We start from the raw sequence: 144,179 nt of genomic DNA on the forward strand, positions 1-144,179 counted from the left end.
TTTTTACTACCATTAAAGCTACAGTGTCTCCATGCTTTAGAGCAGAGAAATGCCATTTTGCAGGAGGTGTCTTTTCTCTCTCCCCACAGAGCTCTATGCCCAGGACACTGCATAAGCTTCGCCGCCTCCGAACTCACTGAGCATTTTCCAGCCTTGGGCTGAGCAGGACTTTCCCTACAATTGCTCCTCTGAGATGTCAGAAGATGCTCTGTGGCCAGGCTCCAGGGCTGAGAGCTGGGAGACTCTGTCTGATACGCTCAGTGCACCACCAGGCAGTGAGGAGGAGGAAGTAGCAGCCTGATTGGGATGAAGAGAAGCAGAGGGGACAGCAAGAAAGCTCAGGAAAGAAGTTTGTAAAAGTCAGAGAAAATGGGTTTTTCCAACTTTCTCTCAGTTTTTTACCTTTCTCCATTGAAAACAAAAACGGGAAAAGAGGGGAAAAAAAGAGAGAGAGAATGTGGGAATACATGCAAATGGAAAATTTAAAACCAAAATGTTTCAGATTTGGAAACCCAAATAAAAACAAAAAATTTAATTTGAATCAAAATGAAATGTTATGTTCAACTCACAGGGAAACTAACTCACAAGGCTCTCCCCACCCCCCCACTAGCCCCTCCCTGGGACACGGCAGTGGGGCTCCAGGCTCTGAGCCCCGACAGCAGAGTTGTCAGTGCCTCACAATGCCCCACACTGTCAGTTATGTCGGTAGAAGGATGCACCATGCTGACAGCGGGAGCTAGTGTGGATGTGAAAAAACGCAGTAAGTACTGCACTGGCTGTACGCTGACCTAACCATTTTGTAGTGTAGACAAAGCCTAGTTGTGCCTAGTTTTTTTAATCATTCCTCATAGATCAGGTTTTTTTAAACCTTGTATAATTTTTGTTGCTTCACCATGTCTGAAAGGAGCCTAGCTCCAAATCTGGGCTTTTCAATCTTTTCCAAGATGTCTTTTTTAATGACTAATAAAACTGATTCTATAATAAATGATTGCCTTACAATTATTATATGTCAAAGTACTGAGTACAGACGCTTTACTCAATGGATTGACTCAGTTGTAGGGCGAGAGGAGGACCTGCTGCTCTGGATCTCTGCACAAGGATCTGGACTGGACTCTGATGTTATTTTTAATCACAGTTATTACAGTGGTGCCTAGAGATCAAGCAAGCATGCAGTGCCATTGTGCCAGGGGCTGTACAATCACTGTAGCACACAGTCCCTGCCCCACAGAGCTTTCAGTCTCTATAGAGAAGCCAGACCCGGGGTATATAATACACATCTCCCGTGTAACACAGACAATAGCCAGGGCCCCAGCTCAGAATCTGAATGCCCCACTCTGGACCCTCTGGCAAGGGGCATGCAGAGTGCTAGTGCCCGCTGAGCATCAAGGGGAAATGTTGAAAGATACAAGACAGCTGAGGGTGTTCACATCTGCAGACCTAGTAACAGCCAGCACTTTACCATTCCCCATCCCAACCAGGGAACATTGCTCTGTGTGGAAAATCTCACAACCCCTATGGTGGCAGCTAGCAAAATGATTCATGGTGTGGTTTGAATTCAGTGGATGTTGACAGCAGAACCAATGCTCATTAACACTATCGGTGAACTTGTATCTCTAAAGCTTTACAGCATCACCATTACTTTCTAGCAAAATATTGTCCTTTTTCTTTGTGATGGGCATGTCACTGGCAGAGGACATCCTGGAGATCTTCTGAAATTGAACCCGTTAGAAGAGCTGGCATGCTCAGTACTCACCCCAAGCATTCAGGCATGTGGCGTAGGACACCGGTGCGTGCTGTGGCAAGTGCACTAGTCACTACTGCCCCAGGCCCAGGTGCCCACGTTTATAATTTCTGTACATTTCCAACTTTCAGACAATGCTCTGTTCTAATGTCTCATGCCTGTTTAAGGAACATAAAGGTTCTATACTGAGAGTCCCTGGCAAAACTAGTGCTGTCCTCGTGAACACTGACTCATCATGCGAAATGACCCGTACACCCACTGCACTCGGGCAATGGTATAGGAAGAGTTTCTCTGAACATGCAAGTGACTGCAAACGCCCGTATCTCTGGCACACCTGGGGCTGCCTGCAGCCTGCTCACAGGAGATAAGTATAAAATGGCATTTTCTCTTATGGCTGCTAAATACAAGACTGCTATGCTTAAAGTGTTGATGATCTAGGCTTAGATTTTCAAAGGCTTTAAGGCAATTTGGCTTAATGGATCCAAAGTCCCACTGGATCTGGACAGCAGACTCCTGGAGGCTCCTGGAGATTGCCTTACACCAGCACTCATTCACTTTTGTTCTATTAACATCTCATAGAATCTCAGGGTTGGAAGGGACCTCAGGAGGTCATCTAGTCCAACCCCCAGCTCAAAGCAGAACCAATCCCCAAGTAAATCATCCCAGCCAGGGTTCTATCAAGCCTGACCTTAAAAACCTCTAAGGAAGGAGATTCCACCACCTCCCTAGGTAGCCCATTTCAGTGCTTCGTCACCCTCCTAGTGAAAAAGTTTTTCCTAATATCCAACCTAGGCCTCCCCCGCTGCAACTTGAGACCATTGCTCCTTGTTCTGTCATCTGCCACCACTGAGAACAGTCTAGATCCATCCTCTTCGGAACCCCCTTTCAGGTAGCTACAGGGGTATGCCTAAGACTCAAGGGCAAATGGTGAGTTTATTTCCCTGTGTTGAGATGGAATGAAAATGACTAGATACAGTACTTATAACCAGCGCTGAAAAGAGCAGTTCTGAACAGGATGCAGTGCAGCAAGTGACATATAGGCCAACTGATTCCACTGCAGAATTTTGCAAACCACACCTGAGTGCAGAAGCAGCTACAGAGCCAACAGTCTCAACAAGATGGAGTTCAGGATCACCACAAGCTCCCTGTGTCCCCTCTTTGCTGGGATCTTTGGGTCCTGCCATCAGCTGGGGCACCAAGTCCCAGGGCCTCTGGCTCTTCACCAGAACTGAAATTTGAGGGGGTCATGTGCAGGGGTGAAAGGGACATTCAGTCCTTGGCCTGACACTGCTAAAACGTGTCCATCAGTGTGGGCACCTTTCTTATTTTAAAAGTGTGTAAAACAGATTGGGGGGCTGTCGCCTTGGACATCTGCTCTCAGCTCAGGCTGAGTAGAAGCTATTCAGGCAGGTTGTAACAAGCATCTATGGATGGCACCTTCCAGGAAACGTATACATTACAATATAGTCTTTAGTTGCACGATCACACACTTTTCCACAGGATCCCTGCCAAATTCAGTGCACGGAATGGATGGTGCTCTGGAGACAAATCAAGCTGTGTACTGAAGGAGGCTGTAGTCCCAGGGTGGCCAACCTGTGGCTCCGGAGCCACATGCGGCTCTTCAGAAGTTAATATGTGGTTCCTTGTATAGGCACCGACTCCGGGGCCGGAGCTTCAGGTGCCAACTTTCCAATGTGCCCGGGGGTGCTCACTGCTCAACCCCTGGCTCTGCCACAGGCCCTGCCCCCCTCCACCCCTTCCCACCCCCTCCCCTGAGCCGGCCATGCCCTCACTCCTCCCCCTGCCCGGAGCCTCCTGCATGCCAGGAAACAGCTGATCAGGGGTTGCAGGGAGGGAGGGGGAGGCACTGACTGGTGGGTGGGAGATGCTGGAAGTGGGTAGGAGGAGCTCCTGGGGGGCTGCGGATGTATTACTGTGGCTCTTTGTTAATGTACATTGGTAAATTCTGGCTCCTTTTCTCAGGCTCAGGTTGGTCACCCTTGCTGTAGTCTGTAGGACCCCAGCCTCATTTGCTGCAGTGAATAAGGCAGAGAATTTCAGGAGGAGAAATGGTGGTCCCATGATTTAGACAGATGAATGCTGTCCTGTAAACTGGATTTTCTCCCTGCCTCTGCCACAGAGTTCTTGTGTTACAGTTGGCAAGTCATGTAAACCAAAACTTTCACAGGTGGCCACTGTGTGTTCATTTTCTGGATACCCAATTTAAGGCATCTGGGGACTGATTTGCAGAAGTGCTGAGTGCTCAGTCAATGGGAGCTCTGCTCTGAATAAATACAGTGTTATTTAAACAGAAAGTGATGCTCAACCTTTATTACAGCAGAGCAAGTGCTCTGCAATAATAAGTTAAGTACTCAGAACAGTTAGGCCCTAGACTCCTCAAATGGGGCACCCAGATTAGTTGAAGTTCCCCATGTATAAAATGGGGGTTGAGTGCAGGCAATGGACATTCTGGTTTATGACAGTTCTGGAGATTTTGAAATCTGGCTTTGTTCTAATTTGAACACCATCCACAATTTTGAAATCCTTCAGGAAAGAAAATTCAGGGGGAAAAATTTTTTGGAGTGATCAAAATGTTTTGTTTCAATTGTGACATTTCTTTTATAATATATATAATGCACAGTTTTGAAATTACTTTTAGTTACATAATTTTAAAATGAAAAATCTAAATTATTCATTCAAAAAAATGCTAAAATAAGATGTTTTGACATTTTTGGAACTCCCCTCCAACCCCACCCCGTTTCACTCTGAAATGAAATTTCAGAGAAATTGACCCGAGTTCATTAACCATTTCAATTTTGATAGATGATTCTATCAAAGTTTTTCTAACCAACTCTACACCTAACTTCACCAGAGTACTATGAAGATGATTTAAAAACATGAATTAATGTATTTAGATACAATGAAAACATCATAGAAAAAGCCCATGAGGAAATTAATAATTCTATATTCTGTGTATTCAGTGCAGGATTTGGCTGTTGCACAAAAATAATTATTGGAGTTATATGCTGAATGAGGATAAAATATATGAACTAGTCACCCATTCCGGGCGCCCCATTCATCCTGTGCACCAAACAGGCCATTGGCAGCACCTTGTGAAGATGTTCCCAGAACTTCCTGCAGCCTGACTGGGTCCCCTGCTCACATCCAGGAGGACGTGTAGGTGATTCTCTCAAACCAGCAGGCAGAGAAGACACTTGCTCTTTTCTTACCCACATTTCAGGTGTGAGTGTGCAGGGAGAAATCTCGGAAGGTCTCAGTTTATCTGCCGCTCAGGTCTGAGTCCAACCTGCCCATGGATTTAAGCTTTTCCCAAGCAGGTCTGGAGGCAAGAGTGTAGACCTGTGGCCAGGGGCGGCTCTAGACACCAGCGCGCCAAGCAGGCGCTTGGGGCGGCCGTTTCCCGGGGGGGCGGCATTTGGCTCCGGTTGAGCTCCCGCCGGCATGCCTGCGGCAGGTCCACCGGAGCCCGGGATGAGCGGACCTGCCGCAGGCATGGCTGCGGCGGGTCCCGTCTTCCCGCGGCTCCGGTTGAGCTCCCGCAGGCATGACTGCGGCAGGTCCGCTCGTCCCGGGCTCCGGGGGACCTGCCGCAGGCATGCCGGCGGCAGCTCAACCGGAGCCGCGGGAAGACGGGACCCGCCGCGGGACCGGGGAAGGGCGGCGCAGCGCTCCGCGCTGCTTGGGGCAGCCGGATTTCTAGAGCCGCCCCTGCCTGTGGCTCTCAACCTTTCCAGACGGCTGTATCCCTTTCAGGGCTCTGATTTGTCTTGTGTACCCCGAAGTTACCCCTCACTTAAAAACTACTTGTTTACAAAATCAGACATACGAATACTAAAGTGTCACAGCTCACTATTCCTGAAACATTGCTTATGTTCTCATTTTTACCATGTAATTATAAAATAAATTGATTGGAATATAAATATTGTACTTACATTTCAGTGTATAGTATTTAGCGCAGTATAAACAAGACATTGTATAAAATTTTAGTTTGTACTGACTTCACTGGTGCTTTTTATGTAGCCTGTTGTAAAACTAGGCAAATAGAGGAGTTGATGTACCCCCTGGAAGACCTCTGCGTACCCCCAGGGCTACCCCTGGTTGAGAATCACTGGTATAGAGGAATACAACACTCTAGAAGGGATTCACACAAGCACTATCAGCAGTAACTAATATTGATGTAAGACTTCCAGCTGGGACAAGCACAACCAGGCTCCCTCTGGTTCTGTCAAGGGGGAAAATCCCTCTTGCTGCCGAGGGATCACCAGGGCTCTGGTTCAGCTCTCAGCTGTGGTATGTTGGGAACACACACTGCAAGTCCAGCTGCCAGAGGGCAAACCCTAGATCTGATTAAGTCCACTGCAGCAGCATCTAGCCCCTTGGCAGCATCTGGGATCAGACAGATTAGGGAGCACCCCAGTGTATGTGACACCTGCCCAACCACATGTTTATAGTGTTCTCAGTCAGGCCAGGAGGGACTCTTGCATTCTGCTCAGTCCTCCCAGTGGCAAAGTATAGGAAATGGTCATGAGGGAACCATGTTTATATTCATTTTAGGAAACACTTCACTCATATGATGAGTGCTTCACATAGATTTGATGTGTCACTGGCTTATCAAAAAATCAGAGTAATTTAATCTTTGCTTAATACTATTTCTTGGTTTCCTTGTTTTTGAGAGGCACCGTGTACAGGGCTAAAGCTGTGTGCTTGGCGGCAGAATTCCTGGGTTCCATTTGTGGCTGTGAGGAACCATTTGGCCTAGCGATACAATGGGAGACTCTCTTATGCTGACTCATTCTGTCACTTTAGCCAAGTCATCGCCTCTCTCAGTGCTTCACGTTCCTCATCCATAAATGGGCACAACGTCCTGAACTTTCACAACATGAAAAGTCACCATTTATCAAGTTACCACACTGCAATTAACATTCTTTCCTGTTCTAAGGATAGAGGAAAGCTGTGATTACCCCAAGCACTCTCCATTGCGGGAAAGGGGGAGAATGGACTCTCTTAAATAATGACATTTTGATTAATGGATTAAAATAAATCCTTATAAAGTATGGAAAGTTTGGCTTTCCAACTGGAAAGGAAGTAAAATTGAAGCAAGTGCAGTTCCACAGAAAGAATACCACTCCTCTCCAGAGCTGGGTCAGAAGCTGTTTCAGAGGAATTTATGAAGGCATTTTTATATGTGAAATGCAGAGCAGTGATGCCTGAGCCAGACAAATCTCATTAATTTTCTGAGAACTTGAACATAGACCATCTATATCCTCAATGGTTGCCCCAGGGGCTTTCCCCCTTTTTATAGGAAGTCTCTCCTCTACCTTTTAAAAAACTTTTTAAGACTCTCTTGACTTTGGAAATTCAACATAATCCATACTATTGAATTACACAAGGAAAAGATTCCCTAACCTTGCAACCCCCTGAGTTCAGCTAGCTGGTGCCACAGTCCAGCACTCCCTACTTAGAAAGCATGAAATAAATTAAGGCAGAGATGGGCCTGAACAAGAACCCTAGAGTCTGGATGTGTTGCAGTACAAACCCCAATCAAGACACAAGGCCTGTGTCCAGTCACATTTGCACCAGTTCACTTCACTAGGGCTGCTCCTGATTTACAGCCACCTGCATGAGGTCATCAGAGTGAGGCCCATAAAATCTGGATCCATATCTAAGATTTGGCTCTGACTTTCTCTAGAGCTGCAGTCAAGCTAGGGGACAAACCTCTGAAAATCCATTTGAGGGCATGTTTGCATGGCAGCACTTACCTTTCTCTGGTGTGGTGCAAGGACTTGTGGAAACTCCATAGGTTTCTAGTGAAAGGAAACAGTCAAAGGGAAGAGTAGCTAGCAGGCAGAGTTTCATTTTGAACAATGACAATAAATATAACACTTTACACGAATAGGGATAACTACTGTCATTTTCTCCTCCTTTCCAGCCCTGCTACTATGTAATCTTACGATGAGCAATAGCTCCTGCTGCAAGCTGTAACAGGGAACATTTATATTTTAAATGAGCCCTTTTGCTAATTGCTAACAGATAGTTTAATAAAAGTTACAAGTCAAAGAATTCATCCAGCCCTACTGCCTGTTGCCGGTCTTGGGACCACTGGATCCTCACTGAGCCAATGAGCGTGGTGCCAGGCTGGCCGTGGCCGCTGAAGGAGAGTGGAAGTGAGCAGACAGAGAAGTCCCGTAACCGCCAGTGCAGCTGGCGCGTCCCAGGGATTGTGGAGCGAACGCTCCCTCCAGGGCACGGGGCGGCCCCGCGGAAAGGGCAGTAAATCCGCTCTCCTGCCAGGGCAGTGCCCTGGGCAAGCCAGGCTGCTTGGCTAGCACGGCCCGCACTGGGCTGTGGCGGCAGCTCCCTAGGTGCTAAGAGCAGGAGCAGACCCCGCTCCCGGGCAGCCAGGGCGCCTGTACTCTGCCCGGCTGCCCCGCCTGTCTGGGAGACGCTGCCGGGGGAATCTAGCCCCAAAACACACTGGAAACCCGGCGGAGGGGGGGGGGGGGGCTGTGTGGGCTGATCCGGCCCCTGGGCTGGCGGCAGCGCCCCGCTCCTCCAGCCGACCGGGCTCTCACGGGAGGGAGCCCGCTGCCCGCCTCTGCCCCGGGGCCATGCCGGGCACATTCCCCGCTGCTCAGCGACCCACCGAGCTGGGCTCTGCAGCGCAGCGCAGCGCGGCCCCTGCCGGGCCCGACTCCCCGCTTGGCTCCGGAACCAGCCCGCGCTGCTCCCCGCCAGGGCAGCGTCCGGCCCGCGGCCTGAGCTGCAGCCACCTCTGGGGCGGGGCGGGGCGGGGCTCGCTCCGCTGCTGCGCGGACCCGGGGCTCCGAGCCCGCCCGGCTGGGCCCCGCGGAGCAGCCCCGGGGCGGGAGCCCGCAGGCTGGGAAGGGCCCCCGGCCGCGGTCCCCAAGCTGCACTCAAACTCCTCCCCGCAACTCGGGGGGAGGCGAAGAGCGGCGAGAGGTGGGGCGCGGCAGCCCCGGCTCGCCCCCAGCTGCGGGCACAGGAAGCCGATGAGCTTTTCCGCTGGAACCTCGGGACTGGCTCAGCAAAGGCCCGGCGAGGCAGCGTCTCCCTGCAACTCCCGGGGTGTCCCGCGCACTTCCAGTCCTTGCAATGGAGCCGCTGGTCAGCGCTGCACCCACGGGCTGTGTGACTGTCTAGGAGAGCGGCCTTGCCTTCGTGTGGATAGTCTGTCAGTGGCTGAACACAGGGGATCGTTATGAACAGGACAGATTTGTAGGAGAAAACCAGGAACTGAGTGGAACAACTCAGCTCTCCGTCTAGACTGGCAGATCCATCTCGGCTCTGACTTTCCTAAGGCACATGGTGCATTCGGGTCTCTAAGCACCAGTTACTGTGTCACCAGACTCGGGGCACTAGCTCTGGGTTCCTAACGCACTGAGACTTATCACAGCGCCACTAGCCCAGCTGCACACACCGATATGCTGAGAAATCCCTCCCTGGATGTTTTCATATTACACTGGATTTAGGAACATTTCTTTGCCTAAGGCTCCAAATATGATCCAAAGGTCTACCCACCTGGATGCACCTGGAGCAACAGGGCCTAAAAGAGGACACCCCTCATTGGAAATGTCTTGATGGTAAATTCCCTCTGAGGTTAATATAACTGCCGACCAAATTCCCAGTGGATGCCATCACCATGGCTTCACTGGGAACAATGGGAATGTGCTGATTTTGACTAGCTGAGGATCTGGCCCAATAATGTTTACAATCCAGGCAGGCCCCTTGATGCCCTGTAACAATAGTGATAATTACCAGCTTGCACCTGAGGCTAACATAGCTTCCTCCAAAGGCAGGCTACTGCAGGTACCATGATTTGTAAGGCTGAAGGGAATAGAGATACAGATATTCTAGATGATTTGGCTACGGTCTGACAGCAAGCCAGCAGCAGAGTCAGGAACAGAACCTGGGTCTCCTGGCTCCTGCTCCAGCCATTGCACAACACTTGTAAAAATCAGAGGGTTTCATGGTATGTGGGGATCCGTGGTGCTGGCTTAGCGGTTAAGATCAGATGATATAATCTTAATACTCCAAGCAAAGAGGGAAAGGTGTGGGCTGGTGGCCTAAGCATGTGACCAGGCACCAGGATCTCCTGAGCCCTAATCAGGACACTATGTTGCAATCTGTGACCTTAACCAAATCACAAAACCTCTCTCCCTCAGTTTTCCCCATCATAAAATGAGGCGAGTTATATTGCCCCTTCCCAGGGTGCTGTGAGGATTAATTTGTTAACCTTTGTAAGGAGTTTGGACAGATGGAACGTCCAGTAGGAATATTAATGAACACATCACAGCAAAACAGGAGAAAGCTAATCTAATCATTGGCATCATCAGAGCAGACTTCCATTTTAAACGCTAGCTGTCTCTTACAGTTCTCAGCATCCAACATGAAAGGGTACTTAGTGCTCACTAATACACCATAAACACAGCTCCTTAGGATATTGCGTGCTAAATACCAACCAATTGGGGAGCAATTACAGACTCTCCCAACTGCAGGGAGAGAGCTGAGAACCATTTAATGGCAGAACATCCCTTCCCCAGTTTGAATACAAGTGACCATGTGTGTTTGCCTTGCATTTCACCAGGCAGCAACATGGCAGGTATATAAGGAACAACCTTTATTTTATTTTACACCTGTTCTCCTTCAAAGGGAAAACAAATGTCCTATGGCAATTGCAGCAAGCCCTGGCTGCTCTCAGCTCCTTCAGGTCACGGGGCTGCAGCTATGAAGATGTTCCTTTGAAGCAGTGTCTAGCTGTAATACATACAGTTGCTTCCTTCCCTTCATTGTGCTTGGAGCTGTTGTGTTGTAAATGCACTACGGAAACATTATGGCGAATCTTCAGCAGAACTGAGGGGAGACGGAGGGAAGGGCAGCCCAGCTCCCAAATAATGACATCTCAGAACCATGCATTCCTCCCAGAGAAGGTGATTTTTTTAAACCAGTTGCAGATTTCTAGATGTTTGAATATCCACTAGAGAGAGCTTTAAAACAGGGTATCATTTTCTTATAAGGACCCACTTAACTATGTGTCTGCTGTGTAATTAGAGAGTGCCAACAGTGATGGTACCTGGTGAGCTTTTGACTATTATTTTCAACAGAAGATAAAACAGTAGCACAATAAGTCCCCTGAATTTCATGTTAAGAAATAAGTTGTGCATCGGAATCTCTGAGCTCTTAGACCTGGGATTTCATCTTTGCCTGTTACAGCCAAGGAATGACGGAAAATGTTCTAAGATATGGTCAAGGAAGTGAAGCAAGGTTCTCCCAGAGCCATGTAATCTGGGGATGGAGACAGAATCACAAGACCAAGGCAATGGGAAATTAAGGCCAAGGCAGGTCAGCTCGTACATTATTACCAGCCTAAATTTCAAGGGAAACGGGGCTATGATACCCTTGATGAAAGCCAGTCAGAGCCTCACATACCACATCACAAAGCTATCAGTACATAAAGGGATGAACTTTTTATTAACTGCTTCATGCCAACTGCAGATAAAAACCTAACATTAGTTTGGTGGGGTGGAGGGTCGCACTTTAAACTCTTGCATTTTCTCTCTATTCCTTTTTATCTTTTCCTACTTTTCTAGGAATGTCTCATCAGACAGAAATGATGACAATGTCTAGAATTTCAGGAGTTACCAATAACAATAATAAATAATAGATGTCTGAAGACATGGCATAAAAACAGAGCATAAAATCCAAATCTGAAACATCTGCCAGTGGCACTGAGCATTAGCACAGCAACACACATTTGGGAATTGGGAATACACTCTGACATTTGTGGTTATACTTGTATGAATCCCCCTTAATATATTTACAGCAAAATCCTTCATCTAGTAATGATAAAGACAGAAATCCCAGTATCAGTCTCTATTAGCCTGGTGTGCTCACTCCATGGCCCAACATTCAAAAAGTCAGAGCTAAATATTCTGATGAATAATCACTGCTCTTCTCCCTACAGCGCCAGGATTCAATCCTTCCTCCTCTCATCAAAATAGTTAGTTGAATAAATTGTCTCCTCTAAGAAGAGGCATTTCCCACACCCTTGTCTAAGTCCATGTGGTAGTCTGGTGTCAAAACAAAACCTACGGTATAAACTCCCCAGTTTTGTTTACATTTAAAGGAGTCACATTTCCTCCTTCTGCTAGTGGTACCTCTGGAGAATTTCCTTAGGGCCTTTGCAGGTATGCTGGGGGAGAAGGTGAACTTTTGATTAGATCTGAAAGTGAGCAGCAGTGGCAACAAGAATCCCAAAACCAGTGTCTCCCAAGGGACACATGGGCCAATAAACTCTGCTGATTCCTTGGAGGACATTTTCTATTACAATGCAGTTTGCTCTAACATCTGCCAAACAGAGGCAAGCTATCTTCCCCAGCTCTGAGGTCAGACACAGAGCTGAAAGTGGCAGTAATGCAATTGGGCTTCTTTTCTGATTTCCTAGAGACTCTTCTACCACCGAGTTTCTTCACAGCTCAGCCCCTAGTTCATGTTAACAAACTATTTCAAACTTAACCCAACTTTGTGTATTAATCTGAATGTGTATTCAAGTCTCACTCAGAAATTTCAGAGGCTGAGTGGTCATTAATAGGACGACACTTTCCATTGTGTAGATCCATAATAGGAATGGGCTTAACCATATTTTGTCTCATTCACTGCCTACGCTATGCAGCCATGGATCGTAATGCTGCAGATGTACATTAGAAGTTCACACTATTACTGCCCTGTTTTGTGAAACTGGCCACTGTGTTTTGGTGCTGCTATAGCAATCAGAATGCTGTTTGTTAGGGATAAGCTAACTGACTTGGGTTAAATATTGGAGCAAAGCATTGTGGGCAACAATGTGCACAAATCTGAACTCAAAACTTTTATGAAGTTTCAAAAGAATCAGGTTAAAACTGTATTCTAGTGCTTCCAATGGTTTGCTCTCATCCCTGTCATTTGACTGTTAACAACATTCAAAGCCATTGGGCTGTGCATCAGCTGGTCTCAGTAATCACCTGGTCCTATTACTAATATACACTGATCCTCCCTCCCCATTCCTCCTATTGCTTATTACTCACTTGTCTTCTATTAAACTGTAAGTTCTTCAGGGAAGGGCCGTGTCCTCTTGAGAGTGTGCAGGGCTCAGCATAATGTAGCCCGGATCCTGGTTGGGGTTTCTAGGTGCTCCTGCAATACAAATAAATACAAAGAAGAAGAAAAAGAACATTTCTTCCTGATTTACCTGCGACTGTAAGTGGATACAGTGCATGGATAAAATTCCCTTGTCTGCAGAGGGCCAGCCTGTGCACTGTTTAAATCCTACCTAAGCTCAGAGACGAGAGTTGGTCAAAAAAATTCTTCAAATCATTTTTTAATCTAAACATGATTTTGGATTTGGTTTTTTTTTGGACAAAAAAATTTTTTTCATTTTGGTTGAAATTTTCAATTTTTCAATGAAGAAACAGAAACAGATTTTTTTTCAGTAAAATAATTCAGTTTTCAGTAGAAATGTTCAGGTTTTGTTAAACATTTCATTTTTCAGTATATATTTTTGGGCCTTTTTAGCTTCTAAAAATTGAAAAGTTTTCCTGAAAAAATATGATGATTGATGAGGATTTACTGAAAGTAGTTTGTGAAAACCAAACATTTTTGGCTTTGCAGTGGTTGAAAAGTTGTTGAAAAGACGAACAATTTGCACAGGAAAATTTTAAAACATTTCAAAATATCCTGTGAAAAATAACTGCCTTGTGCTGGCCTCCTCAGAGAGGTGAATTTCACTGTAGCAGGGTGAATATCACCCACTCCAACCTACATGAAGCCAGGAAATTCAAGTAGTTTCACAACAAAGCCTGACCTCATGGGAGGTCCAGCCCAATTCCCTGACCAAAGTGTCTCAGAATAATTCAGACAGGCACCTGAACTTATGAATATTTATCTGAACCTCCAAACCTTTTGAGGTTTACACACACCTCATCACTTTGGAGCTGTAAACAGTACACAAGCCAGACAGGAAGAAATAGCTGAGTTAGATCAAAGGCCACCAATGTATTTTCAGTTAGCAGCTATCATTTTTCTCCAAAACATTGTGAAAAGCTCCTATTGGCCAGCCAAAAATGGCCTTTTGCTTAAGGCCCTGTATTGCACAAACCCAGCGAAAGACCTCACATTTGCCCGGATTGTTTTAAATGTGGGGCTTCTTGTGCAGCTCATAAGGCATTTACTGACAACATATCAATAAATTGTAGATGTGCTGATTGCTAAAAACTCTCCTCCTGATAATCCCCCAATTACTTTTCATTGCTCCGTCCTCCTCCTCCCCAGATCAGTTTCCTTATAGTGGGTAACATGAAATGTTTGCCATGCTCTATTGCAGCCCCTCCTGTTCTCCTACACATCACTTGACATGATCATTATTTTTTGCAGAGCTCCCATTCTAATACCCACCTTTGTAATGGAATCTAAGTTTGAAATTCAGATGCGTTAATTTTAGGGAGTAGTTGAAACTGGGACAAAACCAATTAACCTTACAAATATTGTTTGTGTCATTAAATACAAATACCTTATTTTGCTGATACAGGATTACCAGATCTTCAATACTGGAAGAATCTGGACATGCAGTCTGCCCAGAAATGGTTACTTCTTACACAATGCCCTTGCAATCCTTTTTTATTGTCTTTTCTGCTCTGGAAAGCTCATTTTCCTTTGAGAATTTAATGTGTGGGTTTCAGTGGCAGTTGAATAAACCAGTAAAGGGTTTGGTTTTTCTAAATGTCATGTTGAGTAATGGTGGATCCAATGCTATGATTTAGTTTCTTTCGTCTATTTTTGTTTCATTTAATCTTTAAGTATTAGCTCCAGTAAATTTCTGCATATTCATCCATCCTGGCGTACTTTACATTTTGTCCACCCAAATTTGAACGTATTTCAAGACTTGGAAGAGACAAAGAGGAACCACTGGGCAGGTCTGGCATTGCCAGTTATGACCTGCACAAAACATCCAGCCCAGGATTTCTGAAGGAGGCTCTGGATGAATTTATGGGGCTACAGAATGGTGGCAAGAGGTTTCCATTAAAATGGGCAAACCAGTGTCAATAAAGTAGCTGACCTGAACTGCCAGAATCCTGAACCTTACTCCAAAATTCAAACTAAATCCTGCTTTTAAATTTTCACATGCTTTGGGGTTCCTCGTTTCAGCTGGGAATGAAAGCATTGTGATATCAGTAGAATAAATCTGCTCCCACAAGATTCACAGTGTAATTCCAAACTAAAGAGATTTCAATTAGTGTTTTAACTGAAGGTGCTCATCTGAACCTGAACGAACCTTACACTAAGAGTCACTAATGAATGCAACCTTATGAAAGGTGAGATACAATATCTTAACAGACAGCAGGGAGTCTGCTTTAATGACAACCCTTTTATCTTCTCAGAATAACTAGGGCATGGCCTCCAGGTATGGAGCAGTGAGGATACGCAGACAGGTTGCTCAGGAAATGCTTGTGGAACATGTAACTCTCCTGTACACATTTAGTAAGAGGTAGGCTATTCAAAGTCCCTAGGCAGGAGGTAACTCAGCCATTAGCAGCTTGGGCACTTGCAGCAGAAACACTGGTAGGACCCAAGACTTGGTCAGTAACCACTAGAACTATTCCGGTAATAAAAAGGCAGAACGACTGGTGAAAGCAGCAAGCAAGCGGCACAGAATGGAATTCCAGTGAGAAAAAAAGACAATAAGCAAGAACAATAACATGTGGCATGTTTGCACCTCAGATAAAATGGTGAGGAACACAAGTGGTAGAAACAGAGTGTCTGGGGATTCGTCTCTGAGTCATTTCTGGCTGAAAATGCAATAGGCCTGTACTTGTTCAGCAAATAGACACAAGTCCGTAGGTGTCCTTAAACCCACTACTTGCTTGCTCAATGAATCCCAGCTTTGGTAGTAGGGGCAGGATGTCAGTGGAGAAAACTTCCCCCAGATGATCTGACAAAACGTACATTGATTCCCTTCAGGACATGGTGAAGAGCTCTCTCTTTTTGCCTGAGGATTAATTACAGTTAAATCTATGGAGGAGTTCATGGCAGGTGCCATATTTTCTGTATATTGTCCCTGGAACTTGAGATTTGATGGCGGGACCATTTTTATAAATCTATCAATAAATCTATAAAATGTGATGTACTGTAGAAATACAGAAACACAGAAAGGCAGAAAGGCACTATTAGGCATATGAGACTGTTCCTGTAAAATACAGACTTATATTAAACATCTTATTCTGTACTGTATGTATTGGCTCCTCTGTTCTTAGCTGCATCCTTGCCTTCACATACTGAACACTGGCATTCCTGCCAATCAAAGCGTTGGGTCTTTATTTCTTTTCTACATCCAATAAAGAAAAATGGATCTGCTGTATACATCCTATTGATCTAGCCTCTGAAGCCTCATTTGTGCAAATATTTCAGATTAGAACTTTCATTTCATTATGCAAGGCAGCCTTGAATAACGTTGCAGGCACGTGTACTACATCCAGTGATGGTGACGGGGGTCCCTGGATATGGATATTTGTGATGATCTGTCTGAGGTGTTTGTGGACCCAGCTCTGTGAGCTCATTGATATCGTGGAGTGTCAGGCCCCCGGCAGGCTTGCAGAATGGGGTTTAGTCTGGCAGACACATTTGCAGAGCTTCAGTAGGGGGCACCCTTGTGTTCTTGAGGAAGAACCAGGCTCCCTTCCACAAGGAAAGTGGGTGATCCGTGCACAGCAGGTCCCTCCCCATATGGCCTGGGAAGGCCCAATTGGCCCTTTTTCTCTACCTTGCAAACATTAGTTTTGCCCTCCAAGAGAAGCAAAAACCTGCAGAAGCAGCAAGTTGGTGGCAAGATGAAGTGTCCCAGCCCTGGCTGGTTGGGAAAGCTGGGAAATTCACCACTGCTGAGGGGCCCAAAATCTTCACTCTACAAACAGCTACTATCCCTCTATTGATCTCCTGGGAAACACAACGGTGCTATCTGGGAGCCAGCCCAACCTAGGAGCTCAGCCCGCAACAGCTTGCAGCGCTTCCCTTTTACCTGTCTTGGACATTTCTCCACTGATTTTAATTAAAGCTTTGTTCAGCCGTGCTCACCTGGAACGATGATGTGTGCATGCATGTGCGTGTGTGTGCGCGTGTGTATGGGTGCATGTATATATAGTCATATATAATAGGATGGATTTTTTCAAACTCGCCCAGAGCTGACATTCTCTTCTCACCTCCCCTTATGTCTTTGCATCCAGGCGATTTTTAAAGTACATCAGCACAAATGCAATTACGATTCTACACAATGAGGTCTCTATTCGTAGGGAATAACTTAGGGATGTTACTGTAACATATAAAAGGAACAGAAATGCCGTTAAAGCCTGTAACTAGCAGGAGACAAAGAGAAGCCTTTGCTATTATAACTTAAGTGCTCCCCAAAAACTGGAAAAGCCAAAACATTAAAAGTAGCAAACCAGACTTTTTCAAGCTGGGAAATTCACCACTTCTGGGAAATTCACCATTTTTCAAGGTAAACATCTAAGATGTTTTTCTTTAAACTGCAGCTACTCATTGTATGGATAAAGGATTCAGTTCCTACAACTACAGTAGTTTCACACAGCTAGAGATCCTGCTACTGATCTGGAGAAGTGCCGGCAACAAATATAAAGAGAGACTGGGAGAGAAAAATAGAAAGAATTGCTTGTAACAGAAAAATCTGCTTTGTAAAGGCAGGCCATAAATAAGAAAGAAGAGTAGTATTTACAGAGCAGGCTGAATGTATCCAGCTACTAGGATAGCCAAATTTGTTTGGACCCATTCCTGGAGGTTTCATCACATGATATAATCTTTAATTCAAGATTAATCTTTAATTCCTGGAGACTTCAGGACAATCCCGGAGGACTGGCAACCCCACCAGCTACTTTCTGTTCTTACCCCCAGAATAAATACAGGTGACAAATAATTTTAGTTGAAACTGAAGAACAAATCATTCCATCTTATGGCATGTGCCTACATGACTAGTAAATAATGTAATGCCTCCCTACACCCCCTTATGTGGTCTCTCAGCACCGAGAGAACCAGCCAATGGCTTGAGTTCAGTGGCTTCAGGATCAGTCCCAACAGGTTCAGACCCTTCCTTTCTGTGTCACCACCCATTCAAATACAGCCCACCTCACCAGTGACCCACCTGCTGGCTGTGTGCTGATGAGTGTCGCCAGTCCAGCTCCCACGGAATGAGTGTCCGTGTCACATGTGAGGCACACCCTTGATCTGTATTCTTCTCCTGCTGAAAGCAAAGGGGCTTGTGGCATAGACTCTGCGAGCAGGCACAGACCTCCTTGCTGTCAGTCTTAGGCGAGAAGCCAAGGAGTAAATGGTCATAGACACTGAAGTCTCCTCTGCCTCATTCTAGAACTAGTTCATCCAGGACAGGGTTGAGGGACACCAGTGAGGTGGGTTGGAGGAAGCTTTCGCTATTGCTACCCATAATGTACAGCTTAAATGGATAAACTGGAGCTCTTTGGTTTCCATGGCTGTCAGTTCATGAGCACTAAGTCCTAAGGTACAAACCTATCAAACACAATGTAGGTTGCATACAAAGCACTTGTTGGGGTATCACCAAGACTTTGCTTGTTTCATCACATAAATAGAAATGCATAGACAGATACTAGAGAGAGACAAGGTGCGGGAGGTAATATCTTTTATTGGACCAACTTCTTCTGGTGAGAGAGACAAGCTTTTGAGCCACACAGAGCTCTATGAAAGCTCGACAGCTTGTCTCTCTCACCAACAGAAGTTGGTCCAGTAACAGAGATTGGTCATGATCAGTCGTCAGTTTTAAAAATTCATGAAAAAATGGTCAAATGATTTCTAATAAATGGGATGGAACCATCAGCTGCCCATGGGCGTTCCACAAGCAGAAAAAGAGGCCACGTTCATGTGATAAATTATTTTTGTATTGACTCACCCAGTATACACAGAAATAAAGCCCAGATACCGAGCCACCACCCAGGTTACTCTATGCCTTGGTAATTTCAGTTGGTGCTCTCCCCATGCTGTGGTATTTCATTAACAAAATCAATTAGATAGGTGTGTTCTTATTATTTATCTGAGCAGAGCCGCAATAACTGCTTAGATCAAGGGTCAAACTTTTTTTTCTACTACCTTGTAAATGAGTTGAGACCCAAATTTAGGCTAGGGAATTCCATTGTCCAAAAAGTGAATTAGCCAGGGATACTAGTGAACAGGAAAAAAATAATTGTTTACTAGTACTGCATGTAAGTACTAGTAATGAACAACAGGGGATGGATCACTTGATGATTACCTGTTCTGTTCATTCCCTCTGGGGCACCTGGCACTGGCCACTGTTGGAAGACAGGATACTGGACTGGATGGACCTTTGGTCTAACCTAGTTTGACCGTTCTTATCGTCTTATGATTTTCTAGCAACACCCTTTTGGCAATACTCCAGAGGCAAAGCCATCCTGTTTTGAATTGTATGGACACCCTTTTGTCCAAGATTCTCAATGTAAGCAAACAAATTATAAAATGTTCCAGCTACAATCTTCACCATTTGCTTTATAAAAGAAGTATCACAATAAACTCATTCTGGCAATCATTCTTTGAATTAAAAGGCCAATTTAAGCATTAAAATCAACTTTCCTACCTGCTACACATGCAACTGTATTAGTATAAGTTACTTGAGAAAGAAAATGCAAATATTTCCTACTTAAAGATGTATTTGCAAACATTAGCACATTGACATCAGTTCAAGCACAGAACTAAGGGGCCAATTCAGAACCCCACTGACACCTGAGGCAGCCCAGCTTGCATGAGAAAGAGTGCAGAATCAGGCCCTAAAATAGCATCTGCACCTGGATTTAGAGACAGTGCATTTCTTAAAGATGGCTGAGTATTCTGACAAAGAAAAAGACAATGAGAAAAATCCTTCCAGTGATTGCTAGCTGATATTTATCAAAGGCTTCGGCATGAATATGGTGCTGGTGATGTTGGAAGGTTTCAGCTGTTTTATGTCTCAGCAATAGTTTAAACAATAACGTTCATATCACAGAATGGTGTAGATAATATCTGCAATAAAACTGGGTCTTTTATGTTCAGAAGCAGACAAAGCCAGGAGAGCACATTGATAAATGAAACTGACGCTTTCTATTTCGTTGTGGTGGAGCTCCCTCTAGCTTATGGCATTAAACCTGTATCTGTAAATCATATTTGCTTAGACCCATCTTTCCACTTTCAGGGTAGAAAAGGCTTTAGATTCTAAATTCTTAAAAGCGTTTGTGACATTTATAATCCAGCTGACTAAAACCCTTAAGACCCAGTTGCTGGCTGAGTGGTATCAGCGGGTCTGATAATAATAAATTTCACACTTTTAAAAGGACAGTATAGGGAAAAATACTCCGGCATTCAGTGGATGTATCACTAGCAGCACTTTCTGCCTTTTCCAGCTTTACGATCGTCTATTAATATTCAAGGGAAAGATTAATACAGTTCTATGCATTTAGCTGAAAGAATTGGCCTGCCTGGGCTGGAAATGCCAAGCAATACAGTTAATGTCCAAGCCGCGTCCATTTTACAATGTAAATTAGTTTGTAAAAGTACAATAACACACTGAATAAATAAATTAGTTTATAAATCCCAATTCAGGATAAATGTATATAATCAAGAGGGGGAGTTGTTATTTCTGAGGAGCAAGTTGTGAAAGGTGACTAAGAAAGATCACATTAGGCATGAAATGTCTGGATAACAATCAGATAAGAAACTACCTTCATTTCCCTTGTTTAGAATACAGATATTCACAGGTTTAATTCCTGTGTCCATACAGTAGACAATCTATAGGATCCTGCTGCTGTTCAAGTCACAACTGATGGTGGTAAATATTAACTGTACCTTTAAAAACTGCTGATTTAATGGTGTGTTATGGAAACAATGTTTTGCTGAAATGCTAATTTGGGGAGATTAAGAGGACATTTCTGAAGAATAATATCCCAAATCTGATGCGAAGCTTAAATAACCAGTGAAATGATAAGCAGGCAAGAGCTACAGGAGAAGAGTTAATTAAAAATCTCCAAGGCAACTTATATTCCTTTGTCACAAAATAAATGCCATGCTAGAGATACAGTACCTGTAAACTGAAAAATCACCAGCTGTCCTAGCTAGCCAGAGAGCTAAAAAGGATTTACAGTCTTGCAGTGTCTTAAATATTCTATGTTTTAAATGTATTTGGGCACATTTTTTCATAAATATTGCTCTGTGGATTTTCTATTTATCTTCAGAGTCACCTAGCTAGCATAATCTCCATAGTTGTTGGTAATGTACAGTAAAAATAAAGTTTACTTGTATAATTATTTAAAATGAACAACAACAAAAATAACCTTATTGCAGAGTTTGGAGAATCTGAATCAGTAGAAATGAATATTAAATTCAGAGTGCAGAATGAAAGACAAAATAAACTATTTATGAGCCCAGTCTGAGAAATTAAAACCTGCTGGAAAATGCACCTATAAAAATCTTTAGAACTGAAAATGTCATTATTTTATGGCTCTTCTTAATGAATTATTTCTTATGAAATTGCAGCAAGCGACTTCTGGCTGAGCATGGTTTAAAAGGAATTGTTCCTATTGCTTAGATGTGATTCTGAGATTTTAGAAACTAATTACACTGTAAACTGACTAATCAGAAGACATTACCTGCTGTCAGAGACAAAACTACACATGTATTTAGAGTTATGATTACCAAATAGCTATTTACTGAAGCTTACTATTTATTAACTAATGCAAAGTCATAAATCAAATTGCATTTCAATATGTTTTTGTGAAGTGAAAACTGAATAATCGCCTTATTATCAATGTAAGGCTAGCAGGAGATTTCTTAATTCAGTTACTTTGTTCCAGAAGCTGAGGTTTACATGGCAATTTACAAAACACGTAGTTTAGATAGGTCCCACTCCCTAGGAGCTCACAGTCTAAACTGGACAGTCTAAATGTAATTACTAGTGAGGCATGAGTGTAGAAGCAGATAGAGTCATAGTTGCTCAGGGATGGAAAGTTAAAAGAAATAAGTGTGTTTTAAGGAGGAATTTGTCACCAGTGTTCTCAGTACACTTTGTACTGTGACAGTGCAAGTGATCCTATCTAGAGGATCAGAGCTGAAAGAGACCATGTCACAAAGATCTCATTTGATTTATTGTCAAAGTCTATATTAAAAAATTATTGCTCTTGAATAATCAATTGTCACGGCCCCACATCCAGTTGAACAAGCTCTTTGTATAAAATCTCTCAAAATTTCTGCTGCATGCTCAATCCAGACTGTGTAATTTAAAACAATTATTTTAAATATGCACATTTGGGTTCAGTTTGAATCTTTGCCACCCGTGATAATCCAGGAGAATGCTCTTAAAGTGGAGCACCTTGTCTGCATCTGATCAAGTCAGACTCTTACCCGTTTTCCCTTTTAAGTGTAACATACAAACAATACATAAAGCTGAGTGACAATCATAGTGGATAAATATGAGTTTAAAATTTATTTTAGCAATTCAAATAGAACCTTGAGTGAAAATAAATAATTGTTCCCATTAACAATGTGACTAGAGCCTTTTTTCATTAAATGTAGTAATAGTGAGAACCCTGTTCCTTAAATGAAATAAAATTATTATTATGGATCAAGTTTGCAGTAATTTTCACTTCCTCGGTGCTAGCCTTTCTTCTAAGAAGTTATCTTAATTACAACAGGAATCTTTTTCATGCATTAAATTCTGAATACAAATCTTATTTCAAACAATAATGATTTTAATAAAATATAAATAATTCAGTTATACACTTTGAATATATAAAATAAAATACAATTTAAACACCCACAAACTCCTAGCAACAGAAACGAAACCCAAGTGTATTGGTGCAGTATGGTATGGAGTGTTTGCTTCCAGTATGATTATATACTTTGCGGATACCCTAACTCTGAATTCTTGCTGCAATAAACATTCATTGCAGATGACCTGATTAGGCAAACAATTCATTTACTTTGCATGCTGTGTGGAATGAGGAAACTCTCTCCATACATATTCAGCTAAGTAGAATTCTTTGAGAGTGTCAACAAACATGTGAATAAGGATGATCCAGTGGCTATTGTGTACTTGGACTTTCAGAAAACCTTTGACAAGGTCCTTCACCAAAGGTTCTTAAGCAAAGTAGGCAGTCATGGAATAAGAGGGAAGGTCCTCTCTTGGATCAGTAATTCGTTAAAAGATAGGAAACAAAGGGTAGGAATAAATGGTAAAGATTTACAGTGGAGAGAGGTGAATACTGGCATTCTCCAAGGAGCTGTACTTGGTACCTATGGTATTTAACGTATTCAGAAAATGACCTGGAAAAAGGGGTAAACAGTGAGGTGGCAAAATTTGCAGATGATACAAAATTAGTCAAAATAGTTAAGACCAAAGCTGATAAGAAGCTTTACAAAGAACTCTCACAAAACTGGGTGACTGGGCAACAAGATGGCAGATGAAAATTAATGCTGATAAATTAAAAATAATGCACATTGCAAAACATAATCACAACTATACATACAAAATCATGTGGTCTAAATTAGCTATTACCACTCAAGAAAGAGATCTTGGCATCATTATGAATAGCTCTCTGAAAACACCTGCTCAATGTGCAGCAGCAGTCAAAAAAGCGACAGAATGTTAGGAACCATTAGGAAAGGGATAGATATTAAAACAGAAAATATCATAATGCCACTATATAAATCCATGGTATGCCCACATCTTGAATACTGCGTGAAGCTCTGGTCATCCCATCTCAAAAAAAGATATATTAGAATTGGAAAAAGTACAGAGAAGGGCAACAAAAATAATTAGGGGTATGGAACAGCTTCCATCTCAGAAGAGATTAAAACAACTGGGAGTGTTCAGCTTAGAAAAGAGATGACCAAGGGGGAATATGATAGAGGTCTATAAAATTATGAACAGTGTGTCAAAAATGAATACAGAAGTGTTATTTACCCCTTTACATAACATAGAAACCCAATGAAATTAACAGGGAGCAGGATTAAAACAAACATAAGGAAGTACTTCACACAACGCACAGTCATCCTGTGGAACTCATTGCCGGGGATATTGTGAATGCCAAAAGTATAACTAAGTTCAAAAAAAGAAGTAGATAAGTTCCTGGAGGATAGATCCATCAATGGCTACTAGCCATGATAGTCAAGGACGGAACTCCATGCTCTGTCTGTCCCTAAACCTCTTACTGCCAGAAGCTCGAACTGGACAACGGGGAATGGATCATTCGATAATTGCCCTGTCCTCTTCATTCTCTCTGAAGTATCTGGCATTGGCCACTGTCAGAAGAGAGGATCCTGGGTTAGATGGACCATTGGTCTGATCTAGTATGGCCATTCTTATGTTTACATTATTGAGAGTAAACAGTGATGTGTACATCAGAAAATTAGCACATAAGGGTGATAATAAAGTCCAAAAATGTTGCAGCTAACAGTAAAGTGATGTGCATGAGAGCCACTTAGCACCATGCAGATGTGTTTATTCATTTGAGGTTTTTACACACAACATAGGTTATGCACACTGGAATATTTTGCATTTCATTATAAAACTGATCTTTTTTGTGCATAAAACAAAAGACACCATTATGAAAGCATTCTCTAGCCTAATCAGTCTTTTAAAAGGTAATTGTTCTTATAGAAAATAACTACTGCTTTATATAGTATTTTCATTACAAGGCTTTCTGCTTCTTTTTTAATATTCTGTCAGTACAAACCTGCAATTCTCTGATTCATACTATAGGTCAATTTCATCATTACAAACACACTATTACTGTGATTTGAAAGTGCTATGGAGAAATGCAAATTGTATTTACTGTTGCTGTATTCTGCAAGCACTTTATGTGATAGGAAGTGTTTTCTGTAGCTGTGACATGTGAGAGAATTCCAGAGAGCAGTGAAAAGGTATCAGGCAAATCGAAGGGCTCAGAACACTGGGTAATGAAAGAAATCTACCTGCGCAGAGACTTCCATTCTCACTCATGCTCTCTCCAATTTTTCTGCTTTACATGTCATTTTATGTATAGAATTAATAAACTACATTTGACTTTCCAGATGAAATTATCCCTTAACTTCATCACTGACATTCTTAAAGACTCCACTTAGGCAAATGGTTCCTATTTTAATATTGCTCAGAAGATAAACCAAATCAGGGCAGTATGTGGCATCTGAGCAGGGAGAACTTGCCTCAGCACAGTCCTTCAAAAATATTACTCAGAGATCAAATGAAACACACACACAAACATGTGTGCGAACAACAGGAGAGAGGACACACAAAAACTCCCTGTGAAGGCAAAGGCAAAGCTCCCATTGCCTTCAGTGCAAGAGTGCCTGATTTTTAATACTCCAGACTCCTCTCTGCTTATCCACTCTCTTCATATTTTATCTATTGTAAATAAGGATAAACTGTAACCAATTAGTAAAGAATAAGAATCTTTCTTTGGCCCCATTAGCAATTTGCCTCTCATTCTTCAATAATTGTCTAATATAACTTTTAAAATTCAAGTTGAGTGCAGTAAAAGAACAGGGATTGCCAGACTGGATAAGACCAGAGTGCGACTACCCTACCATCCTGTATCTGACAGAAGAAGGTGCAAGAAACTCCCTAATGAACAATTGTGAAATAACCTGCCCCAGGGAAAGCTTCTGCCTATCCCCCAGCAATTAGTGTTTGGCTTACAGCATTTTTATCCTTTGTAAAAAATATCGCTCATCCTGTTTAATGTAACTGAACGTTCCAATTACCCATACAATTGTCTAATCCGTCTCTGAATCCTGCTAAATCTCTGCTTTCAATATCTGGTAGCCATGAGTTCCCCATGTCAGTGATGTGTTGTGTAAAAAAGTAGCTCCTTTTATCCATTTTCAATGTTTTGCCTTTAATTTCACTGAACCTCTCCTTATTCTAATTGAGGGGAAGAGCAAAGGATTTCTTCAGACACCTCTCTCAAGTCCCTCTTATTCATCTCTTCTCTAAACTGAACAGCCCCCGACTTTTCAGTCTCTCCTCATTAGGAGGCCCCTTCCAGCCCCTCCGGATTTTCATTGCCAGACCTATTTAGAGACAGTGTGAGCAGAAAAGGTGGTTTATACAAAATGATATGCAGCTTTTCCCTCCCTCCTGGGTGCAGTGACTTCCCTGCCCTGCTTTTGGCTGTGGTGGAGAGACATGATGAGAAGAAACTTGGCAGTATGTTTAACTCTTAAGCCCTGGGGCTATTTTGCTCATGATCTCGTCTGACAGCTTAGAATGAAGTAGTGATCATTGTATTGCTCTCTTACCAGACAAAAATGGCATCATAAAAGAAACCTGCCAGGTTCTAGCTACTCCAGACTCTGCTCCCTGCTCCCAGTCCTCTCTGCTCCCAGACTGAGCCAGGGCAACCCTTGTTTCGATCCAACATTGCCTCCCTCCCACTTTCACTTGTGACAGTACAAATTATGCACAGCCAAATTGTAATGATTTTCTATTTTAAACTGTTGTTCTCTAATCCTAATCTATATTGATTGTGAAGGCCAGAGATGTGGGAAGTTTATCAGACTAATCCACATTGTTTGTGGTGGGGGGATGGAATGCTGAAGGGATTGATTTAGAAAAAGCAAGAGGCAGGTTTCTTTCCTGCTCACAACAGGACGTCCCCTCCTCGCTGGAGTGCAGCGCTGAGCGAGTGGGGACCTTTCCAGAACAGAAGATAAATCCAGCAAAAAGAGCTCTACCCTGTTTACTGCTAACGGACTTTTAAGGGACATAAAGGAGCCTGCATAAAAATACATTACTCTGGATTTATACATTCCTCTGCAACCTAACAGCAAACACTGTCAGAACTGTGGTTGCGTAATACCTGAGACGTGTGTTACTTGTAATACACAGTGCATGTGCCCTCAGACAAACGTGACACAGCATTGAAATCCTATCACAACTTTTTAAAAAGAACCCTGCAATATTTTTTCCTAATCTAAGAGTTTGTTTGTTTGGTAGGTCAGTTCACATACCATGTCATCTCTGTTGGGGAAAATGCCCTGTCAATGCATCATGTGTTCTTACGTGTTACCAAAAGTAACACATCTTGTGCTTTTGCCTTGAGCATTTTGCTGTGGTTGTTGGAAATGAAAAAACATTTTCACCCTGGAAATAGTTAATCCTTCCCTGGGGAAACATTTGCAAATCCATGAGTTGTTCCTGGTTTGAAATGAAGTTTTAAGATGTTTGCCTCTGAGTGAATTTTAAAAATTCTGCAAAACCAGGCCAACATCTCAGTTTCCTGCCATTCACACTGGCAAGCTTTATTCTCTGTTGTTCTATAATAATTTGATTCCTTGGGATTTTTTAACTAAAGGAGGTAATGTAAGTAAAAGGCTCTTCAAGGGATAGAAGTCTCTTTTTCTTTAGAAAATGCTCCTTTTTACAGATCAAGGGGGTTGAATCTAATGCTAGCAAAGCAAGAGGAGAGTAGGGCCTGGGATGAACATGACAGGAGTCCTTTCTCTAACACCATGGTGCTTAGTGAAATCATTTGCTGACCAAAGATATTGAGATATTTTATTGACTGACAGTTACTGGTGAACATCAGCTCTGAAAGTGTTTTCAGTCCCTCTCCAGGCTGATCGTGTGGTTCCCTTTTCTCATAATGGGTCTCTTTGCTGACTCAGGCATTTAATCCAAGCATTAATATATCTTCAACAAAATCCCATTGGTCAGCATGTTCAAAAGTTAGGCACCTAAATCTCTGTAACTTCCAACCCTGAAAAAGTGGCCTACTTGTCCGCAGTGCTGAGCACTGGCACTTGCATAGACCGCAGCAGGAGTTGCATGTGTCTAAATGTGGAGTCCGTCCACAATTTGATTACAGCACCATGTGTGTACGTTGAGCCCTGCTTGTTTTTTCTCAGGGCCATGAAATTAATTTTTCTTCAAAGCCACCCAAAGTCAAGATAAAAACAGAAGTTTCCTTCAAATAAAGTGAACAAAAAGCAAGGGCCTGGTGGCTGGTTCATTGAGCTCCAGAGCCAAGCCTTGCTGGCAGGGAAATTGTTAACAAATTGGCTTTTCATTGAAAAATACTTGTTGGTCAGAACCTGAACTGTTGGCAAAACGGGTGGCGATTTGATGCACTTCCTGACTTGAAAAAATGGAGAGAAGAAAGTTTTGAAGTTGTCAAACTTTTCATTTTGGCATATTCAAAGCAATTCCAGTTTTTCACTTCAAAATGATGTTTTATTTAGAAATGTAAGTTAGACTGAAAAAAAAGGGTTTTGTTTTTAAAAAAGTTCAAAATCTAAACAAAATGTTAAGAAATTTATTGAACCAGTGTTCTGATTGACCCAAAACAAAAAAATTTTTGGTTTTTCTGAGTCTCAAATATTCTTGAGATTTCAACTTTTTGTACCAATTTGAGATAGGAAACATTTTTGACCTCTTGAAAATATTTGCAGATGAGGAAAAGAGATTCCTGGCCAGCTCAACTGCAGGTGCCTTGTACAAGGAGACCCATCAGCTTCATGGGATTTCTGTGCCAGACTGGGCCCCTTATATAGATTGGGATTTGAGGCCAGGGCAGGAGACTTAAATGTCTGGTGCCCAGAAACTGGAAAGAAAGCAGCATGCTGTTGGGAATGCAGGAAGCACAGCCAGCCCTGGGACAGCAAGAGCCAGCAAAGCCAGGTTTGGGCTCCGAGGGTTACTGCTCAGACACTTCAGAAAGCCTTTGAAGATTTGGAAGCTCTCCTTTCTCAGCTTATTGCAGGTTCTGACATGATCTGCATGGGCCTTACTTCACCTTTTCTACACAGACGCATTTTTGTGCTGTCTGCAGATGTCCTACACTCAGCACTACTAGCAGGATTGTCATGTGCTACACTATGCAGAATTCACATACAGCCTAAGGAATGTTTCTGGCACCTCAGGGAAAAACTTTGATCTTGGCTCTTCTTTTGCCCCATTTAATTCTCAGCTCTCCTGTTATCCAAGAGATTCTGTACGTTAATTAGGCAAGTCAGGGAGAAGCACTCTTAAAATCTGCCTGCATGCGCAGCCACCCCAGTTCATATACCCAGGACCTTTCCACCCCCACTCTCTTCAAAAGACTCTGGGGTCTGTTTGCCAACATGAAATGTATTACACTCAGCTTGTCCACACTCAAAGCATGTATTAACCCACACGTGGAAAGATCTGGGGGCTAACAACCAGGTACCCAAAGTCTCAGAGTTTATGCCAGAAGGGACTACCAGCCATCTAGTCTGACCTCCTGTATGTCACAGGCCGCCAGCCCCACCCAGCACCCGCACACTGAACCCATCAACTGAAGTGAGACCAAACTATCGCAGCCCACAGGACTCTGCACTGTGATGAGCCACAGGCAGAGAACAGGAAGGACTGAGGTCCCCAGTGCCCGAGGCCCCTGCAAAGCAGGGAGATGATTGAGATAGACCCAGATAATCCTGGCAAGTGACCTGCCCCCGCATATTGCAGAGAAAGTCAAAAAACCCAAGGTCACTGCCAATGTGACCTGGGGGGAAATTCCTTCCTGACCCCACAACAGTTATACCCTGAGCATGTGAGCAAGAGCTGGCCAGCCGAGCAGCTGAGAGAAAGAATGTTCAGTGCCACCTCAGTGCCCACCCTGCCCAATGTCCCAGCTCCAGCTGAGCCAACTCTGATGCTTCAGAGGAAGGAGACAAAAAAACCCAAAACCAACAGAATGCCGGGGGGGGGAGGGGTTGAATCCCCTCCTGACCCCTGCAGGTGGCCAGCTGAAGCCCTGATGTATGAGCTTTTAGAAACATAGGCCTTAAACCGTGAGTGAACCCCAGGACTGATGAGTCCTGCTCCCAATCTTACAAGCAATCTCATCATACAATCACACTCATACATTAGTCCAGTTCTCTGTAAAAATTAATTAAGTTGTTTACCCCAACAGCTCCTGTTGGGAGGCTGTTCCAGAACCTCACCCCTCTGATGCTAAGAAACCTTCTTCTAATTTCCAAACTGAATTTGTTCATGGCCAGTTTATCCCCCTTTACTCTTGTGTCAACATTGTCCTTTAGCTTCAATAGCTCTTCACGCTCCCTGGTATTTACCCCCCTAACATATTTAGAGAAAGTAATCAGTCCCCTTCTTCAGTCTCAGCCAAGCTCTTCCACTCTCCTCTCATAAGCCAGGCCCTCCCGTCCCTGAATCACCCTAGCTACTCCTCTCTGCACCTGCGCAAGTGAATTAATTGCTTGTAAACACAGGTGACCAGAATTGCACACAGTATTTCAAACAAGTGCCTTGCACAATATCTCCCTATAGCTACACGAAATGCCTCACTGATAGATACTAGGATCGCATTTGCCTTTCGTCATAGTCCCACCACACTGGTGACTCATAGTCATCCTTTGATCAGTCCACACACCCAGGTCTCTCTTCTTTTGTTGCTTCCAACTTATGAGCCCCCAGCTTGGAGCAGAAATTCTTGTGATTAAATCCTAAGCACACTACCTTGCACTTTGGAGTGACAGAAATGGGATGAAATTCAGTGGTACAGTCTTCAAGGTCATCCAGATCTTCCTGCATAGTATTCCGATCCTCCTCTGTATTGACAACACCTCCCAATTTTATATCATCAGCAAATTTCATTAGCCCACTTCCACTTTTTGTGCCAATGTCATTAATAAAAATATTGAATAAGACTGGTCTCAAGACTGATCATTGAGGAACTCCCCCGTAACCTCCCTCCAGTCCAATAGTTCACCTTTCAGGACAACCCGTTGCCTCCTCTCCTTTAGCCAGTTCCTTATCCACCTTACAGTTCTTGTACTGATCCCATATTCTCTAATTTAACAAATAACCTCCCATGTGGTACCATGTCAAACATTTTACTGAAGTCCAATTATCTTAGCTCTATTGCATTTCCCTTATCTAAAATGATCAATTATTTTCTCAAAGCAAGAAATCAGGTTAGTTTGGCATGATCTACTTTGAGTACACCCATGGGAACATACGACCATAATGCAAACAGAGTGTCTGCCAAATCACGGTCCTGGGATGTGTAAGATGGGCAGGCTGGAGGCTGTTAGAGAGAGGCAGGGAAAAGTTACAACTGGCTCTGAAATTAAAAGGCCCTCCATATTTTCAGGTTGACTTGAGACCCAGGCTTAGCAGGTTGAAGCAGCAATAACCGCCATGATATATTTCTCTCTAAACATCTGCCTTAGAATGAGGCAAACCTGCAGCCCTCACACCTCACCCCTAAGTGAGACCAATTCTGCTGCCACTTAATGTGGCTCATGATTTCACATTACAAAGACACCTTTTTTAAAAGCATCATGCAAACACCACTTAGGAAAGATCGGTATTTCATTTCTAAAGCACTGGCAGAAACTAAGGGTCTGTCTACCCTGCAATGAGATACCCGCGGCTGGCCCAGGCCAGCCGACTCAGGCTCCTGGGGCTGTTTAATTGCAGTGTAGCTGTTCCAGCGCTGGGTGCAGCCTATGCTCTGGGACCCAGCCCAACCCCAGTGTCTACACTACAATTAAACAGCTCCACAGCCTGAGCTCCACAAGCCCAACTCAACTCATGTGCCAGCTGTGGGTTCTGATTTCAGTGTAGACATACCCTAAGAGAGCGAGACCAGAGGTGCAGCCTAGGGGTTCTGCCACTGCTGAAAAGTCCCAGTGGCTGAGCACCCATTGCTGAGTTGGGCTGGTGCAAAGGACTTGCCTCAATCTCCCTGATCACTAATTTCTTCACAAAGACAAGGTTAAAAAAATCTACAAACTTTGTGTAACTGGCCACTGCCCTCCGGCTCTCAATACCTGCTCCTCAAAGCCCACACCTCCAGTTGGCAGGGGGCTCATTAAGACTTTGTCCTTATTCACTTCCATTCCAGCATTGTCCCTGAGAACAGTGTGCTAACCGCGTGGCAAGCAAGCCCCTCACGTATTTGGCTGTGGCTCAGAGCAGAACCAGGTTTCAGCTGCAAATCCTGGGCTTGGAGAACTACCACGAAAAAGGCAACCTGAAAATCAGACTTACTGAGATACTGAAATCTGATGACAAACCTGAGCAACTATGAGAAACATCAGCAGCCATGTGCTTTGTGTGTGTGTCTCTCTGATTTGAGCCAAAAGGCAGAGGCTGACAAACCCAAGCATCTCCCCTTTCACTCTATGTACTTTTCTGCTGTTATCCATCAAGAGCCTGAGGGGAGGTTCAACAGTTGTTTAACTGAAAGATTACTGAGAGGAACAAGACACAGGCTGTCATTTCTTTAATGTCACTGAGTTTTTAAGCTTGTCAGCATTTGTTGGTAGCGACTCTTTATTCTTCCTATATTACTGAATTCCAGCTAAAGCTAATGACCTGGGCCTAGATCCATTTTACGCTACAAATTTCCCCTTGATTTTTGGCCAGGATTCTAGGTATTCTGTGGAGGTGAGGAGCTGCTGGTACTCTGAACTGGACAGCATAGTTGTATTGCAACTCTCAGATAAAACTCCCGGTCAGGACTGGTCAAACAAATTGTGGTGCTATTGGTACTGTTATTTAGCACGGATATTGTGGTAGCGCCTGAGGCCACAAGAAAGTCCCATTGTGCAAGGCCCTATACAGACATATACAGCGCGCTTCATGGTAGAACCAGGACTACAGTACAGAGTCTAACGAACTGAAATGGATGGAAGTTGAACTAGGGGAGGATTCTTTTCCAGTCTACATACAGACTGATCACAGCCTGCTGTGGGGCAGTTTGAGGATGCTGTTGCTGAGTAGAACAGCCAGAAAAATCACATCTTGCTGCAAAATGGTGAATTTCAGCTGGGGCCTGTGAGAAAATGTCCCACTTCCCATCTGCCCCTCCCCCTCTTGGCACTCCAGGGCCGCCCAGAGGATTCAGGGGGCCTGGGGCAAAGCAATTTCAGGGGCCCCTTCCATAAAAAAAAAGTTGCAATATTATAGAATATTATATTCTCGTGGGGGCCCCTGCGGCACTCTGCACTTCCTGGAGGGAACTGTGACCATTCCAATCTTCAGCCTCCTTCACAGGAACTGGTAGGATTCTGGGTTCTTTCCACATGTAAAAAAAAAAAATCACAAAGCAAAGCACACGGTGGTGCCCATAGTCCATCAAAGTCACTGCAGCAAAATAACGGCATGGCCCCCCCACTGCACTAACCCCAGGACATTATGGCGCAGGAGCTGGGGTGCCAGTCATTAGCTATGGGTCCCAGCCCGTGTGCAAAGGCCACAATGAGCTTCCCAAGCTCAGCAGGGCTGTTCCATGCTCTCTGCCCTCCCACCCAGCAGTAAGCACAAGCTCTGGCAGAGTGAGTCTGGGGATGCCAGCCCAGCAGTGCAGAGTCAGGAGCATATGAGATTGAGATTTGAGTTCAGTTCCTCGCGCCAAGGCCAGAGGTGCTGCGAGAGCTGCCAAGGGAGAGTGCTCAGGTCGAAAGGGAGAGGAGCTCACTGGCATGCTCTGGCTCCTCGGTGGGGCTGGGAAATGGGGTTGATGAGCTAGGAAGGAAGGAGGGTGACCAGACAGCAAGTGTGAAAAATCGGGACAGGGCTGGGGGGTAATAGGAGCCTATATAAGAAAAAGACCCAAAAATCAGGACTGTCCCTGTAAAATTGGGACATCTGGTTACCCTAGGACATAACATCTTGCCCTGCTCAGAAGGGAGGCCTTGGGACACAGGGCAGGGGAGTGAAGGGGATGCTCAGAGAGGTGAAGAACTCAGTCCAAAGCTCTCAGTTTGGTTGAGCTAAACACCCAGCCACACAGATGTTTATCCGGCCCTTAGGAGTAGGCACAAGTGGACTGGAACGCACAGGACAGGCTTCCTGCTGAGACTTTCATTACTTGCTGCTTCCAACAGGGGTTGAAATAGCCCTAAAACATTTCATACCAATCCCTTCCTTATTCTGTGTTCAGCAGCTCCCAAAGCCTCTTCCACAGAGATACCAAGTATAATAGGGACCACCTCCTCCACCACTGAAATGCAGCCACTTCTGGGGTAGAACATAAAAGCTCTTCACCAACACGAGAGCAATACTACACTATAGTTAACATGCAGGCAGAGCCAGTGCTAGGCATAAGCAGACTAAGCTATTGCTTAGGGCCCCACGCAGCTCAAGGGAGCCCCCCATTTGCTTTTTGTTGTGTGTTGTGCATGGACGGGAGCCCCCAAATATTCCTGCTTAGGGCCCACAATGGGCTAGCACCACTCTGCTTGCAGGAAGGCCCGCCAACATGGGGACGAGGGGGGCAAAGGGGTCAATTGCCCAGTGCCCTGGGCAATTTAAAAGGGTCTGGGAGCCCTCATCCGCCACCGCTACTCAGGCCCTTTTAAATTGCTTGAGCACATGCAACCACTCTGGGTCCCGTGCTTTGGGGGGCCCCATGGGCCGGTGTGATTGGCCAGCGCAGTTGGTCCCGGAAGTGACGGATTAGTCACTTCTGCCCCGGGCTCCGCACCCCCCAAGAGACGGTCCTGGCCCTGAGGCCCAGAATTGCTGTAGGCAGGCTGGCTTGCAGGGAGTGAAGAAGCAAACCGTAGCCAGTTGAAACTACCTCCACCACAGGAACAATCTCTCTCTGAGCCTGCCAGGGCCCAGAAGTGCAGAGATTTGTGAAAATAAACAGCGAGTTTTCAAAAAAATTAATCCAAAAATGGTTACCACGCCCAAAAGCTTTGTTCCAGGGTTTCTTCAGGCTTTAGGGGAAGTTTAAAACGATCCTTAATTTATGAAACTGGCTCAGGCATCCATATGGAAAAAATATTTTTAATATAAATGCTAGGATAGAGTATATTGTTACTATATGCAGTATGATATTTGTTAATGTGCACAGTACGTTATTAGTATATAGCTGGTGATATTCATCTATCTAGTACGTTATAAGGAAATCCAGTAGATTGCTAGCACACTTTAGATGACTTTGCTAAAAAGCAGCGAGGCCAAAGGTAGAAATGCAGACAGAATGAGACAGTGATGTTGGAGAGTGGATTATAGTTTTATGCGCCCTTGCAGGTCTGTTTCAGCTAAATGATGAACAGGACAGTACCAAACACAGATTCACAGAAAGTACCGAGCCCATGACAGACTCCTGAGTCCTCACCTTGGGACCCCACACACAAGCAAATAGAAGGTAGCTGAATGCAGATGATTGCAGGGCTGCACAGAGTTCATGGTTATAATCGTTGGTAGAACTTTAAAATCATATTGGGGTGTTAATTTTTAAGTGGAAAACCAGGAAGAATGAGGGCAAATTCAGAGCCCATAAGCACTGCTGAAGCTAGGAGACATTCTGATGTGCGATTTAAAGAGCTCATAAAAAGCAGCCGGCTGGCCTTAGAATCAATGGAAAGCAATAAAGCAGTGTAAAATTCTCCCAGTTGTAGGCCCTATAGATTTCCTTATCTTAAATTCTTTGGCTAAACCCCTGGAGCAAATCACAGGGTGCATTGTGGGAGTTTTGTCTTTCAGCCTGGGAGTTCCAGAGACAGTTTCATGGCCTGTCTCTCCGACCCCCCTTCAGCGCACGGTGTCTCCACTATAGGGAAGCTTGTCTTGGCCACAGAGTCTAGACATTCCCAGCTACTCCCCTTCTGATATTCTCAGGCCAGTGGTAATTTAAAAATTGTTTGGGATAGCCTGAGCCTCTTAGACACAGGGAGCCAATAATAAGCCTCAGTTCAGTGACCCCTGTCGGAGCATCAAAAAGACAGTAGAGGCTCCCTCAGTTCAGCACTGGGTCAGGAATCGTGACCTCTTCTGACCTTTCTTGTAGATTTAAAATGGTTTTGAGAAAGAGGAGAATAAAACAGATACCACTCCAGGCAATTTTGAAAAGCAGCCCAGACTCCCGTACTGTACAAATGTATATAGGTAACATGTTTAAACAGATGCAGCACTGGCAGCCCTGGAAAATTAGGATTTGGATACTTTGTGTTTTTTAATGGAATGCATATTGCTTTTATTTACTCTGAGAACTTTAAAGTGGAAAGACAGTGCAGGAAAACTTTGCTTCCACAACATTTAGCAAAGACAGTGGACAGAGAGACACATAGTGCTACTAAAAATTAAGAGACTGAGCTAAGCAAAAATGTAGATTATGTTTATTTTCAATTGGCTTGCAAAATTCATCGTTATGTATTTTAGCTGCATACACAAGTTGAAAAAATTAACACCCAGATTACTAGACAAATTGCCTAGTAAGAATAAGCTGCATACAATTGTTTGCTTACATTTCAAAGGCTTCCTTTATGTACACAGTACATGCAATCGCAACCAATAAAACAAAATATACTAGCTTTATTTGTGGGGTTTGGTTTTGGAACTGCATAATGGTGACTTGCGTTTTTCTCAAACGCTACTTTATAGGGTTTACTTAGCCAGATTTTCATGCACTACCTGGAAAGTATGATTAGCACCCAAATGAAATGTAATGTGTGTGTGTTACTAAAGGGCTCTGAAGACTCAGGAAGAGGTTTACCAGTTTATGAGAAGAGAGTTTAGAGCATTTCTTCTTTGTAGCTTTTACATGAGCTGGTACAGGTCAGAGACTTGAACTGGAAGAGAGAAGGAAAAGCAGAAAGGGAGGATATTCATGGAAAGAAGACTAAAACACAGCAGGCAGATGAATTATGAACCCACGGTAAAGGCACAGGCATAGCTCCAAATTTCACAGACGAGTCTGTCTTAGCTATAACAAGGAATCAACACTGTTCCTACTATATATTGGCATTACAGAAACCCACTGTCAGCAGTGCCCAGGGCTCAGGCATTACACAGGGGAACTTGGCCCCATCCTCCCCAGAAGTAGTAGCAAGATCCCCTCTCTCCCTGCCTCCAGTACTTATCACAGAAGTTGGGAGGAATCAGCGTGCAGCAGAGGGCTGAGCTCTCTGCCCTTTTCTCCTCTGCTGGAGTGATGACAGTGAGCTCTCTCGAGCAGCCAGTCTTTGAGTAAATACTCCATTGAGAGGCATGGGTCAGCTCCCCTTCTCGGAGCTATTGTTTCAGGCCGTCTGCAGATGCAGGCAGACATCTCTGCACTCAGGTCAAATTTCCAAACCTATCCCCACAACCACAAGGGCTGTATTTTTTTAAATAAAAGCGTAAAGTCTGATGTAAGCATATGGCTCCAGGAGCCTGGGCCCAAGGCACAGGTTTGTGATGCCTTATTCCCGCCCTGGCAATGCCGTGTCCTTTGTGGCCTAGAGCATCAGCAGTATTGTCCTCGCTGTGCAGACCTTATCGAACTACCAATAAAAGGGTGTTTGCACTCTCCTGACCACACAGAGCCCCTGACCCCAAGTTTAGAGCTGGAGCCAAACAATCCTTAGGCAAATGGTTACAACAACTCACTAAGATCCAGTTCCTGGCGTTCTTATTCCAGAACACACTCATTGCCTTCCCGTTTGCCTCATGTCAGGGCAACGTAAGGACTGCTGGACATGGCCCCCACTGAAAGTGAGCAACAGTGTTATATAAGAACATAAGAGCGACCATATTGGGTCAGACCAAAGGTCCATCCAGCCCCGTATCCTGTCTACCGACAGTGGCCAATGCCAGGTGTCCCAGAGGGAGTGAACCTAACAGGCAATGATCAAGTGATCTCTCTCCTGCCATCCATCTCCACCCTCTGACAGACAGATGCTAGGGACACCATTCCTTACCCATCCTGGCTAATAGCCATTGATGGACTTAACCTCCATGAATTCATCTAGTTCTTTTTGGAAACCTGTTATAGTCTTGGCCTTCACAACATCCTCTGGCAAGGAGTTTCACAGGTTGACTGTGCATTGTGTGAAGAAATACTTCCTTTTGTTTGTTTTAAACCTGCTGCCTATTAATCTCATTTGGTGATCTCTAGTTCTTGTGTTATGAGAAGGAGTAAATAACACTTCCTTTATAACTTTCTCAACACCAGTCATGATTTTATAGACCTCTACCATATCCCCCCTTAGTCATCTCTTTTCCAAGCTGAAAAATCCCAGCCTTATTAATCTCTCCTCATATGGCAGCTGTTCCATACCCCTAATCATTTTTGTTGCCCTTTTCTGAACCTTTTCCAATTCCAATGTATCTTTTTTTAGATGGGGTAACCACATCTGCACGTAGTATTCAAGATGTGGGCGTACCATGGATTTATATAGAGGCAATATGATGTTTTCTGTCTTATTCTCTATCCCTTTCTGAATGATTCCCAACATTCTGTTCACTTTTTTGACTGCTGCTGCACACTGAGTGAATGTTTTCAGAGAACTATCCACAATGACTCCAAGATCTCTTTCTGGAGTGGTAACAGCTAATTTAGACCCCATCATTTTATATCTATAGTTGGGATTATGTTTTCCAACGTGCATTACTTTGCATTTATCAACACTGAATTTCATCTGCCATTTTGTTGCCTAGTTTTGTGAGATCCTTTTGTAGCTCTTCGCCGTCTGCCTGGGACTTAACTATCTTGAGCAGTTTTGTATCATCTTCAAATTTTGCCACCTCACCATTTACCTCTTTTTCCAGATCATTTACGAATATGCTGAATAGGCCTGGTCCCAGTACAGACCTCTCAGGGACACCACTATTTACCTCTCTCCATTCCGAAAACTGACCATTTATTCCTACCCTTTGTTTCCGATCTTTTAACCCCAGTTACCAATCCACGAGAGGACCTTCCCTCTTATCCCATGACAGTTTATTTTGCTTAAGAGCCTTTGGTGAGGGACCTTGTCAAAGGCTTTCTGAAAATCTAAGTACACTATATCCACTGGATCCCCCTTGTCCACATGCTTGTTGACCCCCTCAAAGAATTCTAGTAGATTGGTGAGGCAATTTGGTTTGTCAGAATCCATTTGTGTGGTAACTGCCTGATAGTCTCTTTCCAGCCTTCCTACAGAGCAGCACTCAAGGGGACCATGGTTGCTAGAAATGCAACTAAAGAAAGAACATGCGATGGTAATAACCTCTATTTCTCTCCAAATGGTCAGATGCTGGAGGTCCTTTGCATACAGCATCAGGTGCTGTTCACAGAGTCATAGAACTGTAGGGCTGCAAGGGACCTCACAACGTCATCAAGTTCAGCCCCCTGCACTGTGGCAGAACCAAGTAAACCTAGGCCATCCCTAAGTTTTGTCAAACCTGTCCTTGAAAACCTCCAATAATGGACATTCTTGAAAGCCTATTCCAGACCTTAACTACCTTAACATCTAAACTAACTCTCCCTTGCTGTATTAAGCCCATTACTTCTTGTCCTACTTTCAGTGGGCATGGAGAACAATTGATCACAGTCCTCTTTATAACAGCCCTTAATAGATTTGAAGACTGTTATCAAATCCCCCCTCAGTCTTCTTTTCTCAACACTAAACATGCTCAGTACTTTTAAGCATTCCTCAGAGGTCAGGTTTTCTAAACCTATTGTAATTTTGGTTGCTCTCCTCTGGACTCTCTCCAGTTTATCCACATCTTTCCTAAAGTGAGGTACCCAGTCTTTGACACAGGACTCCAGCGGAGGCCTCACTAGTGATGAGTAGAGGGGGACAATGACCTCCCATGTCTAACATACCACACTACTATTAATACATCCCAGAATGATATTAGCCCTTTTTGCAACTGCGTCACACTGTTGACTCATTTTCAATTTGTGATCCACTATAACCCCCAGGTCCTTTTCAGCAGCACTGCCACCTAGCCACTTATTCCCCATTTTGAAGTAGAACTTTGCACTTATCTTTGTTGAACTTAATCTTGTTGAATTCAGACCAATTCTCCAATTTATCACCATTATTTTGAATGCTAATCCTGTTGTTCAAAGTGGTAGCGACCCCTCCCAGCTTGGTGTCATCTGCAAATTTTATAAGCATATTCTCCACCATTAATGAAAATATTGAATAGTACCATCCCAGAACTGACTCCTGCAGGACCCTACTAGATATGCTCTTCCAGTCTGACAGCAAGTCATTGATAACTACTCTGTGAGTCCGGTCTTCCAACCAGCTGTGCGCCCACCTTATAGTAATTCCATCTGGACCACATTTCCCTAGTTTGCTCCTGAGAATACTATGTGGGGCTGTGGCAAAAGCTTTACTAAAATCAAGTACTTCATGATCCAGAAGGCAGCCCAGCACAGCTCACTGGTATCTCTTTGTAATCTGCCAGTGGCAATTTAAAACAATTACTATTTTTTTCCTTGCACCCTATCTGAGGTAGCTCAATACGGGCTTGCTCTTTGATGCCAGAATGTGTGTTCACCAGGCTGTGCAATGTCGGTAAGCTGATCCAAGCACTGGTATTTATAGACACTGAATGAAACAAAAAGCTTCGGTTCCCATGGATGCCTCAGAGCTGCAAATTATTAAAGATTACCTGAAATTACTGTTCTCTAAGCACCCAATTATAAAGTCACGCTGCCTGGCTGCGAGAAGCCCCGGATGGATGGCACTCAACAGCACTACTTTATTAAAGGTCCTTTCACTCCCTTGGGGTCTGCAGATGCTGCCATTCTTAAAAGGGGTGGGGGGAGAAAATCCAGGTTAAAGTGATCATGCTAAGGAGCTTGTAACTGACTGTACCACGGAGCACTGCTTTGTGGAAGGGAAACGCTTCACTAGAAAAGAAGTCAGTGTCTCACAAACACTTGGGGCAAGAAGGAAACGACAAGGGAAAAGGCAGCAGCCTTGATTCACACACTTCAGAATGAGGCCCACGGTGCAGCTTCAGTCTGGGCTGAGCCAGGGATGTGAAATAATAAAGGCCAAAGTCTGCGGCCGACAAGAAATGTGACGGACTGTAACATAACCAAGCAGTCATGGCTGTGCAGGTCTCCTATTGAGATGCACATTCCTTCCCAGGACTCACTGAGGCCTTGGCTACACTGGCACTTTACAGCGCTGCAAGTTTCTCGCTCAGGGGTGTGAAAAAAACACCCCCCTGAGTGCTGCAAGTTACAGCGCTCCAAAGCGCCAGTGTAAACAGTGCCCCAGGGCTGGGAGTGCGGCTCCCAGCGCTGGGAGCTAATCCCCAGGGGGAGGTGGAGAACCTGCAGCGCTGGGAGAGCTCGCTCCCAGCGCTGGGAGCTAATCCCCAGGGGGAGGTGGAGAACCTGCAGCGCTGGGAGTGCGGCTCCCAGCGCTGGGAGCTAATCCCCAGGGGGAGGTGGAGAACCTGCAGCGCTGGGAGAGCTCGCTCCCAGCGCTGGGAGCTAATCCCCAGGGGGAGGTGGAGAACCTGCAGCGCTGGGAGAGCTCTCACCCAGCGCTGGGAGCTAATCCCCAGGGGGAGGTGGAGAACCTGCAGCGCTGGGAGAGCTCGCTCCCAGCGCTGGGAGCTAATCCCCAGGGGGAGGTGGAGAACCTGCAGCGCTGGGAGAGCTCGCTCCCAGCGCTGGGAGCTAATCCCCACGGGGAGGTGGAGAACCTGCAGTGCTGGGAGAGCTCGCTCCCAGCGCTGCAAGCTAATCCCCAGGGGGAGGTGGAGTACCTGCAGCGCTGGGAGAGCTCTCTCCCAGCGCTGGCACCGCGGCCACACCCATACTTCAAAGCACTGCCGCGGCAGCGCTCCCGTGGCAGCGCTTTGAAGTTTCGAGTGTAGCCAAGCCCTGAGCCTCCTTGCCTGACCGTTTGTGAAGGGCTCAGAGACGTTTGCTCAGGCTCACACCTTGTGTCTCATGTTTAAAGGTTTCCTTCCACGGCTGCTTCAGCTTTGATTGAAACAAGAATCCAGCCATTCAGGCAACAATGCAGCAACAATAGTAATCCTGGGAGTACCAGTGGTGCTAGTAACCACAGACGTTACTATCAACTGGTGCTAATAATTAGTTGCAGTAATGTTAATACAGTATTAATAGTGTAAATCATTAAGTGTGTGTGGGAGAATCCAGCAGGAAGCCCAGGCAACCAAAAAGAAAATTACTTCTAAAAGTTAACATCAAATTGATTAATTTTTGAGGCCTGTATTTCTGCTTCCCATGGGGGCTGAAAGGCGAGAGAGAGAGAGGTTAAACTCAACTGGATGCTATTGTGTTTCTATGGCAACACGGTGTTTCAAGTAGTCTTTGCCATTACCTAATGATTGGTAAAAACACAAGACAGAGTGTAACGTGGCCAAGAGAAGCAGCAGCCAATAAATGCAGAAAATCTTTAAATCACAGAAACGCAGAAATAAGAGATGGAAACAACCTGTTAGATCATCTCTCTCCTTCACTAGAGTCCTGCCCCAGTTTATTAACAGTCTTGAGAATCTCAAAAATCCTAAAAATTCCAACCAAGACACTAGTAAAAACTTACTGACGAGAGAGTGATTTCTCCAAAGTAAAGAGCCTTCCTAATCCCCTTTCTGCAAGTCTGAGCGCGTTGCATGGCATATGCATGTACATTGCAAGTACAAGAGCGATGGGCAATGGTACAAAACCCTGAGAGAAAGGCATTAGAGGATTATTTGTTTTACAGTTTTACTTTCACATCTTCTTTTAACAAAAGGGAAGTGGAGGGATCGTGTTTCTCAAATGCGGCCACCATGGCCACATGCGATCACCAGGGGCTTTTCTTGCAGCCAGCGCCTCCTGGGTGGTGATGGGGCAGTGGGGGAAAACAGCAACCTCTCCCCCAGGGCCATCAGCAGGAGCTGGTCCCTGCCCCTTATGGAGCCACAAACACTGTAGGAGCAGGCAACCAGGGTGAGTTCCCCACCTTCCCAGAGACAGTGGGACTCATGTTTCAGCCCTGGGCTGGTGGGCGGCAGGCTCTGGCCATGTGGTGGGCTCCATCCTTCAGCCACGGGGCTTCAGGATCTGGCCCCAGACTCACCCCCCCAATGTCACCTCCACCCCTATTGTCCCGACCCTCATTGTCTCCTCCAGCCCTTCATCCAGCCACTCTCATTGCCCCGTTCTGTCCCTCCATCCCCCACCTCCCTAGCCACCTACCCATCCAGGGCTTAATCTGTCCCCCAGCTTGCCAGGGCTGAGTAAATCTTCTGTGAAAAGTGATATTAACAAATACACAAATACCACTTTTCACAGCAGGGGTCATAACAGTTAGCAAGTCTAAAAAAAATAAAAAAAACAACAACCAAAAAAAGCAAAACATGCTAAGCACCTTATTTGTGTTTCTGTTCTGTTTAGGTCCAGTAAAGAACAGGGGCAACAGGACTGTCTGCAAAAAAAACCCTACATAAAAAAATTACAATGATTTGGACATGGATATGTGCATATTTATTTATTTTTCCTACATTTAATTAAATATTTTAGAAAAAATTGTCAGAGTGGCCACCAGCAAGAGTTGGTGGCTGCATTCTGAGGCCACCAAAAATTTTGTTGTGAGAATCCCGGCATCTTGAAATACAGAAACCTTGTGCGTGGCTTTTGTTTAGCTGGAAAGCAACAGCTTTGCATAACTAATGGCAGCCATGCATGCACCATTTCCTGGGTAGCTCCTGACTGTTGCAGCATGGCTTTTGGGAAGTATATATAAATTTAGAGGCCTCTTTGGGTATTTTACTATGGTAAGACAGCAGTTGTAAGATTTAATTTTCAGGGTTACCTTAGCAAAAATCAGTAAAGACAGAAAGCCCTTGAAAGGCATAAGTTACAACCTCTGGTGCCTACACACAAGCTACCATGCTCACTGCTCCCCTTGGGGCTGAGCCATCTCGACACCTGCAGTGCTTTTGTGGTGATTTTGAAGCCATCCTGACAACAGAAATGAGTTTCTCTGTCACCCACACACCTCACCCTGGCCATTAATTATCATCTAAAATACAAGGTAGAGTCCCAGTGCCATTGCACAAATCTGGAGACTGTATTACACCCTGTGCATGAGATAGTCCCAGAAGCCATCTCTCTAGAGGCCAAGAGAATTTAATGACAATGACTAATGCTTTGCTTTTGTGCAAAGCTGTTTTGATGTTGCAACAGCCACACCTACATGGACTAGTTTTACAAGTGGCAAATGGACCTTATGAAAAGTGAATGCCCATCTTCAGCACGGGGAGCCCTCAATTCCAAAGCATCCGGCCTCTTTCCCTGACCAGAAGAAAGAGGCATGAATTTCCCTCCCTCTTCTGCTCTTTATACGCTTTCTAAAAGCCCCAGTTCAGTCCCAGCCCCAGATCTTCACTCTAGGTAGGAGAGCACAGGGCGGGGGAGAATGGGAGCAGCAGGAAGCCTGAATGGTTTGGCAGGTTTGAGGCAAATCCACAGACATGTTTTGGCAGGTCACTGTACCTCAAATCTCTTGGGTCACATTAAAAAGCTTCTGTGTGAGGCGTGGCAGAATGTTCTCAGTCAGCCTCATCCAATAAGACGCATAAGTCGTCGTAATTGCAGAAATTCTCCTTTTTGATAGTCTAGGGCAAGCTTGCACAACTGGCAGGCTATTTGCTTTGCCTGATGCAATGTGCATTTTATCTGCCTGTGCATTGACAATACACCCGTCACCTTCGGATCTAGGGCCACATACAACATCAAGGCACAGTTTGCAAATTCAGTGATCTAAATATTGAAATATAGAAAATAAGAAGCAAAGCAACACTCTCAATGGCATAAAACACAGAGGCAGCAAATAGAGCATTTTACAGAATCTCCCTCAATCCCTAGTTGACAGTTATGCTTTTAATGTACTGACTCCCCACTATCCTTCACTCTTGTAATAAGTATCAGAGGGGTAGCCGTGTTAGTCTGGATCTGTAAAAAGCGACAAAGAGTCCTGTGGCACCTCATAGACTAACAGATGTATTGGAGCATGAGCTTCCGTGGGTGAATACCCACTTCGTCAGACGCACGTCTTGTAATACGAACAGTCAGTTCCAAGAGGAGAAGCATGGGAAAGCTGAATTGCAGGAAAGGGGGGGAAGAAAAGGACTAAAGACAAGAACGATGTCTGAGATCTTTATTAGGACAGTTCTGCTCTTAGTTACAGCAGGATAAGTAACTCCAGAGTAACTCCATTGACTTCAGTGCGTTACTCTAGAGTTGCACACATTGCCTGCTAGCCCTATTCTCCTGTACACTGGAGTTGTTTTAATATTCAGAAAGTTGTTATTTGTATCATGGTAGCGCCCAAATATCCCAGTCAGGACCAGGGCCCTGTTGTTCTGGGTGCCGCACAAACACCCAGGAAGACATGGCCCCCACCCCACCCCAAAGAGCTTACAATCCAAGGTTACTTTCAAACAAACATTCTCTCTGATTGTTACGGCAGGGCTGGAAGGGAGTTATACTTGGTGGTGGTTTTACTGCTGGGAGGCCAGGGCTGGCTCTACTGTTTTTGCCGCCCCAAGCAGTGCGCCGAATTGCCTCCGCGGACGGCGGGGACAGTCCGTGCGCCGTTAGGGCGGCACGCACGTTTCCGCAGCGGCAGCAATTCGGCTGCAGCTTCTATGTTCAGCTGTCCGCGGCGGCGCAGCTTCTGTCTTCCGGCTGAAGACAGAAGCTGCCGCTGAATTGCCACCGCTGCGGAAACGTGCGTGCCACCCTAACAGCACACGGACTGTCCCTGCCGTCCGCAGCGACAATTTGGCACGCTGCTTGGGGGCAAAAAAACACAGACTACCGCCCCTTGCAGATTGCCGCCCTAAGCACTTGCTTGGAATGCTGGTGCCTGGAGCCAGCCCTGTGGGAGGCCTTCAAAGACTTCATTAGTGGGAGCCAGTTTAAGAACTTAGATAGATATAAAAACCTGATTAATTTAAGTCAATATATAAGCTTCTTGAAAGATGTTATCAACACTGTACATAGAAGCCAGCCATTAATTATGGGTGTGAATTTCATCACTGGTACAAAGGAGTATTATATTATTATGATACATTTATCTGTGGCACCAAACTATTAACAACATAATAATACAATAAAATAAAGGTATGTAATGAACCACACTTTGCATGTTGCCAGCACCTTCCACTTGAGACTCCTAAGGCTTTTTACACATATTTATATATTATGTGTCACAACAGCTCTGGGAGGCAGCTGAATTGGTAGGAGCCTGAGTCTAGTCTCATATAAACTGGTTTTCTGTGGTCTAACTTGATCAGACCTGGTGACTGGCCCAAGGTCTTCTGGCATTCTGCTAGTTCTGTGGCGTTCATGGTGGTGACTCGTGATATTCACTTGGGCACTGCAGCATGGATGGCTATATGGCTGCATGACTTGTGGCATTGGCCATGGTAACCAGAAAGCTGGATTTCCATTAAAAACACGGTACGGAGGTTCTTAGGCACTAACCAACCCACCTCATTCCTTCCAAGTCTCCCAGACGATGGGGAAAGGAATGTCTCGTCATCTTGCCCTGGGCCCAGACAGCCTGGCTCCTGCCGTCATCACTGCCAAGCTGAATGCACCATGGGCTCAGCCAAGCTGAAGAGGGCACTGTAGATGAAGGCACATGACAGGCGTGTCACAATTATAGAGGTGTGCAAGGGGTCAGGATATACCCCTGACATGCAGAGAGCAGCTACCTTGACATAAGTATAGTCAGGCTGTACTATGGATTGTCTGTGAAAAACTCGCTTAGAAATCCAGCTCTCACCAAGACCAATTAATTCAACTCAGTTCCCCTTGGAGGTTGGCTTGATCAGTTGAGTTAATATTTGCTCCTATGGCAAACTATACATCTATGGAAAATGGTAACAAACTACTTATCTTGCTCTTTATTTGTACTGAATTTTGTTCTGCTAACAAAAACTATGGCCACGTCGTTCAGTATCACACACAGACATGAATCATTTCCCCCAGCATCCTCCTGCCATTACCTACTCACTCAGATATGGACAGAAATGACCCACCAAAAAGGAGTTATGGGCAGAAGGAAGCCGCCTGCTAGGAGCTGTACTAATGCTGAGAGGGGAGTCAGCCCTGATCCAGTACAAATTCCAGACTGGATCCTCTCACAGTTTGTGAACAATCTCTGACAAGTGACTGCATTGAGTCTTTCCTCTCTTTGTGAGCCACTTCTGTTCTTGTTTCATTATGGTGGTGGTGTTATTCTAACACAGCTCCTGTTCCACTGATGAACTTTACCATCTAGAGCTACAGAGTGAAACTGCTGAAGATGTCCCCAAAATGTCTCCACTCGTTTGGAATGTGAAGAAGCTGTCGGGCCAATGACACTTCTCACAGTGCACCAGGGGGAGGAAGGAGATTGGTAGCAGGCTCCAGAGCCTTTTACCTCTATCTCGCTCACTTCTGGTCCAGCCCTGGTCAGCAAGGAGAGAAATTCTTGCCCAGCTGATGAGATCTCAGTGTCCTGCATGACATGACCTGGAGAAGGTGGATCCTCATAACAATTCACACTAACCACTTTCCTTCTTGGCAGCCCGGTAGGGAGGCTAAGGGCTGAATAGGCCATTTATACAAAGCTAACTTCTCTCCCCTAGAGGGGAGGTTACCCCAGGTCAGGGTGGGGCACCTTAGCATGAGGGGCCATGTGCAGGAAACTTGCCAATATTATACCTGTTCTGTGGCTGTCAGTCCAGCAGCACTAAACTTAGGGACAATTAAGCAAGCAAGAATGATGATCAGTCTCTGTATTGCGGGTGACTCAGAACTACTGGCATCCTTGCACACACGCAGTTTTTCTTGAATCCTTCTATTGATTACACTTGGCCTCTGGAGAAAAGCAAACATGACAGCTCATCCCGTGTTTTTATTGTTCTTTCACTGCTCTTTCCAAGAACGGCGACCTGATCCGGTTCACATTGAGAACTGACTCCTCTGCTGATAAACAAATGTGGGCTTTGAAGCTAGCCCAGGCTGGGATCACATCACCAGGCCCAGGGCAGGCTCAGTGCCTTCACGTCATATTTTATTTACAGATAAAAATAATAAAATCCCCAATTATCCCAAGGGTGTAGTTTACATTAATTTAGCAACTGATTCCAAGGAGCTGCAGAGTTGGAAAGACATTGCTAAACAGTGAGAGCCCATCCTGGATTGAGTTACTGACAGAATTACAGCTGACACTAAGAACTGCTTGAAACGACTTGAGGGGAACTGCAGACAATGGGCTGCATTATTAAGCAGAATAAAGGTGAAGTTACAGGGGATATTTGAGACCAAAGACACAGTCAGTAAGTCTGCCACTTGGAACTGAACATCAGCTGTGGTTATACTAATAGCCAGCAGGGATCCAGGAGGAAAAAACAGGAAGAGTTGAAGTCAAGCAGGCTGGTTTACTGAGGCTTTTGTGCTTTTCAGCACTTGGGATGCAACCCCGTCATTGGGCTGTCGTGCCCTCAGACACTATCATCACACTCCCTGATCTTGTCACCTGGCTGGGTCCCACTGATAAACCTCCCTGATACAAAGCTTTCAGAGCAGAAATCTCAGCTCCCCCGCCCCCAGATGAACGTGGACCTGTCCTGAACCTCCTTCCTTTGAGGGCTGGGAGACTGTGGCTGGTCTGAATGAATCTGGCAGAGACAGGTGACTTTGGGCCTTTACCTCTGGCAGAATTGGTGTATGGGCCACTTCTGGAAGGTAAACGGCACAGGATGCAGCTGAAGGATCTTACACCCTGGTGTGGACACTGGGCGGTGGCAAAGCCCAGTTTCCACAGTTTCATATGAAACATCTGATTAAACACTTCATGTCAGACTTTCTGTGCCAGCCACCATTTGGGGACATCATTTTGGTCTGCTTAGTTATAGCCATTCCAAGGGTTCCATTCTCTGACCTTTTATGCAGGTGCAATTGATTGAACCTGTATTGATTTTTGTTCTCCCAGTTGACTGTAGCACAACTTCTATCTTTTAGATTAACTACAGTTCACCGTGGGCCCAAAGCCTCTCACTTGGAGGCCTAAGAACACAATTTACAGGTACAATTGGCTGCTTAGATGTCTGATCAGTAGCATTTATGCCCACAGAACTCCCAACTCAGCACAGATTTACAAGCTTTAAGGACACAACACTGAGAACAGTTTTGCAAACTAGAGTTTAAAGTAGTAACATTCTGACAAGCCCAAAGTCCTAACCTACTGTACAGAGATCTGGAATGCTGGCTAACTCCACCATCCGAAGAAGTGAGCTGCAGCTCACGAAAGCTCATGCTAAAATAAATTTGTTAGTCTTTAAGGTGCCACAAGTACTCCTGTTCTCTTTCCACCATAACTTTTTCTGTCCCCAGAGTGGCTCAGACTCCATTGCGTACAGTAGAAGGACATACATGCCATAATGGAGCAATTGTCATTATATATCCTTAGAAGTAAATGTATTCAAAGGGTCAGGTTTTTTACACACAAGTTCACCTGTGGTTGAGCTGCATTGTAGCTAGCATTTTATGGTCAGCACCTAATTATCAAACCATTACTAACCCAGCCTAGCAATAAAAGCGAATAGTGAGCTCTGAATGTCACTTGGAACCGGTTTACAGTCCTTCACTTGAAGCTCATTCTTCTATTCCCAATGTCAGCTGCTGAGCAGAGAGAATGACAGCAAGAGCCATGCAAAGGGGATTGTCCTGATCCATTCAGCAACTCTGAAGGCCATGCCATGCTGATGGAGTGAGATGCACCAAGTGCCGCACTATGGGTACGTTGACTGAATCACACAGGAACATGCTAGCTAGAAAAGAGAAAGGGACAAATCTTCTGTTTCTATCACACATACGTGCACCTCTCGGGTTATCATCCCACATGCTGGCAGAGGAATACGAATTGTAGGGACCACTGAGAATAAAAAAGAGGAAGCCTCAATCTAGCTAAGCACCAGGAAAGGACCATAAAACAGAATGAGCATCAGAGCTCTGCGTGGAACAGAACTAATAGTATCACCCAATGGCCCACCCGCCACGTGCTGGCTCATGAGTAAATGTAGAAGGCAGGCTTTGACATTAGCAATCTTCATTCAGTAAAAAATCCAAAACAAATAGGTTACTGCAAAATTGGACACTCTCAATCCGAAATAAGAGTGTGCACACACAGACAGGAAAGAGATAAAGCTACATCTGATTTAGTAATTGTGGTTCTATTCACAGTGTAGACAGGCCCTCAGATATGGTGTAAATGCAGATCTGTCCAAATGCCTTCTAACACACAGAGCCAGCACAGACAACATTTCGCCTAAGGACAATGGTTGGTGCATCCCCTCTGGGTAGCCGAAATGTGAATAAAAGGAAAGCTGCTGTACTGAGCTTAGCACACAGGTCCCAGCCCAAGGACAACAAGGCCTTAGCCACAGCTTGGGACTGCTGCCCAACGAAACAAAATGCACCCCCATTACTAGCACTGGGTGAGAGGGAAACAGAGCTGGCAAGTGTCCGCAGCGCCATGTGAGACATTTTTTGCATATTATTTAATGAGCTAATTTGCATAATTGGAAATCATTTTTATCTGCCTGTGCTGGAATGTATAATAGGAAGCTGGTGTCTCTCTAGGGGAAGCATGCTGGGCTCCAGCTGGGGAGCTGACTTGGTACAGGGTTTTTCTGGGGTTTGGCTGGAGAGCAGGGGATCAGTGCAGGTGAGGAGGGCTAGAAACTGCTCAGTTTGGGCTCTAATCCCAGTATTTATTTAGCAAGGAGACACGTCAGAAAAGGCTCATTTCGGCGGACGGGTGAATTCCTTTGGTAAGAGAGGAAGATGCTGTCTTGACAAATATCAGATAGAGGTAGTAAATGTTACCAGTGGTGTTGAATGAATCTCCTGTCTGTAATTAGCTATTAAAGCATTGAAAGTCTTATACTGTGTTAGAGAGCGAGGTTTATTGCATTGTGGGTAGGGATAGTGTCCAGATCTTCCCTCCACACACATCCTTAGACACAGCTCTCAGCCAGAAATGTCTATGTCTGGCCATTTCATGGGACTCTTTATGAAATTCAGCTAAACTAGTTTTCTTTTACTGCCTGTGTCAAGATACTTCTGACTACCTTGAGAAAACCTATAGAGAATGGTGAAAGCCCAGTGTCTAAAACACTTTAGCAAGTCTCAGTTAAAGTGCATTGTCAGGATTTTCCAAATCATTTGTCACTCAATATTTTTATGAGAAGTTCCTCTTACATTAAAAGCCATTTCCCCATCACTGCACACAGACTGCTTTGTTATTCTAGGGTTGCTCTTGTGCCCTGAGCTGAGTACAAGACTAGCTCAATTGATAACACACTTGCTTAATTTATTTGGGGCATGAACACCAACCACAAGCAATTAGCCAGGGCTAGTAACCGATCAGAAGCAAGTGCATTTCCCCCATCACCGTAGGTAAAAATAGGTACAATAATAGCAGGTATTGCAATCTCATTACCAACTACTTCACCTCTGTTTAACTAGCCCAATAAAGAGGTCATCAGAAAGTCTCAACAATGAGATTTTTTTCTTTTACATGGAAGACTTTCTTTTACACATCCAAAAGTGCAGAGGTGGAATTAAATATCAAATTCCAGAGCTCTCATAGTCAAACAGGAAGTATCTACTGGGCTGGATTACTGTGTAAGCTGCTGTTACTTCAGGGCTGCTTACAATAAACCACAAAAGAAAAAACTTACATTCAAGTTACCTTAACAGTCCAATTTCCACCTACATAAGACAGGATGTCCAGAGTTAAGGAGCCCATCTCAGCTAATGCTCTGTCCCTGTGCTTACACCCAGGTCAAACAGTGTGAGCTAAAGATGAACATTAAGACATAATAACCATTGTGTGTGTGTGTGTGTGTGTGTGTGTTGGGGTGGGGTGGGGTGTGTGTTTAAAGTCTGACTCTTCCCCTCTCTGTTAAAGAGGCTTCTATAGGAAATCCTGACAGCAACTTAGGATGAGTCTTATATGTATGTTGATATTCTAATATTCCCAAATATACCCTGGAGCACTAATCACTCCGATATACCTGCATTCACAGCTCTCCCTAGCACTGTGATTACCGGAGACGCTGCCAGCATGGTGGGGCCCCAAGGCTTGGTCCATTCACACTGTGGAACTGGAACCTGAAATTCAGATCTGACTCTGGTAGGAAGGCAAAGGGCAAAGCTAAGTCTTACTGTTTTGTGCCAAGTTTGGCATGGAAGCTCAGATTGTAATGATCCACCATCCCTTTAGTCCAGACGCAGTACAGAAAACATGGTGGATATTGCTGACGAGGTCTGTGATAGTTTCAGATACCCATACGTAATCCCATAAATCACGTGAGAACCCTCAGCTAGCTAATACTGATGAGGGGCACTTCTCCATCCTGCTAGAATCCCAGGCACAGGGATGACTTTTATTACAAACCCACCATTCAGGGGTTTGCCTCACCGCAGAAACAGAACAGGGCTGGGGATAGCATGACAAGAGAAGATGCCCTTTTCTGCTCTGTGGTGTATAATGGAGCACTTCATTATCTTCTCCCTGGGGCTAGGGCTTTGCTGGTCTTTGCCAGCTCATCCCACTGATTTTCCTGTGAAAGAAAAGTCAGGTTGTTTTATTTCAAGCTGAATGTTCATTTCTTACCTGTGTCCATGGGGAAGATGGGTGCCTTTATGCCACTTTCCCCACCGCCTGGGTCAGTGCTAGGGAGATAGGGTGGTTGACACAGAATGGCTAAACATGTGGACAAAGCCTCTATGGTTTGGTCTGGAGCAGGCTCAAACCAAACAGCATTATACTCAAACTGAACCAACTCCTCCAGGCCACCTTCTGTCTCCAACACAGCAACTGGGGTTCCTGTTTCCTGCCCCACCCTGTGAGAGGAGCACAACTATAGGAGATAATCTGCCCTGCCTCTGCCCCAGCCACAGGGCACAGCTAGGCCTTTCGCAGCCTCATGCACCCAGCAGATTGCCCAGCACAGAAAACAATTAACTTCTTGGCCAATCCCAGTCAGGTGTCTGAGTTCTGCCTGTCATGGAATGTGGCTCAGACCCTGAAATCTAGGGACTGATCACTCAGGTGCCTCTGCTGACCCCAGCTGCCATAGCCAAACATGGAGAAAGAGCAGATTTCTCTGACAGCCGGGCCCTGAAGTGTCTCTGGCTTTAGAGACCAATATCTCTGCCTTCTTTTTATCTAAATGTGGTCAAAGCACCATAGCAACTGACTCTCCATTACATAGCAATGGATTGATGGCAGCAATGGGCAGGAGCCATCACAGAACTGCAGACTGTACGGGAACAAGGTTTGTAAAAATGAGTTTTCATCTTTTTGAGCAACAGTCACAGGATTGTGATCAGCTGGCCCTGAAGAAGATGCAAGTGAATGTATGCAAAGATCAGAGAAGGCTGGCAGGTGAGTCCCAGAAAGCTCAGAGACTTGGTTCAATCTGGGGCCAAGGCTTGGAGCTTAGCAGAACTCACTGCACCCCTTTGATCTGGGAGAGGCTGAGGCCAGGCTCCCTAGCCACATTTCCAGGATGTGCTGGTGGCTCAGCTTCTCTTGGGGCATTTCCCTGTTTCCAAGGAGAGATGCAGAGATTCTAGACAAACTAAGAAAGCACAAGGGTGTCCAAAAATTCAAAAAACACTTTTCCAGCTTCACACAAGGTTTGTTTCAGCTGAGAGTTTAAGGCCACGGTTCATGTCAGTTCTGAATTTCTAAGCTGGTTCCTTCATCCCAAACAAACATGATGTGAGCACAGGTGAAGGAGGCCATCTCTGATGAACTCCCACTTAATGGACTCAATTAATAAAGAAAAGACAAGCACAGAAATGTACCATATGCAGCATGCGCTGGAACAGAAGAGAGAATTCCAGTTTCAGATTTTGGGAAGAAGAACGTTGAGTCAAATCTCCCCAAATAGACACTGACAGGAACCAATTATCTCCTTAGAAGAAACTGACTGTTGGATCAGACTCAAGAGTAAATTTCTGCTTTAGCTTTAAACTCCAACAACCTTTTTAAATTAAAATGGTTTCTCCTCAGGATGTTCCAAGTTAACAATACCAGCTCTTTCCAGCCATGGTATCAGTCTTCTCTAACTGTCTCATCAGCCACTCAAAACCTGGCCCCCTACTATAGTTCTGGGGGAGAGGGGTGAATTTAACTCTACTGCTGTGCCATACTGAATATGCCCCCATCTGTACATGTACACTCATGCACTGTATGCAAACTGTGCTGTATCCTGAGGCCAGTGCAAACGCCCACTGTCTTCATTGCCTCCGAGGAGAGCTTTGCCTCAGTAAAACCAAAGTAAGGACCTCCAGATTTGACTCCTAGTCTATGCTCAATTTCCAGTGGGTTTTCTGTTGCAAAGGGTGGAGGTTTGTGACTCAAGTCAGTTTTGCATGTGTTATTTGAATGCTTTCATAGCCAGAAAAGCTATGGAGATTGTGTCCAAGATGCACTTGGGCTTATTCCAGGCTCTCTATTTGGTTGTGAGACTCCTGGAGAAAATAAACCCTGCTCTGAGTTCATTTTCTCACAGGTAGATCTCACTTAGGCCAACAGTGACATGGTTTTCAGGCTAGGAGCTGACGCACAGGGCAGTCCAGGTCAAAAGACAGGGACATTGGCTAGAATCATTGGAGGTGCCCAAGGCCAAGACTGAGGTGCATTGTCAGAGCTGTCTTGAGGCCCAGGATTGGAACAACAGAGTGTGCCGCACATCCGGATTGAGTGACACTGGGAGAGCTGTGTGAGGGCTGAACCATCACTCCGATTATTTGCATTTCTTTAACATTTAGATTTGACATTTACCTTTTGAGAATCCCCCACAAACCAGAAGTTCCTGGATCTTTGCTAAGTACCTGCATTCTTCTCCCCAAATTTGAGGGAAGATGGGGGGCCGTTCATGGGATTGGGAAATACACATTTCTAAGCTCCAGGTTTCACTCCAGTATTAGCCCCTCAATAGGCAGCAGTGACATACACGGGCAGAATAGGCCCCAAGTGAATTCACCCACAGGATAAGCAGTCGCAGCATCTCATCTCACAATCTGTCACAGAAATAACTTCCCTTCCTATTCAGCACAGCAGGAAAGAAAATGAAACAAAATAATCATTAGATCCCAAATTGTGATGCTCTTGACTGCTAGAAAACAGCCCTTCATGAACATGGATGGTGCCATTGTCAGAGACCCAGTGATTCTCATCAGAACGATGGGTCATTTAGCTCTTGCTGTGGTTCTGTTTCATCACAAACAACTGGCACACGTTGCTCCCATTACAGATCCCAGCCCTTGGCTCCAATTTCCCCACATTTCTATTTCCCTTCTCCATCGCTCGCTCATCTCCTCCATTGGCTGGTTTTCCAGACTGGAACTCTCAGGCTCTACACGTGACTGTACTGGGAGAGGGGAGTGAATCCTGCCCCTCCCGCCCCCACTAGCAATGGGGGACCATTCCTCACGTATTTTATTCATGATTATTTTGACATTCTTAAGTTAAAACAAGATCGGTTGGCACTTGGGCCAGCACAGCAACATCTCCCTTTGATCCCAAGGTCACTGCAGCAGCTCCTGCTGTGCTGCCTCACAGTTTGTGTTCAGTAGCTATGTTGGGGGAGAATTAAAAAAAAGACTTTGATTCCAAGCAGCACAGGGCTTAAAAGCAAGAAAACTCTTGCAACCAGAGAGTGACTGACTTTCCCTGCGGAGGGGTTTTCTTGGGGGAAACAGCCTTGCATTTCTGTAGAAAATCCAAGGCAAACCCCAAAGGTGTTTTGTGTTTCACTGCCCTGCACAGCCCTGTGAAAGCTCAACAAACGTGAAGTTGGTCATGTTATGGAGGAGCTGCGAAATACTCTTGACAATACCAGGTAGTTTGTTCTCCCTCCATCCCCAGCCAGGTTTATAGAGTGCCTACCCCGACACTTGAGCAGGGGCGGCTCCAGGCACCAGCACGCCAAGCGCGTGCCTGGGGCGGCAAGCCGCGGGGGGCGCTCTGCCAGTTGCCGCGAGGGCGGCAGGCAGGTTGCCTTCGGCGGCATGCCTGCAGAGGGTCCGCTGGTCCCGCGGCTTTGGCAGACCTCCCGCAGGCGTGCCTCCAAATCCGCGGACCGGGGACCTCCCGCAGGCAAGCCGCCGAAGGCAGCCTGCCTGCCATGCTTGGGGCGGCAAAATACCTAGCGCCCGCCCTGCACTTGAACAAACAGAATTACCCACTGGACCATAATAACAGGAAGCATTTCGCAAGCTTCAGTATTGGCGCAAATCGTTTCGCTGGGACAGACAAGCTTCCTGGTTCCCCCAGGACAGGAGGCAGCTCCTCCTCAGAGAGATTTAAAATGCTGTTGCCTGAAGCAGCAGGATCACAAACTCATCATTCTTCAGCCATAGAATAAGATTAAACCTGAATGGTTTAAGCAGGAACCACCTGGTCGTGCCACACCCTTTAAAACCACACTGGGGAAAACTGTGTGGGCAGGGGACTTTCCTTCCTATGTTTCTTGGTGACCTAAGTTATTGATGTTTACAGCAAAGTGGCCCCCGGCCTCCCCAGGTTGGAGTGATGTCAGAATAATCCGGCACTTGTTATATTATAACCATTTCCACAGGAGCAGATTGCAACTCCTGAACATAAGCTAACGACTCACTGCAGGATGACGAAGAAAGAGCAGGTGGTGTGGGAAGGCCTCTAGCAGAACAGCCAGACACCAGCAATACAAGGGAGGGACTCAGAAAATGCTGGTATTGCCTACTTCCCACTGCACAAGCAGGTCCCCCTTTGGGGTGTTGCTAGGTCCTGGTGGTACCTAGTTACTGGCAAGATTCCAACAACATCCAACAGATCCTCAGGCTCTTGGTTGCATTGAAAAGCTGAAGGGGAGAGAGGCCTGGTCTGTTTATTATAATATAGGCGAAAGCTGCCAAAGTGCAGGATTCCCTGCTCTGCCCCACAAAATCCCCTCAGTGCTGCCCTGGGAGCACCGTGCTTTTTAGTAAGATGAGAAGATATTTTACTCCCTGTGTTTATTTATCTAAAATTATTTAACTAGGCCAACCTGATGAGATCAATCTCTCATTTACAGAGGCAACCTATCTATTCAACCCCTAGGTCTCATTTCAGTGAGCAGGGCCGGCCATGGAAAATCTATGCTGCTTTTGTAATGTGGACGACCCCCTACCACACCAGCAGAAAACCTTCCAAATTTAGTGCACATGTTCTGGTGTGCCATCTGATCCATATTAGAACAGGCCTGGGCTGGGTTCCTCTGGTCAGCACTGGATTCCCACTGTGGTAAGCCACTAACACAGTGACACCTACTTTCTAATTTGAAAGTATTTTACATTTCGATACAGTATGTCTGAACTTTAAATGTTTTCCACTGGAGGTGAATTTTTCCCCATTTCATCAGGCAACCCTAACCATTTGGCACAATCTGCCTGTAACAACCCACACTGTGCTCTAAAGACCCCCTACCCCATGAAAGGCATGTGTCAATGAAACAGAGCCCATGGGAGAGGAGATATTGGTGGCCCTAAAGCTGATCTCTACTACCACATGCGAGTGAGGAGCAGGCGTAGGAGCACTTAGTCTGAAAGGGCTGGAGGGCAGCTTGTCGCTTTGGCTCTGTTTCAGTCTGAGGGGTGAATGGTGTGTGTGTCCATCCATCTCTCATCTGAACAAGTTAAGCAGTCCCTGCGTATGGCCTCACCAATGGAGCACGTGTCACCATTCTCACCTGTGTCAAGTGGGCATGGACCACCGCCAGAGGAGAAGGGCACATCCATGTCGACCACTTACACGGCAGGAGATGCAGGGCAGCAGGGAATCAGGCCAGCACATCTCAGCCCACTCCAGGGGTGCTGCCGCTACTGCACCTACCAGGCTAGGTTCTGACCCCATCCCCCAACCCGGGTAGCTGTGTCCCACTCCCCACTGCGTCTCCTTGGAGTCAGGCACCGCTCACAAGGGAAGGTGCTTGTTGCCATGGGAAAAGGGCAGAATGTGGCCCACTGTTTCCTGAGAAAATGAACATTTGGGTTTTCACAGCAGCCGCTTACTCAATTTTTGTCTGCAACTGAATGTAGCTCCAGTGCCCCCTGGAGACTGGAGTCCTCGCCTCACCGCCCGAGCAGGCCCGGCATAGGCAGGAGCAGTACAGACCTCCCCAGATTACTCCAACCCATTGTGCTCCCGTTGGCCAGGCGGGGCAGGTCACTCTGTATCCAGTGCTCATTCAGTCCTTAGCCCAGTTCAGGCTGCCAGCAACGGGGTGATTTTTTCCCTTGGATTATGAACAATTTCTCAGTAGGAATGGGACCCACAGCTCAATGCCCACAGCCCCTTTCTCTATGCCCAGGGGGTGAGAATAACAGTTCAGAATTTGTAACTGTGTGGGAAAGACAATCTCTGTCAGTTTGGAATCTCCCATGCGGAACGAGGCCTCTGCCAGATGGGCAGAGTATGTGATATGGCAGAGCTGGTACCTCGGACAACCGGCAGAGCTAATGGGAACTCACGGGCAGCCTGTCTCTAGGCCACTGCTCCCAGCAAAGACTCCCAGGTCACTGGTAGCTAAATAAGAACTGTTTGTTGGTGGTGGGCTAATAAGCAGGTCAGGAAAGTAGCCAAAGGCTTTTTTTGCCAATTTGGGCAACTGATCGAGAGTGCCATGGCAGAGCGTGCTTATTTGGGCCTGATTCTGCAATACAGTGTGACTGCTTTGCGTCACATGCCTAGCAGTATCTGGTCGTAATGCTGGCTTGAACTGGCCCTGGGAGGATTCATGCAGCATAAAGGTGATGTTCAGGGGGCTCAGAGCCTAGGACAGAGCTCTAACAGCACTACCCCTACCCCTACCACACCCTGTGCCACACCAATTCCCTGTTCTGGGCCTTTGCAGCAGCATAAGCTAGAACATCCCTGAGAAAGCTGTAATGCAGTGCAAGGGGACTGGCCCTGGACAGAGGATGCATCACACACCTTTGACCTGTATTCTGTGCAGTCAGCTGCACCTGGGATCTGATCCCAGAGCTGGATCCACTGAGCGCTAAGCAACCAGCTGCACTGAAGGAACTTTACTTCTTCCAATATCCTAAGAGAGGCACAGGCTCCTGGCATTAACTTTTACACTAGCTAGTTAAAGGCCACCTGGCTTCTCAAACCAAATGTGCCCCACTGAGCAGAAATAGTCTAAATATTCTTTAATCTCTCATACCACTGGATAAAGAAAAGGGACATATTGCAGAGTACAGAAATGCCTGGAATTAACACCAGCACTTGGAAGTCAGAGGTGCCTATAAACTTTTTAAATCTTAGTAACAAATGTTTCCTTAACCTTTCCAATTTTAAAGTATAACTGAACCAGCAATCCTCAGCATATGCACCAACATGTGCTCTTGGGAGCTTCCTTCAGAGAACAGATTTTATTTCTATGTTACATGGCAACACAGCCATGTCTCTTATTGGCACTGCACACTCCACTTAAAGATTTACCCCTTAAGTGGGTCTGTGCCTTCTGGTCACAAAGGCTTCATAGGTTGTGAACGTCCAGCAGCCATGCAGAAAAATCCTGAATCATCAGACAAAATGATTCTCCTCCACTGCAGGTCACTTATTCCTGGCTTCACTTCACATCCCCACAGCTACCTCTCCTTTACTGAGTGCACAGGAAAGATACACCCATAGATTCCAGGACTCTGGAGAAGGCTTTGAAAGAGATTTGCAGAGACATGAGATATCTCTCACTTTCTGCACTATTGACCCACCAAGGTGCAGTTCTTCATAAGTCAAAGCCTCCTGTGGCTTCCACCTGCTCTGTGAACTACGAAGGGCTAGTAGCGGCACCCAGCTGTCACCTGGCATAGCATGGTTCGGGATGTAAAGTGACTGTACAAAGGACATTGGGAGGAGATTCCACATAACCACTGTGTGCACCAAGTTAGGGGTTGGGGATCAAATCCCCATTAAAGAATATCATGCACTAAGCCATGGAAAGCCACACCAGACACTGGAGTGAGAAGTTCAGAGTCTGATTAACATTCAAACTCCCAAAGTTGCTTCTGTGCTGTCCAGGCTGAGTTCTGAGCTATGTTTAATCAGGGTTTGTGTTTCACAGACGAAGAGAGTGTTACTGTAAAAACTCTTCATACCTCCCTCTCCACCCAGCACACAATATCTGATAAATGGCCCAGGTTAGTTTCTGGTTGAATAACTTAGCCAGCTGCCTACAACATCAGTAACATGAAAATGGACAGATAGTCTATACAAGTCCAGCCTCTCCTTCATGTCACCAAAGCACAATGAGGCAAAAGACAGTACCCTCGAAGAAGGAGTTGCTGGAATGGGTGCCCATCTTCATAAAATGTAAGAACAATACCTACAGCTTTAACCTCTGGCCTCTTCTAGCAACCACAGAAGTGTGTCCTAGGAGACACTATGGCTCAGTGGAGTAAAGTGCTGGTAAAATGATGAACTGCAGAAGATCCCAAGTGTGGTGTTATTGCTCAATGCTCAGTGAAACATGCTTTGTTTTCCTTCTTGTGCCTGCCGTGTTCTTGGACAGTAGAAGTCTGGTATCCCAGAGGAGGGAAGCTTTTCTGTTGAATTGACACCCTTCTCATGTGCAGTGATAAGCCTGCTTATGGCTCAGGAGAGGTCTGGAACAGAGCAACCAATGCACTATGTAGCTCTGCGAGTGTATTGACAAAGATCTCTCATCCCAGTTCCTCTGTCCCATCTGGAGTCAAAATGGCTTCATATCCCTACAGTAATCATTCCTCTGAACAATGTGGCTCTGAATTGCCCTTAACCAGCCAGTGCAGGGGGCTGCGCTGTGGCCCCAGAGAATGTTCTTGTTTGTTCACTCACAAAGGAAATAACATACACTTAGTGATGTTGGAAAAGGTTCAAGAAAAAATCCTGCAACAATGACTGGAGTTTTTGTTTCAATATTTTTTTTTAAGAATCTTTGACACAACCTGAAAGTTCATCTCCAAATATGACATGCAAGAGAGGAAGCAGGTGCAAACCACATTCCCAAGGAGTGCCTTTTGCAACAACCAGGGAACAAAGGGGTAGTCTTACCAGGCTAGTGAGGCATATCACAGCAGCTCACCAAGATACACACAAGCCATTTTCTTGTGGCAAAGGCTGAGCTGGGTTTTCCAGGTGATCCTTAAGTGGAAGGAGCAAATGATACCTGCAGCGAGCAAGTTAGTTTGAAAGTGTCCAGTGGAACTTCAAAAAAGCTTTGCAGCAGCAGACTGCCCAGAACAGATTATGCAGCATGAGAATTCTGGAGACAAGAAAATACGTATTAAAGCCCAGCTTCTCTTTAGCCTCACATGCTTTATCTCCAACACATATTCAGAATGAGAACCAAGAAATAGCAGTGTTTGGAATGTTGATGCTTTGAACCTTCAGAGATTTGCCAACTCACAAACAGATTTAGTTTCATCTGATGAAATGGCTAAAGCAAATTGTTTTCCATGTTTCTAGGGTCAGACTGGAAGCCCAATCACAATAGAAATCGATCAAAAAATTAAAAGGCTATCAACTGAAAAACATAAATAAAAGGCAATACTACTTTATAAAGCATAACCAGTGGAACTCACTGTTACTGGAAGTCAACAAGTCAAAGCCTGTGGCTGGATTTTAGGAAGAGCTGACTAGTTTTATAACCAGTGGCATTTGTAGCTATGCATGCTCAGCAATTGACTAGGGAAATACTCACGCTCTGCTCTTCCAGTAGTCCCTGAATGAGAGGATCAGGAAGGGACTATCTCCCTATGTACAGTGATGCGCAGTTGGTTAAGCAAGTTGACAGGGGTGAGGAAAGCGAGCTTCGCCAATCTCTAAAGATTGGATCAATTCTGATGCAGGCAGGGTGCTGGACTTGATGGCCAAATGGTCTGAACAGGCATGTGGCAAACCCTACAATGGCTAGGCTATAAACACTATGTATGCAATAGTTTCCAAATCTCAGTGCTGTGCTGCCAGAGATACGCCATGCTCTCTAATGGCAAATACATGCTACCTAGCCCATTCCAAAGGCAGGCTTTAAACACGTTACAAAAATCTGTCAACTTGGTCCCATCAGATTAAAGTTCACTGAAACAATCGGATACCATCATTTCCTTTGTCGGCTTCAGTTCAGTGGCCTAAGGGCACCTTAAACAGTGACTGGTTTCATGATATGAGCACTACAGTCTTCACCTGTCAGGCAGCAGACTGAGAGCCGTGTATAGCGGAGCTGTGCCCACCTGGGAAGCTGGGTGAATTCCTGGAACCCCAGTCCCAAGTGTCATTTTTCCTCTGCCTAGTGCCTGACCTGCACACAGGTATGAACAATAGAGCTGGGGCTGTGAAGTCCCTGACATGCACAGCTGGACCCAAAGGCTGGATTCTGCAAGGTGCTGAGCACGCTCAACTCCCAAGGGGAGCAAATTCTTTTCTCTGAAATGTTACCAAGAGGGAGATGGGAGAAGACACTCACCTGCACACGCTCACCACAGGGGTTATTTGTAAGAATTCACTGAGGCTGACACAAGCTCACCAGTTTCCAAGTGTGAGGTGTTTGCTGAGCAGGGGCGGCTCTATCGGTTTTGCTGCCCCAAGCATGGCAGGCAGGCCGCTTTTGGCAGCATACCTGCGGGAGGTCTGCCGGTCCCGCGCCTTTGGTGTACCCCCTGCTGAATTGCCGCCGAAGCCATGGGTCCTCCCCAGGGGCGGCTCCAGGCACCAGCACGCCAAGCGCGTGCCTGGGGCAGCAAGCCACTGGGGGCGCTCTGCTGGTCGCTGCGAGGGCGGCAGGCAGGCTGCCTTCGGCAGCTTGCCTGTGAAGGGTCCGCTGGTCCCGCAGCTTTGGCAGACCTCCCGCAGGCTGCCGCCGAATCCGCGGGACCGGGGACCTCCCGCAGGCAAGCCACCGAAGGCAGCCTGCCTGCCGTGCTTGGGGCGGCAACTGCCTAGAGCCGCCCCTGGTCCTCCCACAAGCATCCAGCCGAAGGCAACCTGACTGCTGCCCTCACAGCAACCAGCAGGCTGCCCCTTGCGGCTTGCCGCCCCAGGCACGCGCTTGCTGTGCTGGTGCCTGGAGCCGCCCCTATTGCTGAGCACAGCAGAGAGCTCCCTTGACTGAAGTGGCTCTTTGCAGGAGTCTCTCAGGCTCTTTGTTTGCTTTCGGTTGTTTGAGCTGTCACAAAAGGGTAGTATCACAGAATGTGCACCAATGTCTAATCCCAACAGCGCTCACTTGATGTCACTTCCACTCTTGCTGCTGCCTACATCCCATTTAGAGATGCCCCTCAAAGCAGAACAGTGGGTCTGCCTGGCGTTGGAGGATGCTCAGGAGACAATAGGGAAGCAGAATGTAGTCATTTAGAAAGAAAAAATGCAGAAAATGAGTGTGTGAAGGGAGCGTTTTCATTCCTAAGCAGCTGAAAAAGCCCTCCCTGATTGGGGCCTTCAACTTGCTCCCTGTTGTGCAGGGTTGGATAGTGTGTGTGATGCTGGAGAGGGAGCGAGCATGCCTGGATCAGAGCCGGAACAGAACAACCCCTGGGTTCTGTGCTCCCACTCACTGCAGCAGCACCAGGCACAGAAAAGGGCATTGCCCTCCACTCTAACTGCTCACCTAAACCAGTTTGCTTTGGGGGCAGCGTGCCAATGGCCTCGTTTATAATGTAAGAACATCCCCAGTGATGCCGGGTGAGATCACGGAGGGAGTCAGTGCCAGATCTGGGAGCAGGCATTAGACGTTTCTGGCTGAAGACACCAGTCAGTGGCTGCCAATGTGCTAACCATCTTATGTGATGTGCTTCTGCAAGACAATGCCAAATCCATATTATGCCCACTGGCAAGAGTGAAAGAGATGACTAAGGAAGGGGAGGACCAGTGTCTACATCATCCATCACTGTGACTGCTCCATCAGCTTCCTGCTGCTTTCTCATGCTACAGCAAATCAGTGAAACTCTAGAAGATGCATGAGCTCCCTCTGCTCATTATCTATCTTTATATCAACTAACAAAGCAAATACCAGTTACCAGGCTGCAGCACCATGACAGAGCCTTGGGTTCAGGGCTTTTCTACTCCAGGCCGAAGAAGCTCAGAGTAGTAATGAGTCAGACACAACCCCAAAAGATTCAGAAATTCTGATGTGTGTGCTAGCAGTCAGGCCCTTCTCCCAGCTAATCCACATTGGGAGGACTAGAAACAAGACTGCAAGTGTTGTATGGATTGGCATCTTTATGAGATGTCCACTACTTTCTGCTTCCTGCCTGCTGGGAGATTCCACAGGAGCCGCCTCTCCTGGTATTTGGGTATTTCAGCTTCTGGATCGAACCAGGAAATGAAAAGTCTTCTCTGAAAGAGAAAACAGGCCGTTTGGAAGCTTAAGGAAGATGCAGTCAGGTTCTTATTTTAGACAAACACATCTCCTTATCCCTAGCTGAGAACATCCCAGTGCTGAGGAGTTCAGTGCAAGCCCAAGGGAGCGGCATGGCTCTCAGAACCAATGGAGAAATGTTTTAGTGTATTGATCAAGCCACAAAAGTCAGACATAGAGAAGACCTGTCAGGCCCCAGCTAGCCCATCTCCCTGGTGCCAATACTGGATCGTTCCCTTACTGCACATTTACACAGGTTTACTTTAATGTCCCAAGCAATGAATAGGGACCTACCAAATTCACAGCCATGAAAAACGCATTATGGGCCATGAAATCTGGTCTCCCCCCGACAAATCTGGTCTTTTGTGCGCTTTTACTCTAGACTTTACAGATTTCATGGTGGAGACCAGTGTTTCTCAAACTGGGGATTCTGATCCAAAAGGTGGCTGCAGGGGGTCAAAAGGTTATTTTGGGGGGGGTCACGGTATTGCCACCCATACTTCTGCGCTGCTGCCTGCAGAGCTGGGCCACCAGTCAGCAGTCGCCACTCTCTGGCCGCCCAGCTCTGAAGGCAGCAGCGCAGAAGTAAGAGTGGCAATACCATACCATGCCTTCCTTATTTCTGCGCTGCTGCTGGCTGCAGTTCTGCCTTCAGACAGCAGACACCGCTTTCCAGCTGCCCAGCTCTGAAGTCAGCATTGCCGTCAGCAGCAGTGCAGAAGTAAGGGAGCAGTACCGCAACCCTGCCTACAATAACCCTGTGGACACAGACACGCACACACACACCCACCACCACCACTCCTCTTTTGTGAGTCAGGACTCTCACAATTATAATACCATGAAATTTCACATTTAAATAGCTGAAATCATGAAATTTACAATTTTTAAAATCCCCATGGCCATGAAATTGACCAAAATGGACTGTGAATTTGGTAGGGTCCTAACAATGAAGCTTCTACCCCTTCCCAGGAGAGACAATTCCACAGGCTGATAGATCTCACTGTCAGGAAATTCTTATTATTATTCAGCCTAACTTTTTCCTGTCTTTCTTTCAAGCCACTGCTTCTGGCCATACCCCTGCATTCCTGTCCCCACCCCCACCCCTTGGCATTTTTACGCTCTTCAAATATTTGAAGACTTATCATATTCCCCCCAGTAGACTAGCAAGCTAGACTTATTGAGCTCTTTAATCTTTCCTTCTAAATCACTGCCGCCAGCCCCTTGACCATTTCCCTAGTTCTTTTATTATTTCTTTTTAACTTGTCAATATCTTTCCTGAATCATGGTGTCCAGACCTGAGCATGATACCCCCTAGTGCGTGCTCGGGGAGCTAGTTGGAGAGAGGCTATCAGTGCCTTCCTGCTTCAGGATGGGATCCTTTGCAACACACAGCCCCAAAATTTCACTGTTGTGCTTCACAAATTCATCTGTCATCTTCTGCCTCCTCTAGGTGATATCTCCAGACCCTGGTAGTCAGACGCAGATACTGCAAGAAAGTGCTCACACTCAAGCTGGAGACTAAAGCAGCCCTGGTATGGATATTGTGACAAGATTTCACCTGCTACAGATTAAAACATCCAGTAGGGTGGGGAGCAGCAGCCCGGCTTTGCCTGCATTTGCAAGGCCTCCTCACTCACTAGAATACAGCGGTGTGAAGCACTTTGCAGTGATGCACTATGTAATTAGTTGGGAGCAAGGTCTCCCTGTCCCAGTGGGGCACTGGCCTTAAGACTGATGCACAGGCCCCTGAACATATCAACAGAAGTGCAGTTGCTGCCAATTCAGTCAGCTAATCTTCCCCCTCCATCCACTCGTGCAGGTGACACTGAACTCCAAAGCTGGCTTCCTTGGGTTTGCAGGTGACTGGATCTCTTTTTCAAAATTAAACCCAACAATCATCCTGCTCCTCCACTGCAGCTGAACACTGCGACATTATTCTGAGAAAAGGCTAGGAGGGAAAGCAACTAACCTGCAGAGTGACAGGAGAACTGCAGAAAATGACCCTTACAAGTAGCTCACTGTTTAACCCTTGAAGTAAAGAACCTGCATGGAAATGAGACCATGGTGGGGTGGCCAGTCAAGCAGGAAAGTGGGTGTGCACAGCTGCTGACACCAGACTCAGCAGTGTTATCTGGGAGGGTGGGATTGAGACCAGAGACCATTACATTCAGGGAAGCATGAAAAGCCGGGATAATAGGGCAAGGCTCTGATGCTCATACTTGGAGGTGGGCAAATTGTGCAAAAAAAAAAAAAAAAAAAAAATATTAGGCCTGAATGTTTGTATTTGAAAGTGAAAGGCTCAGATTTGTAGCTAACTATGCAATATTAGTTGTTGAAATCTGTCTCTGATGTCAACACTGTTCATATATCTGAATTATTCAGCCTGCTCTGCTAGTATCAGAACACACAGCCCTTTCCACCCTTAGAGAACTCTGCAGTCACTAGCTAATGAAGCCCCATGTCACCTGGGTGGTTCATTAGGGCCAGTTACACAGAGAAGCTGAAGTGACTTGTTGCGTGCCCAAGGCCCTGGGGGAGTTAGGGCTAGAACTCAGGACCTGCTCGTATACAGGCCTTTACTTAAAGTGCTAGACTCCCCTCTCCCTTTCCCCAGGCCCCCAAGGGCAGGCAGAGGAGTGGAGCTCGCTTAGCTGAAGAGGCAGGGGGTGCCAGGCTACAGGGCTAAATGACAGCCATCAAACTAGGTTTGCTTTTCACCGAGATTAAATATTCAGAGTATAATGTTTTGATCAAATCATTATAATCTAACCAATTCAGACCCGCAGATCGCTCCAGTCCCACCCCAATTTCCTATGTTTATACAAGGGAGTTTATTTTAATTTCAGCTGCTTCCCAAATAGCTAAGTCAGGGATCATTTGATTTCTTAAAATCCTTCCTAGCTGCAGCCAACATTCTTTCAGACAAGCCAGCCATACAGGTGCCTCTGTGGGATGAGGGATTAGTGGAGTGATCACAAGGGCTACAGGCCTGAATCTGATTCCAGCTCTGGTCACCAGCACAGGTTCTAGATTTGGATCCACTGCCTGCAAACCAGCTGATGAGCTGCACCTCAGAAGAAATCAGGGAAAGTCAACTGTCTACAAATGAGACATGTGGAAAGAGAACACTTTGTAACACCTGGATAGTTCCTAGTTGGAAAAATGCAATGTGAGGGCAAAAGTTGCTTTGGTCTGTAGAATATAGTCTACATATCCCATAATACAAAGACAAGGTGATATGCAATGGCAAAATGAAAGTCAGTCAAATAAAGACACATAAAAGGAAATGCTCCCTTTAATTTGTAGAATTCCTGTTGGCATGAAGTCAGCAAGACAAGTCATTTTACAGGATTTAAAAGAGCAAGCTAATTTGGTGAGCACTAATAACATGTAAAGTTGTGCAAGGTAGGATGGCGCAGAGGAAATCATACTTCAGGGTGTAAATTGATGATCCGTGGAGTCAGACAGGAATTCTCTGTGGTCAACAGCATTTGGGAAGTGGCCGAGTCTGTTATGGGAAGGAGGGGTTTAGCTTCCTCTGAAGCACTGGGCACAAGACATAAACATCAAAAAAGGGGCACCAACCTGCTTTGGCAAACCCCAGCTCTCTACCTTCTATGGCATCAGCCCCTCCAGGCCTGGCGGACAGAACTCAGGGCAAGCGAAGATTCCTCTCTGCCCAGCATTTGAATGTGAGAAAGGCCAAATGCACCCTCTCTTCCGTGTTCTTATATATATTTCATTGAGCTCACACACCAAAATATGGGCCTCCTCGATGCTGTGTTTTAGAGCTGCCTTTGCTTGCTAGAAGAAAATTAAACTGGTAACATTTTTGAGGAAAAGTTTTTTTTTGTTTTTGGGTTGTTTTTTTTTTAAAGAAAAAGCAGGGGCACCACCTAATGGTGAGTCACAAACTCTGAATTTTTATTTTTATACCTTGCTAGCTATCGGTGCTGCAATGAGATTGCAGAGAGCAAAGGAGATGAAATTTGGCCTATAATTGTGTTCAGATGAGGCTAAATTGCAGATTATTAATTCAGAACATTGTAGATTCCAATCAGATTACACTGTGAACTACAGCCTGTTATCTCATATTACACACACACAAAACTGACATTTAAAAAGGAAATGACCAGGAGGGTTAGGCCAAACTCTTGTTAAATTAAACTTAGTTTTCAGAAACTGAGTTATTTCAGTTAAGGAAAATAGCCCTGAATGCTGTCCAGGATCTGCAATGACATTCCAGTTTCTCCCTGCTGAGCAATATTTCAGCTTGAAATTTACAAAAGGGACAGATGCATGTGTTTTGATATCTCAAATTAAAAATGAAAATAAAACACCCACCCTGAAGTTATCATTGTGAATTATTCTTGCACACAGGATTTTAAATTAGCCCAAGGAGTTTGCTTTCTGATGGCAAAGTACAAACAAAGAGAAGAAAACATGCTGAATTAGAGAAATCTGGATGTTGCCCCTTTGCACTACCTGAATAAAATTGAATCTCCTAGTTTCTCAGGCCAGTAAAGAATTACAGATACTCAATCATTAGCTCTGGGACTCTGAAGGGGCAGAGATTGCATGGGAATGGGGCTTTTGGGAAGTTCAGCATGTTTGGGATGGTTGATTACAGTTCAAAATAAGATTAAAGGAATCTCTTGCTGAACATTCCTCAAGCTGATAAATGTAGCAGAGGAAATGCCTTGACAGCTCACCAGTTTCACATCTTTGTCTGTGTGGAAGATTTTGTGGCCAGCAGCATGTAGGTAAAACAGCCAGCACAGAGCCAACTGAAAACTCAGGGCTGAACCCGCTCCAGGATGTACACTGACAAGCAGACGCCACAAGGGACCAGGCAGAGGTACCTCCCATGATAAAAATAACTAGATCAGGATGGCAGCATGGCTGGCTGCATAGCTAGGATGATGGCATTTCCACAGATAAATGACAGACTCAGCACCGCCTTCTCCCAGCTAGCCAATGGTGGTCTCACCGTCAAGGCTCATTTGAGTTTGGGTCTCTCCTGTCATGGAAATGTACAAAGTCTGATGTTCAGTGTTACCATTAGCTCTTGTTATTAGAAACCAGGCAATGTTCCTTGGCCTGCACAGTCTGCTACTAACATTGCATGTGACAGCTGGGACAGTGAGGAGAGGAGGAGGAGGGAGGAGACAGAAGGAAGAATCCATAATGTGCTCAAAGGGACAAAATAGCCAATTGACACCAACTAGCCCCTTTCTGAGTCCCAGCAAGGAGGCCAAAGGCAGGGAACTCCCTTCTCACCTGCGGGAATCCAGTCAGGGCAGAATTGAAACATACTGAGGATGCAACTTGCACTGTCGCTATCTGTGGTTCCAAGGCTGGCTGACAAAATGATTTTTTACCATCCACTCCCCAGCCTATCTGAGTGAACCCACCACAACCACATCACAACAGGGCAGTGAGAACCATGCTCGGTGGTCACCATGAGATGGTCGAGTTCAGGATCCTGACACAAGGAAGAAAGGAGAGCAGCAGAATACGGACCCTGGACTTCAGAAGAGCACTTTGACTCCCTCAGGGAACTGATGGGCAGGATCCCCTGGGAAAATAACATGAGGGGGAAAGGAGTCCAGAAGAGCTGGCTGTATTTTAAAGAAGCCTTATTGACGTTGCAGGAAAAAACCATGCCAATGTGCATAAAGAATAGCAAATATGGCAGGTGACCAGCTTGGCTTAACAGTGAAATCTTTGGTGAGCTTAAAATAAAAAAGGAAGCTTACAAAAAGTGAAAATTTGGACAGATGACTAGAGAGGAGCATACAAATATTGCTAGAGCATGCAGGGGTGTAATCAGGAAGGCCAAGGCACAACTGGAGTTGCAGCTAGCAAAGGATGTGAAGGGTAACAAGAAGGGTTTCTACAAGTACGTTAGCAACAAGAAAGTGGTCAGGGAAAGTGCGGGACCCCTACTGAATGGGGGAGGCAACTTAGTGACAGATGATGTGGAAAAAGCAGAAGTACTCAATGCTTTTTTTGCCTCGGTCTTCACAGACATGGTCAGCTCCCAGACTGCTGCACTGGGCAGCACAGTACAGGGAGGAGACAAGCGACCCTCAGTGATGAAAGAACAGGTTAAGGACTATTTAGAAAAGCTGGCCATGCACAAGGCCATGGGTCCAGACCTAATGCATCCAAAGGTGCTGAGGGAGTTGGCTGTTGTGATTGCAGAGCCACTGGCCATTATCTTTGAAAACTCGTGGGGATCGGGGGAGGTCCCGGACGATTGGAAAAAGGCTAAATGTAGTGCCCACAAGAACATAAGAATGGCCATATTGGGTCAGACCAAAGGTCCATCCAGCCCAGTATCCTGTCTACCGACAGTGACCAATGCCAGGTGTCCCAGAGGGAGTGAACCTAACAGGCAATGATCAAGTGATCTCTCTCCTGCCATCCATCTCCACCCTCTGACAACAGAGGATAGGGACACCATTCCTTACCCATCCTGGCTAATAGACATTAATAGACTTAATCTCCATGAATTTATCTAGTTCTCTTTTAAACCCTGTTATAGTCCTAGCCTTCACAACCTCCTCAGGCAAGGAGTTCCATAGGTTGACTGTGCACTGTGTGAAGAACTTCCTTTTATTTGTTTTAAACCTGCTGCCCATTAATTTCATTCAGTGGCCCCTAGTTCTTATATTATGGGAACAAGTAAATAACTTTTCCTTATTCACTTTCTCCACACCACTCATGATTTTATATACCTCTATCATATCCCCCCCTTAGTCTCCTTTTTTCCAAGCTGCAAAGTCCTAGCCTCTTTAATCTCTCCTCATATGGGACCCTCTCCAAACCCCTAATCATCTTAGTTGCCCTTCTCTGAACCTTTCTAATGCCAGTATAACTTTTTTGAGATGAGGAGACAACATCTGTATGCAGTATTCAAGATGTGGGCGTACCATGGATTTATATAAGGGCAATAAGATATTCTTCATCTTATTCTCTATCCCTTTTTTAATGATTCCTAACATCCTGTTTGCTTTTTTGATTGCCGTTGCACACTGCGGGGACATCTTCAGAGAACTATCCATGATGACTCCAAGATCTCTTTACTGATTTGTTGTAGCTAAATTAGCCCCTCCCCCATCATGTTGTATGTATAGTTGGGGTTATTTTTTCCAATGTGCATTACTTTACATTTATCCACATTAAATTTCATTTGCCATTTTGTTGCCCAATCACTTAGTTTTGTGAGATCTTTTTGAAGTTCTTCACAGTCTGCTTTGGTCTTATCTTGAGCAGTTTAGTATCATCTGCAAACTTTGCTACCTCGCTGTTTATCCCTTTCTCCAGATCATTTATGAATAAGTTGAATAGGATTGGTGCTAGGACTCACCCTTGGGGAACACCACTAGTTACCATCTTTAAAAAAGGGAAGAAGGAGAATCCAGGAAACTACAGGCCAGTCAGCCTCACCTCAGTCCCTGGAAAAATCATGGAGCAGGACCTCAAGGAATCCATTTTGAAGCACTTGGAGGAGAGGAAGGTGATCAGGAACAGTCAGCATGGATTCACTAAGGGCAAGTCATGCCTGACCAACCTGATTGCCTTCTATGATGAGATAACTGGCTCTGTGGATATGGGGAAAGCAGTGGACTTGATATATCTTGACTTTAGCAAAGCTTTTGATATGATCTCCCGCAGTATTCTTGCCAGCAAGCTAAAAAAGTATGGATTGGATGAATGGACTATAAGGTAGATAGAAAGCTGACTAGATCGTCAGGCTCAACGGGTAGTGATCAATGGCTCGATGTCTAGTTGGCAGCCAGTATCAAGCGGAGTGCCCCAGGGGTCAGTCCTAGGGCCAGTTTTGTTCAACATCTTCATTGTCCAAGAGAGCAGGAGGTTTGAGATTGCTGGTCTCCCAGCTGCTGGAAGGTGCTCTGTACAAACCTTGTACCAATGAATTGCAGTGCACACTGTAGTCCCCTCTGTCAGAGGTAGGGGGCAGCACCATTTCTACAGAGCTCAACACATGGTTTACCTGGTATAACCATTGGGCAGGGCTATGGCTTGTATGCTAAGCGCTGGAGCCAGGTTGTATTCTGCATTGTACTGGCAATTCTCAAGCCACATAGGGATGTGAATAGCATCTAGGATGCAGCACTGAGTCTTTTATTTCAATGCAATGTGCTTTAAAATGGTCAAGAGACTAGGAACCCCAAAATGCCATTTATAGGGTGGAAACACCAAATGAGTCTAAAAGCACTACTCTCCTACAGTCAATTCCAAAAATGTACTTTAACAAGTTGGATTAGAAAAGAGCTGGAAGGCTTTAGTACGATACATGTATCTAAGATTGTTTTGAGAACAGGATTATAAAATCATTGTAAAATACACCAGAAAACTGTGTAGATTCATTTCAATCCATGGGGCAAAACAAACAAACACACACACGCACACACACACCAGATTCCTGTGGTCCAGGATTATGCACCTGTGTTTGCAGTCACTAAATAGCAAGGTACAATATTTAGGATACATGGGCAATTCATTGTTGATAACTTTTCCATATCCTGTTACATTCCCCTAAAATAACGATGCAAAAATTAACATTTGAAGGAAAAGTGTCCCTTTTTCAATGCATCTGTCACACATAGCCAGGAAGTGACATGGGTCTGTGCTCTGTTCAGTACAGTCTGGGATTTGGATTTGACTGTATGAAAGAAAGAGAAACCCCTTTTCCCTGACCAGAGTGGTGTCTGCTGAAACATCCTCTGGTATGGGCAGCATACCTTGAACTAGCAGTGGAGGATGTCTTAGGTTCAACCCTAGGTTCTGTAAACAGAATGGAGACTGAGTGAACTAGACAAAGAAACAAACCCTGTATTCCCTACGGAGGACAATTAGAGTTTATGAATAAAGACTTCATGGGTTCCACTGCTTTATAAAACAATTCTGAAAGCCACTTCATGCATAAGGCCAGCTAGGAAAAAAAAGCATAACATTTTGCATATGTTTGACTCCAGATGACTGGAAATCTGTCTAGCCACCCTTTCCTCCCAGTATTTGCTTTGGATTAATTGTATCTTTAATTGCTTTTGTTTTTATTATTCTTTTCTTTGAGGGACTCCTAATTCCCAGCTGACTGTTATACATTTGCTGCCACTGAGCGGAGCATTATATACTGACCCAGCCCTGAAAAGGGCGATATAGAGGTCCCCCACTGGTGAGCAGGACATTATGCACATTCCCAGTTTCTGAAAGACACGTCACCTGATGGAAGGAGATGGAACTACCCCAGAAATCAGAAACACATGTAAGAACACTTCGCACTTCCATAGATAGCATTGTGTATTTGCCAAGCACTGTGCAAACATTATTAATTCGAAATAGTACAAGGGTTGTTAGCAGAAAGTGAGGTAAACTGTACCTGACAGTACCAGAGTGTAGGACGTTGTGAAATTCACAGAGTCCATGGCCAGAAGGGACCACTGTGATCATCCAGTCTGACCTCCTGTATAGCAAAGGCCAGAGACCCGCCCCACAATCATTCCTAGAGCAGAGCTTTCAGAAAAACATCCAGTCTTGGTTTAAAAATTGTCAGTGATGGAGAATCCACCCCGCCCCTTCGTAAATTGTCCTAAAGGTTCATTACTCTCACCATTAAAAATGTACACCTTGTTACCAGATTTAAGCAGGGGTGAGGTACGAGATGGCTCCTCCTAGACATGACAGGTAAAGACAGCTCAGGATCTCAAACAGCTATGCTAACCCAGTGCCAGTATCCCTGTCTGCCTTCTGTCTCATTGCATCACATGAAAGAACAGAGACCAAGTTCTGCCTCTCCCTCCTCACCCAGCATTCGCAGGGGACATCCTATAGGCAGCAAAGGACTCCACTCTAAGCTTTTCTGTTTGTGAATCTCTCTTTAAACACTGGTGGCTGCCCAAATATTGCCCCCTCTTCTGGCCTTCAAACAACCCCCCAGCTCTCCAAGCTCCCCACAGACCAGGATACACCAACTCAAAGCACCACCACACCCTACCAGGACAAGGGCTGCAAAACCTGCAGACACAGCTCCACTGCTGTGAGGGTCAACACGCCTTCCAAGCTCCATGGGTACTACACACGCTGAGAATCATCCAGTGCACTAACTTCCCCAGTGCCAACGGGGTGGGTGAATCAGACAATCACTGCGCTCTCGGATGAACTCACACAGGAAAATGGTAAAAGACAAACACCCTGTCGCCTGTGGGTGAACACTTGTCACAAAACGATCACTCCACATTTGCCGTCTCAGTCCTCATTCTCAAAGGGAATCTGCACAACCCCTTCAAAAGCCGAGCCTGGGAGCTTAAATCCTTAACTTTGCTTGACACTAAAAGCCATGGAGTGAACAGAGGCACTGGATTTATGGCTTATTACAACAATCTGTAACCTACCAACAACTCCCCTGGCCTCAAGCTGCCTCCCCCTCCACTTTCCTTTCCTCCCTATGATGGGAGGAGTGTTAATGGGCCACTGCACCTTGAATGGCCCCTTGAAATATGCACTACCTACATATGCTAAACAATCTGTTCCACTTTGCTGTGACACTCGCAGTACCTTTCCCAGGCCTGAAGAAGAGCTCTGCATAAGCTGAAAGCTTGTTTCTCTCACCAACAGAAGTTGGTTCAATAAAAGCTATTACCTCACCACCTTACCTCTCTAATATCCTGGGACTGACATGGCTACAAACACTGCCCAAGAAAGAGCCAGGTACCAGCACTGGGTGCAAACTGCCCCTGTGCAGAGAGCCAGCCCAAGGCCCAGGCCCCACTAACATTCTATTTGGGGACTTAATGGGGATTTCAGTGGTGCTGGCTCCCAGTACAGGAGTGAATTGCCCTGATCTGCCTTGTATAGACAGGAGTCCAGCCTACCTCTGACACAAGAGGGATGTAAGTATGAGTCACTCTCACTGTTATTAACTATCTTGGCTCCTCATGGCACTGCTGCATAAAGTCCCAAACACCATGTGCACTGATGGAAAGATGAGACCCCCCACAAGTTCACAGCCCCAGTCAGTGGGTGTTCGTTCAGTTTGATCCCAAAGCACCAAAATGTTACTTGACACATATAGGGGAAAGAAATACCTCTTAGAATTGTCAAAGGTCATAAATAGCTATGTGATGTGTCTCTCAAGAGACTCAGCAGTCAGGATTTACAGCATGTAGAATTATGCTGATGCTATTAGTCTTTGAGATTGGAGGGTGTGTACACACACTTACTCTGCACTGGTTAGTGTGTGGAACCCTAGCAAAAAGTGATTAATGGTGTTTAGAAATCGTAGCATGAGAAGAAAAATTACAATGGTTTGCATTTGCAATCAATGCTGTGAGTTCAGGAATCCTTGTGCCATCAGTAAGGACCAGTTTGGCACTGCAGAAATCTGTGTTCCATTGTCTTCTTCCATTCCCAGGCTGTCACCGACAACACTGAGTTCACACTCTTACAACTAGTGTAGCGCAGTCCTCAAAGAGGATGGAAGCCCATTTCTGTCTGAGTATTATTGTTTGCTACTTGTGTTTCAGTAGCTCCTGAAGGCCCGAGACTGGATCAGGGCCCCTTTGTAATAGGAGTATGTACTGCATATATCCATAGCGTAAAACAGTTCCAGCCCCAAGCCGCTCACCATAGAAAGCAGGCATCCAAACAGCTCCGAACCTCTTTAGTCTGGAAATCAGGCTGGGATCAGACTCGTGAATAGGCCATAGGTCATCACTAACCAACTCAGGAAAAGAGCAGCTACCTGATGGCAGTGAATGCATTTGATTGCCTCGCTGTGGGGCCAGTGCAGATCATTTACTCCCAGAGGTGACTGCTCAGGTCAGGGCTGAGATCATTAGCAGGGTAAATGGGGAAGTGCCTGACACGGTCTGCCCTGTAAATGGAAAAGATTCTGTCTTCTGCACTCCCAGCCTTGTAAGACTCTGAGCAGCGTGGCTCAAAGAGGTTAGCCTTGGGGCCTCCCAATGTGTCTCTGCTGTCTGCAAAGCTAGCAATCTCCCTCATTCTAGACAATGCCCATAGGGGGAAAACACTATTTCCATATGTTTAATCAAATGCACTGCACACATCTGTAGCTCTTGCACTGGAAACATTACAAACCTGGGGAAGTTGCATGACGTTCATACTCTCTGCCATGCCAAGGTCTGTTTCGAATACAGGAGAACTGTAGATAGGGTGACTAGACAGCAAGTGTGAAAAATCAGGATGGGGGTGGGGGTAATAGGAACCTATATAAGAAAAAGACCCAAAAATCGTGACTGTCCCTATAAAATCGGGACATCTGGTCACCCTAAGTGTAGAACAGCAAGAGTTTAAAGAGCATTTTCTCTAATGTCACATAGGAAGGATTTTTTCCTGCACACACACCCAGAAAGTCCCATTATCCCCAGGGGGGCTGTAGGTCTTCATTTAAGGTTTTCAAGCACTTTTATAAGAAAATATGTGAGCAACTTCACTTTGAGAAACTTCTGGAGCCTTCCATGTAAACCAGGAGATGTTCACAAGTGCCAGCAGAAATGTGGGTCCACTCAGGGACCAGGAGCTGAGCCTGGGCACAGTCCTTCCCCACCCACTCCCCCGCACACACACAATTACATTCACACAATGGCCTCAGCTAATGTCCTTGTATTAAAAAAACAGCCTTAATAGGGCCAGGATGGTGAGCAGAGAGGAATCCCTTTGCACCTGAACAAGAAGGATTTTGTTAAGGGCTGCCATTTATTTATTTCCACCTGTACAGTGGGCAGAAGCCACATGGTGCTGGAGATGTCTGCACACATAGGCTATCAAGACTGGGCTCCCAAAACTGTGACGGAGCCCTGGTATCTCCCCTGGATACGTGAAAGTAGAACCTCCTCCATGGACTGGCAGCTGATTATGTTTTCTGCAGAGACCAGGTTTACTGTCGTTTGTTCATAATTTAGTCTTTAGCTTGGTCACTGGGATCTAATGATTCAGCAAATGTTTTAAACCCTCCCCCAGGACACTGCGTGCCTTACTCTAGCTTTGGACAAACTTTTAACTATCTGAGTAGGGCTGGTGTATTTGTTGTGCTCATCTTACCCTACCCTAGAACATCCCTTTCCCGAAATGCTCTTCCCTGTCTTCTGCCCAGACTTGCTTTACCTTGGCAGCTGCTTGTAGGCTTTACACTGTACTTTCTCCCTGTTGTGTTTAGGGACTAGATGGCTGCTAGCAGGATTCTGCTGCCCTGTGCAAAGCTCTTTAAACATTGCCCATGTTCTCATAATTTAAGTGGCTTTCTGCAAAGCAACATTTCGTTCCAACATCACCTTTTAAACTCATCTTGCCAAGAAATATTTTCCATTGAACCACACTTGCAACCCACATCACATCCTTAAACTTTCTTGCTTTACCTATAACGGAGGCCATGAAATCCACATCAAAGTAATACTGCAAGATATGCGGCCAGGAAGTTCTTGCTACTTTGCTCTTGGGCTTCAGATACTTAGAGTCAATCTAAAGTAAGAAATACCATGACTGTCTATGGGCTTTCTATCACACCTATCTCCACTGCTGGAATATAGAAATGCTGATGTATGAGAGTTTATATGTCAGCATTTTAAAAGTTACTTGTTTTGTCATTTTTAATTATTGTCTTTTTACCCTGTGTCCTAGTGCTGCATTTCAGGACTAGTTTCCATTCCATGTCAAAGTCAATGGGGTTACCCCAGCTGAGGCCAGGGCCCCCTGACCGTCTGTGTGCCAAAGGCTGGTGCAAATTGAAAGCTGACTGCATAGAGGCAGTGGAGTAGCGGCAGGGTGAATGCCGCTGCTGGTGTCACTACCTGGATTTTAAACAGGTTTTTGTTTGTTTCTGGCAGAAGCACCCGAAGGCTGTGGCTACACTGCAAGCAGGGCCGGCTTTAGGCACTGCAGGGCCCGATTCAAAGGAGCTGCCACCGAAGTCCTTCCGCTGTCTTTGGCGGCAGCTCAATTACTGCCACGGAGGAAGGTCCCTCCACTGAAATGCCGCCGAAGACAGCAGCAACGATTGAGCTGCTGCCGCCGACAGTGCTGGGACTTCAGCGGCAGCTCAATCGGCTGCAGGTGCCGTCGGCGGCATTTCAGCGGAAGGACCTTCCTCCACGACAGCAATTGAGCTGCCGCCAAAGACAACGGCGGGACTGCGGCAGCAGCTCCTTTGGGATGTTGCTGGGCCCTCTTAGGGGCACGGGGCCTGATTCCGGGGAATCAGCTGACTCACCCTAAAGCCGGCCCTGACTGCAAGGGCTGTCCATGAGCTAGCCTGGCTCCAGCTGGGGAACAGCTGTGCAGACAGCACAGTGTGGGTGGCAGTGGTGGCAGTACCGACCCAGCAGACCCCGGCTCACTGCTATCGCTACCTGTGCTAGCTGGTGCACAGCTTTTGTGGCATAGACCCACCCTCTGGGACAGGGGGCTGTGCAAACGCCCTTCTCCAATCCCTGCCCTTTGGGCCTCGCCCGGGTCACCAACATTCAGCCAAAATGCAGCCCCGCTCAGACTAGCAGAAAGCCAACATACCCCTTGGCCATGGCTGCCGAACACTGGCTAGCTTCGCAGACAGGACTCCAGCGTGATTTCAGCTCGGATAAGGGAGGATTGTGCGCAGCTTGTTTTGTGCCCCCAGCCTTTCTTGGGGACGTGCTCAGGGGTCCTGACCTCCTGTGACCTTCACTTTCATGCTTTTTTACAGTTTCATATTGCAAAAACAACCTGAACGTAATGAAATTGTTTTTACTACCAACAGGGTGTAAAACCTCGTTGCGCCCTGCCTGCAAGGGGGCGGTAGGCCATGCACATATCTACTGCTATGCTAGTCAGCCCAGGATTAGGTCACTGCAGGGCAGGAGATAATCTCCTAAACCACTGAATAATTTAAAGGGTAATTTGGTGGTCAGCTAATGTCAGACCTTTATAATTCTGTAAATCATCTCTCCAAATGATCCCTAAACGGCATTAGACAATAGACTTTCCCTATTGATTATCTGTTCTGTGCAGGTATTGATTTCAAGTGGGCGACCGCACATGCATCAGTTGTTCTGATGGTTTAAATGAGAACAAGGAGGCCAGGCTGACAAAATCATTTGCATTCAAGAGCACATGGAATGGCTCTGGTACCACATGCCACTCCGAGATGATTCAGCAGAACCTGCCCTCTGGCCTGGACCCTGGGGGAAGGCACAGGAAGGAGCTCAGGGCAGGGAGGTGCCAATTCCCAAAGGCACATGGGGCACCATGGGCTGGCAGTTACTCGCTTTAATGCTTGTGTGATGCTGTATTTTTAAACCAATTCATGAACTAACAGTCAGATAGGACCAGGTCCTGCTCCCCTGGAGATCAGTTGCTCACTTGGATGGGAGCTCCTCTCCCATGGACACACACAGCCCAAAGGGGCTGCTCCCCAAAGCTGTGTCTGTCCTGGGGTCTGCACACGGGCTCCAGCATCTCACCTTTACTTGGGAGTGGCTGAGCCTGACCTTGGGGGCCCTTGTGTGTGGAACTCACCCCCCTGGGCTTCTCCCTAAGCCCAAGTCACTATTTGAATTTCCATCACCCGCCGTGAAGCGCTGGCTCTGAGGCTGCTGTATCTCTGGGCATGGAGTCTTTGGGGTTTTACGTGGTCTGTTTTACAATGGTTTGTAACTATTTGATTGCTTTTTAGTTAATTGTGTCATACCTGGAAGTGAAGGTGGTGGTACCAGTGATATATTAGACAAGAACGCCATTGACCCGTGGCTCAGTATCTCTGCTATCCATTGCACTGTGTCTATTCCACAGTAGTTGTCCCCACTGAGTGACAGAAGTGGTTAAACTATCTAACAGGAGATTCGATTATATTATGCAGCTGCAAGGAAGAAGCTGGCAGCTCTCACTGCCTAACCAAAAGAGAAAACCTAGTCTCCAATATTATAACCGAGGATAAGTTCTCATGCAACATAAGAAGCACTCAGGAGACCAATTCCTTTGTAAAGCTATGGAAACAGATACACACACACATGTATATAAGGTAGGTATATTCCTGTCTGCAGCACAGTTGACTGAAGATGAACTAGTAACCAGATCTTGTGTCCACACACACATCTCCCAGAGCAAACAGGAATCTGTATCTCCTTCACTGCAGCTTAGTTGTAAACATACAGATGAAGGGATTTACAAATGAAGATGAAATGAATGATCTCATCGATGTGACAGGCCTCACCTCTTCAGGGAACATTGTGGAACACTGAAGCTATTACCTATTGGTGGGTACAGGCAGTGATGATTTTTCCATTGATAAGGTATAAAATAATGAATAATACAAGAACGTAGTGCCAGTTGCCCAAGATAAATGCAGAGTCCTCACAGCCATGGCAATGAGCTCTGTCACCTGTTCACTTGATCTTGGTCTGAATTTTAAAAAATGCTAAATTTAAATATGTTGGGATTGGTTTTCTTATAAAAAATTATTACCATTCATACGCAGTGGTTTGTAGTTGATTTTTAAATACCCAAACTGACTAGTGACTTGCCATGGTCTCAGTAAATTAAACTCCCCAATTCACCGTGATGCTAACAAGCTACTGTGCAAAATCAGAGACACCTATGGACTCTGCAAAGAGAAACTCAGCAGTGCTCCCACTGGCCTGAGCAGAGTGAAGGTCCCAGTTCTGATCTCTCCTGCAGTAAGATGCAGGACACATATGCAGCTAGTCTGGCTACCGGTTGGGAATCCACTCGCTGGCTATGTCTGCCCTAGGTGGATATAACCACCCTGCAATAGGCCATCCTTAAATCCACATTGGTCAGTATAGATTCTACTTAACAGAGGGCTTTTTCTCAGAACTCATGTCTCACTTATGGAGTCAACAGAGCAGAATAGACAGTTCTTGGGTCCTTCCCCCCTCCCGCCCCCTGCCCAGCTCTGACCTTATGTTCCAGCTGCAGTTATAGAACAATGAGATCTGGAGGAAACTAATGCAGCCATTTATTTAACCCATAAAAATGACGAGCAGATTATACAAGGCGACTGTACCTGCTTCAGAGATTAAACATCATTTGGAAGTCAGAGGGCAACTACTTATTGGGTGCAATGTATTTGATTCAGAGCCATGAGCAGGATTATATTTCTTGGGGGTATTTGTGCTAATTTCAAAGACTAGACAGACAGTAGCTGAAAGCAAAAGTGGAGAGGAATGGATTTGCGCTTAATGTTGTTTTTTCCAGAATCCAGAGGGGCATTATTTTTCAGATGCTGAACTGAAAAATACTTCCATGTCCTCAGAGGATCAAGGTCTATCAAAACAGACAAAAGGAAGATGCACAGTTTAGTGGCATCACAATTCAGATGGTTCATATTTCTGCTAAGCTCGCCAGGCTGTTTCACAGACCATGCAGCTCAGGATTGCTTTCAGACACAGAACTATGCACGGAAGTACAGATTTAGATACAACCCGAGATACATCCACAGATATTTGGTGCTTCTGAACAATCTGTATTGAATCAAACCTGATTACATTAAAGTATTAAGTACATGTTGCCTTTAGAAATTTTCAAAGGCATCTTTGGGAAGTTGTTATGTGGAAAATTTAAGTAATAGGTTTAAAGCTAAAGGACAGCATGCCATCTGTCCAAACAGACTTTGCAAAGCATCTCTTAGGGCTAAGGACTATTTCACTTGTAACTACCATACCAATATCATTGGGTTTTGTTATTCTAGCACATGCTGTAAATGAAAAACATTTTTCAAAGTTTCTTCTTTATTAAAGCAAATTTTTTTGTATTAACCATTTCATTCAGAGTTCCTCCTGCAGAGTTTGAATAACAATATGACAGAAGACAATGGGATGGCTGAAGGAATTTACAGCAGGACAGAAATCATGGTTTGATTGTTGACCAACAACTGCAGTGACCAAGTTTCTACCATCTAATGGGCGCTTGGTGGTTTATGTGAGATGAGTTGAGGGACTTTGTCCACTAGGAACTGGACTATGTCCACATCACAAAACATTACCTTGTCAATAGGTGCTTGCTAACTCCTTATTGCCAGTCCCAATGCTCATGGAGTCAGATGTAGACGTGGTCCCTCCAAGTCAGGGCTCTGGCACATTTGCAAGTGCACTACCAGTGCCTGGATTTACCTGTTGGATGGAGGATTTCAGCCTCCAGAGCTGCACTCCCTTCATTTTGGAAAATGTTTTTGGAAATGTGTAAATGAGACAGACCAGCAAACCAGCCCCCAGATCCACATCCTTTGCACCATACAATGGGTCAGATTCACAGGGAGCGGTAAACCCATTTGTTGTGATTATGGGCACATTTGACATTTTATAGACATTGTAGCAGCTTCTGTAGAAGCTCTTGATACATGCAACTGAGCTGACTCCGAGTCTTACTCCTGCCCCAAAGCCCTGACTCATACAGAGCATCCTGCACACCATGTAACAAGGGCCAGCTGGAAAGCCACACTGCTGACAAGCCAATCCCACTCAGGAAGATTGCGTAACTGGGTTAATCAATACAGAGCATAGACAGAAATAGGGGTTTTGCTTTTCCCCATCCTGGCCCTGGCCTATCACCTGTCTACAAGCACAAGAAAGGAAGCCTTAGCAGCCATTCCTTCCAAGTGGTTTGAATGGTACTGTCATTCAGAGCTTGGTTTAGTGCATCCAAGCTATCCTTTGGGCTGGGTTGTCCGCTTTCCAGGTGCAAAGGCAACTAGCTCAACGTGACCTCACATCTCCTCCTTTTCATTCTTCTGTCTATTCATTTCCCTGCCTTGCACTGTTGTGCATTTGGATTTTCTTCAAAGGGTAGGCTGAGGTTTGCAGCTCTTTGTTGTGGGTGTTGCAGCATGGGAGTCCTGGGAGCGAAGCACAGCGGAAGGGTCTCTCCACGTGCTCATGTAACTCCCCGAGCATCAGGGGAAGAAACTCCCCTTAGGCAGGTGTTGGAGTGTTTAGTCAGTGCCGTTTCAGCACAGAGGATGCTGAATCACTCTAGGACTCTACCCGGAAAGCCAGGAGCAGAACTCATCACTCTGAACAGGAAAGAATGGACTTTCTTCCTTTTGACCATGTGGTGTGTGTCACATCTGTTCCCAGTCCACTGCAGAGACCCAGCAATACTGAGCAGGCACAAGCCTGCCCCCATGTGGTCAAGTTACATTACAGGCTAAAATTGCCACAAAGGAAAGACTCTGAAGGTGCTAAAAGGACCTTGTGTTACATTTCAGATTTCACCGGGGTAGCCACAGATGCTGGCCAGCTTTTGCCTGGCTTAGCAGCAGCACCCAAAATATTAACAAGCCATGGCAGCAAGGTGGGGCACCTCCTGCTGCAGGGAGCTCTGACAGTTATCTGGGGTGTTCCTCTGATTGTAAAGCACATTAGCCAGATGGCCATTGGGCCCCTTTTATTTGGGTGCCTAATGTTAGATAACGATACTTGAACAACGTGGCTGGTTCATTTCCTAGAGACCAACTCAGCTCTTGTGTAACCAGTGCTGGTTTTTTACTCCAAGTCACTGGAGCAGCTAAATGATGATGCACAACTGAAATCTAGATATAGACATTAAAATAACTTGTATGCAGGGTAGTTGTAGCCCTGCTGGTCCCACAATATTGGGTGTTAATGGGCCACTCTGCCTTGAATGGTCTCTTTGAACAGTGTCTCTCAATCTTTCCAGACTATTGTACCCCTTTCCAAAGTTTAATTTGTCTTGCATACTCCCACATTTCACCTCACTTAAAACCTACTTGCTTACAAAATCAGACATAAAAATACCAGTGTCACTGTGCAGTTACTGAAAAATTGCTTCTCCTTTTTAACATAAAAGTAAATTGATTGGAATATAACTTGTACTTGTGTTTCAGTGTACAGTATATAGAGCAGTATGAACAAATCATTGCATGAAATTTTAGTTTGTACTAACAGACATTTTGGAGCATGAGCTTTCTTGGGTGAAAACGTCTGTTAGTCTATAAGGTGCCACAAGACTCTTTGCTGCTTTTACAGATCCAGACTAACACGGCTACCCCTTTGATAGTTTGTACTGACTTTACTAGTGATTTTTAGTAGTGTAGCCTCTTGTAAAACTAGGTAAATATCTAGATGAGTTGTTGTACTACCCCTTAGAAAACCTCTGCATATCCCCAGGGGTACATGGACTCCTGGTTGAGAGCCACTGCCTTAGAATATGCACTAACTACTTATGCTAAACAATCTGTTCCACCTTGCATTTAGCAGTGATGCTCAAAATACATCTCCCAGCCCTGCAGAAGCTCCAAAGCTGGTCTCTCTCACCAACAGAAGTGCATCCAACAAAAGATATTACCTCCCCCACCTTGTCTCATTAAAATAACTCATCAGTGAGTGGCCACACCCCATGTGCCCCCTGATGAGCTCAGTGGGGGTGGGGGGCGCCTTGCAGGCAGCAACCCCCTCCCCCACACACACTCACTTTCTTCTCAGACTGCTCAGTAAGTTTCACCCAGAGGCTTTTTGTGACACAAAATAACCCACTGTGAGCTTATTAATATAAAAATAAACTCCAAAATAAACCCCCCAGGCCACAATTCAAGTCCAGCACAAGTTCACTCAAACCAAAATGCCTCTTTCCTCTCCCACCTGTAGTCTATCTCCCAGGACTCCCTACTGATACCTGTTCTCTCCTCACAACCTCCATTCTCCTTGAGCATTACTGACTCCTGCTGCTTTTATAGGGAAATCACCTGATACATACCCAGGTGTGGCTCATTAGTACTCAGGGTTGGCTGATCACAGACCTCCAGCTTCTAAGCTGCAAGACACCCTTTTATACCACTAAAGCCCCCAAGCAACTGAGTACAATACACAGCCAGCCCCTCCTAAGGAGACAGACAGACTGTCAAAGACCAACTCAGCAATCTGAGCAACACCTCCACACCCACCTCTGCTCCACACCTATGAGAAATCCATCAGTGAGTGATGGTTTGAGGGGTAGGTGGGCTTGGCTGGCATTTACCTTATCATGCAGAGATGGGTTTCAGAATTGCCTGTGCTGGAGTATCTTTCTTTCTCCTGCCCTTTGTGTGTCATCTGTCTTCTCAGACCACACAGGCTTTTGGGCAAGGACTGGGCCTTCCTGTGTGTGTTCAGTGCTGAGAACAATGGGCCTGGCTTTAATAGTAAATAATACTGATAGTGCAGCTGACAGAATTAAACTGAGTGGCAGAAACACTGCTCACCTGAAATCCCAGCTTTCTTTATTCCATGTTTGCTGTGGGCTCCAACAGAAATCCAGCATGCTCTGTGTTCAGGCTGCCTGCAAAACAGCTTCTTGGTTTTAACATCTTTTTTTCTTCCAGATCAGCCTCTCACCTCTTAGTTTACTTTGCCCAACCCTCCAACTGTCTGTGGAAAACATTTCAACCCACAAGTGTGCTCAGCTGTTATTGCCACTGAGAGCTGATACTTCATGTTTAGAAGAGTAAGATTCTCTCTCTGGGTAATGAACATAGTTTTCCCTTGCAAGGATGTGCATAGGAAAGGAATGCAGACACCTCTGGGAGATAACATGTGTCTATGTAAACAAGGCACACAGCTGGGCAGGCCATGCTGTTTATATGTAAACTCAATGGAACCTGCATACTCAGAACAGTTATTGTGAGTGTGGGGAGGGCTTCCCATGGATTTCTAACCAGAAGGGCTGGAGTTGTACTGGGGTTGTCCCTGACCTAAGAATACTCAGCCAAGCAGACAGAGGAAGGGAAAAGTCCCAGGAAGCATTATCTGACCCTGAAGTAGTTGTGAAGGAAAGTGGCTTTAGTATCACCAGGGAGCAGGAAGCACTGGAAGAAATGGCTAATCTCTTAGGGATTGGCTACACTGGAGAGTTGCAGCGCTGGTGGTGGCTTTACCGCGCTGCAACTCACTCACTGTCCACACTTGCAAGGCACATACAGCGCTGTATCTCCCTGGCTACAGCGCTGGCTGTACTCCACCTTGGCCTGGGGAATAACGACTGCAGCGCTGGTGATGCAGCACTGCTCCGCCAGTGTGGCCACCAAAAGCGCTGTTCTTGACCTCCAGAGGTATTCAGAAGTATCCCAGAATGCCTGTTCAGCCACTCTGCTCATCAGTTCGAACTCTACTGCCCTGGCCTCAGGTGACCCACCCTTTAAATGCCCCAGGAATTTTAAAAATCCTCTTCCTGTTTGCTCAGCCAGGTGTGGAGTGCAATCAGTGAATCTTTCCAGGTGACCATGCCTCCACGTGCCAAACGAGCCCCAGCATGGAGCAATGGCGAGTTGCTGGACCTCATCAGTGTTTGGGGGAAGGAAACTGTGCAGTCACAGCTGCACTCCAGCCGTAGGAATTACGATACCTTTGGGCAGGTATCAAAGGCCATGCTGGAAAGGGGCCATGACCGGGACGCGCTGCAGTGCAGGGTTAAAGTGAAGGAGCTGCGGAGTGCCTATTGCAAAGCCCGCGAGGGAAACCGCCGCTCCAGCACTGCCCCCACGACCTGTCGTTTTTACAAAGAGCTGGACGCGATACTTGGGGGTGACCCCACCGCCAATCTGAGGACCACGATGGACACTTCAGAGCGGGGGGCGGAGGGAGGGGAGGAGGAAACCGAGAGTGAGGGTACTGGGGTGGGGGGAGACACCCCGGAGTCCCTGGAGGCATGCAGCCAGGAGCTCTTTTCAAGCCAGGAGGAAGGTAGCCAGTCGCAGCAGCCGGTACTTGGTGGAGGACAAACAGAGGAGCAGGTTCCCAGTAAGCAGCTTTTTATTTTCTGGATGGAAATTTTTTGGGAGAGGAGGGAGGGTTCTGCATGCATGCATGCCTAGATGTGGAATAGCGCATTGATGTGGTCTATCACGTCATGGTAATCGGCCTCGGTAATCTCTTCAAAAGTTTCAGTCAGAGCGTGGGCAATGCGCTTGCGCAAGTTTATTGGGAGAGCCACTGTGGTCCTTGTCCCAGTCAGGCTAACGCGTCTGCACCACTGTGCTGCGAGGGGTGGGGGGACCATTGCTGCACACAGGCAAGCTGCATAGGGGCCAGAGCGGAATCCGCATTGCTGTAGAAGACCCTCCCGCTCTTCCCAGGTGACCCACAGCAGCGAGATATCTTCCAGGATCAACTCCTGTGGAAAATGTTGGGAGAGTGTTCAGTGTAGGTGCCCCCTGCAGCTGTTTGCTTTCCCCAATGCACAGAAACCCCAGTACAGCCCTGAAGCAATCAGTCCCCCTTACTCACCATTTTGGGACTCCTGTGAGTTCTGTGCGCTCTCTTTGGTATGGGAAAACTATGCTATTGTGAAGAATGTTACTCCTTCACTGTGTGGGAATAACTGTCTGAGATATAAACAATGCTGCCTCTGTTAAGTGTTGCCTTTTTTGCCTTTCCACAAACAACCTTGAGTTCTCGGCTGCCCGTGTTATCAACAGCTCAAAGACTCCAAAACCTCCGGAAGAAGCCGCGAAAAAGCAAAGAAGACCTGCTGCAAGCAGTTATGGCCAGAGAGAATCAAAAAGTGCAGGACTGGAGGGAAAGGGAAAGCAGGATCTGTCAGAAAAACGCAGCGGCCAGGAAGAAAAGCACAAAGCAGCTGATAAGCATCCTGGCGCGCCAAGCGGACTCTATCCAGGCGCTCGTAGCCATGCAGGCAGAGCACTACCATGCCCACCCCCGTCCCAAAGCTCTTTCCCTTGTGCGCCAATGTCAGCTCAAAACCCCCTTCCCCAGCATCCAGGTTCTTACCACCGCCAGCTGCCTCCAACACCCGTACGTTCACCAACCAGCCCTGAGAACTACGACCCTTACCCTCTGCACCCAACCCCCATCACCATGCAGTATAGGCACCCTGAAGTGCAGCAGTCATTGCACAGCACTCCAGACAGGACATATTCAAACCTGTGACTGCACAGTTCCCCACCCCAACCCCCTGCCCTTTTAGGTTCCCAAAATGTTGTGTGTTTGTCAATAAAGTTATTTTCTTTTCAATAAATGAATTCTTGGCTTTGAAAACAGTCTTTATTATTGCAGAAAGTCAGAGATACCTTAGCCCAGGAAAGAAACAGGCACTGCAAATCAGCTTAGGAAAAACAGATTCCTACTAACATTGTAACCACTGCACTTCACTCCCGTGCAAGGCACCAAACATTACTGTTGGTTTTCAGCCTCAAATTCCTCCCTCAAGGCATCCCTAATCCTTGCAGCCCTGTGCTGGGCCTCTCTAGTAGCCCTGCTCTCTGGCTGTGCAAATTCAGCCTCCAGGCCTTGAACCTCGGAGGTCCATGCCTGACTGAATCTTTCACCCTTCCCTTCACAAATATTATGGAGGGTACAGCATGTGGATATAACCGTGGGGATGCTGCTTTCCCCCAAGTCTAGCTTCCCATACAGAGATCACCAGCGCCCCTTTAAATGGCCAAAAGCACACTCCACAGTCATTCGGCACCGGCTCAGCCTGTAGTTGAACCGGTCCTTGCTCCTGTCAAGCTTCCCTGTGTAGGGTTTCATGAGCCACGGCATTAACGGGTAAGCGGGGTCTCCAAGGATCACAATGGGCATTTCAACGTCCCCTACTGTGATCTTCCGGTCTGGGAAAAAAGTCCCTGCCTGCAGCTTCCTGAACAGGCCAGTGTTCCGAAAGATGCGTGCATCATGCACCTTTCCAGGCCAGCCTGTGTTAATGTCAATGAAACGCCCACGGTGATCCACAAGCGCCTGGAGAACCATAGAGAAATACCCCTTCCGATTAACGTACTCGGATGCTAGGTGGGGTGGTGCCAGAATAGGAATATGCGTCCCATCTATCGCTCCTCCACAGTTAGGGAAACCCATTTGTGCAAAGCCATCCACAATGTCCTGCACATTCCCCAGAGTTACGGTTCTTCTTAGCAGGATGCAATTAATGGCCCTGCAAACTTGCATCAACACGATTCCAACAGTCGACTTTCCCACTCCAAACTGGTCTGTCTGGAGTTGCCAGCTTCCAGATTGCAATAGCCACCCGCTTCTCCATCATCAGGGCAGCTCTCAATCTCATGTCCTTGCGCTGCAGGGTGGGGGCGAGCTCAGCACACAGTCCCATGAAAGTGGCTTTTCTCATCCGAAAGTTCTGCAGCCACTGCTTGTCATCCCAGACTTCCATGACAATGTGATCCCACCACTCAGTGCTTGTTTCCCGAGCCCAAAAGTGGCGTTCCACAGTGCTGAGCATTTCCGTGAATGCCAGAAGCAATTTAGTGTCATACGCGTCAGGCGACTCGCTAGCATTGTCAGACTCCTCATCACTTTGTATCTTAAGGAATAGCTCAACTGCCAAACGTGATGTGCTGGCGAGACTCATCAGCATACTCCTCAGCAGTTCGGGCTCCATTTCCCACAGAAATCTCACTGCACAGAAACCGTTGAGAGAGTCAAGATGGCGCCAAACGTGGACAGAAAAACAGGGATTGCTGGGATGTGAAGCGATGCATCACGGGGCACTGGGACAGGAAGCAGAATGACCTGCACCCTCTGCCCCCTTCCCACAACCCACGGCGCCAAAATGGCACCAAAATGGGACGAGGTGCTCTGTGGGATAGCTGCCCATAATGCACCACTCCCAACACCGCTGCAAATGTGGCCACACTGCAGCGCTGGTAGCTGTCAGTGTGGCCACACTCCAGCGCTTTCCCTACACAGCTGTACGAAGACAGCTGTAACTCCCAGCGCTGCACACCTGCAAGTGTAGCCAAACCCTTAGGCTGCCATGTACATGACTGAACAACAGCTGTTCTGTTAAAGAGAAATTAAATGTTGCTTTCGCCCTAAAGGTCCCATACACTCATCTTGGCACCTGTCTGAAGGGGATCCTTTGGTGAACACTGCCAAGAGCTGGGTGTGGTCTGCCCGGCCCTCAGACATGGCGATGGAAAGGAAAGGAAAGGAAAGGAAAGGAAAGGAAAGACGCCATCTTTATGTGGCACAATTAAAGATCTACCATGATATCATCTTAGAGCAGTCCCAACCTCCCACTTCACCAGTTCATGGAGAGTCACGGATTCTCTCTGTGCTGTGGCCAAAGGACACACTGATTAGAATATGCAAAGTTCTACAACTCCACTTGCCATTGAATTAGGAACAAGGTGTTTTGGGCCAAAGTGTGTGGCTGGTGGGGTTGCTCATGCGAGGAAGAGTTCACCAGTGTGAGCAAGGGCTGTACAGTCTCAGCCTGTGTGATCATTTCAGCATCATTCAGGACTCTGTTGTCCTTTAGCCTCTGTACAGAAATGCTAATGAGGTATAGTCAGAATTACAATACAAAAAAAGGGTGCCTAGATTATGAAAACTGAGCTCCATAAGGAAAACTCCAGCAGGAACAATCCCTCTACTGATGCTCAGTCCATGAGACACCCATCAGACCCTAACACTATTGTTAAGGATGTGAGTAGAACTATATTTGTAACTTGTGCATAGGTCTGTATAGAATTTCTATATGCTTCGGTAATCATAACTTTCATTGTAACTTAATAAAACTTGTAAAACAGAGTAGACCTTGTACTTCTGAATATCTGTGTGATCACTACCCTTGGTCTTTATGTGTTCCTAGACACTCTAACTCTAAAACAAGTAGCAGAGATGACTTTCACTCTGTTAAGCTTGAAACTGGAGCCACCAGAGCTGAACTCAGGGTGGTGGAATACCACATTACAAAATTGACTTTAAATAAAATAAAAGGCTACAAAACCATACCTTTAATTGGGCTAGCTTCTCACACAGGTTGTCTGCAGAATGGGCCCTGTAGAAGCCCATGGTCTGTTAGGCAGAGGCAGTTGGAGCAGGTCACTGAAGGGAAGAGCTCTGTCAAGCACTTTGGGCCAGGAGTGATTCCTGGGCACCATAAGCAGAGCCCTAAGCTCACAGTGAGAGAGTGGAGAGATCATGCTGTAGCTTTGTGAATCAATCCAAATTTGTGTGTGGTAAGCAGCAGGTCTCCATCCTGCTCACTTGGTAAGCACACATACAAACTGAGCCCCCACTCTCCTTACCCTGCCGGCTGGAGGAGGCTGCTTGCTCATATAAGCACTCTGGGCCTGACCCAACACCCTTGGGCCAAGCCTCGTGAGTGAGGAGATGCATCAGAGACACCCAACCACACCAGCGTAGAAGAGGGTTTCCTGTTCCCCAGACAGACATAGCTGGTCTGGGGCTACGAGACTGCTAAGGGGGAGCCTGGCGGCTCCCCAGCTGGAAAACTCCCCCTGCTCTCCCCCTCTGTGCCTCACACTCCTGTCAGAGTCCCCCAAGCTTTGCAGGTGACAAGGTGAACATGCCTGTAACTCCAGAGTGCTGAGTCCAGGCTCCCTGCTTGTCACAGAGGTCCTCAGTCATTCAGGGTGTGTGCACCAAACCCATGCAGTTCTCTAGGGGGCTGCGGTGGAAGGATCCTTCCAGGCTCCAGAGCAACAGAGGAGCTGCTCTATCGCCACTGCTGCAGCCTCCAAGTTTCCTGTGCGGGGTGCCATACCACATATCCATCTGCATATGCAGCATTACCAATCTCACCCCAAGCATGCCCTAAGCAATCCAGGAGCCCGCACACAACTGTGCCCATGGTGCCACCAGCCCTCGCAGGCTGCACCACAGACAACAGCAGGTTTCCTCATGCTGCACTGAGTGACTTCATTCCCCATGTCCTTGCAGCCATATCTGTGGCGATGCCTCCCATCTCCACATCGCCCATCTCAAGAGATTCTCTTCTGGCACATTGAAAATGCTCCCAGTGGAGAACTACAGACTGGTTTAGCTAACTCTGAAGCGTTCCTTAGTGGTTAGTGCTGTGGAACATTAGTTCTGGATGACTAATTATTTGGTCTAAAAACAGGTCTTTTGTCTCTTGGGCTATAAAGACAACATGACCACTTTCTGTACTTTTGACCCCAGGGAAAGAAAAGCTACAGATAATAGAATTAAACCCTCGTTTCACTTGAGATAATATTTGTGTAAGCTCCCTTAGTAAAACGCCATGTTCACTGCCAAGTCTGCAGGTTATCACTTCCACGGTCGAGTGTTTGGAGACGGAGCTTAGAGGTGGGCGGTATTTGGGGAAAGCTCAGAGATTATAAGAGCTGTAACCATAGAACTTTTTTCCTACTCAGCCTGATGTTTCCTTCAAGATTTGAGCTCAGACAAAATAATGGGTAGGATATTTTTTATTGGCCCAACATAGAAACATTATATAAGGTTTCATGGCCACACAGATTTCCCCTCTTTTAGCCCAGGTCTCTGAAGACTTTGCAAGGGGAAAAATCAACACACACAAGTGTGATTCTAATTGTGTCACTCTTTTAGAGGTTTATGTTAAAATTATAAGTACCATGAAGCAAGAGCGTGAGTCCTTCCCATCAACCCTCAGAGCTTTTCTTCACTACATGGAAACCACACCTACAATGATAAAGCTCCTTGGCAAAGCGTAGGCTTGCAAGCAGTCTCATTCGCTTTCAGGAGTGAAATGAGCGTTCCCTCTTTCTCACCGTCCCTCTTGCTGCTGTAGGTCTGTTGTGTTTGGATCCCCATTTGGACCCAAATAACCAAGATCAGACTTTTCCATATCCTAGGAGTCAGTTCTTTTATAGCCATCTAGCTTTCCCATCATGCATTGCTCTTCAAAGTAGTATTACCTTTGAAATTAAAGAGCACAGTCTATGTGACATGCAAGCAAACACAGAACCTTACAGCCTCTTTTTGCCAGGTAAGAGAAAGTCACTTTGTGTGTTTCACAGAGACAGAAAATAAAGTGAGAGTACTGAGCAGGTGCCGGCCTTTGATGGTATAGGGCTATTATTAAATAAACAGATAAATAATACTGAATTGGCAGAATTGGGACAGATGGAGGAAAAAATATGGCTCCTCCAAGAGAGTGGCTTCTAGGAACCTAGCAACAAAAAATGCCAGCACAGGTTCAGGACTCTCAGCTCTTATACTTTTGGAACAATGATCACGTTGTAAAGGGGAATAAAACTCCCTGGTCCCTGCAGCTTCAATGCTTTCCCTCTGTGGTCTCTGCACTATCTTTCGATAAATACCTTACAGCCCGGCGATCTCCTCGGCCCACAGCTCCAAGCCCTGTGCTCAGCTGCTCCCTCTGTGCAGGAATTACACAGATAAATCACTGGAGCCGAGGGTCTCAAAGTGTAGGGCTGGCCTTCGCGGGCAGGCTCCACTCTCTTCTAGGGCAGGCTGGAGCCAGCCAAAGGGAAAATGAGAGGGCAAGAAGACTTGCCCTGGTTTTTGCCAATATTGAATAGTCAGTCAATAGAGGAGTTCACAGTCTCCATGTGATGCTACAGCAGAGACACAACACAGCACACAGGCAGCGCTTAAATAAGACGTATGCAGTAAATGGATCCTCCGCCACTGAACCCAAAGTCACAATGAACTTGCGAAAATGAACCATGACCAGGCTGCCCCATCCACATAATTCAAATACGTCTGTCTAGCACATACCCAGTGTCAAGCTGGTTTCTGGAATCTTGTAGACAGGTGCCTCCAGGAACCGCGCATTTGCAGTTACATTTTGTTTATTGCCTGGCGTTACAAGTCTGTCTTTTCCTTCTATAGTCCTTTCTCTTCATTAGAAGGCCATATCGTCATCTGGTGTTAACTGGTGTAGCTCCATTGACTTCCATGGAGCTAGGTTGATTTACCCCAGCTGAGGATCAGCCCTGTAGCGTGTCACTGAGCACACTGGAGAGGGCCCGTTTGGCTCATGACTCTTGTAGTGCATCACTGAATCAGAGCCGTCACTTGGTTAATTAGGGCCGAGAGCCTTTGCCAGAAACACTTATGGGTTTGGGATTAAAACTTGTCTGAGAAAGTTGAGCTGCAAATTCAAGAGGGAAAAGGAAATGACCAGGGACATGATGAGAATTTGGAGAAAGTGATTCAAGAAGACAAGACCGTTAGGACTAAATGGCAGGATACTGGAATATGGTGAAGTGAAGCAGGGCCGGCTCCAGTGTTTTTGCCGACCCAAGTGGCAAAAAAAAAAAAAAAAAAAAGTCGCGATCAGCACTTAGCCAGCAACTCTACCGCCGCCTCTTCATTACTCGGCGGCAGGTTCTTCCATCCAAGAGGGACCAAGGGACCAGCCGCCGAATTGCCACCGAAGATCCGGACATGCTGCCCCTTCCCATTGGCCGCCCCAAGCACCTACTTGGTGAGCTGGTGCCTGGAGCCGGCCCTGAAGTGAAGACTAGTAGGGAATGGAATATCCTGGAGGAATGATTTAAGGCAGTGGGTCCCAAATTTTTTTCCACTAAGGACTCCTTTGGCCTCTGGTTAAATTTCCTGGGCTCTCTTCATTTTTTATATGTATGTTTCATGTTATTATTATTCTATTAGTTATGTTTGTTTATTATTAAAATATTTTTGTAATTAAAATAAGACTCACAAAGAAACCAAAAGTAAACTGTCTGCAATCATTACAGGTTATTTATTTATTACAACCATTAAACTGTGTATCAATGTGGAATCACCTTTGCCAGCCTGACTTCTCATGCACTGTGCGTCTGAGGTCAAGTTGTCCAGAGGACATTCCTCTGAGAACAAAATGGCATCCTCCATGCAGTAGAAGTACCCACTTCAGCATTCTGGCTCAAGGGATGGACTCCCACATAACCCACGGCAGACACCCAGGGGTTCGGGGACCCCACTTTGGGAATCACTGGTAAAAGAAGTAATTTGGCTCCTGGGTTGGTGGTGGCCAGTTCAGACATTTATCTGCAAAAGTACCAAGGAGTGGGTTTGTAACTCCTGGCTCATCCAGGATCTGGAACAAGGGTCTAAAAGTGGCCAGGAATTAATCTTCATTCATTTCAGAGGAGACAGCCATTCACAAACTTAAACATAGTATATATAGAGAGATCTCTGGCTGAAGCGCCTCCTCTCCCCGACTTTATAGTGTCCATGTTATTAGCGGACTGTGGGCTGTGTGCGCCAAGACACATCAGTGGTGACATGATGGCATATGCATAGCACTGCAGCCCTCCAGAGGTCCAGCAGAAAGCCTGTGGCCGTGGTCCAGTTTGTGTCTCTCAAAGAGGCATTGGAACTGCACTAATCAGGGGGCCAGAGTTGGGAGGGGCAGCCAACTGTGGCAAGGATGTGTCCAGCATTTGGCTGGCTCAGGATGAAGAGAGGCTGTTGTATTCTTTGGTTGCAGATTTCTTTCTCTGTAGCTCCAGGCAGACACAGCTTGTATTTCCCTCTGTGTGTATTAGACAAGCCCAGGCAGCTTTTTCTTATACATTCATGGAATTTATATCTGATTTACTCTTAATTCTGGTTTTATTCATTATTTATTGCTTTTAAATATGACTCTGGGTACATAGACCCATAGGCTTGTGTGTTTCCTTTTAGTACTGGATTTGGAATGTATTACAGGCAGAGGCATAGCTTGGGCCTGGCCCAGATGATTAAAACTAGCTGGCTGTGGAGGAGGAGGCCTCTTTGCCCTGGCCATAAGCAATCAAGGCACAGTATGTTCTTCTAGTGTCAGTTATGGCATGGTAGCATTAGGCTCCCACACTTCAATCCCATCACTCTTTGCCATAGGGCTTGTGAACAGTGGCTTGCAAGATCCCCACAGTAATATCATAACAACACTGATCTCTTTTCAGACATCAGCTCAGTAATCCAAGTAAATTCTCAATGGGTGCAGTCCATTCTGAGACACAATCCAGTCTCCTGGTTCCACTCCTGGCACATGGGCCCCAGCTCTGCGCTCTCACAAATACAGATGCTACATAGAAGAGTCACCATAAAGTGGGACAGTGGAAGTTCATAGATTAATAGATTTTTAAGGCCAGAAAGGATCACTGTGATCACTTAGTGTGCACTCCTGCGTCAGAGAGAATGTACAGTAGGTATATAGTGTCTGGGTTTTATGCCAATTGATGCTTTAGAGACAAACCAAGTAATGGAATTAAATTAAACAAGGAAAATTTAGGAAGAACATCAGAAAAAAACCTCTAGTAGTGAGATCTGTTAGACTCTGCAATGGTCTCCCAAAAAAGCGTTAGAAGCCCCAACACTTGAGACACTTAAATCTGAACTGGACAAACCACTGGAAAATAAGTTGTATGGAACAATCCAACATCATTCCCAGGGCACAGACTAATTGGTCTTTTCCATCCAAAATTTGCAGAATTCTAGAAATAACCAAAACTGCCAAGCTCCCCCTTGTGGATATTTACAGACAAGCCTGATCTTTTCTGCTCTGTCAATTAGCTCCACAAGGGGACTGTTGCCACATGAACATGGCTTTTCACTCTTTACATGGCAACCAGCTTTCCTTGGTTTAGGAGAAAGCTAATGACAATGTGCCAGGAGAGAATTTGTGGCCCATTTTCACCATGAAAACTATTTTTTTTTGGTTTGGTAATAAAATGACAATTACCACCTGCTGCATGAAAAGTGCTTTTTTCTTCTGAAAAAAAATTGAGCTGAGGATAAAAATATTAAATGTTGTTTGCAAATATGCAGAAAGCTATTTTCTTTGCCAGACTTACCAGTGCAGGGAAATCTGAGCTCTGCTTACAGCCCCAAGGGCGATAAACTAGAAGAAATCAGGAGGGGCTACAACTCAGCCCTTGAAAAGAAGGGCTCCTAATGGAAAAGCTGACAAATAGTGGCACTATATTATCCTACAGAACAAGGGATGACATTATTCACTAGGAAGGGAAACAAACTATCTTTAACTCTCTTAAAGCTGCTACAAAGGGGAAAAACAATAATGTGGTGGGAAGGGGTCTCCTTAGAGACATACAAAGGAGGTCTGGAATCTGTGTGGGTTTTTAATTTTCTTTTTAATAGTTTGGTTTTTAAATTTGAAATCTCAGTTGTGATCTATGCTGTTTGTGCAAGAGGATTTTCTGGCTGACAAAGATATGACAAGCTACAAGAGACCAAAATCTGAACAAATGAGAAGGGAGGGGATTTTTAGACAGAGAGTCACCAGTGCTTGTCTGGTTGGTTCAGACTTCTTATCGGACTCTCTAAACACAAATTTGCATCTATTTAGTTAAACTGGTTTAGATAAACCGGTGCAAACCCTTGTGTGGACACACTTAGTTTTGTTTCAGAATGGCTTATTTTGGCTTAGCTTAAACTTGTTTCTAATTGACTTAAGCAGAACCCAAATTAGTGATTTAAACTGAAATAAGTGTGTCCACTGTGCCTTCGGCACTGGTTTGACCAAATCAGTTGAAAATCACACTGTTAATTAACCCAATGCTATTCTACAGCATAGCTGAACCCTCACACATCTCCTGACAAACACTGGGGAGAGACGCTCTAACACCTTGACCTAAACTGTGAGTGGCGACTGCTCCCAAGAGTTCCCATCCTCTGCTCAGCCGCAGAGCCCTCCAGCAAAACCAGGGAAGACATGAGTTGATATTCCAGATATTTTTAATGTGGAAAACAAGAGAGAATAAAAAAAACTCCCTGGCCTTCTTTATCCATCATCAAGCAACAACAAAGGACACGAACACCATTTTCTTTTCCTTTGCAGGTCACCTGGCTTTAACAGACAAACTGCTTCTGATGGATCCCATACTGGGATCAACTGCAAGCCATGCATCTGCTGAGTTTGTGTCTGTGAAGCATAAATAGAGAGACAGTCCATAAAATGTGGAGTCACAGGCGGTGGCCTCAGGGGCATTATGGTGCATTATATGTGTGAGGTCAAAGTGCTGCTCTACAAGATATATGTAGTTACAGGAACAAGAGCTTCCAGGCTTTCTGAATAAGTCATTATTTATTGTTTGCGTTGTTAGCTCTGCTGTGTATGATCACACAGCAGGGGTAACACAGTAACCAGAGAGAAAGCTTCTGCAGTATGTTCTGGAACTCCCTTCACTTACCATGATACAGTGAATGTTTGCTGTCATAGCCAGGGTGTGCAAGGGGATTTAAATTGCTGCTTATTAGTGATCCACTAATACCTTCTGGAAAAGAGTGAAAAACATTCTATTTAGGGAGAACTTTGTTTTCCATAATACTCTCTTCATATCTCTTCCTTATCACTAGGGACATTTGCCTGAGAGCAAGATCTCTGAGGGGAGTGCTACTGTTAAATAGGGTGACCAGATGTCCCATTTTTAAAGGGACAGTCCCATTTTGGGGGACTTTTTCTTATATAGGCGCCTATTACCCTCCACCCCCGTCCCGTTTTTTCACAGTTACTATCTGGTCACCCTATGTTAAATGACCTGGCAAATCATTCAGGAAGCAGAGGACTTCCAATAGTTTTGGTCACCACAGTTGGACTGATCATTTCCAGTAACAGAAAAGAAAAAGCACTCAACATTTTCCCTTGGCTGAGAAAGGTTCAGGGTGCCATTCACCTAGCTTTGGATTGGAGAGACTGGAGGGATTTTTTTTAATGAAGATATTTTTCAAAACCAAGATCATTGTTCCTTCAGCATCACCAGTTCTTTTTAGTTAGTTCTTAGCTCAGAATGCAGATGATTATACTGCCACTTGGGATTTTGGCTTCAGGTGAGGAAAAAGGCAGGTGAATTCCTACAGAACAAAGATCTGGTTCTTCTTCAGAATAATACATTTTTAAGAAGTGGTAGGAAAAGTCTTTCTCCTGAAATTTCAGAATTTCTAATACTGGTCCCAGCACACAGATGTCTGAAAATGAAAATAAAATTAAAGCCAAGGGGATTTTTTTTTCCAACATCAAAAAGCAATTGGTTTGGGTATGTTTCAAATGTTGGGTGACACTATGGGGTGGGTGTTATTATACCTGAGCTGGGTGCTGCCTCCCTGTTTAGATTTTGCTTTCAGTGCTGAATGGGTGTATTTCCTGATGGATGAGTTCACAGTAAGACATTGTTCCATTCTACCTCTTTTTGACATTGGCCTGATGGAGAGAAAGAGGCAATGAGGGAGGGAGTGAAGTCTGAGTGGGATGCTGAATGGCTTAACCATATGCACAACCTGACTTAAAATTAAGCCTGGACAAACTTCCAGCTCTGACCCCTTTGAAGATCAATAGAGAACAAAAATCCATTCCACACTGCTTGGGTCCTAATTATTAGCAGTCTCCAGGCACTGGAGGAAGTGCTGACCAGCTGACCATTTGCAGCCCTAATTATGTACTAGACACACTTGATAATCTTGACGTTTATGAAATAACAACCAACAACAAAATCTGCTGCCACTTGGTTAGTTACAAAGAGGTTCCCAGAGCCTTTTGGTCTGAAAGGAATTCTTTACATTGGGGGCTCATAACAATATTGCTCCTTTGGCTTTTGAACTACAAACTATGGATTATAAACAGCTGCAATTAATTATTAATTAAGCCATCTTGTGGGGATTTCGTCCGGGAGCAGAAATACACTTTAGATAACAACTTCTGCCTACATTCTGGTAGCCGGATTTGGAGCCCGCTGCTAAGCACCACGGTCTTTCACACGCTCTTTGAATTGGTATCATACCTGCCCTTTCTGAAGCTGGCTCCAATAGTCAGGCTGGGCAATATGGTTCTGTTTAATAACTTCACACATACAAACAGCACTGTCCGAAAGGCAGAGCAGCAACGAGCCGCAGACAGAGATAGATTCCGCATGTTGAAGGGTGTCACTTTTACTAGGGAAATCAGTACCACATTTCCCTTCTTATCTTGAAAGCAACAGGAGGACAAATTACATTAGCATGGATCTCTCTTTTGGCTCCTCAGACTGACACATTCCTTGCAGAAGAGCAGGCTGCAGTTTTTTAAACCTTTGCCCTTCTAAGGCCTCAGAAGTTCTCAGGTAGGTTGTGGTAGAATTGTGTGTGTCCCTGGCTGGGACAGTCTTTGGCACTTCTCCTGAGGGAGGGAAGCAGTGACTGCACATGCACTGGGGAAATAGCTCTGGACTATGTGTGATGGGGAGAGAGGATCACTAGTCCTGGCTGGCTCTGGGACTGACGCATGCTTAATCCTGTGGCCAACAATGGGTGAAATTCACCGGTTTGGAGGGGCTGCTCTGAGCTTACCCAAAGCTGACAGAGAAACACCATGAGAACAGACTGTCTGCTCTGTGTTTCTCAGTCCTGCCTGCTTTCTGTTGCATAAGAACAGCTCTCCTCAGCAGTGGCGTATTATCGCCTAGGCCAACAAGGCCTAGGCCTAGGCCTAGGGCGGCAAATTTGCAGGGGTGGCAAATTTGCTCGCGCCCTCTCCCAACTCCTCAGCCTGCCTCCTCCCCCAGGTGCACCGCGCTTCCCTCTTTCCACCTCCCTCCCAGGCTTGCTGCACAAAAGCGCTGGGAGGAAGGGAGAAGCGAGTTGCTGCGCGCTCGGAAGAGGCAGAGCAGAGGTGAGCTGGGGCCCGCGGGCGCAGGGAGTAACCTGGGGGGCTGGGAACCGCTCCCCACCCCAGCTCACCTCCACTCCACCACTGCCATCCCCCAAGCGTGCCGCAACTCCCCTTCTCCCCACTCCCTCCCAGGCTTGCCATGCGAAAGCGCTGGGAGGGAGGGAAGAGAAGCGAGTAGGCGGCACACTCGGGGGATAGCGGAGGTGAGCTGGGGCCAGCGGGTGCGGGGAGTAACTCTTGGGGGGGCAGGGAACTGCTCCCCGCCTCAGCTCACCTTCACACCACCTCTGCCATCCCCCGAGTGCGCCACAACTCCCCTTCTCCCCCCTCCATCCCAGGCTTGCCGCGGGGGAGCGGAGGTGAGCTGGCACGGGGCGCGGAAGCAATTTTTTGAGGGCCTAGGGGCGGCAAATTTGTTAATCCGCCACTTCTCCTCAGAAGCCTAGATAGACACAGGCAGCTCCTGGAAAAATAACAACTTCAAACCACTTGCAATGTTCTAGGTTCAAGTTAAGGTTGGGTATTTATCTGCTCCAAGCTACTGCCCACAGAATCAGCTCAAATTAAAAAGGGACTTTTTCACATGAGACTAACCTGTTGTTAATCATTTTCCAGTGGAAAGTGGGAATTGGTCCCATTTTGCCAAATGAGAGGATGACATGGACATTTCTACAGGACCTGCTGATCAAGGTTTGAGTCCTCCCCGAGGAAATGCACCCTCAGAGATGTGACACACGCCAGGCTTCTTTCAAACAAAGCTGCACAAGAAGAACAACAGTCCCCTGAGCATAAACTACCTTCACTGTATTACAAGAAAGTGCAGTGCGCTCCTAAGGCCAACCCCTGCCGCCTTCCTCACAATTTCTTTTGTTTTATATCTGTTACTGGAGGGGGTGGGAGGCCTTCAAAAGTGACAGGTTCAAGCTTCTGCAAACTATTGACTAATGTCTTTGGCTCACTGGGGGTGGGGGGAATGAAAGCCCTTGGTTAAATGGGGTACAATGCAATGTTTAGATGTCTAAGAACCAAATTTAAAAAAATGGTTTTACAGCAAGTTTTGCTTTGCCTAGAACAAACCAATTTAATTTGCCAGAGTGTCCTACAGACACTCAAAGTTTTAAGTTTTAGAGAGAAAGAAAGGGAAAGGAGTTTTTTCCAAAATAAATTGTTTCTTTGGTGCTTTGAGTGGTTGGTGAGTTTTTTTGTTGTTTGGTTGGTTGGTTAGTTTGGTTTGGTTTTTTGGTCTGGCAGTTTACAGTTTTTTCAAAGCACTTCAAGGACATCTGTGGGCCTTGAATTGATTGAAACTCCTAATTTAAACTAATTAGATTTAGCTTCTCCAAACCCAAAGCAGCTCAGAAAAACAGTGAGGCTACAGGCATGTGGTAAAACCCTGCAGCACTGCTCCTGGGAGTGGGGGAGGAAGGAGCAATGGCTCAGCGCACACAAAGTGTTTAGGCTATCTGAATCCACACCCACTGCCTCAGGTCCCCAGGGCTACAGGTGTAGAGATGGAGGAGTTAAAAACCAAGGGTGTTAACATGATTTATATTAGGCAAGGCCATTCCTGTGGAGTAAGAGCTGAGAAGAGGCAGCAGATTATTAACCTGCTAAAGGCCAACTTTTATTTTAGGATGAAAAAAATCTCGAAGTGCAAATAAAACCCCGAAAGTTAACAAAAAGAGAGACACTCCCCTCCGCAATGAGAGCAAGAGCAGGGCTTTAGTGAAACTGTAATGAAACAATCTTTGGGAATTAAACAGATCCTTAATCTAAAATATAATCCTCAGAACAATGAACAAGAAGTTTAAATACTTTCACTTTACCTTCCACTGGTGCCTTTGATCCAAGGAGCTCAAACCTCTATACACACCTCCATCACTGCACCCCATTTGATAAATCATTGATTTTAAAATGGCCATTTAAATATCTTATTGCATGAAGCAAAAGAGGCAGCATTAATGACTTGAAGGTTAATCACCACTGATGCCCATGGGCTAAAATAACAGTATGTGCAGTCATTGCTCTCCAGAGAGCATAAAGGAAGGGAAACCGACCATACCTGCAAAAGGATTTATGCTGTGTGTGATGCTCACTTTGGCAGAGGCACAGAAGGGGATAAAGGTGTGGTCTGAGAGGAGATTGCATCATTAAGGTGCATTGGGTTTGGCACTGGTGCATGATGAAACCTATTGGTGTGATTGTTAAAAGCATGGGGAAGCTACTGTCTCCAGTTTCCTAACCAGTTCCTAATTCTGGACAGAAAATTAGACAGGAGATTGGGATGCAAAAGGATCACAAAAAAGCAAATGCAATTTTGGGCTTTGCAGCCAAAGAGGCATCTCATCATCAGAGAGCATGGATATGAAAGAGCAACTAGCACCCCAGAGCAACTAGCTCCTTCCTTTGCTTACTTCAGAATGTCTATTCCATGAAGCACTGAACGTACTGTAATCAGCTTCTACTTGGTACTGTATCTTGTACCTCACACTCCTGCCTGGCTTCAGACGATAAACTCTTTAAGGAAAAGATATATTCGTGGTTCAGCAGACTGTACAGCCCCATATATACTTGCAATGCTATGTAAACTATTAATAACACTCTGACTAGACATCTCCCTACCAGAAAGATGTAGACGAACTGGAAGGAATTAAAAAGCAACCAAACTGTTAGGGGCTGGATGGACTGACTGAAGGGACTGGTTACAAGCATGAAATCTGTATAGTCGGGGACACACCACAACAGGCAACCAGTATCTGAGGAATGCAAACACCAAGGAACAGGAGGGATTGTTTATTGTAGCTCAAGTGTTATAACCAGGAGTAACTGGCTGAAATTAAGGAAATGAACATTTAGAATGAATATTGGAACAAATTTCCTGACAGCACCATATAATAGTGAGGTGCTGGGCTGTATCCACACAGGAGGGGTTGGGCCCCGATTTGCTCAAGACATATAAAATGGCGTGGACACAAGAGTAAGAAATGTCTTCTGGGAAGATGAACTTGATCTGACTGGGGATAGACCAGTTGTGACCTGCAGAAACAGGTCTTTCTATCTCTTGCTTCTATGCTTTTTTTCCTGGAATACAGTGCTATTGCTCTAGGATGGAAGCAGGAAATTCCAAAGTCTTCTGACAGTATTTGAACAGGAAAACCAGAGACTAAGGGTAGGTCCATACTTACCCGCCAGGTCGACGCGGAGAGTTCGACTTCTCGGAGTTCGAACTATCGCGTCTAATTAGACGCGATAGTTCGAACTCCGAACGCGCTCCCATCGATTCCGGAACTCCACCACCGCGAATGGCGGTGGCGGAGTCGACGGGGGAGCCGCGGAGTTCGATCCCGCAGCATCTGGACAGGTAGGAAATTCGAACTAAGGTAGTTCGACTTCAGCTACGCTATTCGCGTAGCTGAAGTTGCGTACCTTAGTTCGACTCCCCCCCCCCCCCCCGTAGTGTAGACCAGGCCTAAGCCTCTGCAGAGTGTGACTGGAAGGGTTGACTGCCTGCTGGTTTGCAGTCTGTGTTCATTCCATAATCTAAGAAGCATTGATTGCGTAACTGCCCCCCACCCCTTCCAGCCAGAGGGTCACAGCCACAGCCATCTCCTCACTGTTGTCCTGCAATGGGGTCACACCCACTATGTATATGGTGTTAAAATGATGCCCCACAAGCCCCAGAACAAAGACAAGATTTGGGTAGCTATTATTGTACATGTGCAGTTTAACCTCAAGTATCATTTCCACTAGAAACAAACTGTCCCTTGCACGGCAGGGGCCTTTGCCCCATCTCAAGGATCTGAGCCTCCCTTCAAAGCCCCAGCAGTGCTTCCATTTGGGGGGAGTGGTAGGACTGGCTCATCCTTTACCAAGATGCAGGTGATCAGACCAGGCCTCATTCCCAAGAGCTGATCTCTGTGAGGCCAGACTGCTCATCCAGCAGAACTTTGCTTTAAGAAGCTCACGGTTTTACTTCAGGAAATTCAGGGATAATTGTGGTTTAACTTTCATTTAATGCAGGGAAATGAGGGACAAAGACTCTCCTTAGAGCAGTGACAGGAGCCTGGAAAGGAGGAAGGGGCAAAGGTGGCCGAGAAAGAGAAACAGAATGAGAAAGCCATGTAGGCCTGATGAGAAACCATGCAACCACTGCACCTGTGAATCTGACATTTCTATGTGCCAAAGTAGAGAGAGTACCCCATTCAGCTGCAGAAGCATTCTAAATAATTTGTCCTTTTCAGTTAATATATACAGAACTCCTCCTCCAATAAATATATATATATTTATTTATTGGAGGAGGAGTTCTGTATATATTAACTGAAAAGGACAAATTATTTAGAATGCTTCTGCAGCTGAATGGGGTACTCTCTCTAAATATCTATATATTTATTGGAGGAGGAGTTCTGTAAAGCATGAAGCCTTTTAAGGCTCTCCCATCCTCCTTCCTGCAAAATTAAAACATGACCCTTCTCAGCACTGGCCGGGTCCTGTGGCATTAATGTTTGTAGCAGGACAAGCATTGCCACTTCCACTCCACATTCCAAATGTTTAGAAGATGCAGATTCCAGCATATTTTGTTCCAAGTGTAGTGCACAATGGCTCAGTAGCGTGGAACCCGATGAGGCTGGGGGGTAGATGGAGTACCCAGTACAGATAAAGGGTCTGGAGGCATTATGCCTGAAGAGAGAGGTGGCAGGTACAGGGTCTCCAAGGGCACAAGGGGAAGCGTGCTTACCAGCCATCCTTATTACACACCTGCAGCTACTTCTCAGTGTGCAGGCGGATGGACCATTAACAAACATCCATCCTAACCAGATGTGGCACCCATTACTGCCAGGAGCACGAGTGAGTGGCCAGCTCTGCGGGTGAAGCTGAAGCCTGTCTGTGTGAAGCCTCAGGAGGAGAGACCAAATAGGCGGTTTTGTGCCCTGAGCCAGAATGGGATAGTGGAATCTCCCAAACAATGAGCTGTGTGGATGTCATTGCCATGTCAGACAGTCTCTCCATTGGTCCCTCTGGGGAACCTTTCCATCTGCGGATCTGAGATTAGCAGGATGCCCAGACTGTTCTGGTCTCTAGACTCAAAGATCAAACAGATGCAGCCAAAGAATGTAATGCTGAGAGGTCCTCTGTAGAACTGGACCCAGAATGCCCACTCTACCCCGCAGGTTTGTGCTTTCTGATTTCCGGTAGGCTGGGCTAGGGGGGCGAGCTGAAAGGCCAGGCGAGCCAGCACTAGGATAGAGGTGTCAGTCCAGCATACTTGATTGTGATGCACAGCAGGTCAGGTGACCTGTAAGTGATTAAACTGGCTGGCAAAGGGCTTCTTGACAGTGACCGTGGGTTACTCAGAGTGAGTTGGAGCGCTGGGCTTTATCCCTTTGGGCCCTATACGGGGTGACTGGGTGTTGAATGCACCAGCTTGGCCATAGCTGAATTTTAGCACCTGCCGCACAACGTGGACATTGTGACATCACCTGCCCCTTGCCGTCCCCGTCTCTATTATTTTCTGTGGAAGGTTAGATGGCTCTGAGATGGGCTGTTTGGATGAATGTAATTGCCTCTGACATCAACCACAGTAGCTTTTTTTGTTCAAATGCAGGATTTTTGCCTCTAGTGAACTAAAGATGAGTGCAACGCACAAGGGGAACCACTGCTTCAGAGCCAAAATCGTCAATAGAGGCAACACGCAGAGTTAAAGGTTAAACATCAATGTACATTTTATAAGTTAATATTTGCAAAATAGCTTCTCCGCTCTAACCTGTCAAGTCCTGACCTCAGGGTCCTGGACTTCCCATGTTAAGATGATGACTTCATACAGCCCCAAAAGCAGGGCAAGAAATGCTCTTTTAAGTAGTGGTGATGTCATCAGCTGCTCCAGGAAAATCTCAGAAAACCCTAACTTCAAGCCCTGGCAGGTACAACACCGCGAAATGATACTCAGATTCTTTGCTTTAAAGATATGATTATTTATATATATTTTGTACCTACACGTGTGCTGTAGAGTCAAGATTTGGGATCTTACAACAAGATGGGGGGGGCATGAGTTTATTTTCTGTGAAGTTTTTCGGGCCTCCTTTTGTGAGCATGAGTTTCTTTCTTTTGTTGTTGTTTGCTTTGTTTTTCCTCTTCACAAAAATGAACCCCTGAACACGTTGCATCTTGCTGTAGGTTGGACTGATCCAGTTCATAAATGTTCTGGGAGGACTCTATTGGAACAGGTCAGCCAATTCCTTCTGGGATACCCACCGGCTGGCAGAAACCACTAAAGTTTCTGTCTTACATCCTTTTTATAGTATGTATGTAGGACACCACTTATAGCTTACTCAGACTGTGGCACTGAGGACGATGCTGCAGCAGGGTGACTTCAGCCAGCTAGTAAGAAAAGTAACTTGCTGCAGTGTGAAATTCTGGAGAGTTGTTTGAGGCCAAGGCCATGTCATCCAGTGGGACATTTTCAGATCTGCCAAACCCAATTCATTCAAGGGATCTGTGCTGGAGTAGCCTGTCCCAGGTGAGATGTAAGCAAGGTGCTTGGAGGCAGAGAGCTGTGTACATTTGGCAGAGATGACTACCAAGTTGTGGGTCATTACATTTTTTTAAGAAGCCTTTCCTGTGATGGCTAATCTCAGAAACAGCCAAAATAGAAGTCGCCCAAAGGCTCTGATGAAAACCCTAACAGCATCATAATCTAGGATCAACCCCCAGCTCACACAGAATCTTTATTTACTTCTTTTTTTTTAACTTTAGCTTTTTTTTCTTTGCCTGAGTTTTACAGCATGACAGAAAGAAAAGACCCAAGTTGGTATTGATCCTTTAAGGTTAAGATCTTGGTGCACTTAAATTATTCTAACCCAGAGAGTTTGAAATTTATAGTCCCTCTTGAACCTCCCTGGCTCACCAGCTTCCCTGGGAGGACTCTGCTGCAGGCTGCATGCCAAATGCAGTAAAATTTAAAGAGGTGAGAGAGAAACTTCCCAGAAAATATAAACATTTCATGGAAATGAAATAAGTCTTCCCTTATAGGAACTCACCTCAGCGAGCTTTAGATAAATGGAAAGGTATTCAGAATTGTAAGTGGATATAAAGGGTGGTGTTTTAGATACATTTGTTTATGAGCAATGCAGAAATGAGTATTGTCTTAAGACCACAGAGTCACACAGCAAGCGCCTGTCAGTCCCTTCCCCCACCCTCCATCCCCCAAGTCAGTAGTGAGCACTGAAGCCAAATTGCAGAGCCAATTGGCTCTGTTTTATGCCTCCCCCTAGGATGGATGGCAGCCGCACCCCCCCGCCCTCCCCCCAGAACATATCCCCTGCTTGTTACCATCATAATACATGAACTCATGACATCAGCACACCCAGAAAGGGGTCTGAAGTATTCCCCAAGTTGAGAGATAGGAACAGCAAATGAACAAGGCACTGGAAAGTATTTTCCTTCCATGCCCACGCTCTGTGGCTTACCCGGTGCAGAAGGCACACATTACCGCACACCGCCAACTCTGGAGAGGAATAAAGCGTGAGCAGTAGAGAGGCTAAAAATACCAGAGTCATGCTGGTCAGGCACCAGCTGCAGGGACCTGCCTTCCCACTGTCTACACCCTGCATTTCCACAGTAAATTCACTACATTTGTAGAGGGTCCAGGAGGCAGCTAGCGAAATGACAGGCTGGAAGCAAGAACCCTGAATATTGCCAGAAATAACTAACCACACCTTCCTTGGGCTGGATTGCCCAAGCTACCCTTAGAGGTAAGGCTTTTCATTATGGTTAGGCTGAATATGCCCTGCCCTAGAGGAAACTGTTACATCTCCTCCTGGAGATTGACTTTACTAAGCCCAATTGCTTCACCTCCACCCTCTCCTCTCAAGTCCCTTCCCAAAGTGTTCTTCTCCAGAGACTGGGATGAAGGCCTAGCAGGTATTAGAACGAACACACACACAGTATAAGTCTCAATGGGGGCCTCTCCTCACCCATCTCTCATTGTCCTCTCTCGTCTCAATCCTACCCTGTGGCTCTTGCCTCGCTCTCCTTTTCTTATATTGATTGACACTCTTTGGGGTGGGACTCAAGGTGGGATTTTCAAAAGTGCCTGAGTGAGTCAGATGCCTAACAGCCAATGAGAGCCAATGGTGCCGGGCACCCAACTCACTTAAGTGCTTTTGAAAATCTCACCTCTAGTGTTTATTTGCTCGCTAAAGAGCCAGACACATTTATGGTGCTAATTAAATTAATTAATTAAAATAGTAATAACTAGTGCTGGCATCTCACCTCAGTCTTCTTTTCTGTTGATTTGAACATGATTCACTCGCAGTCTTTCTCCTCAGAGTCTTGTTCATTGTTTTTGTTGCTGTTCCCACATTTTAAAATTTGCCTGTCTTTTTGTAAATGCAACACTCTGTACGGAGACCTAATCATAATACAATCATTGCCTACGCCATTTATTTGCCTGTTTGCCACACATCACAGTTAGTATAGCTGTGAGAAGCACTTCCTGTGGGGCTGACATCCCAGGCACCATCCTCGTGTCATTCACACCCCTTGGTCTGGTGACAACAATGACTGTAAAGAATCTGGGTCAATAGAACAAGTGGCCATTGGCCTGAGATGCTGCAGCAGCTGTTTCTGTCCAGCTGGCTGAGTGCTCGCTTACATAAGAACATAAGAACAGCCGTACCGGGTCAGACCAAAGGTCCATCTAGCCCAGTATCTGTCTACCGACAGTGGCCAATGCCAGGTGCCCCTGAGGGAGTGAACCTAACAGGCAATGATCAAGTGATCTCTCTCCTGCCATCCATCTCTATCCTCTGACGAACAGAGGCTAGGGACACCATTCTTACCCATCCTGGCTAATAGCCATTTATGGACTTAGCCACCATGAATTTATCCAGTCCCCTTTTAAACATTGTTATAGTCCTAGCCTTCACAACCTCCTCAGGTAAGGAGTTCCACAAGTTGACTGTGCGCTGCGTGAAGAAGAACTTCCTTTTATTTGTTTTAAACCTGCTGCCTATTAATTTCATTTGGTGACCCCTAGTTCTTGTATTATGGGAATAAGTAAATAACTTTTCCTTATCCACTTTCTCAACATCACTCATGATTTTATATACCTCTATCATATCCCCCCTTAGTCTTCTCTTTTCCAAACTGAAGAGTCCTAGCCTCTTTAATCTTTCCTCATATGGGACCCTCTCTAAACCCCTAATCATTTTAGTTGCTCTTTTCTGAACCTTTTCTAGTGCTAGAATATCTTTTTTGAGGTGAGGAGACCACATCTGTACATGAAGAATCTGCGTTCTAGTCCCATCACTGGCTTTCCCCCGTAAATTGTTAATTGGCCTGTAAGTGTGTAGTGGCCTGTGTGCATGCAAATAAAACATTGCTGTTACCAAGAATACCTTCAACCATGCTCATCATAACAGGTAATGGACCATTTGCAGGAAGGACAAGCTGGTGGCCAGGATAAAAATCACAGAATTTCACCAACTGTTCCAGAGTTTTTATGAACATTTAATAAACTTCTTCTCCAGAGTTTCACCTTGCCGAGGTGCCCTAGAGACTTCATTGTGATTCGTCTATATGGCTCCTCTCAAGTTCACTTTTGAATGAACATTAGCAAGTGCACCTCACAATGCCCCGACTGCTGTCAGAGGAACGGGATGGAGCACAGGGGGCAACAGCTTTTGTGTTTCACAAAGCAGGGATAATTGTCTTCCTTCAAATGCTGAATGGAGAGACCAACTACAAAGAAAGAAGGCATAAGCTCCTGAAATATTAATCCAGCCAAAGGGCTTCCAGATGGGAGAAACTCTCCCTTGTCCACAGGGCCCTGAAATTTCTGTTCAAGGAAATGGCAAGAGAGCCTGTCTCTACCATCATAGCTCTGACATTTTTAAGAAGGGGCAGAGTCCTCACTGTGTGAGTGGTGGCTTCTTCAACTAGAATGAATATAGAAATCTGCAGAGGGAAGGGACCCAATGAATTATCATCAAATAATCATTTCTGTAGCTCCATAAAGACGGATGAAGACTCTGGACTGAGACTTCAGAGATCCGGCTTTAGTTCTCAGTTCTGTCACAGAGCCCCACTCTGACCTTGGGCAAACCACTGAGGGTACGTTTACACCCCAATAAAATGCCCATGGCTGGCCCAGGGCAGCTGACTCAGGCTCAGGGACCTCAACCTGTGGGACTGTAGAATTGAAGTGTCAACATCCAGGCTCGAGTTGGAGCCCAGGCTCTGGGACTCCGTGAGTGGGGAGGACCCCAGAGCCCAGGTTGTAGCCCAAGTCCAAACAGCGACACTGCAATTTTATAGCCATGCAGCTTGAGCCCCATGAGTCCAAGTCAGCTGATACAGGCCAGCAGCAGGTGTTTTATTGCAGTGTAGATGTACTCGTAGGGCCTAATCCAAAGCCCATTGAATTCAGTCAATGTCTTCCCCTCAATTTCAATCGGCTTTGGATCAAGGCTTTTGTGTCTCCATGCCTCAGTCTCCCAGCTGTCAAATGGGGTTAATACTCCCTTTCTCCCACCCTTTGTCTGTCTTGTCCATTTGGACTATAAGCCCTTTAGAGCAGGAACTGACTCATACTCTGTGTTCAGTGAATATGTCATGGGACCTTTTATCTTGGTTGGGGCCTCTAGGTGCTACTGCAATAAGAAAACCCCCCAGTGTCGAGGGTTCTTACCGGAGTGGATAAGATGTGACCCCACCCTGAGGCATTCACGCTCTAAGGCAGGAATGAAGACATGACAAGGTGCAGAGAGGCTGGCGTTCCCCCACATTGTAGTTGATAGGTTGTGATGTCTCAGGGTTGGGTTTTTATTTTCCAAACAGATCCTACAGAAACGTAAGAACAGGGCCCTGCCTTATCTAGCAGCTTAGCCCTTGGAAGGTTTTGTCACCTCGCACTGCTGGGGAACTCAGTCATTGCTTGCTCAGCTCCGGAGTTCGGTAAAAGTTCCATCCCAAATGTTTCTGAGGCCTGACGCTCGACTGCCAGCGTGTCCCAGGTGATTCCATGCTCAGGAGCTGAACTCTAACTTGCTGTTCACTGACAGCAAGGAGGTTTCTCAGATTGCCCTTTTGGAAAGAGTCTTCAGGGAAATTAGACAGAAGGTTTAAAAGAAAGAATGTCACAACCTCCCTTTGAGAAGGAGACAGTGGAGCAGTCCCATCTGCCTGCATGCAAAGAGGTGGGAAATAACCCGGGGAGAGCAAGTCATGGCCATAAATCTTCATTTCAGCATTCTTGCCAGCATCCTCCTCATTAGTCATTAGCATCATGATTCGTGTGAAGCCACAGGATTTTTGCAGGGTGAAGCAAAGGACGTACTAGAAAGGTCGAGAAGCAGTTTAGCGGCTAAATCCTTCATCCCACGGCTGTGCGTCGCATGACACATCAGCTCACTCAGGACAGCTATATTTTTCAGCACTTGTTAAACATTTTGTGAATGAATTTAGTTTTTATACAAGGGAGACGTTGTTACTCTAGCTGAAGCCAGACAGGCAGGTGTTCTGGCAGCTCTCGCCCCCAGCTCTGCCTAAACTATGACCTGCAGCTCTCACTGCTGTAGCCATCCCCGCCCCTGCCCCTACAATAGCTCTGTCACTGCCCTACAATCCTCTCCTCTCCACCCTGTTCATATCAGTCCTGGCCTGCACCTCACTCCTGCCCCACTCCCCACCCATTCTGATCCAGCCCAGGGCTCCCCACACTGTTCTGGCATTGCTCCTCATTCTGACCTTCAGTGCCTCCTGCTAGTCTGGCAAAGCAGCATTTCTGCATCTCTGAGCATGGAAACCAGATTGTGCATAGATAATCCCAAAGGGAGAGAGAGAGTTCTCCATCCTGCTCTTTCATTTAACCACTGGTTTCTATGCTGGGATGCAGTGTCAGGTTTTCTTCTGCTTTGGGGACGGAGGTGAACGCTGCAGAGTGATCTAAAGATCGACAATACAAATAAGAAGAAGGTGCCAGAAGAAAGGTCCTTGGGGAAGGCAGACCAGAGTCTTGGACCTGCTGTGGAAGAGGCTCTTTGGGAGGCTCCCTCATGCTGACCACTGTGCTCTAGTAATTGTCAGCCAGCCAACAATCATGACATGTCCTGGAAGAAACAAGAGCCCCTGGGGCAGAATGGATCAGTACCAGGCCTTGATCTGGACCACAAAGAGCCACTGCAGTTATGGAACACTGGTATAATATCCTCTCTGGCTGGTCATGCCCGGGAGATAGGCTACAACATTATGTACCAGTGCTGGCTTCATCATGAACATTGCATCTAGATCCAGTGATAGGCAAGAGTCCAGCCGGCAGACGCTCCATGCACGAGCTGCAGGGGGCAGGTTGCCCTCCCAAAGGGATGGACAGTCAAAGGGGGAGACTGCTGCTTTGTGACTCCCACTGTTTGAGTGTCCAGTGTCAGTCCCCAGGCTAAGACCCTTGTTGAGCTGTCAGTGCACCTCCACCCCAATCTCCACAGCAGCGGATCATTGTGGAGGGGTTTGCGGATCCCTGTGCACGAGGAAGGGCAATTAACTCCCAAACTTATTGCAGCTGTAAGAGGATAGTCAACATCCAGCAACTTGGGCTGATGCAGACCAGCAAGCTGCCATTCCCCAGAACACACCTTCTCCTCCAGGCATTTAAGCCACTCTCATCACCATGGTCCTGCACCTGCCCCACTGTCTGCCCACCTGCTAATGAGAGGGAGAGTTTGACTATCACTTTGGGCCTGCTCCTCCTGTGCTGCCTTTCCCAAAGGGATTCTCTGTGAAGGTGTCAGGAGCCAGGTATGTCTCGGTTCTCGGGAGCATGTTGTAGCATTTCCGAGAAGCCACCACTTACAAATTGACTGGATGTAGTGCAGAGACACCTCCGAACAGGAGCACTGGAGGAGAAGGGGGAGAATCTGGGGCTTGCTGTCACAGTGTAATATATGTGCAGTATCCTGAAGGCAGGGATGGGGAAGGTGGAGGGATTGCAGCAATGCTGCAGCGTCACTTTGGTTTGTGACATATTACATCCAGGAGTGAAGGAATTGCCTTGTAGGGAACATAAATCAGGGACCATTCTCACCTTTTAGAAAAAACTAAAGTTTGTATGAAGATAATTATACTCCTGATGCAAATAAAACAAGATATGACAGATTTAGAAGGCTGCCACTACTAAGCTAGTGCTATAAAACTTCAGTAAGTGACTAGCGGTTGGCAGGAGGTTCAAAGAGGATTCTGCTCTCCCTAGACATTGATATTGTGCCCACGATGTCTCTTTTAGAGCTCTTTTTGCTGAACTTTACACACACTTTATACACTGAAAATTAGCTGACTTTGCCTTGGACCACACAATCTATACCCAGTATCCCTGGAGTGACAATTTCAGAGACCCAAAGCCTTTTCCTGAATCTGCTTGCAGGATAGCCACTCCAAAGCGTTTGGTGTGCCCATTTCTTGAAAGTGATTTTATCATCTTCACCAGGGGCAGGCAACCTATGGCACGGGTGCCGAAAGCGGCACGCGAGTTGATTTTCAGTGGCACTCACACTGCGGGGGTTCTGGCCACCGGTCCAGGGGGCTCTGCATTTTAATTTAATTTTAAATGAAGCTTCTTAAACATTTTTAAAACCTTATCTACTTTACATACAACAATAGTTTAGTTATATATTATAGACTTATAGAAAGAGACCTTCTAAAAACATTAAAATGTATGACTGGCACGCGAAACCTTAAATTAGAGTGAATAAACGAAGACTCGGCACAGCACTTCTGAAAGGCTGCTGACCCCTGATCTTCACCATAATTCCTAAACCACAATCTAACAGGGTCAATATTCCACCTTCTCTCCAGGGTCAGGGTTTGCTCTGTCCCCCTGAAATGCTGCTTCACTTCTTCTCTGCATGTTTAATACATCAGGGCACCATCCTCAGTGAATAGAGCATTTATCATTTGCTCATATTGCATTAATGTCAGCTCAGCAGTGAGCTGGAGTTAGGCTTCTGTGAGCTTCCTTCTTGCCCAATGGTTCTGAGCTGGTTGGGCTCAGCATGTGCAACTCCCACTGAAACCAGTGGGAACTGTGAGTAAAGCCTCAGCATCTTTGAAAATCAGGTCAGTTATATAGTAAGGCTCCCACGTTTGAAAACGCCACCCTAAGTGACTCGCCCACAACAATCAAGGACTCAATGGCAAAGGTGGAATTGAAAGCTGAGAGCATCTGGCACCTAGTCCTGCACTCTGATCTCTATCACTCTGCTTTCTCAGTTAGCCAAGAAGCTCTTAAAATTTGCTGGGAATGCTCTGAAATTTGGGTGTATCAGAGTGCATGGCTTTAAATTACAAACTGTTTTCTGAGCGAACTGCTCTTATCTCACATTTATAACAAAGCAGTGTTTGAACTATTTGAGAACATGGACAATAACACATCTCCCAGGATATTGTAAAGACCCCAGTTTTTCTTACTGAACAAGCTCATTATCTGGACGTTTTGGGGATGGCAGCTGGCACAGACCTGCGGGAGAACTGTCCTACCCAGGAGCTTGCCAAACTGGTAGATTCTTTTAGTGTTAGAGACAACTACAAAAAATCTACTTCCTTCTCTATTTCAACAGTTACCCTGCCTCTCACAGCCTAGACACTAACCAACGTAATCAATCACCATGACTGTGCTTGGAGATAATGTTCTGAGCCAGAGTTAATTATAATGGTGAAGTCTTCAATGGTACATTTAAGCAAACTATAATTATAATAGGTTACTATCTATGACACTCTTCAACAATATGCACCTCATCGCTAGGTATCCCACAATATGTTACTGTAATTTATAGCCAGCTGTGCTACATTTGCCTCTTAAGTGAGCACATTTCCAAGCTGCTCTGGGCTGACCTCGAAAAATGCATGCAAATTACATTATCCCATGCACATGCCGCTGTTTGTAACACCAACCACTTTGGGATTTACAATCAGGCCTCCACAATGATTGGGAGGATGGATTAAGGAACAGTTCAGTCTAACACAGGTCAAGACTCCAGCACCCTGCATTGCTTTTAGTGGACTAAATAATGTGCCCCATTTTCACACATTCATTTTTCCCATTGCACGTAAGATGAACAGAGATACCCCGACCCTCAGGAAATGCCAGGTGTCTGGGGTGCTGCTGGGCTTTAATTTAAGTGAAAAACTGCCTCCACGGTTCCCCAGTGCCAGGGCCATGATAGCAGCAGAATCAGGTGGCTGCAGGATCCCAGGAAGAACTCTGCAGCTGGGGTTCCCTGATGAGGTGGGTGGGTTGATCCTGCTGTCTGTCTGGTGAGAGTGCAGTTCAGGCTTTGCTGGAGCCCTGAGGATGCCATGCAATGGGGTTCCAGCTGCTCCTGCAGCCGGCCAGTGAGGGATGCTAGTTATCCTGGCTATTTATTATCCATGGAGTACCAACAGCGCATGCAGTGGCAGCATGGCCCTGGTCATAGCAGGCAAAGGGCAGTGGAGATGGGGCAGCTCAGGCTCACAGCAGGAGGCCTCACTGCACAGAGGCATGAATCTCTGTTATTTTCCCACTCATCATTTTGTGTCCTTGGTGAATTATCAGCAATTAATACCAGTGCATATTGCTCCAAGGTGACCAGCCGGGAGCCTTCCATGGGGTGGGGCACCACAACACACACACACATGGTTACCAACACCAGGGCCAGCTCCAGACCCCAGCGCGCCAAGCGCGCGCTTGGGGCGGCGTCCTGCGGGAGGGCGGCAGGCGGTGCCGGCGGACCTCTCGCAGACGTGCCTGTGGAGGGGCCGCTGGTCCCGCGGCTCCGGTGGAGCATCCGCAGGCACGCCTGCAGGAGGTCCACCGGAGCCGCGGGACCAGCGGCCCCTCCGCAGGCACGTCTGCGAGAGGTCCACCGGCGCCGCGGGACCAGAGCACCCCCCGCGGCGTGCCGCCCTGCTTGGGGCGGCGGAAATCCTAGAGCCGCCCCTGACCAACACAGCCCTTTGCCAGTCCCCCTGCACACTCCACACCACATGTTAAGTCCTAGAATATTTCTCTTGCACAATGTGACAGGGAAACAGGATCCACAGCCCCACACAGGAAAGCCTGGCTCATCTGTTGAGCAACCCTGTTCGCAGGAGTTGGAACTGTGAGTACAAATGCTTAGTCCCTGTGGCAGGTGCAGCTTTCCTACTACCCCGGCACCAGGAGAGGTGTGTGTGACCCCTGGATCAGATGGAACGAGGGTCAGAGACAGGGAGGTCCTTCAGGAAACTGGAGACAGCCAGGCTTGGGGATCCAGGCTTGGGGAGAGAGCTTGAGCTGGGTTTCTGTTCCATTACTCTTCACAGAGTTATCATAAAAGTCAAGCCCCATGTGGCAGGGTGGACTAGGTCCAGAGGCCCCCTGCTGGAGACTCTGTGGTTCGTCATCACCCTGCCCCAGAATAGAGCTGTGAGAAGTCCTTCAGGTAACCTAGAGTGGCTGCAGAAGAGCAGCCAATCAGAGGGGCTGCTGGAGTGTCCAATGAAGGGCCAGAAGGACCCTATATAAGACAAGCAGCAGAGCAGAGAAGTACAGTTGCTGTGTGAAGCTTGATGAGGGAGGACTGGGTGTCTGGCTGGCTAGATGAACAGCAGGACTGCGGATAGCTCACTGCAGAGTTCACCAGATAGAACTGAGCCCAGCAGAGGCTGCCAAAGACTGTGTGCCTGGCTGGCTGGATAGAGTAGCAGCAGGACCATGAAAAGGTCCTTGTGGGCAGGCTGAGTCGGGACCGCCAGACCAGGCGAGAGTACCAAGATAGGGCCTGCTGGTCTGGTGGCAGACTGAGCCCAGGGAGGGCTGCTGAAAAGGACCCCAGCTGCGGGTACTGAGATGGGCCCCGGCTGGTTGGCTGAAGAAGGCAGTGCCTTGGGGAGAACCCTTAGAGCTATGGCCCCATACAGGGGCTGAAAAGGAGCTTTGACTGTGTACTCCAGAATGGGGGACAGCGTGTGCGGCTCGGCCAGAGGGCTGACCTGCCAAAGACCAGCTGAGAGAACCACCACTCAGGGGGTGCTTGCAGGAGGCAGGTTCCACCCTGATGTAAGACCAAAAAATAAAAGCAGGCTCATATTTGAGAGAAAGGGGGCCACCTATGAGAGGTGGGTGATGCCCCACTGAAAAGAACTGTGTTTGCAGACACTATTGGCCAGAGAAAAGAGGGGCATGCATGAGAGGTGGGTGCTGACCCTGTTACACCCCAGAAGAAGGAGCAGCTGACATGTGGAGTGCCAACTGCTCACTCAATGCATTCAACATGAGTCAACATGCTGTTGAAAAATCTCACCTTCCTCAGGTCACCTCAGCAAAAGGAGGAGGAATATTCCTGGGTGTATCCAATGCAGGCTGACATGAGCATCTTGTCATTTCTGTCCTTGCCATGCTCTTCTCTCTTTCCCCATTGAAGGCCACTCAGTCTTCACCTCAGGCATAATCATGAGAGCCTGCTCCACTGTGGCTGTTTTCAGTCTCTCTGAGCCATATTAAATTTCACCAAGTCATTCTCTGTTTTGAGAGTAATAAAGTTTTTGCAAATTGCCCATTTTTCAACCCTATTGAATAAGACTCTCTAGTAACCTAATACAACCCTGTGCCAAACAGCAGGCACTCCAGCATTGTCTGCTGAATGATGGAGAGATTGTTTCCCCCAGGACTATGGCTGGTCTCAGCAGACATCACAGGTCTTTTCTCCACAACTGGGTGTCTGTAAAAAAGAGGCATCCATGAGCAGCCTAGAATAGAGAGGCAGAGTGAAGCCAAGCACAAAAGAGGGATAAGATGTGCCAACACAGAGCCTTCAGGCCAACTGGCACAGCTATTGCACCTGCTCTGCTACCATGGCAAAGGCTCAGCTCCAGTGCTAGGACCAGAGGGGTGGCTGCTCTGGTTCACACTGTTCAGTGAAACAATTAATACAATCAATTACATTTCAAGAATGTCTTGTCGTGTGAATCATTGGGCCATTAACCTGAATAGCCCCAGTGTATAGTCCAACACCATCAACACTGCCTCACTAATCCCCAAGGGAGTAATTAAAAAAAATCACATGAAGGAATGTGTAATGCATTATTGGATCCTAATAAATACAGCAACCCTCTGGTGCACTGACAGTGACTTAGAAAGGAGTTGCTAGATATGGTGGGGGAGGGAAGGGGAGAGGTGGGATTTGTTGCTGCTAATGTTCTGTAAATTAATAGCATAGTAACATTCATGCTCCTTTTATCCCTTTGTACCATGAGAGAGGCTTACAATGTGGCTCTGAAGTGAAGGAGCTAAGTTATTTAGCACCCCATTTAAGTAGTGCAATTAACACAGTACAAGCAACCAACTTCTGCTATATAGGTTGTAGACTCACTTACAGGGAGACAGCACCCAGTGACCAAACATCATAGCCCCGATAGCTATGAGTATGTAGACACAGAGGCATCTTGTCTAACTGGGCTAGCCCAGGGCTTGGAACAAGCACTCCTGGGTTCCATTTCCAGCTTGACTACTGGTTCTGTTGTCGTTCTGGGTAAGTCACTTAACATCCTGCCTCCGTTTCCCATCTACTGATACTCTCTGGGTATTGAGAGTATTAATTAATGTTTGTACAGGGTTTTGGAGCTACCGGATCCTAGGCAATGCTAACCATTATCAAGGTAGGTTTAAAAGAGCAAGTACAGAAGAATAGGTTGTAGCACTAGAAGAAACACAATCACCTTGTCTGCCCTCGGTTGACAGGGCCTCATCCAAGAGGCAGATCTTGAAGTGGGGTGGCCAATGATAAAAGTAGGAAATCAATTGCTTTAAATCTTGGGCTGAGCTTATCTAACAACAGCTGGGGGGTGGTTTTGTTTGCTCTCTAGGGAAACACTCAGGTCATCTTTGGAGGTCTTCATTTAATCTGGGTAATGAATATCTGACGTACATTGTGAAGGGAATGAAGTAGCCATCAAAAATCTAGAAACTAAGATAGTATTTTACTATAGTTCCTGGTGGCAGATATAAGCAAATAAATATAAACTCCCTCCTTTCTGCTTTGTGCTTTATCCATCAACATTGAATCTACTCTTATTCTGGTCAATCTATTCTTCAATAAATCATGGAAGTTTGAGATACAAAAGCCTGTTAGGGCATTTAGTCCATCCCTGGACCCCTGCAGCATAGAACTCTTCCTGCAGGCTCCACCTACATTAACCTTGTTGCATTGTCACTGATGGCTTGCAGGGTAAAAGCACTGTTCGTGTTCCTGGCTTGTTGCACTTAGGAAACCCTACAAAGGCCCAGCACCCTGTCAGACCCCTCCCTGCACTTCTGCAGAATCCACTGAGGAAATATTTTTGAGCTGGAAGCCAATTATCTTTCAATGGCAGAAGTGACAGACAGTGGATGCACATGCAAAATTCCAGCATCAGCTGGCCAACTGTGATAGCTCTTTGCCATACCACAGTTTTTCCCCTGCTCTGCTACTAAGACACTTGTTGACTAAGCAGCGCTTTTTATTTTATTTATTTATTTATTATATAAACCTTCATTCTAGGCTTTAAAAAGTTGTTTCTCAAACCCCAAGTGTACCTGCTTTTTTAAATTATAAACTAGGCTGCAACTAAATCAAACTACAGACAAACTTCTTCCAGTATCTTACTTGGTGCTTATCGTCTGTTAATCTGTATATTTACTGTGTGAGGTGAATGATTTTCAGTAATCCTAGTTACCTACCTTATGGCTAGCCAGGTGTGCAGAGTGCAGGTCGCCTGCCAGGCCAAGTCTGCCAAGCTCTTCTGCAAACGGAGTGCTACTGTATTAGCAAAAGACAAAAACAAACACAAAAGGAGAAATTGTAGCTCCATCAGGAACAAGTGTTAACCATGACTATGCGTGAATATTATGCTTTCGTATGGTAGTAACGAGGTAATTGCACTGAATTACAGTACAGTGGCAGAAAGAATCACAACAGAGTCTCAAAGCCTCCCTCTTGCTCTCCCTCTCCCTCTGATGCTCCCATCCCCCCATAAAATGTTTGTTTAGTTTCAGATCAAATAGCTCAACTTGGTGCTGAAGCCAAAGCTTTAGGGCAAGCACCTGGCTCTGATCCTCTTGGCCCGGGAAAACAAGCAGGATTTTTCAGGTCACTTTAGGTTGATGTAAAGTTCAAGAATAAATTAAAAATACTCCCCTGCCCCCATGAGTTCAGACTTTAAAGGTATCGTCACCAGTGAGTCTCTGGGAGGGTGAACCAGTAGTAGCTGATGCGACATTGCACTCCATATGCTTTATGAAAATATGCTTATGAGTGTGAATATGATGTAACTGGAATATGCTTTATGCAAAAGGTCTCTTGTAAGGTATCATTACAAAGCTTATAATCCACTGAGTGTGTCCATCCTATTTGTTTGCATGTATTATTTCTAAGTCTGGAGTTAGGAGAATAAGATATAAACTTGTATCACTGATGTAAACATATTAAGTGGAAGCCATTAACGGTGCCTCAGAATCAATGAACAGTAAATGGCTCTGTTTACTTGCAAACCTTCCTGTGTACATGTGGGCCAGCCCACGGGGAATGGATTCTAGGGCTCTTACAGTGACATGTCACCATGTCACCTGATAATGAAATCCATCTTAAATCTGCTACTTTTCCATTTTGAAGGAGGGGTGGGGACCAGAGAGACAAAAGATTCCTGCCTTGTGCCAAAGCTATAAAAGGGAGTGGAGCAGTACAAAGGGGTGGCCAGTCATGAGACAGCCCCTGCTTACCACCTGAGATGTCTGCTGGAACTATCTAGGATTGTACCAGGGGAAAGGACTGAGGCCAGACCAGGAAGGAGTCTAGTCTGTGAAAGAAGCTTATTGGAACATCTCTGAGGGTGAGATATTACCTGTAATCAGTTTCTTAATGTATTAGGCTTAGAATTGCGCCTTTTTGTTTTATTCTGCTTGGTGACTTACTTTGTTCTGCCTGTTAGTACTTGAAACCACTTAAATCCTACTTTTTATACTTAATAGAATCACAAGGCAGGGTTCTGGAGTCTCAAGCTGGCAGGGAAAACGGGCTCAGAGGTAATTTCAGCACATCAAGCGACAGTCCCAAGGGGATCTTTGTGACCGAACCCATCACAGCTGAACCTCCAGAACAATCAGGGAGCCCCTCATACCAATTCCGTTCTTAGAGAACCCAGCTCCCATCTGTACATGTGCACAGGAAAGGCAGGGAAACCAAGAGAGAAAGACAGAAACAGCCTCGGAGGCAGTTAAGCTTTCACCAGAACACTTTATTAGGGCTGTCGATTAATTGCAATTAACTCCCAAAATTAACTCAAATTAATCATGATTAATTGCTGTTTTAATCGCACTGTTAAACAATAGAATACCAATTGAAAATTTATTACATATTTTGGATGTTTTTCTACACTTTCATATATATTTTATTCTGTGTTGTAATTGAAATCAAAGTGTATATTATTTTTATTATAAATATTTGCACTGTAAAAATTAGAAATAAAAGAAATAGTATTTTTCAATTCACCTCATACAAGTACTGTAGTGCAATCTCTTTGTTGTGAAATTGCAACTTAGAATGTAGAATTTGTTTTGTTACATAACTGCACTCAAAAACAAAACAATGTAAAACTTCAGAGCCTACAAGTCCACTCAGTTCTACTTCTTGTTCAGCCAATTGCTAAGACAAAACAAGTTCATTTACATTTACAGGAGATAATGCTACCCTCTTCTTATTTACAATGTCACCAGAAAATGAGAACCAGCATTTGCATGGCACTTTTGTACCAGCATTGCAAGGTATTTACATGCCAGATATGCTAAACATTCGTATGATTCTTCATGCTTCGGCCACCATTCCAGAGGACATGCTTCCATGCTGATGATGCTCATTAAAAAATATGAGTTAATTAAATTTGTGACTGAACTCCCTGGGGAGAGTTGCTCCTGCTCCTGTGTTTTACCCACCTTCTGCCATATATTTCATGTTATAGCAGTCTCAGATGATGACCCAGCACATGTTCATTTTAAGAACACTTTCACTGCAGATCTGACAAAACGCAAAGAAGGTACCAATGTGAGATTTCTAAAGATAGCTACAGCACTTGACCCAAGGTTGAAGAATCTGAAGTGCCTTCCAAAATCTGAGAGGGACGAGATCTGGAGCATGCTTTCAGATGTCTTAAAAGAACAACACTCCAATGCAGAAACTACAGAACCCGAACCACCAAAATTGAAAATCAACCTTCTGCTGGTGGCATCTGACTCAGATAATGAAAATGAACATGCGTCGGTCTGAACTGCTTTGGATTGTTATCGAGCACAACCTGTCATCAGCATGGATGGAATGATGGTTGAAGCATGAAGGGACATGTGAATCTTTAGCACATCTGGCATGTAAATATCTTGCAACACCGGCTACAACAATGCCATGAGAATGCCTGTTCTCACTTTCTGGTGACATTGTAAACAAGAAATGGGCAGCATTATCCCCTGCAAATGTAAACAAACTTGTTTGTCTGAGTAATTGGCTGAACAAGAAATAGGCTCTAACATTTTACATTGTTTTATTTTTGAATGCAGGGTTTTTTTGTACATAATCCTACATTTGTAAGTTCAACTTTCATGATAAAGAGCTTGCACTATAGTTCTTGTATTAGGTGAATTGAAAAATACTATTTCTTTTGGGTTTTTTACTGTGCAAATACTTGTAATCAAAAATAAATCTTTGTATTCTGTGTAGTGTTGTAATTGAAATCACTATATTTGAAAATGTAGACAACATCCAAAATATTTAAATAAATGGTATTCTATTATTAACAGCACGATTAATCGCAATTAATTTTTTTAATCGCTTGACTGCCCTACTCTTCATATAATGTAGTATGACACTCAGCTACCATGGGGATGAACACCACAAAAACACCTAGGGAGATAGACACAGCAGAGTGAGGATGAGGTGTAATTCCCACACTGCAGCTTCTTGACTGTATCTCAATGATCAGGAACTGCCCTGGAATCAAGTGGCACCTGCTTTCCACGAATTCCCTCTCGACTCTGCCTGCACTGGAACCACAAGAGGAATGTTATGCTGAGCAAGCATCTGACATTCAGAAGAGAACAGTCCATCCTGTGCTGTGACTTGGCAATATGGACGCTGTCATTAGTCATTATCACACAGTGACAATGAGAGAGAGATGATGCTCAGGTTAGTGGCCCTGCATGACCCCAATAGCAGCTAGCACTGACTATGCAAGATGAAGCATTGTTGGCTGATTGCAAAATAAACTTTGTGGAGGGCACATTTTAGAAACTTAAACTCATGAAAATACATGAATAATAAATAAATTAGTCCTCCACTCTTCCTGCCCTCTGCTTTTAGGCAGGGTAGCCATGGTGAGAAGAGGGGAAAGAAGTTACAGAACAGCAATGAGGATATGATAAAAAATAGAGATGAATTTTTTCTGAGAATGAGAAGTACATTAAATAACCTTCATCTCCAATAGGATAAGAAATCTAATGCCAGCTTAAGTAACTTAAAAGTTGTTAGCAGTTATATATTACTGGCAACATATTTTACACTAGGCAGCTATGAAAAAAAGTCATAAAAATGCAATTAAATGTCTGAACTGTTGCTATTTTGGAAATTAAAACAACACACAGTATCCTTGCTGCAGCTTATATTACTTACTTATGACTTGTGCACAGTTATTTTCACCAGTTTAACCATGCTTCTTTTCCATAAAAATCTGTTGTTAATGGGTCACTGGGGAACTCTGAAAATAACAAGATCTTTAATAAAAAAATTAATAACAGTGAGAGCAAACTCAATTTAGAAAGGCTGCTTAGAATACATTAAAGGTTCTATTTTGAAAGAAAAATATTTGCACAGAAAAACTCCACTGTTTGATTTTCTGCACAGCACTATGCAGCAGGTAAATCAAAACCACTATTCTTCACAAGGAAAAGGGGGAAAGGGGCAGTCTCCAGAAGGGGCACAGCATATCACTTCTGGAGGTCACTGAAAACACTGCAGTTTGGTCTTGCTGCTACTGAGGTTCTGAAATAAATTATTTCTTGTGATACAGTAATGTACAATAGTAAGAACTGCCAACTAACAAATCAGTTAAATGTAAATTGTTTTTACATTTAGACTCATCTGGTCATTAAAACTTCTAACGGCAGCACTGCTTTCATCTGCTTAGGCAGAAAAGTATTCAGCAGTTGATTCATTTGAGGGACCGGCATGCTAGATAAGGGATATTAATTAAGAGACCCTGGAACTAAATCACACAAATGGAGCATGTTAGTGTATGTTGCTTTCTGGCAGAATGCAGAGTTCTGCATCACTGTGTGTTCAAAAGCTAATGATATGCATTCCCCAGTGCTTAACATATAGAATTTGTCATGTATTTGTCAGATCAATGTGTCGGCATGGCCTTCATCTAGCTATACCCTGGGACTAGATTTATAGCTGCCTCACACAACTTTAGAATTTCTGACATAAAATCTAGCTGTCAGAATAAGCAAACATAACCCTGCAGGCTATTTTCCTGGTAGGCTGTGCTGTCACCTGTGCTTCCTTTGCTTTGCTTCTCGCTCTCATGGACAGACTTCTGTTTGCCTAGTAGTTCCATCATCCTGTGATGCACACATCAAAGGTTCAATTCCACTTGTGGTTCATGCCACAAAATTCCAAAACACTCCCACAATGATGTTAACAATGTTAGCACATGGAAGCAACATGCCCTAGTAGCTATTGATTGTACTATGGAGCCAACTCAAGTAATTTTACCTAGGGACATATGAACAGCTCAGTGAAAACTCCTGCCTGATGCACATAAGTGGTCAGAAAAGCAGATGAGAGATTCATACTTATGGCATTTACCTGTGTCTCTACCCCTGGATGCACTCCCTATGACTTCCATCAGAGCAGCTTCCTTGTGCTGCTGCCTTTAAATGACTCTTCTAATAAAAATGAACTCTACCTAAAGAGAAAGAGCTGGTATATGATATTGAAATAGGGTGGTGCCATTCTGTAAACTGAGGGCACGCCCTCCCCGGGACACGGAGTTCAGTCAGCCAATTCCATCAATGATATGGCAGAAATGGGGAAGGGGCCAGAGTGCTGAGAGGCCTGGAACGTTCCATGTGAGGAGGATTTAGCAGGTGGGAACATTGAGCTCAGGGCCAGACTGCGGGTTCCACCTATTCGTGTGGCAAGTGTAAAGGCCAAGTCAAATGGCAATAGCTGCACTCAGGGGAGTGCAGAGGCTGCTCCATCACTACAGCCCTGAGGCGCACAGTGCCCAAAGCAGGGAAAGGGAAGTTGCATCACTGTCCCACCTCCACACACGTATAAGGAACAGGCTGTGCCCTACATTGGGGCAGTAACAAGTGTCAGGAGTGTGCTGTGTCCCAGGGACGTGTTCTCTGTGCCTCTCAGGTGTGTGACAGCCCATCCTGCCCTCTGCTCTGGGATGGACCTCAATAAAGCAATCTAACCCTCAGAGGGGACATCAGAGAGTTGTGTAAAGTAACACATGCTATAGAGAAGCTAAATCACATGTGTCTTCCCCCAATACACCAGGACATCCAGAGAAACTGAAAGGCAACTGATCAAAAGAAATACTCTTTTTCTCTCTATATCCTTGATTAACCTATGTAATGTATTGCCATGTGATATCACTGAGACACTGAGCTTGACAGAACTCAAAAAAGGATTAGACACTTACATGGTTAATAAAAATACCTGCAGTTACAGTAGCTGAGATACAAATTATGCAAAACCATCCTGCTTCAGGACATAGGACAAACACCAACTTCCCCCAGAGGCAAATTATTACCTAATCAGTTACATGTTCTGTACCTTCTTGCATAGCATCTGTTACTGGTTTTTGCACGAGGTGGAAGACCAGACTAGATGAACCATTGCTCTGATCAGTGTGGCTGTTCCCATGCCCTGCACATAGCTAAATCACTGTTTTAAGAATTCTGCTGAGTTCCAATTGTAACCCACACACCTCCTGGGTGTGGTGTTCTGTCCCCTCTATTGGCACTGAGATCACGTAGAGATTAATGAGTCTGCTACAGCCTTAGTTAAGGGCCATGTGGCTTTTAGCTCATGCAATAGAGGTCCCAGGTTCAATCCCGCCCGCTGATGACCAGGGTTTGTCAGTGTTCCAGGAGAGGGCTTGTACAGGATTTCAAGTGGGAAATCTCTGATACTTGGGACATACTTCCTCAGCTAGGGGAAGTTTGTAAACCACACACCTCTTGGGTGTGTGGTGTTCTGTCCTCTCTAGTGGCACTGAGACCACTTAGAGATTAATAAATCTGCTACAGCCTTTGATAAGGGCCATGTGGCTTTTGACTCATGTATTTAGCTCCAGAGGTCCCAGGTTCAATCCCACCCACCGATGTTTGGGGTTTGTTGGTGTTACATAATGAATGCTTAACACCTTGCTATTGGATTGTTTGTTTTAAAGTCAGCCTGTCTGTCTCCAGATTTCTAGACCCATGATTAGATTGGATCATTCAGATTCAGTGACCTCTCCAGGGCAGTACAAACATCTGGGAATCTGTTCCATCCTGCTTTTGTCTGTATTCACTTGACTCTGACCGAAAGCATGGCAGGCTTTCATGCAGTGTGTATCTCAGAAGCAGCACGCCATAGATATGAAGCCAAAGAACAGCCAGTTTTGGAGATAGCGAGGAAGCCAGGGGGGAAAAAGGTGTCTATTTCACACTCCGAACAACCTTGGCTAGCATTTCTTTAGCAGGCTGTGATAACTGGTGGGATATTGTCACTCACTTCCCAACAGGCCATTAATGCTTAATTATTCTTCTTTGCTGCTGATTCCAACCTAAAATGTCTGGATCTTATTGGGGGTTGATGTGAGCTGACTAAATTTGCCTGCTGCTAAAAATCCTGGAGTCTACAGAACAAATATGAAATGACCACAAGATGCTGATATAAACAGAGCAAAAGCCCTTGATGGCTTTTCTAGCTCTGAGCCTCACAGCTATTCCCATTGCAGATGCTGCTGCCTTCCTCAGCATAGAAAATGTAAGTGCGAGGAATATGAGACAGGACCAAGGGCTGGGAAATATCAGTCAGTAGGTCTCTCAGTATGCCCAGAGGAACCACACAGAGTATGAGTTCCACTTAGGGAAGTGCTGGAAGCGAAGTCTGCTGCAGGAATAAATCAGTGGCCATTGCGAGGTGAGTAACAGTCTAACTGCTTTCCCATCGCTCAGCTGTGGTAGGAAACACGAGCAGCTGTAGATGCATTACACCCACTAACAGAGTTTGAAGAAGATTATAAGGGTTTGTTGCCACATTCTGCATAAGCCACCAAGACTAAGAGTGTAGAACGCCTAGAGGGCAATCACCACCCTCTGCAAAGTGATGGAGATGCAGCATTCCAAAGGGGCTCCTGCAACACACAAAGGGGAAGAGCCCCACAGAGGGGCTTGAGGATTGATTAATTAATTCACTAAATCTCTCTGGGGCAAATGGAGCCGTTCCGTAAAACACTAGTTCAACTTTTAAAAGAAACCCTGTCCAGAGCTCCCATGAATACACTCTAGTGTGCAAGGCAGCATAGACACGAGAGAACATTCATGGACAATGCACCATGCAAAGGGACATGAAAACAAGTGATAATATGCAGCTGAATAGTGATGGTGGTACGCAAGGGCGACTGTATCTCTGTGGGTGCCTGTGCCCCCACACACTGAGCACTCCAGTCTCTCTCTTGTTGGACAGTATTTGTGAATGGAGCTGTATTTATGTTGTAAACCCAGCATTAAATTAAATGAAGTTACCACTCTCAAAAGACATTGCCCCTGGGGGTTACTTTTTGTTTGTTTGCTTTACCACAATTCAGCGGTTATGCACCAGCAGAAAAAAAAGGGGGGGGGCAGGCTGTTTGGTAGAAGAATACACAAGTTCCATGTTGTGATGAAAACAACTCAGCAAAGGAGGGATTTTCACACATCTGGGCTACTACAGCTCATCTTTATTGTCCCAAATTGAAGGATCTTGGTGTGGAAGATATTTTAGAAACTAAAACTTCCTCTGCAGAGGTGCACAAAAAATAACAGGGTTATATTATTATTGTAGGTACCATTTGCATTATTATTTGTTTCTAGCAACACCCTAACGTGCTAAACACTATACAAATAAAAAAGAGGGAACATTAATACAGGTGACCTAGAGGGGAAACAAGACTGCAGATTCTTGTACTGATCTCATGATCCATGAAGCTGCTAAAGATCTGAATCTCAAAACACTAGATGTAATAAGATGCACTTGGTAAGTACTTATACTTACACTACATGATAGAGCCAGAAAAACATCCACTGTTTTTAAAACTAAAGATTGCTGACAATTTTTATTTAGTCTAGCAGCAGTGAATTCCAAGACCTGGGTCTTTGATAACTGATGGCAGCCTCAGTGGATTCAGAGCAGAATGCTGGTACTGACAAAATTAAAAGATTAGAAGATCGTAAGTTATAGAAATGCTCTCTTGCACTCTCTCCGAAGAGCAATTTTGTGTAACTCAGAACTTTCTTAATACACAGAGAAGTAACTTGGTTAGCTAATGAAACTGACATCTGGTGCTCAGAAAGAGCCAAGAATGTTATTGTAGGGGTCACAAGGTGAGATGCATAGTCACAGAATAAAATGAACCAGGAGATCACATGTACAGAGTATCACATTTCTGAACATATCCTTGACATCCTGTCATATACAAATCACCACTATTATAAATGAGTCATAATAGCACTTCCCGTTTTATGCTGTGCTTTAATGTAGATTATTTCTCCAAGGAAATTCCTACTTCGAAGAGTCTTGAAGCTGTCCATTTTTAAAACAACGTGTTCAATAACAATGGTAAAAGCTAACAATTTGAACCTCATTACAATGGTCACAAATCACAGTGTAGCCAGGGCAGTGGCCTCACGTGAGACGACCAGCAAAAACCCAGCCACTTCTTCCTCTGTACATTTGAGGGTAACAGCAGCAGATGGGTGATGGGTGGAACCCAAAGGGTTTGGTGGTGCAGTTTACAATGTGAGCATTCAGAAGTTTCAGTGCTTCTCCAGTGGCTTTCCACACATATCCAAACCTCTGCATCTGGATGTGCATGAATGATCAGACACTCCAGTGATGAGCACCATGAAAAAGCCAGGCAATAAAGAGAGAAATAATGTCTAGCACTTCCTGGTTTAGTCAGCTCAGAACAGATTTTTCTTGCTGTGTGTTCTGCTCCTGTTTCCCCTCCCAGCTGAAACCAATGAGTTATAGAGGTACCTGAGAATAAGGGTGAGCAAAACAATGCTGCTAAACTAAGGAAAGAGCCAACCAGAACCTTTGACCTTCCCTGCAGCTAAACCCGCCCTGGACTTTTCTGGAGATTTTGGTAAGTTCAGCTATGTTTCTCCCCTCGTCTCTCAGAAGCTTCCTCTGCAGAGATTCCCCAGAGGACACAGCATCCTGGAAAACTTCAAACCTCATGAAGTCTGGAGCTGCTCAGCTATGCTGTGCAAGTTTGGGGCACTAAGGCATTGGAGGCCCCTGATATCTGAAACTCAATGCACGGTAGCAAACCCAGAACTGACACTTGCTGTTGCTGGTTGTAGGGGTTCCAACTCTCCAGGATTGTCCTGGAGTCTCCAGGAATTAAAGATTAATCTTTAATTAAAGATTATGTCATGTAATGAACCTTTCAGGAATACGTCCAACCAAAACTGGCAACCCTTGCTGGTTAGGTGGCTGTGGAGCTGCCATAGAAGGGCACTGCTTCTGCCAGAGGGCAGGGGGAAGCCTACCCACCAGTAAGGTTTGGAGTTTGGGCAGCTGGTTTGCCTAAGCATTTCCTCATCTGAATGGGAGGGTGGGAGAAATGCATGGTTCCTCAGTTGCTCCTACCACCGGCAAATTCTGCTTGTAAGCCTTATATACGTGCTGTAAGACTTGGGGGTTCGGCTGACATTTTGGACGAGGTCTTTATTCAGTCATCACAAAACTCTGTGACAGTGCCTCATCCTCGACTCAGTGGGGCTTCTCAGCTGCCATGTCTGTCTATTACATTGAAAAATGTGTGCAAATATCCAGGATTGCCAAACCCATATGTTCAAAACCACAAGACAGGCCACCAAAAATCAAGATATTTTTAATGTAATAAAGGATGGATTCTTTGTATTTTCCTTGTGGATTCTGAAGCTTCAAGGGGTCACATTTTTCAAGCTTTTCTCCCCAACTATGAGGATTAGAAACTTACTTTTTAAAATGAAAGCTAAGAGTCTCACATACACAACTCCATGACCTGTGACTTACACAAAAACTCCAGAAGTCAGGAGAATTAGCATCTGAAGCTTCTCATCACTAGTCTAGGTCACTAAAGAGCATGATAGCTACTTGAAATATGGAAAGGGACAAAATGTGCATGCACATTATATAATATTTTAAAAATTAGTGTCTGAACAACCTACAAGATATAGATGATTAAATACTACAGAAAATATGTAATCTATAGCCACATTGTTCTGTACATGGCAATTTAAATGAGGATTAATAGAACTTCTTGAGATTCTGGTAGTTTATTAGGAATTGCTGTGGGTATTGATAATGGAGTCTTTCACACCTAGGTAATTGGTTAAATCCATCCCAGTTCAATTGGAACCCCTCTTCCCGGAGGGGTGAATGCCCTATCAAGGGCAGCTGTGTTCCACAGGCAAAAGGGTGCAAAGTGCAACGCCTGTACTGAGGGGGAAGAATCAGGGGCCATCTGTACATCTGCAACTGCTGCTGCTTCCTGCATGCACCTTCAGAAGCGAAATACTGTGCACAGCTTGGAAAACGGTGTATATCAGAGACAGAGAGAGAGATGTCCATCCAAAGTGCATAGCTGATAGCATTTCAGAGACACTTACTGTGCTGTGGGTCTAGGGGTCACTTCCTTTGAATTGCTCATTGGAATTTTGGTTGCATTCTTCATTACTACATAAGGTAAATATGCTTCAGGGTTACCCGTTGGCATTATGGAAGAAGGATAGTTTTGATTGTGTGTGCTTGATACATTAGTTAAGTGGAAGTTGTCAGTTTTTCCCCATTACGGTAGTAGCTAGCATTGGAGCTGAAGTTCCAGACTGTTGCTAGGAATGGTGACCGGAAAGCTATATAAACTGGCTGCACACATTTCGGTCCCAATGCTGCAAGGCCTAAGAGACTGTCAAGTTCTCACAACCCAAGCCTGTACCTTACACAGTGCATTTCAGCCCAAGGTCACCGGGTATAGGATCAACATTCACTAGCACGACCCTCCTACCCAGAAATGTTTCCAACCTTCACTAGGGTCTTCATTAAAAAAATACAGTAAAGATGGGTTTAATGTAAAATATGTAAATAAAGTTTTCTGTGCCTCTGCCATCTTTACAGCAGCCCCGCCCCCAATGGAAATCTGCCATGTCACCTGTGACAATACAGTTTCCTAGAAAATAAAAACATAATCCTGAAAACAGGTTGCAGGAAATGAAAGCAGAATACGGACACTAACTCTAGAGCAGTGTTCGCATCACAGGACTTGAACTGGGTCACTGAGAAACCCTCCCCTTTAATATTGAGCCATGTGCAGATTACTATGGGGCTTTGATATATCCTACAATCAAACTTCACCTTCTAAAAGACAATTTGCAACCTCTAGCCAAAGCAGCTCGACAATGCCAGTAGGTCTGCTCCTCCGAACCCTGTGGCATATGCTGCTCTTAAATCCCAGCTCCCACCTAGCTCCTCTTGCCACTTCAGTCATTACTGCACTCCTCAGGAAAAGGAGAAAATGACACAGCAGCAGTGCCCTCCCTGCTGCTTCTTAAGGGGACACACACACAAATGAAATGGGTGCTCCCTACACTTTTGCTTTCCTTTATGAGCAATAAATGTTGATTAACAAACAATCCTGCTCACTTATTTTTGCATAGTCCATATTATGCTTCCATTTCTAAATTCAGCACCCAGCTACCATGATAACTGGTGCTATGGAAACCAGTACAAGAAAAAGATTGTATTGGCCCCCATGGGCTGACACAACAATTGCAATTCTTACATTGATTTCCCCTGCAGAATCTGCACACACAGACTCAGTCCCACCCTCATCCCCAAGTGGTACTGTCCACCAGGCAAGGGACAATCCATTACCAGAGCCCCCCACCTGCTGACCAGACTTGTTTTGCTGAGTGTGGATCCTACATGTTACCACAGGCAGGACTTGATCCAAGATCCTTGTATAGTGGAGGTAGCAGCTGTACTAAAAGAGCCCAAGGGGGCTGCCACTACATACTCTGCTTCACATATCTGTCCAATCTTTCTACCCCTCCACCCACCTAGCCCGATCGCTCTGGAGGGAAATAGCATGAACATCTGTAGAAAGGACTTCTGAGCTGAATTTGATGTAAAAATGTACTTTGAGCTCTTAAGTGTGTATAATTAGGGGAAACATACAGTGTGTGCTGCGAAGCAAGAATAGCAAGTTCCAGTAAGCAGAGGGAGAGCAAGTGTGGTTCAATATCTTTGGAATAAAAAACATCAAAATATAATACCAGTGACTGCTTCTTCACAGACAGATGCTGGAGCGACTCAAGAATGAATCTGGTGAGGTTTTCTCCTCTGTAAGAGCCTCAGTTTTAAGTTCTATAACTTCTACCTAACCATGATTTGAACAAAAGTATTTTCACAGAGAAATGGGATAGTTCCTTGTTAGAAATCAGTCCCACAAGAAGACCTATAGTCTGGCCAGAGCAAACACATTTTCAGTGCACTAGAGTATTCTTCCTGCCTCGGGACTCTTCTGACAGGAACAGAACCAGCGGGCCAGGGACTGAACAGCAAGCCAGAAAAACACAGGATATTTCTGATAATGGCCTAATAACACTCACCCCACAAGTCTCACACATTCATAGGAGTCATCTTATTTTCTAATTTCAGTTTCTCCTTTTGTGGCCCAGTCCTTTGCAGCCACTGCCATTGTTCAAGAAGAAAGGCCAACGCTTTATCAAAAAGCCTTTCTACCACCTGCCAAAGAGGTGACTGGAAAAGTGCCATTGTTTGACATGGAAGAGGGAAACAGAGAACGCCCTTCTATCGGACTGAATAATGAGAGCACAGAATCTACAGGAGACAAGATAAGAGAGCAGCTACTACAGTGATGAACGTGATATAAAAGCCTATATGGGATAGACCCCTCCCACGCTGTCTGCCTTGGGCCCCACCTGAGAGTACCTGACACTCCATGGATCAAATTCTGCTCTCCATTACAAAGGCAGTTTCTTCCTGAACCCCATTAGTTAATAATTGGCTCATGGCTGAATCATGAGGTTTTATATCTTTCTCTGATCTTATATAACATAACTGTACATGTTGCATGTCTAACATTTTTTAAAATCCTGCTAAGCAGACTCAATGATATCTTGTGACAGTGAGTCCCACAGGATGATTAGGGGTAAAAAAGTGTTTCCTTTTATTAGTTTTATCTGTTCCCTTTTGTTTACATTCCTTTGTTCCTGTATGATGAGCAGGGCCACCTGGGGAGCGGGGGGTTTGCAAATGGGGCAATTTGCCCCAGGACCCACAGGGGCCCCCGAAATTGCTTTGCCCCAGGCCCCCTGAATCCTCTGGGCGGCCCTGATGATGAGAAAGGGTAAATAAGAGCACCCGACTGACCTTCTCTAGACCATTCCTTATTTGCCTACACTTATGTCCCCACTTTTCCATCTATCCCCTCAACTAAATAATTTCCATCTCTTCCCATAGGAAATTCTTGTCAGGCCTCTGAAAATTTTGTCACCCATCTCTGGACCCACTTCAATTTGTGCTATATCATTTTTGAGATACAGAGACAAGAGTTGAGCACAATAACCCTGGTGAGCTCACAAACCCCCAAGTTATAGAACGGCACTGTAATGTTTTCAGTATTATTGTCTACCCATTTTATATGCCCTAGCTCTTTTTGCTACCCTTTCTCATTAATGCTCTAAGCACACACAAAACTACTTGAATTCTATACATCTTTATTTACTGTGCTCTCCCTCTGATTATTTTACTGTATCTAGAGAAACTTAAATTGATCTATGAACCATCTATACTCTCATATTAGGACAGTATTCTTGCCATTGCTAGCTCATTGTGATCACAAAAGATCAAATTAGGGTAACAACAATGATATTACAATAGATTTGTTCCAGTTCTGTTGCGGTACCGTATATTCAATAATGGAAAAATGGTGACCACTGAATCTTACTGCTGTGGTATCACTATGTTCAGATTTCTACCAGGAGTGTGTGGCAATGTTTCCAATGCCATAGCAGGCACCCAACGTTCAAAACAACTACCAGTTTGCTAAGAAGTGAAAACATTACTGTCTTAGGAGCAAGGGTTTTTCAACATGTATTTGTACTGTTTTCAAGCTTCTTGGAATTCTAATTTCTGTCATTGGCATAGTGAATTTCTTAGTCTTTGACTGGCAAAAGCAGTAACCTTGATTGTGCATTTCCTTTACTTTTAAGGCTTGTGCTAGCAGGAACAACATTTAGGAAACCTTGTCTCCAGTGTCTGACAAAAAAAATTACACTTATGTTTATGTATCAGAGGGGTAGCCATGTTAGTCTGGATCTGTAAAAGCATCAAAGAAACTACAAAACCAGTTTCTCCTCCCTTGGTTTTCACACCTCAACTGCTAGAACACGGCCTCATCCTCCCTGATTGAACTAACCTCGTTATCTCTAGCTTGCTTCTTGCTTGCATATATATACCTGCCCCTGGAAATTTCCACTACATGCATCCGACAAAGTGGGTATTCACCCACGAAAGCTCATGCTCAAAATGTCTGTTAGTCTATAAGGTGCCACAGGATTCTTTGATGCTTTTACTTATGTTTATGTTACTTCAGAGCCATGTTCTTTACAAAATTCACATCTGAACCGCATGACATTCTTTTGCTAATAACATGAGCTCATTTGAGTTTGTCTCCAACTGGAATTCTTTGAGAGAAATGACAGAGAAAAGCCTTTCCTGTAGCTATGTCCAAAAGAGCAAACTCCCATCCTCAGGAGCACAGTGCTGCAAACCTCCCAGCCTTATCTACTTGGTCGCTTTGTGCCATTTTCCCTGGAGTTCTGGGAGCAAATACTGACCAGCAGCCAGCCATGGAAATTCAGGCATTAGAAATCCAGCCAGTTATGACAACTTTCTGATTCACATCAAAAGTCTATAGTACCTAGGCTCAGATAAGGTGGAAAGAGTCTGCATGGGGCTTATAATGTCATCTCTGACATTTTCTTTACTCAGTGCAACCTGCTAATGTGAGAGGTGTTTAGTATATAAAGTATTATCCTTAACTGCAGTGTCAGGGAGTGGAGTTAGGGTACAGTATCGGCACTGGGTGCACTGTACTAATGTATTCATTTGCTTAGGACAGAGACCCGAAAATTCCAGAGAAAGCATTGTCCCCAAAGCCAGTTACTGTGGGGTGTGACTAAACCATAATAGGGTCATTTAGCTAGATGGTTATGGGTTTTGTTTTCCATTGTAGTCTAATCATTCTTCAGCTCATAATGGAGCCTTTGTGGATTGGGTCACCCTTCCCTCCCCTTCTTTCCTCTCCTTGCCAGCTAAACCTGCCTTTTCTGCCTGAGCACCAGCAGTGAAGTCACTGTAGCTAAAATACCCAGGCAGCCACAGACTCATCAAGCAACTCACATATTATGCACATATAACAAGGAATCTGTTCCTTTGGTAAGAAAGTGATGGGGACTACTGACCTGATCCCCAAAAGTTCACCGAGCAGCCACCGTTCTAGGCAACTTCGACCACAGTAACTTTTACAAACGCAGTAGTCACTTCACTCTGACAAACGTGCTTCCAGCTCAGTAATGGTTCTTCTGGGAAACACCTGACAAGATGGTTATACCATGGGCAACACAGGAAAAACTATTTAAAAAAACCTTTTTAAAACTCTGATGCTGCAGAATTCCCATAGATGTGTTTGCAGTATCACATGATCTGGAATTATCAGCTCAGTTCCTGCATGTGTGCTTTGTTCAGCCACCAGTCTACCTAATTCCAATGCACCCACTGCTGGAGCATGTGGGTGCAGACCCTTATCATTGCTTTGGCTTTGTATGAGACATTTTTGGGAGCTAGCCCTTTGTTACCACTACCTTCCTGAATATCTTCTATTGTAACTATCGACAAATGAGCAAGTCTGCCTTGAAACAACTGCAAATATTACCAGGATTATCTTGCATGTCAAAGTTTCTATCCAGTCACTTAACAATCACTCAAAGAAATGATATAAAATATCACTTTTTTACATAGATGAATAATAGAGTGTTTGTCAGTCAATTCTGGGCTGACTGAGCCCCTTTAACTGTCTGAAACCAGAGTCCCTTTTTTTCTAAACCTCCCGAGAAAATGTTGACAAAACAGGCAATTTTCTGTAATTTCCCTGCAAGCTTCTGTCAGCACAAGAGGCAGTCAGAGCCCACTCATTTCAGATAACACCACTGGGTAACCTTTGACATTTACCTCCTCGCTGACTTCGGAGGCTCCTGGAAGTGTAACAGTTGTGTCTTTCAGGTTGCAGGATGCAGGCCCACAATTTGGGTCTTAGTTCACTGAAGGCAGCCTTTGTTTCCCAGCTGACTAAGAATCTCTTCTAAAAGGGATAAGAAATGTAGTTAATAGCTCAAGAGTGGCTTAATCATCAGCTGCCATTACCCCTCCAATATTAGGAGGGATGACAGACTTATCAATAACAAAGCCCCAGGTGAGGTACATGAGCCGATAATGTGAATTTCGGCTTGATCTCTGCTCCGCTGAGCGCAGCACTCATTTAAAAGAAGCACCAGTGTCTATTTTTTACTTCATATTGTGCCAAAAATCAGTCAGCTGCAGAGCTTTTGTTGTGTTTTTCTATCTTAAACCATGATGATTTGACCAATTTCATTTATAAACAGAGATGAAAACCTGAGAACTCTCCCATTAAACAGCTTAAGCCAGAGAGATGCCCCCTGTGCATTTATTTCAATATGTGATAAGAGAGATGGAGAGCATGCTTGTGTCAATACGCATATATGCAGAGTTACACATATACACACACACACATGCACACCACCCACACATACTGCACTCAGTGCAAGTATTGTTCTCTATAACTCAATAAAAGTTTAAAACCTAAACATTACATAGTAGATTATCTCTGAGGAATGTTTGAACAAAAGGTGTCAACATTTGTTTAATAAAAACCCATTTGTTCATTAAAAATAAAATGAACTCATTCAACACTAAACACTTAACATTCATTGTATACATGGCATGGGATTTGTTTTATATCTCTCCAGGTATTTATATGGCCTCATCACCATAGTTTCTGAAGTTGTAGCAGAGAGCGTTTTGCCTGACTTGTTTGAACAATCTACATGTCTGATATATATAATTAATAATAATTATAAATTATAATTATATATATATATATATATAAAACCCGATGTCTGCCACAATTATTAATTATATAAGCCAGGGAAGTTCAAAACTAGTGGCCGGACTGACAGTGAGCCCAATCCCACTCCCTCGACCAGGGGGAGAGCAGGGTTGGGCACAGTGTATCCTGTGACTTGCCCTTTCATGTACATTATTGCCTGTTTGGTATGTAAACATAGGAATTGCCCAAGTGGATCAGCCCCGCAGTTCATCTTGTTCCATATCCTGTCTCTCACAGTGGCCAGCACCAACTGCTTCAAAGGAAGGTATAATAACCCAGCAGTAGGACATGTGGGATAATCTGCCCGCTACTTTAAGTCACATGACCGCTAATAGTTAGAGATTGGCTTAAAACTTCAAGCATGAGGCTTAATATCCTTTCCACAAAGTTGATCAGCATCAGTTATGACAACTCTGAATAGCCTTGATATGCATATAAATGTCCAATCCTTTTTTGACTCGTATTGAATTCTTGGCCTGAATGACTTCCTGTGACAATGAGTTACAGTTTAATTATGCATTGTGTGAAGAAGTATATCCTTTCATCAGTTTTGAGTTTCCAACATTTTAACTATATTGCATGTACCCTTGTCTTAGTGTTATGACTATGGATACAATTTTGTCATGGTAAAATTAAGCAAAATTAATGGAACAGTCATGGGAGAAAAGGACAGAACCAGGACATGGTCACTGCAGGGCTGAAGCTGGAGCCCCACCACCCATGTCTCACAGCCAAGCCCTGCCACCCAGAGCTGAAGCTGAAGCCAAAAAGTCATGGAGATCTGTTAAAGTCAAGGAATCTGTGACCAGATCACACACATAGTTATGAGAGAGGGACAACAGAAGTTCCCAATTTGCCCTTGCTAAACTATTCATTTTTATATATTTTTGTTATGTCCCTTTGTTTTCATCTGATTCTTGAAAAATGCAAATCACATGAATGGGTGATTAGTAAATCTTAAACATGGCTCCAACTTGGGTTCCTTCATGTGGCAAGCCTGGGCATCCTATACGCTGAGAATGTTCCCTAGCATCATGCATCTAAGCTACAGAGGGAAGTGCAGCCGGGCAGAACTAGAGGGAAAAATCAGACATCCTCAGTTTGGCCCTGATCCAAAGCCCGTGAAAGGCAAAGGGAGTATTTTCCATTGATTTGGATGGGCTTGGGGTCAGTGCCCTTTGCACAGTGAAAATCACACTCTCCCTGGTACTGCAGTTAACTACCTCATCCCTTCTCACGTAGGGCCTATACATTTGAGAGTTTGGTTGAGTCCACTTTGAGGCCCTTTACAAAGGGAGATTTACAAAGGCACAAATGGCAGTTAGGGAATAAACTGTCCCTCTCATCAGAGCCTTTATAAACCCAAAGCACTTCTTCCACTGAATCCCTAGCTAGCAGCTCCACCCACAGTGCTGCACTGAATGCAGCTCAGTGTTCAGAACAGATCACAACTAAAAAGGGTTTCTTGATTGTCAAACTATGTTCCGTTTGTTTTGTTTTTTAAAAACTCTTAAAACTATATTTCTTTTTAATCCTTTTATTTTGAAATAAGGGAACCTTTAATACAGCCAAAGTGTATGTTTTTTTTAATCATATCCAATCTTTCAAGAATGCCTTGTTTTCAGCAGGTATTTGATTAGAGTTTTGTTACTAATGCTAGACTTATAGTAGCTAAATCCAATATAATACTTTCCTGAAATATTACTCAGAACTGCTTAGGCTAATATTTCCAAAGCCAGAATTTTTTAAGCAGCTACGGGCACAATCTCAAATGGATTAGAGCCACATACCACAAAGTCTGACATTAATACTTTTCTTTACTCCAGAAAGCTCCATGTTTTTAAACTATAGTGGCAATTCTTGCATTGACTTCTGCTCTGCAGCTTTTTGTTAAGCATTAGACATGGCAGCATGAAGAAGGAAAGAATTTAGAACGCTAAAACCCAGAGATGATGTAGAAGGTCCCAGCAAAAAACAGACTACGATCTAAACACAAAGAAATCTGAGCCCAGGAAAGAATAATCCCATTGAGTGACCAGCGGCAGCTTGCAGAAGTGAAGATACCACCCCAACCGCATATAAAGGGGCTCTGCAGTTTCCTGGTGGAGAGGATTCAGCAAGGTGAGGCTATAAAGATCCCCCCAGAAGGGAAAAGTGTGCTCACTGCATAGGGATTGTTTCATTATGAGGACAGGAAACTCCAGAGACCTCTACTGTTCTGTTTCAACAGAAACATGAACTGTGCAAAACTCTAAGGGCTTGATTTGAAGGAAAACTAAGCACCCACAACTCCAGCTCAGGTCAATGGAAACTGCAGATTTCAGCACCTCTGAAAATCATTCTGATTGTATATATTTATACAGAGGACATGAAAAAATGGTTAGTATGGCAACACCCATTTTTTCATGTTGTCTGTGTGTATATATCTTCCTACTGTATTTTCCACTGAATGCATCCGATGAAGTGGGTTTTAGCCCACGAAAGCTTATGTTCAAATAAATTTGTTAGTCTCTAAGGTGCTACAAGTACTCCTCATTCTTTTTGCTGAAACAGACTAACATGGCTATCACTCTGAAATCTGATTGTAAAGTTATCTGCTGATTTGAAATAGTAGCTGGGCACAGGGTCCTATCTGATCTGGGGCCTGTCAGGTGCCTAAAGCCAGTTGCATCAGTATTTTCCTCTCCTCCTCCCTTTCCCCAGCTAACAGACATCTTAATGTCGATATTCTGCTGTCTTGAAATGAGTTCTGGTCTCCTATTTCCAAGGCCGCTTTGGGGCTGAGACCATCCTAGCAATACCTGTATCTGCTCAGTCTAAGAAGAGAAAAAATATATATACCCGCATTCACGTAAGGAGGCATACAATAATTTTAATTGCCCTGATGAATGAAGAGTCTGTTACCCATGCTACCAGGAGTCAGAGAGCAGAGATGGGGAGCTCAGAAAGGTTCTGCTCTCTAAAACCCCAGTGGAGGTTCCTTCTTGGGTAGATCATTTTTAATTGCCCCTAAATTTGCTTTGTTACTAAGATGTCCTTCTCTGGATTAGTTCTTTCGCACTGGGCTAGATCTACCATAAATAACTAGGCTTCAGCTGTCAAGAGTCCATTTTGAGGGGGCATGAAGTTTCTTGGGGCTACAGTATCAATGTTAGTGAAATAGCAGCCAACTATTCCAATAGCTGAGTCTTCGGCCCTGTAGCAGGGGTAGGCCAAGGCAGCAGGTCCAAACGTTCCTTGCCAGTGATGAGTGGCTGATACTGCAGTCTGCCCCAGGACGTGGGGCTAGACAATGACTGGCAGTAGCCACTACTGAGGTGAAGTGGGGATAGAGGGTGGGGGTTCCCTGAGGAGGGGAGACCCAGAGAGAAAGGGGTTACTGCTAGAGGGCAGCACCCCATGTAAGAGGGCACCGGGTCCAGGGAGGGACACGGGGGGCCTGAAGACAGGTGGATCACCGGCCTGCAGAGGGTGCTCCAGCGCTGGACAGAGCTAATTCCCAGAGTCACCAGCACGAGGCGCCGCAGGGGTGAGTCCGACCCGTCTACAGGCCCTCTCTCTCTTAGCTTGCAGGAGGCAAGTATCTTCCTGGATCCCAGTCCTCGCTCCTGAAACATTGCAGTTGGATGGATTTTCTAGCCCCTTAGCATACTCATTGGGAATGATGAAAGGTCTGGTGATTCGGTCACACACTGCACATGCGTAGTGCTGATAATAGTGATGGAAAGGCACTCGATGGAAAGGTTCTGAGGAGGAGTAAGATGGTGACAGAGGTGGCCATACAGCTTGGCCTGATGCTGTCAATGGGACTCATTCCTCACAGCAGCCCATGTGTCTGATGGGACACTGTCCATCCTGGCATCTGCCAGTTTGTGTCCCAGCCTCAATGTGTACTTTAAACATGGGGTTCTCTTTTGTCTGTTAAGCCCATTCTGTTTTCTAGGAGTGAGCCAGGTTTAGTGTCCCCATCATGCTGCCACACTGCCATTTGTTATTTTAACTACTTTTAACCCAGAGATGACAATCCAGCATATCTCCAAATTAGCCTTTTTATTGAAATCAATAAAGAAGAAAACACATGACACTAAACTATTTGGTGGCAGCTTTGTTATAAACTCATTACTGGGAAAACAGCAATTGCAGAGACCTTTAACCACTGTCATTGATTCCAGCACAGAGAAGGTGATCTACTGAGCTAATCAGTGGTGTTACTGTGGGCAGCAGTGTCCCTGCGCTGCCCTGCTTAGGGTTCAGTTAGCATTTCCATATAAAACCCTTTTTATAATTTGGACACAAATATCTTCGCCAAAGTAAAAATTACCAAAAATGTAATATTGACCTGAAAAGTCAGTATTAAATATTTTAACACACTTTAAATCCATAAATATAATGCCAGCACATAGCTGGCTGATTGGAACATTCTCTGCTAATTTTTGGTTTGCTTGTTGTCACACAGTTGTAAGAGCAGTCAACTTTGCCCCCAAATGGAATTTGTCCATTTCTTCTGCAACACTTTTTGGTTACTAGGTTAGGAAACAATCCACAAACTCATACTCCTGGGTGTCTTGCTTATTCCATTGACTCCAATGAGAATGTGCACAGGAGTAAACACTGGGTCTCCTGCCCTACACAGACCGACCGTTAAATCCACAGAAAGTCAAGCTGAAGTCTATGGCGTTCTGAAGGGGGCAGGGATCTGTTTGCGTCAATCAGGTGGCAGGGTCGCACTATGTGCTTGGTAGAAAGGGTTGGCAGGATTGAGCCCTTAATTACCTCACTGTCCCTCCCACATTAAAAGCTCCAACCCCTAGTTGAATCCTGGTAACTTTCAGAGCTGTATGTCCAAGGAAAGGTTAACATTTTTTCTAAGAGTGTAATTTTATGTCCCATTTGTATTCCTCGGAGTTCCTGATTTTATCAGGTTTGCTGAAAGAAAGGTTGGTTCTCTGTGGGTGTGCATCAATGAAATGCTCTTGTCTCATGCTTTGTGTCAGTAATATAGTCAGGAAAACACTTTAAATGAGATTTGTTTAGCATAAAAGATTGTATTGATTTTTTTGCTGGTATCTGGTATCTCCACGCTTTAAAGAGCCAGCATCTGATAACGAATTATTCTAGCCAGGGTCTGGTATCAGTTTATCCATAGATACATATTTACTTGTAGGTCTTTGGCAGCAGATTATGTCTCATTATTACTAGCATACTGTAAAGGACACCACATCATCTTTAATCATTCCTTTTAGCTGCCTCCCCCTTTCCCCTAGATAAGCACCTTCAGATAAGAGTAAGTAGGACTAAAAATAACTAAAAAAACTACAGACAAAAATGAACCTTTGTATGCAGATCAAATGTTAGAAGATGCCTCGCTCTGTAGCATGTCACAAAGATATCTCTTTTCAGAAGACTGTTTTACCAACAACCATACTTTGCAATACTTATTTCAGAGTTTTCCCTGCCTTACTGATGGTGCTTCAAGAGTGGGACCCTGTCCTGTGTCACTATGGGCTGCCAAGGCTTCCAGGCCATCTCAGCTTATTTCTCTGTATGTGCAGAATGTCTCATAGATTTATTGGGCGGCCCATCCTGTAGCCTGCAAGGGATATTGACCTGAGGGAATTTGCAGCCTCTCTGAAGGTAGCTACTGTGGAACCATGTTTGTCAAAGACACAGCAGTGACAGCAGAGATGCACTGTTTACACTGGGTGGCAGCATTAAAGCAGAGCTAAGAAAACATTTTTCTACAGATTTTTCACATGCAGACACTGAGCTCTTCACAGGGTTTTTTAAGAATACTCAAACTCGCACTAGGGAGAAATTACTCAATTTATTTCAATGAGAAATAACAATTACACCTGGTAACTAGCTGCAAGTTTCTCCCAAGTTAAAATTAACCATTGTCACAGAAAAATATTGACACCTTTGTCACAAAAGAGAAGTTTTATAATGAAATAACTGTGCTTCACAGTAGTGAAAAATGCCACTTGTTTTCATGGAAAACTGCAAACAAACTGAGGCAAATGTCATAAGTATTTTGGTAACTTATAAGATTTCCTATGGTACCATAGCGTCTAAGTGATTCCATTACATTAATGTATTTAGCCTCACAATACTTAGAGAGGTAGGGAAGTATAACTATGCCTGTTTATGAAAACTGAGGCAGAGAGATTAAATTGACTTGCCCAAGATCACACAGGAAATCTGTGGCAAAGCTCCGACCTCCTAAGTCCCAGTTCAGAACCATAACAAAAGTACTACCCTTTCTTT

The 144,179-nt window shown here is 45.3% G+C and overlaps 2 long non-coding RNA genes across 7 annotated transcripts in view; both read right to left on the bottom strand.

The window, feature by feature from the left end:
• Window positions 1–10,112: 10,112 nt before the first annotated feature.
• On the bottom strand, window positions 10,113–85,136 carry LOC120386677. Its single transcript, XR_005589851.1, has 3 exons — window positions 85,014–85,136; window positions 12,844–12,952; window positions 10,113–10,600 (listed from the first exon to the last, which is right to left on the bottom strand). It is a non-coding gene; the product is annotated as an uncharacterized LOC120386677 (long non-coding RNA).
• A 12,368-nt stretch (window positions 85,137–97,504) lies between these two features.
• LOC120386679 overlaps window positions 97,505–144,179 on the bottom strand; it is a 94,806-nt gene continuing 48,131 nt past the window's right edge. For 4 of the 6 annotated variants that reach the window (XR_005589856.1, XR_005589855.1, XR_005589859.1 and 1 more), the window contains 5 exons: window positions 136,961–137,090; window positions 124,064–124,148; window positions 120,094–120,172; window positions 98,808–98,924; window positions 97,505–97,649 (listed from right to left, as the gene is read on the bottom strand). This is a non-coding gene — a long non-coding RNA (uncharacterized LOC120386679). Of the gene's footprint in view, window positions 97,650–98,807; window positions 98,925–120,093; window positions 120,173–124,063; window positions 124,149–136,194; window positions 136,326–136,960; window positions 137,091–144,179 lie in introns of all 6 variants that reach the window. The other 2 variants (XR_005589858.1, XR_005589857.1) reach the window with 2 other exon arrangements.

This window comes from Mauremys reevesii, linkage group 19 (genome assembly GCF_016161935.1).
Source record: "Mauremys reevesii isolate NIE-2019 linkage group 19, ASM1616193v1, whole genome shotgun sequence".
Taxonomy (NCBI): domain Eukaryota; kingdom Metazoa; phylum Chordata; order Testudines; family Geoemydidae; genus Mauremys; species Mauremys reevesii.